Here is a 137,820-nt window from a genome sequence, read left to right as displayed (position 1 = left end):
AATACATCAATGACCTCCTGACCCAGTATGAACCTTCCAGATCCCTCAGGTCATCTGGATCCGGTCTTTTATCAGTTCCCAGAGTCAGAACCAGACACGGAGAAGCTGCATTCAGCTTTTATGCTCCTTATATCTGGAACAAACTCCCAGAAAGCCTCAGATCAGCTGAAACACTCAGTTTATTTAAATCCAGGTTGAAGACTCACCTGTTCTCAGCTGCATTTGAATAAAGCACCAAATCCACACTTTAAGCTTAAATTTCAAAACTTACATTTAACTACTGATTTTATCTACTGTTCTGATTTTATCTGTTTTGATTTTATATACTGTTTTGTTTGTTTGTTTGTTTGTTAATTAGTTAGTTAGTTTATTTGCTTGTTTTAATCAATTTTAAATCATGCTTTTTATTTGTTCTTGTTTCTAATGTCTCTGTAAAGCACTTTGAATCACCTTGTTGTTGAATTGTGCTATACAAATAAACTTGCCTTGCCTTGCCTTGCCTTGCCTTGGCTGATCCTGAGCTACCGGATGATCTTCCTTACAGCACCACCAGGCAATGTTTTCAGCTTAAATCACAGGCTGGTACAAAATACAGCCCACGCATGGCTGCTTTTTCACCTTTTGGTTTCCTTTGGACTTCCTTTGCAGACAGACTGGGTTAGTGAACATGAGCTGTGTCCTGTTTGCTGGCAGAGTCTGGGAGAACTTTGAGGTACTGGGTTTGAAATATGTTAACCTTTTGTTACTTGAGTCTGCCACAACAAAGCTTTTCAAAAGTGTGTAGACACGACTCAACAGTTTCTGTTTCAAACAAACACTGGCCACAAAGGCACTGTGGTGCCAGTATCACGTTTCACAAGTGATTGTTTTTACTTGCAAATTGCTGATAAATTTGCAAACCCTAGAGAGCCCTTTTGTGATCATGCATAGGTCACATAAGCACATAATGGAGATTAATTAGAAACATCTGTGTTACAAACTGCATTAAAAAGTTGTATTAAAAACTGAGAACGTGTTTACTACTTACATAGGAAATATGAAGGTAAGAGCCACTAAGGTACTGTTAATCCAATGCATCTGATTTAGTGATCGTCAGCAGACATATAAAAGCAGACATTGTGCAGTTTGCTTGTTCCTGAAAATTCATCCCAGGGTCAGACGTGTTGCCAATCCTCGGACTCTCAGACCTCAGTTAACATGTTAAATGCTAAAGTTCATAATTAGAAAATGACTGAACAAGTGTGGCTTGTCTGGAAGGATTGCCAGAATATAAAACAACAATCAAAAAAACTTCTCTCTAAAAGGAACATGGCTTAGTTTTGCAAAGTTGCATCTGGACAAACCACAACACTTCTGGAACAATGCTTTTTTTGACAGACGAGACCAAAGTGGAGATGTTTGACTATAATCAATGGCCCCGCATTTAGAGAAACCCAAACACAGCATATCAGCAAAAAACACAAAAACAACCTACTAACTTAGTAACTGACAGCATGGCAGTGGAGGGCTGATGAATTGAGTTTCTTTTGCAGCCACACGACCCAGCCGTCTTTCAGTTACCGAGTTGACCATGAAATCTTTTGTATACCAGTAAATTCTAGAGTCAAATGTGAAGCCATCTGTCTGACAACCAAAGCCCAAATTGGTCTTTCAACAGGACAATGAAATAAGTGCCAAAGAGTTATTGCCCTTTCGGTGTGTTTGCTGTGAATTTATGGCTCCTGTTTTCACCCTTGAACTGTTTGACTTTTAATTTTTTTGGGCCAGTTATGTTATTTTTTTGTCTTGTCATTAGTTAATTAATTTATATGACACCAAAACACAAAACCAGTTTCCCCAAGGTGCTTTATATTGTAAAGCAAAGACTTGAGCGTAATACGTATTTGAATTTTAACAAACTTATGGCCTCTTATCTACTGCTGCTACTACTACTGATATTACAAAGAATGACAAATATATAAATATTTTCTACATTGTGCAAAGCACTTTATGATTTATGAAACAACATGCATTGTTCACATAAATTAAAAAGTAGTAATATTTTTCACTAATTATTACATTTTTTTTTATCTTACAAGGTTTAGAAATGCAAACACTTGGCATAAAATCTGACCGTTCCTGTCCCTGGAAGTTTCCATGTCTTAGCTTAAGTGTAAGGAAATGCCATCACTTATGGAGTAGCTTTTGAAAGAATGCTGAGCAGAGTTTTCCACAGGCAGGTCTGTATTACAGCACATACATGATGTCTCAGGAGTATTAATCCCTCCAGCACCCCCCCCCCCCCCCCCCCCCCCCCCCCCCCCATCAGCATTAGTACCAAGGTTCTGCTTCCATCCTGTGATCAGCAAACGCTGTCTCCATTATTGTTGTTAATAGGGACTGTAGTAGGACTAGATGATACTCTAGTCCTAATACTAAACTTTAAAAAGTTGAATAAGTAACAATGGTGAAATGTTATTAATGAAGAGTATGGAGCTTCAGAATAGACAGGTGGAGTACAGTAAGACTATGAGAAGTTAATCAGATTATGGTAGCACTGCACTGGATTATTGTGTGAATGAAGACTGCTGTAGTGTGTATGCCCACAACTGTGAGTGCATTCCAGTTCAATTCACAACAACAACGACAACAACAGGGCCTTTTGTATGATAAAGACTCTGCAATATTAGAGACAGACCCCCAAAGAGCAGAGGATCCTTTATCATACCTTTAACACTTGGCAATGGTAGGAAGGAAGAACTGTTTTTTTTTAACAGGGAGAGACGCGCAGGAGAAGGAAGCTCAGGGAGGGGAAGCCATCTGCTACAAGTGGTTGATGGTAAAGGAAAAGGGAAGTTCCAAATGTTCAACTTCAAGTATTTTTTTGAGCCTGGTACAAAAGACGGTTTTCAGAATCACAATATTTTGTGATCTGAGAGGATGTGCACTATATAGCTACTTCCCCCCCTTATAAGCAAATTTGCTCTTAATGGGCAAACAAGCATGAATAGCAAACTTCAGTATCAAGCAGTCCAATCTAGTTGTGAAGGCATCATTTGTTTGATCATTTTAATGGCTACTCACAGCAAAGCAGTTTGTTGCTTCTCCAATACCAGTAAAAAAACAAACAAACCCAACTTAAATCTGAGCTCTGCTCTGACTTGTTCAGGTTGCACTGATAGCAAACTTTATAGTGCAAAATCTTATCTAGTAGTTCTTCAAATACACATATTTCATCAGTGACAGTTTCTTCCCATCCAGTGGTTTTGTCAGCCAAATGTAAGATGGGGCCCTTCTGCTGTGTGAAACTTTAATTAACCAAAAAGATATTTCTTCTGCCTCAAAAGAGACTCTGCCTTCAAGTATTATTTGTGAAGCAAAAATATCCAGTCTGCCAGAAGCTGGGGAGTGAAAACAGAGCTGCACACACTGTACCAAAAGAGGATCACGAAAATGAGTTTTCCTCTTCACTAGCTCAACATCCTGCCTTTGCCATTGTTGCTGTGTTTGCACAGTAAAATATTCTGAAAGAAATGTGTAATCTTAACAAATTTCCCCGCAAGAAACAAACTGACCAAGACTAGATGTTAGCTTTGCAAGCTTTTATATGCTTACATATACTATATAACGTGGAGGCAGTCATCTGTAGTAATAACTGTGGATGTGATTGAAATGTGAGAAACACTAGACACTCCAACGTGAGGAGTGCGTGATGTGTGAAGAAGCAGTGGACAATACATGAGGGAGGAAAGAGAAATGTATTGCTTCCATGTGTTGGACAAATCACAATGAATCACTTCAGATTTGTGCTGTTCTGCACTATTTGTCAAGCTTATTTGCAGACAGAGTAACACTGGTTTGTTCCAACACCAATGATGGAAGCATCTAGAGCTGCATTGCTCCATATTATATATTATATTAATAAGATAATGATGTGATGTGTAAAAGGGGCTGTTGGTGGTGCATGTGACCACTAACAGCCCCTTTTACTTTTTTTTGCTTTAGACTTGGTCCTTTGGACTTGAATCCCAGAAAGAAAAACTTAGTAGTCCATAACTTAGAATGGTAGTGAATAACACGAATAGCTAAAAGATTAAAGGTGACAGAGCAGGTAGATTTATCTAAAGCTGTTAAGAACCAAAGCGGAGCTCAAAACAGTGAACTGGTCTTGATTTAAATTGTTAGCCAAAAACACAAGAAAATGCTGTTCCACATTTGTTTTTGCTTGTGCATAAGGTCATCCATCCATTTTCTTCTGCTTATCCAATTCAGGGGGCTGGAGGCTATCACAGCTGCCATTGGCAGTGTTGGGAAGATTACTTTTAAAATGTATTCCATTACAGAATACAGAATACATGCCCCAAAATGTATTCTGTAATGTATTCCGTTACGTTACTCAATGACAGTAACGTATACTGAATACTTTGGATTACTTAATATATTATCATGCTTTTTACAACAACGTGAATGTACTATTGCTGTGTGATTTATTACTATTACTGAAGGTCCGCAACTCCGAGCTGTAGTAAAGGGACCTCTGACTAATACGGCGGAGTCCCTGTCGGCTCATAGCCGAAAAATAGCTTTACTTTGTTGTGTGGGTCAACTTTTCTTGCGGGAGACAGAGAGAGGCGTTGAAAGACTGCTCCAACGGAACTTATTGTTTTCGGAGGAAAACACGAACACGGTGTACAGTCGAGTCCTAATAGCTTACTTACAACTGGGCTCGTCAGGCACTCTTCTTGGCTGAAGTGGTTATTATTATATTTACATGCTTCCAGCTCCCGTTTTTCCTCGATGACAACTCGTACCTTTCCACTCCCCTTTTTCTCCCTCCTCGCGCTCACAGACCCATAACGCGTATGGCAGTCCATTCTCCCTGCAGCACGGACTACACTACCCATGATGCTACATTCTTTAGAGCTATGCTTGTAGCATTCTGCCTGTTAGCTTAGCACAACAACAACAACAACAACGAAAAGGCGCTCTCTCACCCAGGACCCGCGACAAAATGAAACAGGAAAGTACCGCAGTGTAATCCATTTATTTCAACAAAGTAACTGTATTCTGAATACCACCTTTTTAAACGGTAACTGTAACGGAATACAGTTACTCATATTTTGTATTTTAAATATGTAACGGCGGTACATGTATTCTGTTACTCCCCAACACTGGCCATTGGGCACCCATAGCTGCCAGGTTAGGTGATAAATACATCAAAATAATGTTTATATCTTACTGCATTACCCCAAATTTTGTCGCTCCATTTATAAAATAATAATTACAATCTGCTGCACTAGAATAACCCAGTTCTTGAGGTTTCGCCAAATTCCATTATAACCCCTGAGTTTAGCCCAGTGTTTTGTCATGTAGGAGTTTGTGAACCTGTAAAGAAATTTAAATTTTAAATCTCTGCCCGAAAGTTTACTAATAAAATACATTCATAAAAATCAATTCCACTTTATTCCCTCATCCTGTTGGTATCAGAGACTTTATTTTCTTTGAGATACAGTTGTGAATCACTTGAGTACATAACCCGTTTGTGCATAATGACTGGCAGTTTATGGATTCATTCCCATAGTAATATGATATGCTGAGAGCAAACTCCTTCTGATTCTCCAGATGGGTGGAACTGAGGAATAAAAATGAAAGAAGCGGAGAAGCAGCGCCAGTGCAGACATCAGGCACCAGTAGAAGGTCAGTAGAAATGTCCTCCCCTCTAATTTCAGAGGGTAGGAGAGTAATTACACACCAATTTTACCTCTACCTCCTCCCTCAATGCATTCAACTCCTCCCAGCCTCCCTCTTCTGCCTTCTTCCCTTCACCCCAGCCCATCCCTATCCTTCTCATATTGCCTCCTTACCCACACTGTACCTTCCTGTATATCAAAGATAGATACAGTCATGTGAAAATAAAGTTTTCACAGGACCCTGTACAGTCCTGTGAAAACCTAAGTGCATGCTAGCACCTTTAGCAGCAATAACCTGAAGTAAATGTTTTCTGTTTGACTTTTTCAGTTCTTCACATCATAGTGGGGGAATTGTGTCCCACTATTCCTTACAACATTGCTTCAGTTCATTGAGATTTGTGGGCATTGTTTATGAATAGCTTTCAACCACAGCACTTCAGTATGATGGAAATCTGGACTACGGCTCTGAAATTTCAACACCTTGATTCTTTAGCTGTTGTACAAATGGCCTCACATTTGATTCTTGAATACTTCCAGATATAGAGGAATTCATGGTCGCGTCACTGACTGCAAGCTGCCCAGGTCCTGTGGCTGCAAAACAGGACCAAACCAGTAGGTCTATATTAGCCTGCTGACAGTTAGCATGAAGTGTATGAACTGATATGTTATGTTTAGCTTTCACTACATGTGGTGCTATGCATCGGTCTTGTTGGTCCAATTTGGCATTGTTCCAGAAGTCTTGTGATATGTTCAGATCACCCGGGTGGTCAAACAAAAACAAGACCAGGAACATGAATGAGTGGAGAAAATTTTGTGACTATTTCGCTGTGGCTGTAGCTCAGGTGGCAGAGCAGGTCAGCCACTAATCAGAAGGTCGGTGGTTCATGTCCTTGGGCAAGATACTAACCCCATGTTTGCCTACTGGTAGTGGCCAGTGTCCGGCAGCCTCGCCTCTGTCAGTGTGCCCCAGGGCAGCTGTAAGTAAGTAAGTAAAATTTATTTATATAGCGCTTTTCACAGATAAAAATCACAAAGTGCTTTACAACACAGAAAATGGGAATATAAAAACAATATAACAGTAAATAAAACAATGTAAAACAATAAAACTATAAAAACAGCATAAGAAGAAATTAATCAAATGCTTTTCTAAATAAAAATGTCTTCAGCTGTTTCTTAAAAGAATCAATGGAGTCCGTGCAGCGAAGAGACAGTGGGAGAGAATTCCACAACTGTGGTGCCACAGTCTGAAAGGCCCGATCACCACGAGTTTTAAAACGAGTGCGTGGTACCACCAGCAGTCTCTGATCTAATGACCTTAAAGCCCGAGAAGATGTATGTGATTTCAGCAGGTCAGATAAATATTGAGGAGCCTGACCATGCAGGGCCCTAAAGGTTAGAACTAAAATTTTAAACTGAAACCTAAAATTTACAGGCAACCAGTGAAGGGAGGCCAAGACTGGAGTGATATGCGATCTTCTCTTGGTGCCTGTTAAGAGACGTGCTGCAGCATTCTGCACAGTCTGAAGACGATTTAAGGCTGATTTGTTAAAACAAGTAAAAAGGCCATTACAATAGTCTAAACGAGAAGAAATAAAAGCATGAATAATCATCTCAAGTTCAAGCTTTGATACCATTAGTCTGAGTTTAGAAATATTCCGTAAATGATAAAAACAGTTTCGGACCAGCTGCTTAGAATGCTGCTCGAGTGACATCGAGCTGTCAAATAAGACACCGAGATTTCTAAGGCTTGATTTTACGTAAGGGTCTAAGAAGCTGATATGCTGTCTAATTTCTGGGACCATGTGGTCTGGAGCAATAATTAGAGTTTCTGTTTTATCAGAGTTTAGTTGGAGAAAATTGTCATATAACCATTTGTTGATTTCTGTCAGACAATTACTTAAATTAGACAATTTATAAAACTCAGACATTTTGAAGGAACAGTATAGTTGGATGTCGTCAGCATAGAGATGATAGGAGATATATTTATAGCGCTTAATAATTTGGCCTAGGGGAAATACATAAAGTAAAAAGAGAATTGGACCCAGGACAGATCCCTGAGGTACCCCACACGGCAAAACTGTTGATTCTGATGTGACATGATTCATGCAAACAGTAAAAGATCTCTCAGACAGATATGATATAAACCATTTTAAAACAACACCAGTAATCCCAAACAAGTTCTCGAGTCTGTTTATCATGATACTGTGATCTACAGTGTCAAAAGCAGAGCTGAGGTCCAGCAGGACCAGCACTGTGTATTCTCCAGAGTCTGCTGCCATCAAGATATCACTAGATACTCTAAGTAAGGCCGTTTCAGTGGAATGCAATTTACGAAAACCAGACTGGAAAGTGTCCATAACAGCATTTTTATCCAGGAAATAGTTAAGTTGTTCTAGTACTACTTTTTCTAAAATTTTCGATATAAAAGGCAATTTGGATATTGGCCTATAACTGTTAGGAAGAGATGGATCCAGCTGGGGTTTCTTTAATATTGGCTCGACGATAGCTTGTTTAAAGAAGCTGGGGACTGAGCCAATATGAAGAGAAGTATTTATCATTTCCACAATACAGGGGCCAATTGAATCAAACACACTAGTGAAAAATGAAGATGGAAGGACATCAAGGGGGCTTGAAGTCTGTTTTATATGACAAAGCAGGCCTCTGATGTCTTGTAATGTAACAGGAGTAAAAGACGACCAAGTATCAGAGGAGAGCAAGTTAAAAGTTTGATATTGAGAAGATGATGGAGAGATATTAGACCTGGTTGCAATGACCTTATTTCTGAAATAGTTCATAAACTCATTGCAGTCGGACGTTGAGTGAACTGGTGCACAAGGAGCATCAGGAGAAACAATACTCTTAATTGTTTTAAACAAGAATTTAGGATCTTTCTTTTTTGAAGCTATGAGGTGTGAAAAATACTCTGTTCTGGCATTTTTCCACATGTCATTTAGCAAGAGGATAGATTCTTTAAGGTGTAACTTATAAACCTCAAGTTTGGAAGCCTTCCACAAACGTTCTAGCTTGCGACAATATCTCCTGAAATTACGAATGTTTTCATTTAACCAAGGATGAGATTTCAAACGTAGGACAGTACTTTTTTTCAGAGGTGCCACTATGTCTAAAATAGAAGTACACTGGTTATTAAAGGATGAGACAAGAGAGTCCAAGTCATTGTAAGTCATTTCAGCGTCAAACATGGCAGAGAACCTTTTGCCGGCGTTCAGGTTTATGATTCGCCTTTCAATCGTTATTTTGGGAGCCGGGGGATCCAAATAAAACGACAAGTTAAAATATATGCAGCTATGGTCACTCACATGGACATTTTCCACACGAATGTCATTTATATTTAAACCCAAGGAGAAAACAAGGTCCAATGTGTGACCCTTTACATGTGTAGGGCCAGAAACATGCTGCATAAAATTAAAAGACTCTGTGATAGTCATGAAGTCAGCAGCCATATTACAGGATGCATCATCAATATGAAAGTTAAAATCTCCCAACATTACCACCTTCTCTAATTTAATAATGGATGATAGGAGGTCGTTAAATTCAGTTAAGAAGACTCCGGCAGGGCCAGGAGGTCGGTAGATTAAAATACAATAAAAGGTGTGCAAAGAGCCGACCTTGATCATCTGAAGTTCAAATGAGGTAAAAGAATCCGAGTTCATCAGTCTGTGGCTACAATGTAGCTTGCCATCACCAGTGTGTGAATGGGTGAATGACTGAATGTAGTGTAAAGCGCTTTGGGGTCCTTAGGGACTGAGTAAAGCGCTATACAAATGCAGACCATTTACCATTAAAATGTTCCTGAGACTGCTTCTTGTAACACTGAGTTCTTTCTAATGATTACCTCAAAGTGGGTAGCCAGCTAGTAACATTCCTAGCACTAGTGAATCAAAATAGCCCACAAAGAGACCAACCATGCTGGGCAATTATTTGTTATTTTGGTACCTAGAAAAGCCTAGATATCTAGGCTTTGAGATAGCAAAATTAAATATAAAGAAATATTAAATATAAAGACTCAAACTCCAAGTTTAGGGTGTTTTTTGTTGTTGTTGTTGTTTTAAATCACGTTATTATATCGCTTATGTCAATTTTGACATTACTTCGAAGCTTAAATTTAGACTATTGTGAAAAAACAACAAACAACCCTAATCTTAAACCGGTTAACCAGTTACATGGTGCATGTTCAGAAGCTAAGACTCCCTGAGGGGAATCAAAAAGGAGAAAGCAGGAACTCAGTGGAAAAGTTGGCCACCTATTATCTTACAGTGGCACAGCCAGATGTTTGCTCCTGCTAAAAATGTTCTGAGACTTTTGTGCTCGTCCTGTTAAACTAAAACCACAAAGGTGCCGGCCTTGATGAGAAATGGAGATATAAAAAAGTGGTGTGGGAGTAGAGCTGCGATGGGTGGAACCATCCTCGCAGCTATATAAAGCGGTCTAATGACAAGGCATCCGAGAGTTTGAAGATATAAATACGTTTCTTAAAGAGCTGTTCAGTCCACCACCCTGTCCTGAAATGACAGGGTGGATGGAAAGGGAGTGTGAGTGGGAGTGTGTGTTTGTGTGTTTCAGAGCCAGTTAATTCACACACTCGGTGGACAGTTTTACTGTTGAACTTGTTCTTTGCTCCACATTGTACTACTGTGTCACAGATGTTTCTCATGTTGAACACCCATTAAACACACACACGATCCCATACTGTATAATTGCACTTGATTTATGTTCAGAATGTGTTGTCTTACATGTCTTGTAAGGAGCTACAGTAGTCTTAAACACTGAGTTTAGCCCATAAGTCAAAGCCAGCATTTCTGCTGACCAAATGTTGGCCCCTGATGTTGGTCTTATGTTGACACAAGACTGGGCAGGGCTCGCAGTAAATTAGTAAAATAACATACACCACATTTAGACAGAGGAGCCGTTTTACTGAGTCACAAGACTTCCCATTTATTTATTTATTTACCTTGGTGTGACAGAACTTCCTTCAGCAAACATCTTTTTTTGTGTTTATATTCTTGAATTTTGCAGATTCATAAATGTGCAGTCTTTTTCACTCTTTACCAGAAACTATTTGCCTGTTGGCACAAATATTTCTGTTCATTTTGTATGGTCACATTCACCCCTGCTTTCGGTCTGCTTCTCTTGATTTTCCTCTAGACTTCAGACTTACGTTATCTTGAAACTGTCTCAGTGATGCTGAAGGTAAGCATCGTACTGCAATGATGACATTTAGCAGATTCACATTAGCATTTCTATTTGTAGTTTTAACATTTGTAGTTTTGACATTTGTTATCCACAATGACACAATTTCTACCAATTACAGTGAGGGGACGATCGTGGCTCAAGAGTTGACAGTTCATCTTGTAATCGGAAGGTTGCCGGTTCGAGCCCCGGTTCCAACAGTCTTGGTCGTTGTGTCCTTGGGAAAGACACTTCACCCGTTGCCTACTGGTGGTGGTCAGAGGGCCCGGTGGCGCCAGTGTCCGGCAGCCTCGCCTCTGTCAGTGCGCCAGGGCAGCTGTGGCTACAATATAGCTTGCCATAACCAGTGTGTGAATGTGTGGATGACTGAATGTAGTGTAAAACGCTTTGGGGTCCATAGGGACTGAGTAAAGCGCTATACAAGTACAGGTCATTTACCATTTGCATCATTGCTAGTGGCCTTCTCCTACTCCAGAGGATTTCTGCAGCATGAATAGCTATTTCAGCTGTTCGAGGTTTAAAAAGTAACAGAAATCTACACGCGTTATTCAGGAATTCAGGATGATCATCATTTATAAAGATGTCTTATACAAAAGGCAACTAAAATACAAATTATTAAACTCTTAAGTAAGGTTTAAATGAATCAAAGCTAGAATACTGTTCACAGACTGTTGATTAAACCAACAGTGGCATCGCTTTGACATCTGTTTGTTTTAACCAGATGTGACCATATTTGGTGAGTTTAAGGTACTTCTGATTTTGCTTCACCGAAGGTTCTCTACACTCTGTAAATGTGGTGCTATGGATCGTTCTTGTCTGTCCAGTTTTACATTCTTCCAGATGTCTTGTGATTTGTTTGGATCACCCAGGTCGTTCAAAAAATAAATAAATAAAAAGGACCAGGAACATGAATGAGCAGAGAAAAGTTGGGAACTATTTCACAGATGTCCCTGAGACTGTTCCTTGTGATGATTAACTCAAAGTGGTTAGCTAGCTAGTAACATTCCTAGCACTAGCGAATCCAAATAGCCCGCGAGGAGACCAGCCATGCTGGGTGATTATTTGGGCAGTTATTTTGATACCTAGAAAAGCCTACACCAGCCTTTTGATATCTAATTTTGAGATATCAAAATTAAGTATTATTATTAATGTTATTAGAGTTCCTGGCACAGACTGCTTGAGGGTAATACATGTAGCACCTGTGCTAGTAATTAAAATCCTCTTAATCGTTGTATTCAGGTATTTTCAGTCCCACTGTGACAGTTATATATAAACTTAAGCTCCTCTCCATTCAGTCTGCTTTTACAAAAAATTGTGAAAGAATAGATCATTATAGAGAGCTCACTGAAGTCGAGTTTGGTAATAGGATGTCACTGGTACAATGTTAGTTTGTGAAATATTCCATGATCATATGTAAGTAGTGATATTTCAAAATGAAAATGTTTAGAAACCACAGCCATTCAAACACTAAGTGGCAGGCCACGCAAAGTTACAGACCGAGGTGCTGAGGCACACAGTGCACAAGAGTTGTGAACGCTCTGCTGACTCATTAACTGCGGCGCTCCAGCAGGAGAAAGAAGGAGGAACTGTCATGGAGGACCAAGCCCCTGCATGGGCTGTATCATGTGTTACTCATCAGCAGGTCAGTGGACTGATCTCCTGTCCCTGTATGCTTGGGAAAGATACCAAACCAGCTGCCCCCAATGTATCCATTGGAGCGTGAGTGTTTATATGAATTAATGTAAGATATCAAATACTGAATCCGACCAGTGGCTAGAAAAGGCCAGCTGGAGGAGCTGATCATGGCAGCATAAGATCACAAGACCAGATCAGTAAATCTGTGTAAAGGTGAAAGAAGTCCAGCACATAGTAACAGGATATAAGAATAAAGTTGGGACCACATACTGTATACTGAAAAGCTCATCCAAGTGCCTGGCACAGTGTACAGGAACATCTCTGCCACACACAGACTAGAAGTCCCCAAGTCCTGATGGGAGACACCAACAAAGGCTACAGGCTAAGTTCCTGCAGCACTCCAAGGTTAAAACAGACAAGCACCTGCTGAAGAAACCACACAAGCTTTTTGGTGGTTGACAAAATGCAGAAGAGGGCAGTTTTATAGATGTAGCAATCCCAGAAAAAAGAAACATCAGAAGCACAAGACAATCGAGACATACCAGAGGCTGAAGGACAACTGGAGCAGAATGTAAAGTCCACAGTGGTAAACAACAGAGGAGCTAAAACCCTGAAGCTGGAAGAGTGGCTCCAGGAAACATATTAATCACCATATTATTGGTATTAGATAATATACAATAATATACAGTATTATGTCATGGTATGTAATCATTTAGTATCTTATTATAACAAAACCATATTGCAGTAATTTGTGGTTGTCTGGTGGGCTGGAAGTGGGCATTTAAAGGTCACACCATTTCCAAAACTGGGAATGGCTGACAGACAGTTTGATAGCACTGTGTGATGCAAAAAGCAGTGTATAAAGCATAGATAATTAGGCAGATGAGAAACCATTAACAATGTAGTAAATATGCAGTATAATCAGCATTCAAAATACTGTCAGCATCCATTGCCAAAGGCTTTTCAAACCAGCGAGGGTCAGTTATGCATGATAAGCTAAAGCAGGCAGAAGAGTGAAAGCACTTAGGGAGTGGATCAGCTCAAAGCCTCTTTAATCTTATAATCTTTAATAGAGTAGCTCTTGTTAGCTGGTTTTAGCCCTAGAGGAAAACGCCACGCTGCCCCTGCTCCTTTCTGCCTATTACAATCACTCCAACATGCATCGACAGTTAGTTGACAGCAGTGATCACACATGTGCACTTTACACAAAATGATGCGCTAGGCTGACAGAAAAAGCCAAATATCAGCCAACAACCTCCAGCTGGATTCCTCATCAAAAATGAATTGTGTTGGACTTAATTAAACCATTTAGGCGACTAACGCAGAGAACATGTTTCTCTTGTTTCTGTCGTGTCTCATGACCGTCAATCCCCGGCTCTGCTTTCTAATAAGAAAACAGTTAAACACAATCCAATCCTATCCAATCAAATTACAGTCACCATTTGGTCCTATTAGAAGTCTGCAGCACCCCCGAGGTCAGCGGCATATCATTGCTCTCATTGATGAGGACATCTATCAGCCAATAGCTAGTCTGTGGTAATCGGTGAAGATGATTACCACAGACCCATTGTTCATTCACAGATTTAGTCTGAGTGAGACAGACTGTATGTTCATTATTATTATTATTATTATTATTATTATTATTATTATTATTATTATTATTATTATTATTATTCATGGTAATAGCAACAGTATTATTATGGATGAAGAGCACATGCCACTTTCTTTTGTTTTCCTATGTGTAGCACTAAATCTTTAAATCAATTCAATTTTAGTTTTTTATTCCATTCATTCTCAAATTACATAATCTTAGACAAGCTTTTGCAGTCTTTAACTGCACTTTTCTAACTGTTTGAACCCCCAGTTTATACATATGATAAGACAATATGTGAAGTGAAGACCTGATTGAATTAAAGTAAGCAGGAAGCGCAATGGTGTAGGGCTGGGCAATGTGTAAAGATTAGAGCTACTGAGAGAAGTAACTTCAGGTCAGCCTGTGGGTTTTCACAATTACAAAGGTGGTTCGATTCTTAACTAAATACATCACCATGGTAACCTGTACTACAGAAGTAACCTGTTCCAGAGCAGGTGATGTTCTAGATAAGGTATTAACAAAACCACCACTTACTTAGTTTCTGGTTAAAGCATTCCTGTAGTTTTTAGAGAAACCCAACAATTGTACTTCTTCCTTTTTTTTTCTCCATTATGGGTTTGAGCAACTTAAAAACTTTTAAAGTTAAACCAAAGCCTTGTGTTTGTTGACTTTTTATGACATTTGCCAGTATGCCTATTTACTGGTCTGAAACACTATATATCTTATTTTATATATTATTGTCTCTCTTAATCTCAGACCGAAAGAGAACCAACAGGACTGGACCTAAAACAAAGTGGCTGAAACTGTCTTACACACCATGAACACATGTAAGTTAATTGGACTGAGTACTCACGAACTGTCCTCATAGAACTGACAACTCTATTATCTTGCACAGCTTAGTGTAGCACTTTGCACTGTTTAGATTGCAGTGGTGCATGAATGTGCAGTTAAAATATCACAAGTCATTGAAGTCCTTTGACTGATCATTAAGACTAGAAAAGCACTATGTAAATAAATACAATGCATGTCCAGTCAAAGTGCATAAAGTTCACTTTTATGCATCATTTAAAAAACATTACAGTAGCTTCATTCACCCGTCTCCTCCCTGGTGCAAGGAATGAAAAACCTGTATTACTGAACCTTGTTACGTGTAAATCTTTTCATATTTTTCTAATAATATAGTTTAATCTGATATAAATTATACCACTTTTCTGCTAGCAGACGTGCTTGTGGATTGTTTTTATGCCGCAGACTCTGCCGCTTTCATGTGAACTGGCCATTGGGAAAGTCTTTGTTGACTTACTGAGTTGATAACCACCTTTGTGCGATCGCTCAGTCTGATTGCTGATGTTAGGTTCAGAGAAGCCAGATCTGGAAACGATTACCTGAGTATGTTGAACTTGCTTTGTAGTGCAGGCCACAGCCTAAATATAAAATTTCCTAATGAAAGTGTGTGTTTGAGCACCTCAAATTTTAAACGTCTCTGTATGTATGTATGTAAACCTTTGTAGTGTCCTCTGAAGTGAAGGAAAAATAGCTGCTTGTATGTGTAGTCAAGTTTGTGTATAAGAGGATCAACGGGCCTCATTAAGGAGAGCAGCCAGCAGCCGGGCACTGACAGCAGCTTTGTGGACCAAATGACTGCCTGGAGAGATAAGAGCACATCAGGTAGACAGACTTCACAGAGACAAACTCCTGCGTAACTGCAGCTCAGTCTTTTCTGCCGACAAACACACTTCTGTTCTTAACAGCTGAGAGCTGATGTAAGTCTGAACTGCTGAAATGGTGCTGAGGGGATAACTGCCTTTCATTCCTGCTGAGTTGGAGCTTAGTATGCTGAGAGGTGCAAAGGAGCATCACATTTTTATTGACCTGTTGCTCGAAAATTCTGAAATCATCCATCAAATCCTCTTACTCTCGACACAGAGTCAGAATTTCATGCCAGCCCAATTGACTTTTAGCTTAAGCTGAAGCATTGTAACGGTGGGAAAACGTGACATCGGAGTTTATTATCGGTCTTGCCATCAAACTGTATTTCGACTGCAGGTTTCTAAACACTCTAAAACATTTGAATACTTGTAATGAAAGAGATCTTGAGATGATGAAATATTACATTGGCTTACAGAAGGCATTTGAACAGGAGCTAGTGAGGACTCATGGTTTCTGCTTTAGGTCTTAACTGGAGGAGAATATGAAAGCTCCCAAAGAGTTAGGACAAACTTTCTCAATAGAAGAAGGGGAAATGGAAAGAAGTGCAGAACAAATGATGGAGTGAAGCAAAGTAAAGCTGAGTGTTTAGGGGAAGAAGAGAAATAGATACAGACAAAGGAAACCAGAGGCACTGCTATTGCCAGTAATGAGAAGTGACGTGAGATAGACAATACAGTAAGTGTAGTTTTGGCTCCAGTCAGCTCACATAGATCATGAGACAAGACAAGGTGATACTGTTTGTGCAAGCTTGTGTGTATCTGTTCTTCACAAGCATGTCTTCATGTTTGCATCTCTCAGGAAAGTCATAGCAGTAATGAACAATGAAGGACTAATGACAGTCTAAGACCAAGTGAAAGAGCTCATTAGTCATAACCTGATGGTTATTACCATGACAGATGGTTTGTCATAAGAACCATGTGTAAATCGCCCTGGAAACTGTTTGGAAAAAGGCAAGAAATTTCAAAAGAAGTACACCTGGCTGGTGATTGGATGAACCATCCACCGATCACCATGTATCGCAGACTCATGTCATGTTCTTAGGAGAACATCAAAGTTATGAAGAACCACTAACGTCATTCATTGTTTCTCTTTTAGTAAATAAATACTTTATTGAGATTTCTCATGTGATGTCATGCACACTTTTCCGAAATCCCAAACATTCAACTTTTTCAGATTTTCTCACCTGGATGATTGAGCATGCATCAAGACACAAAATGCTGGAGTTGATACAATGAGTATTCCTCAACCAACTGGGGAAAACACGTTAGGCAGATTAATACCTGCACATTTGGAAGGCAAAATTAGGTCATACCCAATACAAGCACTCCTGGAACACTGTTATATAATCAAATTATCTGGCTGGTATAGCTGTTGTATAAGGAGCCTTTTAATTGTAGCTATCCATTTCTTAGCCAAACATTTCACCTGCTATTTTAGTTCATTATATTGAACCTCCTGCTAAGCAGCTGAACCGAACCTTTATGTTTGGTAACCTTTGAAACATTTTTACAGAATTATGTAACAGCTCATATATGTCTTGATGAATATGAACATGGCAGTACAAAACATTTTAATGAGTAAAATTCCTCTTATTTACCTTTATATAACAGATATTTGTATCTTTGCACTGCATCTCAATATGGCTGCAGCTTGACTACCAAGCTGCTAACAGTAGTAAATAACTTAGCACTTTGCTCTCTCATCTGAATATGTTCATATCTGGTTACCATATACACTGCATATTAAATTTATTAAATCTCCTGTCTTTTAAAAAAAAAGATAGTAACACAGTTTTGATCCTTTTCTTGTTTTAAAAATCTGTTAAAAACAAAAAAACTTGTTTGAAATAATTCACATTTTCATAAGTAATTCATATGTATTTGATCGGCACACTGCCGTTCCTTGACTAATCACAAATTAATAAAGCATACCATTCAAATGAGAAAATAAGCAGAAAAAGTAAATAATTATAATTTGTCATCTTAAAACATTATAATGTGCTTTATTATATTTATGTACCTTATTTGAAAAACCATACATTTGGAAATTCGTGGATAACAACAATAATTATATTTTTGCATTAAACATATACAGGGAGTGCAGAATTATTAGGCAAATGAGTATTTTGTCCACATCATCCTCTTCATGCATGTTGTCTTACTCCAAGCTGTATAGGCTCGAAAGCCTACTACCAATTAAGCATATTAGGTGATGTGCATCTCTGTAATGAGAAGGGGTGTGGTCTAATGACATCAACACCCTATATCAGGTGTGCATAATTATTAGGCAACGTCCTTTCCTTTGGCAAAATGGGTCAAAAGAAGGACTTGACAGGCTCAGAAAAGTCAAAAATAGTGAGATATCTTGCAGAGGGATGCAGCAGTCTCAAAATTGCAAAGCTTCTGAAGCGTGATCATCGAACAATCAAGCGTTTCATTCAAAATAGTCAACAGGGTCGCAAGAAGCGTGTGGAAAAACCAAGGCGCAAAATAACTGCCCATGAACTGAGAAAAGTCAAGCGTGCAGCTGCCAAGATGCCACTTGCCACCAGTTTGGCCATATTTCAGAGCTGCAACATCACTGGAGTGCCCAAAAGCACAAGGTGTGCAATACTCAGAGACATGGCCAAGGTAAGAAAGGCTGAAAGACGACCACCACTGAACAAGACACACAAGCTGAAACGTCAAGACTGGGCCAAGAAATATCTCAAGACTGGTTTTTCTAAGGTTTTATGGACTGATGAAATGAGAGTGAGTCTTGATGGGCCAGATGGATGGGCCCGTGGCTGGATTGGTAAAGGGCAGAGAGCTCCAGTCCCACTCAGACGCCAGCAAGGTGGAGGTGGAGTACTGGTTTGGGCTGGTATCATCAAAGATGAGCTTGTGGGGCCTTTTCGGGTTGAGGATGGAGTCAAGCTCAACTCCCAGTCCTACTGCCAGTTTCTGGAAGACACCTTCTTCAAGCAGTGGTACAGGAAGAAGTCTGCATCCTTCAAGAAAAACATGATTTTCATGCAGGACAATGCTCCATCACACGCGTCCAAGTACTCCACAGCGTGGCTGGCAAGAAAGGGTATAAAAGAAGAAAAACTAATGACATGGCCTCCTTGTTCACCTGATCTGAACCCCATTGAGAACCTGTGGTCCATCATCAAATGTGAGATTTACAAGGAGGGAAAACAGTACACCTCTCTGAACAGTGTCTGGGAGGCTGTGGTTGCTGCTGCACGCAATGTTGATGGTGAACAGATCAAAACACTGACAGAATCCATGGATGGCAGGCTTTTGAGTGTCCTTGCAAAGAAAGGTGGCTATATTGGTCGCTGATTTGTTTTTGTTTTGTTTTTGAATGTCAGAAATGTCTATTTGTGAATGTGGAGATGTTATATTGGTTTCACTGGTAAAAATAAATAATTGAAATGGGTATATATTTGTTTTTTGTTAAGCTGCCTAATAATTATGCACAGTAATAGTCACCTGCACACACAGATATCCCCCTAAAATAGCTAAAACTAAAAACAAACTAAAAACTACGTCCAAAAACATTCAGCTTTGATATTAATGAGTTTTTTGGGTTCACTGAGAACATGGTTGTTGTTCAATAATAAAATTATTCCTCAAAAATACAACTTGCCTAATAATTCTGCACTCCCTGTAATTTCAGTTAATGACCTTGTACATGCTGGTGGTTTAACCAGAAACATGAAACTGTTATTTTCATCATTACCAGTAATTTTATTACTTTTAATTTAGGGCAGCTTTGGAATAAAACTTGCCTTGGATCATGGTAAATAAATTTGTGAAGCACTGTAATTGTATATGTGCACTGCACCTGTACAGTTTAACGGCTGCAGTTTGACAACCGAGTTTGCTAACGTTAGAAAGTAACTTAACACTCTGCCCTTTCATCTGAATACATTAACATCTGATTCTATTGCAAAAAATGACAGTTGTTGCAGCAACGAGTGGTTTGTCTTTTCCAAATGATCCATTTGTTTGTTTCAAATCAGAAACCTTTCAAACCTTGTCAAGCATTGCTTGCTGCAAAAGTAAGCATTGGAGTACATTTACATGCTCTGATGATTTTGTTGGACAAAAAAGTTATTATCTATCAACAATAGATTAAAAAGAGTATCTAAAGTTCTTGTGGTTTGGAGGTGTAGTAAAAAATGTGCTGTACTTGAGGCATTGGCTCAACCCTGTGATTTAGAGTGATTCACAGTACTTCTCTGTACAGCATCTGCTGCAGCCAGTGTTGATGTCCAGTTTTATTTCTGCCTCTGCAGCACCTCACTTCTAATTCTACCATTTTGCCCTTGTTGATAGTCTGACAAGCTGCACTCCTCATTCTTTAAAAGTCAAGCTGGTTCTTACAATGCCAGCTATACAAGACTGTGCACGCGCACACGTACAAAACAAAGCAGAGTCTCCAAGCAGTTAAATTTAAATCCCTCATTTTGATTCTGCGCTGCTCTTCTTCTGATCATCAATCAGAGAGTAACAGGCCTCCTTCTGGTGTCCTGAATATGACCTACTCAGCAAATATGGGCTTGCCAACTTTATCCCCACTCAGACACACCAAGGAGCTGGTCTTGGCAGCAGTAGGAATTACTGTCATGGATAATGGGCTCACGGGACAAGAGGCTGCTTTTGGACTACTTTACGTAATTCATCTGAACGCCTGTAACTGGAGTTCATCATCATTCAGCTCGCACCTGCGCCTCTGTCCGGTCTCTTCAAAGAGTATTTGCATTTAAAAAACAATGATAAAGTCATCTAAAAGCACTCTGTGGTGCTCCCCCAGTTGGAACGCCACATGAACACAGCTGCAAAATACTGTTTTGAGCTAGACGTCATGCTGGGTGGAGGATTTGTAAATTAACTGGAAGTGTCAGTTTGATTCTGAGCCAGATGGATGCTTTAAACAGTAAAGAGCTTCCCATCAGACAATACCTACACTCTCACTGGCCAGAGCTGTGCAGGAGTGGGCAGGTGACTGATGTTGAACTGTAACCTCCCAACACATAAAAGAAAAGAGCTCCCAGTCATCATCATGTTGCACATAGTCTGACATTTACAAATCCTCCCGCCCCCACAAATAATTTTGAACTTTGCACTACGCATGCTGAATGAAGTACCCAGCATGCATCATTGTCAGGTCACTCAGGTGACTCCCCAGCTTTGTTTTGTCGTCACATCTAATAGTGTTTCTTGTTTTAGCAGTGGGTTTATTTTCAGACTTTAATCTCTGGCTGCTGCAAATGTTCCTGTACAGAAAGCTGCGCACAGCAGGTTGTGTCTCATGCCAAAGACAGCAGCAGGCTGACACAGAGCGATGAAGATGCTGTTACACTGTTAGCCTGAAAAAAAGATTCTGATTAGACTCATTGACACGATTGATTCTGCAAAAGTATGTAAGTATCTGATATCGGAGAAAGTAATCTGTTTGGTTGAAACTGTGACAGACTGAAAGAATCTATTTAGTTTTAATGCATTTGTGAAATGCAGCATGTTAGCGACTCGGGTCCAGGACTTTTTAAAACAATAGGCAGGATCAAGAAAAATATCTGGTTCTTCTTCTTTGTACTGCATTATCGTTTGGCTTCTTCTTTTTATTTACTGTTAAATGGAAACAGAGAGTGGGGTGAGTCGTTTTAAAACAATACCTGTCAGAACAGCTGTTTGAACTTTGCAGACATGATTTCTCGCAGATGCTAATCTAAATGTTAGGGTGCCTGGGTCGTCGACCCATAGTTTTCAGTTTTACATTATTATTGAACGTTGATTTTGTCTCTGTGTTCCATGGTTGCTCTGTCTCCCCTGTCAGCTGTATCCCCTTGTCAAGTCCGCATGCCTGTGTTATGTTTCTTTTTTTACTTTGAAAGTCTCTGTCTCTTGTTAATGTATCTGGTTTTGCTTCCCTCGTCTTGTTAGCCCTGATTTGTTCCAGCTGTGTTTCCCTCCTGTCTCCCATTCCCTGATCACTCCCTCTGTGCATTTAAGCCCTGGGTTTTCTTCGGTCTGTGTTGTGATCTCCCTCATCTTACGCTGTGTGTTCTGCCTGCCTGCCTGGCTGCCTGCCTGCCTGCCTAAATTGATTTTGGATTTTCAGTTTTACTTTTGAGTTCACATTTTGCCTCAGAGTGTCTGCAACTTTGGGTCCTCCATACTGCCTGCCTGCACACAGCCACGTGACACTAAAAAGTGATAACTGCACCTGTTCCACTGCGTGTGTCATTAAACCAAATCTGTCTCCTCTCTATCATGAAGATAGAGACTAAGAAATTTCAGAATCACTCTTAAAAATGTCATATTTTATTATCCCTGTTCAGGAACCTATATATAACCAAAAACTGACTAATGATCCTGACTAATGATCAAGTTATATCCACTTAGAGGCCAAAACATTCTGGTGACCCCTCAACACTATTCTTAAAGAGTTTTGACCAGTACTCAAACAAGAAGTAATGGTAACCTCGTGTTTTGGAGGAAAATAAACGTAATTCTTCGTTGGAACAAATGTAAATGATTTTCATGTGCTTCCATCTGTCAAGAAATAAAATACTGTGGTGTCCTAAAAATTGAATGTTTGATCATGTGTAACATCTTTTCCTTGCTCAGTAATTTCTATCAAAATGATTTTCACTAGCAAAATGAATTCTGTTGCAAAGGATTATTGTGCCCTCCGCCATTGACTGAAGCCAGGTGCGGCTCGCATACCGCATGGCAAATCACTTTAGATGCTATCTGACTCACAGATCGCCCAACCACCCTGATGTAAGCTCCCACAATCCCCCATGTCCCAAATTTATTGTTACAGCTCTCTTCCTCAGCCTTCTCTAATCTCCCTTGCTTCTGTCTCTGCAGGCCTGCTGAGGACTCGAGAGGTCACGCTCTGAGCTCACAGCTCAAATATCACGTAGCAACAAAGTCTTAAGGCTTCTGTCTTCTCCTCTCTGTATGTAACCAATAAATCCTCACTTCATTCAGACGTCAGAGCCGGGCCCGTCTAACCTCTCAAGCGAACACGCTTCATCCCGAGTTAAGACAGATCGTTTGGGTTTGAAATAAATGTGAGATGTACAGCAAAGCCAACCAGTCAGAACATTTTGATTAACATGTGTTCATTTTCATTGCCAGATCGCATGGGGAAGTAATTATGTCCCATTCATGCCACATTAGATTCACTGAAAAGAGTTTTAAATATATCATTGACTACACATTAACGGTGAACTCACATTAATGAGCCTTACTTGAAAAAGCTGAGCAATAACATCTGTGCTTCATCTGATAGAAATGCAGATTCAGCAAGTGAGCCATTATAAGAAGTAAGAAGTGGCACATTTAAAGTTGTTAAACCTTCACTGAGATTTCTGTTGTTTCTTTATTGAGGTGAACGCTTTATTAGAAGCCATCTATTCATTTATCAACATTTAATTATGCTTCACTAAAGTTAATAAATCTATTAATACTTTCACTTTTAACTACTATTAGGATTCAACTGTAGGCAAGTTAACAGTTTGTTATACTTTTGCAGATGCAGATACACTAAAACAAGCGCAATTTCTTATTGAGTTTAAGAAATCCATGTTATCAAACACTTATTCATGATTAACTATCCTTTTTTCATCTATTGGATCTGAAGCATAAAGAAAACCACATCAGGATTATTGAATGTATTATTATAAACAATGACTAACTGTGCATTTTAAATATGCATGTTATCAAAGTTGATAAATTGTGAATCATACAAAAAGAGTATTTTATGTGAAGCACAAAAAAAGTAAGCTCTTTTTTTCTTTTTTCCTTTCTAGCATTAATAATAATAATATTGGATTGCATTTATGTGGCGCTTTTCAAGGAACCCAAAGGGCTTTTTACAATGCCACTATTCATTCACTCTCACATTCACACACTGGTGGAGGCAGCTACAGTTGTAGCCACAGCTGCCCTGGGGCAGACTGACAGAAGCGAGGCTGCCATATCGCGCCATCGGCCCCTCTGGCCAACACCAGTAGGCGGTAGGTGAAGCGTCTTGCCCAAGGACACAACAACCAGGACAACAGATAGAGCTGGGGATCGAACCGGCAACCTTCCAGTTACAAGATGTGACCTCTGACCTCCCAACCATGAACCGATGCACAGATTTGGTGCATTAAATAAAAAATTTAAGTCAAGAATTTCAGTTTAATTACTTTGTTACCACATAACTTGTAACCACAGGCAATTGTGATACATTAATAAGAGAATGTAGCCTTTAAAATAATTATAATAAAGCTTTTAACACTGACAGTGACAGAATGATTATATATAATGTATGAAAGATTATTATTATTAAACTTACTTCGATATTTTCAGTAACATTATTGGCAGAGAGGAGACTCCCCACAAACAGCCCTGCAAAGTCTGTGTTCAGTACAAAGGACCAAAAAGAAAGGATGGCATGGCGCCAGTAGTTATGTTGAGCATTACTAAAGTACTAATTGAAAAAAAGGTGTCATCCTCTCATCACAATGAGCACGTTGAGTAACCTAAATTAAGCACACCACTCATGACCCACAAGTGCATGCTAATCTAGTTAGCATGCTTGTGGTGGATCCTGGTTATATATGAATGTGCAAATAAGATGAGCCTGGTGGTGGACTGAGGACACTCAAAGAGCCGAGTACCACAACACACTCAGGCCCAATTCCAATATGGCCTATATGCCGCTTTACTCCCTGTGCAGGTACGCTTGCTGTTGTGGAGGGTCTCTTAAGCCCCTTTGATACTCAACAAAAAAAGGCCACCAGCACATGCTAACATCGCTAGGCTTTTGCCTCAGTAGAGTGAAAGGGTACAGTCATTGTTCATTCCCAGGTTAAATGACTCAGTGACTTCACCAGTCACTGGCTCCAGTGCCAATTTGCAATGATGTAAGCATGAAAACAAAGTAGATATGGTCATTTTTATCATGTTTCCAGTACAGTAAGTGGTAAGCTACAGTATATAAAATCAAAGTGAATGAAAGGAGTCAGTGGCCTTCTTTCAAAACTGATCTGTCCTGATCATGGTGTCAACAAATGTGTCAAAAGAATTTGGGTCAGCTCTTTGTTCAAATCTTTATTCATAATGCACTTTTCCACAAAGAGGGGTCAAACTGTTTTTTTAAGATTCATATAAAACATATCAGCACAATAAAATTCCATTTATCCATCCACCCCGGCTCCTCATCTGAGCAAAGGCTGTGAGGTATCAGTCCAACCGTTACTATACCTCCTTCTCCCCAGCTCTTCTGTGGGAATGCTGAAGGCAGCCAAGAGCCTCAATCTCTCCAAGGATGTCTGCTCTGAGGTGGACGTACCAGAAACACATTACCTCAGTAGCTTGCAGGACGCTTCCTTAATAAATGCCGAACCACCTCAGCTGGCTCTTTTCATTGGAGTAGCAGCGACTCTACACTCAGCCTTTCCCTGGCACACAATAAAACTGCTGAATTTTTTTTTGTTGTATTTTTATGTCTTAAACCTGGAAGCTAACATTTGTTATCTATAGCAGTTAGTCTGTCCTTGAGAAAAGGAAGTCCAGAAATCTAGAGGGTTTTAAACAACTAATGTCTTTGTTTTGTTTTGTTTTCCCCTGATGCTGTCTTTCTGTCCTTAAAAAATGTCATTCATGACATTTTAAACATGTGACAACTTTCAGTAAGGGGAAATGAAGGCACCTGTGGGAGTATCTAACGCTGTCTGATGGCCAGTGATTTTACTGGCGGCAACTGCATCTCATTTGGGGATAAACCATTCCTACAGCCACTGGAGTGGAAAACAACACAACACAAAGATCTGTTTTTGGGCTTTTCCCTCCTTCCCTGTTATCCTCACCTGCATCTCACAGCTTGTTTCGTAGGTTTCTTTTTTTGGCATAAAATGAACGAGATGAGAAAAACAGAATTCAGTTCAGTGAATCAAAGAAGAACAACAACAAAATGAAAGACAACACATAATTGATGTTGTAGTACAAAAACCCCACCATCAGGCACTTTCTATGAAAGTTTTGAGTGTTTTTTTTTTTTTTTTGATTAGTCAGTTCTCATTGCTGCTGTTTTTCTAACAGATAAACGTGAACTATCTCCACAAAGATATTTTTACAGAAGTGCACGATTCTGTCTGAGAAATGCTTCTCCATTTTTGATATCTGTGTTTTTATTTAATGTATAAGCTCATGGTGAGGATTTTGTTTCTGTACATGTATCTGACTAAAATAGGAAAATACCATTTAATATAAAAAAAAAAAACCCAGAATATTTGATAAAGTTTTGCATTTTGATGTGAAATATCTCATGTAATATGCTTCTGTAAGTAGCTCTTGGATGATGATGATGAACAGTTCCTAAATAACTTGCTTGTTCTTGGTGAAATAGTGTATTTATAAACAGTGAATTTGTCATTAATGAAGTATAAATGTGGTAACACTACTCACATACAGGGAGTGCAGAATTATTAGGCAAATGAGTATTTTGTCCACATCATCCTCTTCATGCATGTTGTCTTACTCCAAGCTGTATAGGCTCGAAAGCCTACTACCAATTAAGCATATTAGGTGATGTGCATCTCTGTAATGAGAAGGGGTGTGGTCTAATGACATCAACACCCTATATCAGGTGTGCATAATTATTAGGCAACGTCCTTTCCTTTGGCAAAATGGGTCAAAAGAAGGACTTGACAGGCTCAGAAAAGTCAAAAATAGTGAGATATCTTGCAGAGGGATGCAGCAGTCTCAAAATTGCAAAGCTTCTGAAGCGTGATCATCGAACAATCAAGCGTTTCATTCAAAATAGTCAACAGGGTCGCAAGAAGCGTGTGGAAAAACCAAGGCGCAAAATAACTGCCCATGAACTGAGAAAAGTCAAGCGTGCAGCTGCCAAGATGCCACTTGCCACCAGTTTGGCCATATTTCAGAGCTGCAACATCACTGGAGTGCCCAAAAGCACAAGGTGTGCAATACTCAGAGACATGGCCAAGGTAAGAAAGGCTGAAAGACGACCACCACTGAACAAGACACACAAGCTGAAACGTCAAGACTGGGCCAAGAAATATCTCAAGACTGGTTTTTCTAAGGTTTTATGGACTGATGAAATGAGAGTGAGTCTTGATGGGCCAGATGGATGGGCCCGTGGCTGGATTGGTAAAGGGCAGAGAGCTCCAGTCCCACTCAGACGCCAGCAAGGTGGAGGTGCAGTACTGGTTTGGGCTGGTATCATCAAAGATGAGCTTGTGGGGCCTTTTCGGGTTGAGGATGGAGTCAAGCTCAACTCCCAGTCCTACTGCCAGTTTCTGGAAGACACCTTCTTCAAGCAGTGGTACAGGAAGAAGTCTGCATCCTTCAAGAAAAACATGATTTTCATGCAGGACAATGCTCCATCACACGCGTCCAAGTACTCCACAGCGTGGCTGGCAAGAAAGGGTATAAAAGAAGAAAAACTAATGACATGGCCTCCTTGTTCACCTGATCTGAACCCCATTGAGAACCTGTGGTCCATCATCAAATGTGAGATTTACAAGGAGGGAAAACAGTACACCTCTCTGAACAGTGTCTGGGAGGCTGTGGTTGCTGCTGCACGCAATGTTGATGGTGAACAGATCAAAACACAGACAGAATCCATGGATGGCAGCTTTTGAGTGTCCTTGCAAAGAAAGGTGGCTATATTGGTCGCTGATTTGTTTTTGTTTTGTTTTTGAATGTCAGAAATGTATATTTGTGAATGTGGAGATGTTATATTGGTTTCACTGGTAAAAAGAAATAATTGAAATGGGTATATATTTGTTTTTTGTTAAGTTGCCTAATAATTATGCACAGTAATAGTCACCTGCACACACAGATATCCCCCTAAAATAGCTAAAACTAAAAACAAACTAAAAACTACTTCCAAAAACATTCAGCTTTGATATTAATGAGTTTTTTGGGTTCATTGAGAACATGGTTGATGTTCAATAATAAAATTATTCCTCAAAAATACAACTTGCCTAATAATTCTGCACTCCCTGTATATATGACCCTGTTAATCAAGAATAAAAAATTTATGTCTGTGTTTAAAAGTAATTGCTTGGTTTTTAGTAAAACCAAAGAAAGGAAGAATACAGAGGTCAGTGAACAAAGACTGTCTTGAGACTGGGATGAAGGTTTCCTGTGACCAAATGCAAACAGTTGTGTTGCTCACTGGTGTTCACTCGGTCGGCTACATTTGAACCTCATCTGGAACATCTGGAGAAACTTTAATGTGCCAACTGTCAGTGCTGATAGACTTAGAGTGATAATAAATTACTGCAGGTGTATGAAGCCTGTGGTGTGCTGCGTTAGAAGACCAAAAATTTGGGAATGTTCAGCTCTGCATTTCTTGCACAAATGCCAGTGTTTTCCAAAAACTGTGGAAAAGTGTGTTTTCAGCTTGCTCGAGCATGTATTTGCATCAGATTTTGGATCAATTTTTGTCTTTTCCACAAACTTTCTTGATGTTTTAAAGTGCCAGTGAAGTTGAAACCCTGTGGCGATGCAAAGTGTCTATGCGGTGTACTTACAGAGGGCCAAATGCATAAATGTGAGAGATGTCAAGCAGTCTTTTTGACTTGTGTTATAAATATATAATTTTAAGGCTGCATGTCCAAATCATGTCTCTGAAGCACAGGTTTGTGCTTTGGATACAACCAATCCAGAGCTGTAGACGTGCATGTACTGCCTCCAGCCATGATTTCATGCTAAGAAAGGCATCTTTACTCAGAGTAACAGTCTTTTAATATTACACAAAGATACAATAATGCATTTCAAATTGATATTTCATTTATTAGGGGAAAAAAATTATCCACACCTACCTGTGCGCTCCCTGATCCTAATAACTGGTCGAGCTATACTCTACTTGCAAGAACGACAATCGGTTTAGACTCAGAGATGGACTTACTGGTGTGTCTCTGGTCATTTTCTTGATGCATAACCCAAGTGTGTTTAAGCACCAGGGCTTGAGCTGATGTCCATACATTCTCCTAAACAAAATTAATGGTTCCACCAATTGAGGCCAATCATCCCAGTCCTGAAGCAGCAACGCAGCCCCAGACCATCACACTACCACCATCATATTTGACTGCTGGTCTGATGTTCTTGTAATGAAATGTTGTGTTAGTTTTACGGTGGAAGGAATCAGACCTTCCAAAAAGTGCAACCTTTGTCTTGACATCCAAAAAAAATATCTTCTCAAAAGAGTTGTGGATTACGAAGATGTTTTGTGAAAACGTGAGACGAGACACGGAGTTATTTTTGTCAGCAATGGTTTTCTCCCTGAACTCTCCATTTAATGCTATTTTAGCCCCGTCTCTGACTAATTGTTGAATCATGAACTCAAAGTTTCCAGGGTTTATTTTTATCTTGGGGTTATTATTTTTAGTAATCCTGTATTTGAGTTTATTAGTTTTGCCACCTAGTTTCTGTTTAGTGATGCATTCTTTCTTTTAGTTGTCCTTCTCACTCACTCATTATTGTGTGTATAAGTGGCCTTAGTTTACCTTTGTGCTCCTTGTTGTGTCATACAGTTTTTAAGCCCGTCTGCTCTCCAGTGTTGTTCTGCATTTGGGTTCTCATTTTTGTTACATTCCTAAATATGACACTGGCTTCTTTTGAGACCTCCTGGATTAGTCGTCTGTGTGCTTTTTGAGGAATGTTGGTAGACTGGAAAGATTCACCACTGTTCCAAGCTTTCTCCATTTGTGGATAACGGCTCCTATTTAAGGCTTTTGAACTCCTAAAGCCTTAGAAATAGTGTTGTACCCCTTTCCAGGTAGATGTCATTGACTTTTCAGGTATTTCCTTAGATCGTGGCATGAGCTGTTGCTTTTTGAGATTTTTTTTGCTTCACTTAGTCGACAGGTTGTATTTAAGTGATTTCTTGTACTCAGCATGTCTGGCAGTAATCAGGTTTGAGGCACAAAGTCCTTTTACCAGTGCAGACTACATATGCAAAAATACACATGCATAAATTCAACAAATGAAATCTTTCAAAAATTGCTGACTTTATGCCAAAATATGATATAAACATATCTGAATATTGCGGTTGTACCCCATCTTTGCTATTGCAGAATTCTCACATAGATTTTACTTCAGAAACTGTCCAACGTCACCTTGACTGTGATTTGCTCCTGTAATAAAACAAACAATAAAACAACTTTACCTTACTTTATAAGGTAAAGTCTCTATTTTAAAAATACATTTTTTGGAGTAACCCAAAACCCAACTTCACTGTACTTTAATAGATCTTAATTGATCAATAAATCAAACACCTATACCCACTCTCTCTCTCTCTCTCTCTCCCTCTCTCTGTCTTTCAGTCGCTAGGGAAGTGGGCGTGGCGTCGTAACCAGGCAGTGACGTCAGCGGGAGCTGTTCAAAGTGGTGTGGTGCTGAAAAGACAACTCTCCCGGCCGCTCAGTCAGACAGCCAGACGCCCGCCCGCCCGCTCGCTCTTTCGCTCGCTCGGCTCTAGGTCGGTTGTTCCGCGGCCAGCAGCTGGTCCGGGGACGCTGGATTTCACCGCCTTGAAGAGCGTTCATTAGCGCTCAGTGCAGGAAGACAGAGAAGGAGGAGAAGCCCATGTGGGAGCGATTTCCAACAAGTAAGTCGGCTCTTTCCTCAGCAGCAGCAGCAGTAGTAGCAGGGACTAATACTTTTATACCGGGGTAGAGATGTTGGTAAATCGCGAGTGATCCTTTTGTAACAGCAGCACGTGTGTGTGTGTGTGTGTGTGTGTGTGTGTGTGTGTGTGTGTGTTCCAGCCGCGCCTAAATCTTAGTCTGTGTGCCTGCCCGGGGTAAAACATTTGACTCACATTTGCATGAACCAATGGTCAGACATGCTCTCGTTCTCTGTCTCACTCTCTCCGTGTGCGTTTGTGCGTGTGTGTGTGTGCATGTGTGGCTCTCTCACACATGCACATTGTTTTCCTTGCCTGGATGTCTGGGATGAGATGCGGTGCAAGTGAATGGAAAGTCTCCCCCTCGTACTCGCTGTTTCAGTGAGCTACACGACAGGAACAGTAACTCTGATGTTTTCAGCTGGACTTAAACGTGGTGTTCACTTCACTGGCTGACTGTGCTTTTTCATAAAGCTGCCGCCTGATGCAGTGGCTTTGTGGTTTGAGTGGTTTACACCAGCAGGCATCTTACTGGGAGGACTGGTATTTTAGTGGGCAGGCCTGCTGCTGTGTCTTCTGATAGCTGATACAGCATCACAGTGTGGCAGAAAGTGCACCAGACTCTCTGTTAGTGAGGTGTGTGTGTGTGTGTGTGTGTGTGTGTGTGTGTGTGTGTGTGTGTGTGTGTGTGTGTGTGTGTGTCTTTTCATTCCAGAGTATATGTTTAGGTGTGGCCTGACCGGTCTCCTCTCCTCTCCTCATTTCCTTTTATGGGTTCTTCTTTTTCACCTCCTTCCCTCAGTTTCCTGCCCCTGCTTCTTCCTTCTCCTTCTTTCTTTTTTCCTCTTTATGCCCTCATCAGTCTGATAGCTTGTTTTATCTTCAGTCTTTTGTTTCGTCCTCCTTTCCTCTTCTTTTCTCCAACACTCTTCTCATCATGGATTTTTTCCCTCCCTCTTTTAATATTTCTTCGTCTTGTCTTTTCCATCTGTGATGTCTTAAGTTGTCAGACATTTAATTTCCTCTTCCTCATCAGGTCTCTCTTATCTTCTTTTTATTTCTTTTTTACCTCTCCTTTCCTCCTTCCTCATCCATCTTATCCTTTTCTTGTACGTCCTCTGTCCTCCCCTTTTTGCGCCTCCCCTTCTCCCTCTTTCTTGTAATCTGGTCTTTCTTTTTTCTTCCCACTCTTTTCCACTACATCCTTTCCTATTCATTTCTTCCTTTCATCTCTCACTGTTTTATCATCTCTTAGTGTCTTTTGTTTCCTCCTTCATTTACTTCTTTTGCCTTACTTGTCCTTGCCTACACCCTTTTTGTTCTCTCCTTTCCTTCCTTCACTTTCTCCTCTCCTTTTTTTGTCTCACATGTGTTTCTTTCATTTATCTCATGTTGTTTCCTTTCCTCTTCTCTTTCCCACCTTCCTTCTTTTTTCTTAATCTTTCACTTCCTCTGCAGTATTGCTTTATCGCCTACTTTTATCTTTTGTTTCCTTCTTTTTGTTAAATCAATATCATGCCCTCTTGTACCCCCATTTGGCTCTAATCTCCCCCTTTTGGTTCTCTCCTGTTATTTTACTTTCCTCCCTGCCCTTCTTTCCTTCTCCTCTTTTCTTAGCTTACCCCCACATTGTTTCTTTTTCTCTCCATTTCTTCTCTTCCTTTGCTGTCCTGCAACTTTTCTTGCCACCTCTTCTCTTTTTCTCCCGCTCGACATTTATTCTAGTCTTGCCTTATCTCATCATATTTCCTTTCATCCTCGTCTCTCGCATCTTTTTTCTATAGCTTGGTCTTTCCACTCTTCTCCTCTCCTCTCAGTTTTTTATTGGCATTGCTGATGTGGTGAAAGGGAGTGGAGCCTCCACACATATGCACATCCAAAGTAAAGCAACCGGCAGTCAGCTCTACTGTCTTTTTGATTTTGCTCTCCTTGCAGCATAAACACCATCCAATGTGACAGCAGCCCTGTAGAAGACATCAAAGTCTGAAACCTTTTTTTCCCCATTAGGACTCATTTTCCATCTAATTTGCCCGTTTTCTGTATCTCCTCATTAAAGCTTTAAGATCATTTTTAAAAAGGGCCCAATTTGAAAGTTCAGAAGCTGAGGGGTGCTTATTTTTACTTCCTAAATCAAGATAATGACCCTGATCACGCCACTGTGACATCATCTTTTTATCCAAATTTGGAAAGATCCCTTTAAGGACTTGCCACACTGCATCACTCCCTTTCAATAAACACATGTGGTGTCACAGGAATCACCAAGACCTCATGTTTACAGAAATATAGCCCATTAAAATGTATTTTAAACACTGCTTGCATCACAGATGTGAGGATGTGCTGTGTCCCAAATCTTTATGACTGCTGGGTATCAGGACTTGTGCTTTGCAGCTGCTGGAAAAATGAAATGTAAAGAAACAGATGCTGTGTGAGAAAATCATTTGGTTACAGTAGCTGTTTATTCATCCATCTGTTTTTCTGTCACTCTACTGTACTGCCTGTGCTATGAGGCAGGTTTAACCCTGGGTTTTCATGCTTACAAATGTTGTTCACTTCTTACCAGGGCACATCACCATGGTAACTTATGCTGCAGACCTAACCTGCTTCAGAAAAAAAGAAGCAATCAATTTCCTGGGAAAAAAAGCATCAATGATCTTCAACGATCCCTCTCAGACATCTACAGCCTTGTCTTTCCTTTAGGAATACCCACAAGAAGTATAGATTCTTGGGAACAATTTTATTTCTTGTTCTTTTCTAACATTTGTTGGCCTCAGGCAATTTTAAAGCCTCTTCATTGTTCTTAAAGGCTTAAAATAGGAATATATAGTCGTAAAACAGGGCGCCTAAATGTTGCATTTGTTAACTTTATATCAATGCAACAAGTAAAGCTTCTTAACAGCTAGCTGTGCTGACAGGGAGCAGATCCCAGGTATGAATGTCCTGGCTGGCTGTGGCATGTTCAGGTAAACTGCTGATTTTAAGTGGAGACCTGTCGAGGTCTACGTTAAGGATGGATGTGGTTAGATCCTCCTGTATCGTGATGATGGCGTGGTGATACTTATAGGTCTGTTAACTGAAACAGATGCCTTTTCTCTTTGCGTCCAGACTTTAGGATTCGTTTTTTTAGTCTTACTCAAAAGTACTTTGCCGGAAGTCACATTCAAACATTGACACAGCATGATGTTGTGCTATAGCTAGATGCACACACACATACACATTTCTACACTGACTCCAGCAGTGATGCTTTATATTGCGCACTCTGTGTTTAATCTGTACAGTTTCTTCTAACTGTACAGATTGTTGTTTTTGCTCTTCTTCCTGTAGACCTGCACATGTTTGAGGTTCTACATGCAGTGCTGTGAAAAAGCATTTTTTCCGCCTTCCTGCTTTTTTTTGCCCTTTTTTTGTCATTTTTTTAAGTATATGTTTTACATTTGGAGTGGCCAAGTCAAAGTCTGGACTCAAATCAGATTGAGATGCTTTGGCATGACCTTAAAGGCACCATCCATGGTAGAAAACTCTCCAATGTGGCTTTTCGTGCAAAGAAGACTAGGACAAAAATCCTCCACAGCACATGAAAGATTCATTTCCAATTATTGCAAACACTTGATTACAGTTCTTGCTGCCAAGCGGAGCACAAGCAGTTATTAGGGTTAGGGGGGGAAATGACCTACATAGCCAGGTAAGTCTGGAAAATGTTCTTTGAATTTTCTGACAATATGAGAGTGCTGTATAATGTATGCTTCTGCATTCATGTGGATGTAAATATAGGTACACAGAAAGCAGTTTAAGCCCTCTCTTTGCATCTCTTTGCATTTAGATCTGTTCTCATAGCCCGCCTCTTTTTGTAGTTCCCCGGTTATCTCAGAATTAGAGTAATCCTGTGCCTTTAGTCAAAACACCATGTCTGCTTTCAGTTCTGTCACACATTTAATGGGGCCCGTGGTTGCCAGCGCAGCAGAAGTCTTCACAATATGCCTGCATCTTTAAACACAATCTCGAGACTAACATCTTCAGTCTGGCTTGCACAACATCTCCGCGTTTGCCAGTTTGATTGCTTAAATCATCACCTTCTGTTTGATATTTAGAAATGAAAACTGTGAGTCATAACCCTCTTTGGTGAGTGCCTGTTATTGTTATTCTTTTCTAATTGTGGTTTTAGATGTGTAATCTTTCAAACAAATGTCCTGATGTCTTTATTAAATTCAGTGGATGCTGAGAGCTTTGATGATTAACATCTCAGAACGAGGCCGGAGGCGTGATCTGCGCTCAGTTTGATGGCCCAATTTGCTGCGTGTTCAAAAATCCCCCGAAAAAGCTAACTAGGACTCCCCCCTCTTCCAGTGGCCTTTCTGTTACTGGCAGAAAATGTGAAGGGAAGTAGTTCAACTAGTCATGGCCCTGGGTGTCCATCAGTCTGGGCTATCTGTTCCTGACAGGCAAAGCAGGTGATTGAGCGGACCCGGCTGGTCAATAGCAGAGGGAGGTGCGGGGGTCTGTCATGGGAGTTCAGAGATACCTGATAGTGCAGGATCCAGTTTCTCTCCCTGCAGGCAGGTACAGAGAGATCATAAATACTCGTTAATAGATGGTGGCATAATATTTGGTTCTCACAGTGAATGGAACAATCCACCTGCTCTAAATTGCCTCAAGGAGGTCAGAGGTCATCTCGGTGAAAAACATGACTAAGATGGATGTTTGTCATTACAGAAGCTAAGACTTGAGCTGATCATCTGCTGCAGCTGGTTGTCAGGCTCTGTTCACTCTTTACTCTGTGAAGTAACCCATGAAGCTCTTTTCTAAACTGGATGGCTTCAGGTCTGCTTATAGAGCAAAATCACTGGCTTTGCATCAGAAGTTAGAGAGGGGGTCTCTGCCGATCCAGAAACTGCTCTAGTGCTCGCCAAACCACGTTTTTATTAATATATAAACTCATCATTAAGGGTATCAAATGTCATCTTTATGGGGGAATCAAGAAGAGATGCCTTGTGAGTGTATCTCTGAACCAGCAGCAGCTTGTTACACGTTCGAAAGCTTCACTTGAGCCCAAACGTGCAAAAAGTTTTGAAGCAGCAACCTTTCAGAATTTAAACACTACACAAGTACACATTGTACATACTGTAATAACCTGACTTGTTACCTCCTTATTCTACTTTATCTACCTTTAACTATTTTTAATGTAAAAATAATTACATTGTAATTTCAAATAGAACACATTGAAATTCTATTTATTTAAAACGTGCAACATTTTATAAAGTGCTGCCAAGTGTTTCTCTCTTGCTCAGAGTAAAAATGTACTAAAATTAAACCTTGCAGTGGCACAAGAGGTAAAAGTCGAACATCTCCATCCTCCTTCCATTGCTCATTAATCTGTTCCCATCCTAGATTTATCCCGACCAGCTTTTGCTTTAGAGTTTTTCATTCAGGTCATTTTGGGCTGCCAGATTTGCTGCTTTATTTTTAGCGATGATGCAATTGCTTTTTTTTCCACGCAAGTCCAATTTTTTCATCTTGCCAGGTCAAAAGATGCTGCCCATTACGTCTCCATGAGCTGAATGCGCCCTGCACAATTATAATCAAAATTGAGATGTAAACGTGATTTTTAGACGTCCTTCCTTTTTGTTTTTAATGTGTTGGGCTGAGACTTCACAGTTCTCATACGTCTGTCGGTTCCCCTGCCTCTACCTGCTACTCTCATATGAGCCTGAATACAGCGTATCCCCACAGCCACCGGTGGCAGATCCAGCATGCAGCCAAAGTAAACACACGAAGGAAGCCTCGACTGTAGCTTGTACACTTTCCTTCGCTTTCCAAATCTCATTTTAAAACTGGAATCTTTATCTGTCCGTGTGCAGCAGTGAGTGGTCTGCAGCAGAGATTAGAGGCTTGTTGTTGACAGTCAAGTGGAGGCCTGCTGTCTTTTGAATTAGCCACTGAGATCCTTGTAGGACGTGTGATACCTGTGGGCTTATGCTGTTAATTTCAAACCATGAGGATGGAATCGTGGTGTGAAACGTGGCTGCCATGGCTCACTCTTTATTACAGCAGACCTTACTGGCACTGGTAGCACAGTATATTGTATTTTAAAATACAATATATGTTGATGATTTGATCATAAGGTGCAAAAATAAGGTGAGAGGATCAACGTCTTTACATTAGCAGCTCCATTGGAGACTGCTGTTTTTGCAGTATAGCAGGTTTCTTCATTTAGCTTTTGTGTGTTTATTAAACACAGCAATGAATCATAATTTGTCTAAATAAGAGAGAGCGTTTTGGATGCAGTGGTTAGCGTTGCTGCACAGTAGGAAGTGGCTGGGTTCAGATCCACTGGGCCTTTATGTGTGGTGCTTGCATGCTCTCCCTGTGCCTGAGTGGGCTGCAGCACATAATTAAGAAAGACATCCTTAATTAGGATTCAGGGTATTTTTGTTTTTTGGAATAAGTTTAGAATCAACATATTTTTGCCACTTTCGTTGTAGCTTTTCCACTGCTCTGTTCAGCTAACCTATGGTATTCTAGGTTGCGCTAAAAGCATTATCTATTGTTGCGCCTTTAGCACAGCAATCGAACACACACACAGATGCACAAAGACACACATGACTCTGACAAAAGGACTGCGAGCGCTTTTATTTCTGAACGGGACAGAGGAGAATGGAGATATGTTTTACTGGCAGTCTTTTAGCTTGAACATCCAAGCTGAGAGCCTCTTATTTATATATAGGCGCAGAAGTTTCGAGTGTGTGAGTGTCTGAAGGCAGGTGTGACTGGGTACCACATATTTTTCAGCAGACTTGCACCTTATGGTGAGCACGATTAAAAAACCCCTGCCAGGTTTTCAGGTTGCAGACTCTCAGAGGACCATTTTTCACCGCCTGCCAATATACCGCACACATGGATTGGTGATGTGGTGCCTGTGCGCTGCAGCAGATCAGACGGGAAGCCCCTCATTGAAAGCCTGTGGGATTAGCTATTTCACAGGATTGTCACCCTGATCCTCTAATGTTTTGTTAGCTTGGCCTACTTAAAGACCACATCTGGTCAGTGTGATGCTATGCAGGAGTGCTAAAAAAGCTGTTTAACCTATATAACATGAGGTCTATGTGGTCAGGACAAGTTCCAAACAAAGCTACTCTACAGCCACTGTTTACTTCCGTTAGTCCTATGGCCTGTTTTTTTTCTCACAACAACAAAGCAGCTGAATTTTACTTGAATCTTTTTGAACCCGCACAACATCCAGCTAATGCAGTTAAAATAATTCATTATTCATAGCAGGACATAAATAGTAAGTCTGCTGGGTAAATGTGATTGCGAAACTGTGTCAAGCTTGAGGAACGTTTTCCCCTTTTTGTTTTCTGTCTGAAAGTTAGATGAAGAGATTGGCACCGACCTTTGTTACTGTGCAACTGAGTGAACAATTCAGAATACTGAGTTCAAGTCTTGGCATATTAAACTTCTCTGAAGGGTTTTCACAATGATATTCCCCCAACAATGATGTCTTATTTCAGGATTTTCAGGGTTTTTATCGTTAACTTGGTTTCCCTGGGTCTTTTCCTGTGTTGTAGTTTTGTGTCTTATTTTGAAAGAAATATTTCTCCGTTACCATAGCGACAAGAGGGCATTAAGGGGCAGGGAGGAGGATGTTACTCTCAATATTGTTGGCGCATTTCATTTGGACGCTGCTAATAAAGTTACACAATTACACAGTGAATTCATGTTTTTGTCTTTGTCGAATCATCTTATTTGTATTTATCTGCGGCACCTTCTTCTTCTTCATGTGTTAGAACGACACCCTCTGACATTTATTTACTAGTGACAATCTTCTCGCTCTTCTTGTGAAAGTTCAGTTGCTTATGTCCCTCTCCTATTTTCCCTACCAGCTGGCTTGCAGGCCGGGTTGCTGTTGTAGTGGTCCTCCATATCAATTAGCTGCTTCCTCAGCCTCGTCCACAGTTGGACACATCCATACCTGATGGTCCAGGACTGCAGCTAGCGATGGTACTCTGTCTCCTGCTCTGCAGATTCGCTGTTTTAGTGACTCCAAGCAGAATCTGCAGCAGCCAGTGATCTAAATCTAAATGGATGGGAAACACTGGAAAATGCATTAGTGATACTGGATTATGTCTTATCTTTGTATTGTAATGGATCAAAAAACATGTGCCCCTGACCCATGGTACTATAATTAAAATTGATGTGGGAATTTGTTGTGCTTCATATTTCTTGTATCCAATTTTGTAAAGCTATATTTGGTGATGTTAGTCAGTGTTATTGAAACTGTTCCAAAGCTTTATGAGGCAAATATTTACTCTTTAATCCTTATACAGAAGAAAAATACAACTTTTGCTGGAGTTTGTCAAAACTCACTCTGACCTGTTGAATGCAACGAGGAGGTTTGCGGTATTTCAAAGTTCTACCAAATATTTGTTACAGTTTGTGGGGGGTTTTTTTTCAGGTGAAAGCTTCAAAATTCAGCCTAAACCTTAAGGCTTTACTTAGATAGATTTGAGGGTCAGGGAGCCTGAACCAGAAGATGTAGGCTGTGTTTAACAGGCACTATTTTATAGTATAGGTAAACTGTATGATTACTGCAGTAATTAGACCCTGCAAAGCTGATTAGAGGCCAGACCATGTATGAACGTTCACTCACCAATCTTTCCTCCACCCTCTCAACTCTCTTCTCTTTCATTTCTGCCCAGACTGATCGGGCTCCATGTTTTCATCCTGCCTTCATGTGGCCTCTTGTATGTCTGCCATCCTCCCGTCTTCTCTGTATCCTCCATCTGTCTATCTCCTTCCCTACATCCATGCTGGCAGGTTTGTATGCCAGCATGCCAGCACGGGTGGGATGTCTGCTAAACTCTACTGCTTTTGGTTATGCACTGTCCAAAAAGGAAAAGGATAATGCTAAAAGGAACCCGGCTTGAAGCCCTGTTCTCGTGATAGTTTAAATTTGGTGTCTCAGAAAATTCATGGTCGCATGCAAGCTTTGAAGCAAAGCCTTCAGTCCATTGTAGCAGGAATCTGAAACAGGAAAGCATCTCTATTACAAAGACACGACATTCTCTTCGTAGAAAATCCCCACTCAGCAAGTTACTTTATTTCAGGATCTACTGTTTATGCAATAATATATGATAATAAGCTTTGGCTTTACAATATCCATCTGGATAGTGGGCGGTTAAGAAATTAAAATGTCACTGTTAGAGAGCTTGGAGATTCAAGAAAAACGAATTGAGTCTGTCAGGTGGCACTTGTTCAGCACACTCCTTTGCTACTTTCATCTTCTGTAATTGCTCAGTGTTGTTTTTTAAAAACACTGTGATCTATACAGATGTTGAGTGGCACAGAGCGTGGCGAACAGCAGTGTTGCCTGACTGCAGGAAGGTCCTGGGTGTCAGTGCATCAGCCGGCTGTGCCTTTTTGTGCAGAATTTGCAGGTTCTGTGTGCCTGCGTGGGTTCACTCCAGGCACTCTAGCATCCTCCAACAGTCCAAATACATGCATGTTAGGTTAACTGGTGATTCTAAATTGACCTTATGTGTGAATGTGAATATGAATGATTGCCTATCAAGACTGGCATCCTGACCAGGTTGCACCCTGCCTCTTACCTAGTGACATCTCTGTATTGGACAAGCAGAAGAAGATGGATGGATGGACGGATGGATGGATGGATGCATGGATGCATGGATGCATGGATGGATGGAATTCAGGATGGTGGCAGATCGTGGAGAATCAGGAGACTCCCCTCACTTCTTGCAATTGCAGGGATTTAGCCTCTTAAAGAAACACCACACCATTGGTGATCATGTAACGTGTGTGGTTAACATGTTTAGAAAACCCTTACTGACAAAATGATGGGACTGCATATAAAATGTAACATCGTTAGCTTTTTAAAGCTTGGCTATTTAGCATGAGGCCAAATCAAAATTGAACCCTAACCTTGCTCCTTCATGGTTTGCCTCAGGCCTGACTGAGTCATCACAGGCAACAACCCCAAACTTACCTTTTTTTCCCCAAAAGAGTTAAATTTTGATGACCTTTACTTAGACCTCAGAAGGTTAAGACATTAAAATGACTGGAAAGAGACTCCAAGCTTTAACACCAACCAGATTTTTTAGAAACATTCATTTTGTGGTGTTTTCTGGGATTTAGCCACTCTAAAGTACATCAGGCAGGCCAAGACAAATCAAATATTTTTAAGCATCCCAAAATCAAAGACATACTAGATTTTTTAAATATCCACTGAAAAGCTCTGATTACTCTAGAATGCATATCACCGGTGGGTGCTTCGCATGCTGCAGTATAAAAATCATACTTTCAGTGACTCAAGCTGCTGGCACAGAACCATCATACCCGAATCATCTCGCTCAGGTCATCACTGGTTTGTGGCTCTCTTATCTTTCCCTCTTGTTTGAGAAAATAAACATGACAGAGGTCAACAGACGTCCAGCTTGACGGTGGGCGGTAGCTGCAACACAGCTCATCACACTAAACAGGTCATGTGAATATTCGCATTACTTGCATTACACTACCAAGCATTTTAAAAGGCCATCATCACAGCAGATTTGGAGGTCAGGTGGAAATACTGTCAGTGAGAATTTGGGGTAACATGAAGGGTCGCAGAAGAGCGAAAGAGAAAGAACAGACCCAAGATGGGCTGCAGGGACGATGACTTAGCACACACTCGGAGCTCAGATACACATTAACCTCACTTGTGCTCTGTGACACACAAAGGAGATTATATAAATCATCTTGTGCGTCATAAATAGTAGCACACACACACACGGCTCTCGCTTCTCCTCAGCCTGTATTATAAATCATTCTGTTGTCCTAAGCTGAAATGTAATTGAGGAGCAGAGAGGAAAGGAGGGATGTTACTACAACTACTGGTTGTAGTAACATCCCTCCTTCCTTGTTACCTTGTTACCTTTTAATTTTCTTCCTGTTGCTCCTGTGTATCTTCAGCATTATTTTACACCACACTTCTCTGAATGTTTTGATTGAAACATGACGACTCTTTGATGGATTGCTGAGAATGGAAAGCTCTTTGGAAGATATCCAAAAGGTTTGATCATATTGTCACAGAAAATGTTTGAGCCGTAAATCAACCGTCATTCTCGTTCACTGGTTATGAAAGATTTCCAACATTTGCTGATAAAAAAACAGAGGCAGGATTAAAATACAAGACAGATCAGTGGGGCTGACTGTACAGAAGTAAAATCCACCACAGCAGTGACTGAGTGTCTCACAGGTTGTTGCACATTTTAGGGACTGTAAAAACATTATTACTCGTCGTGTTACCATTTATATTTCATATTTTATTCACGTATTACTTAAAGAAGGGGATTTGATTTGTCTTTATTGACAAATTAAAAGATGTAATGTAGTAGTGTAGTGGTTCACACATTTGTTTAGCATGCAAATACATAAAACATCTGCACCTGGTTTGGGAACAGCACCAAGCAGGACAGACGAGATCTGCAAAGAGTGGTGCGCTCAGGAGAACGCATCATTCAATCAGAGCTCCCTGACCTGCGGTCCATCTACACCAAGCGGTGCAAGTCCAAAGCTAGGAAGATTATGATGGACCTCTCCCATCCCAACAATCGACTCTTCTCACTGTTGAGGTCTGGGAAGCGCTTCCGCTCCCTTAAGGCCAAAACAGAGAGAATGAGGAGGAGCTTCTTCCCCCAGGCTATTCGGGGCCTGAACCAGGTGTAGGACTGGACTCTCCCACACACATCACATCACCACACGCACTCTGGTTTTTCTTCATGCACACTTCCTATAATTTATAATCTCTTTCTGCTATTTGCACATTTTTACTGTAAATTTCTAAGTTAAATCTGTAAATTTTGTAATAACCTGTAAATTGTAAATACTGTAAAACCACTGACATTTAATGGTTGGACATTGGACAGCTACAAGCATTTCACCTCGTGTCATACTGTGTATGGTTGTGTGTGTGACAAATAAAATTTGAATTTGAAATAGACATTGGTTCAATTTCACCCACAGACATAACTCTTCTTTGGTGTCACATCAGGATGGGAATCTGGAATCTGGGCATCTCCCATGGTTTTCAGCTCTGCACCTTCCTCACAACATGAGGAGGATGTGCATGGATTACTTTTTGTTGAACATCGGTCCCTATAAATTACTATAGTTTCCTATTTACATGAATGGAAACATTCATCTATTGTCTGCTACTTAGTCCAGATGTCCTCCGGGGACACATCAGTTTCAAACGAGATAGATTTGAAATTATCTTGTTGTTGTGAACAGGCTTACAAGACAATGCTATTTAAAAAAATTAAGCTGAATACAACATATATTACAAATAAAAAATGACCAATCAGGGACCAGTCCTGATATTTGTCCATACTTTAACCCTAGAGTGGTTGAGCTATTTTATTAAGCCCCAGGTCACAAGTTCATATAGGGTGTTGAGTGACCCCAGAGTAACCATCGTTCACCAGGGAAAATGGGTATTTCACCAATAGTTGATAAGTAAATGAGCTGGTTCTTATATTGCACTTTTCTATTCCAACTTAGCACACAAAGCTTTATGCAACATGCCTCGATCACCGATGCTATGCTTTTTCTACCTAAGTGCTTTCTATCTAACATTTACATGTTGATGGATGCATCAGAGAGCAAGTTGGGGCTCAGTAACTTGCCTGCAGACTTGAGCAGCCAGGGAGCAAACCCCCAACTGTCCAATTAGTAGATGGCTTGCTCTACTTCCTGAGCTACAGGGACCCTTACCTGGTGGTTGCTGGCAGTTGATTCTGAACTATTATTCAGTGCTGCAGCATTGAGGGTTTGTTGCAGTATCCTATTTGCACCTGAATTCTCTGAGCAGCAGCCAACAACTCTAGTAGCATACTTTTCCCTATAGTGACCAGAGGTTGCCACCGGGTTGCCAACTCATACTGTTTCCTTTATCTGTTTTAAAATGTTTAAATATGCATGCTGCCTGCCTCTGACAGCTACCACCTGTTCTTCCACACAGAGATCTGTACCAATGAGCCAGTATTTAGGGAACTGGGCTACAAATACAAATGCATAAACCTTTTACGCTGACACCAGAGACCATGTGAGGGTACTTTTGGGTCAGGAGGAGGTCGTGGTTTGCAGGTCCAGGTCCAGAAACATGTGATGTGGATGTTTTCTGTATGAATGCAGATCACAATCTGAAAGCGCTGAGCATCATAACAACAAAAACTCAAAGCTAATGCAGAAAAGCCTGCGTGTCTGTTGACTCAGCAGGGAAACAAAAAAACAGAACTATTATTTGAAAGTCACACAGATGGTTATAAAGAGCTTCTTGCATTATATAAATTTTTATGTTTAATTATAGTCAGCCTTTACCCAGGCTTTGGTAAGTGACATTTGGCACTCTGAACTGAACTTCCCAAAAGGTTATAAATAGCATCAGCGTGGTCAAGCGAAGTTTTTTAGGTGAAAGATTGAGGAAAGGGAATGGTTCCTCTTTGTAATCCATCTGAATGAGATTGGCTGGACAGCATTTACTCTGGATTACACTCATTTGGTTGGAATATTTGCATCTCTCTAAAGCAACATTTAGAGTGGACAGCTGTGCAGTGACTAGTGAGTGTGTGTTTTGCGCTGAGGAGGGGGTTGGTTGCCTGCCTGCTGCTGTTGGCAGGTCACTGTGAACAGACTGGGTGAACACGGAGAGATTATGTTTCCACTGCTGGTTACCTCTGCTGAGAGGTAGCACAGAGCCGGATTTGGGTTTGGTTCAGTTAATCTTTTAGTCTGAGGTTTATATTTGGAAACCACGTGAGTGTGTGCTGTCAGTCATCCAAGCGGTTAACTGATAAAATCACACCCACATCATTCAGACGTTTAGCTGTGTTGATAGTGCTTTATGTATTCTTAAACACAAGCAATCATGTTAGCTGCAGCTGTGGCTGTGCTGCCGCTCTGTCTGCCCAAGAGGTGCCCCACTGTGCCTAAAGGCCTTAATCTACTTCTTGTGTGAGGTTGGAAAGAGGTGCTTTGGGTGGAGTCAAAGCATGTGGCTTTAGCGATTCATGAAAAAGCGACCACATGCTGATAACAGAGGGAACCAGCTCAAACAAACAAGTGCATGTGAGGCAGCTACGCACAACAGCCTCTCATTACCTGCAGGGACTACAGGCCACATTCTGACCTCGATGAGTGTGTGTGTGAGTGTGATGTCAGAAGGGGTGGGGTGGGGAGAGGAAGAGAGGCAGCCATGTACGGTAATTAGCAAGGACCTGAGGTTAAAGATGACACTGAGGTTGGGTGGGCTGTGGCTCTGTGCTGCATGGTAACCTGATTTTCAACTTCCTCCTAATTCTCCTTCTATTTTCAGCCTTCCATGTGGTAAATTCTAAGAGTTAGTTTGGCTGAGTAGATTCTAAATCCAGCATTAAAGACCATCCAGTGCATCTGGCAGCACCAATTTAGTTGCTGCAAGCAGATTCTGTAGCGGAAGGAGCAGAGACGGACGGGAGCTAGACCTGCTGTCCTCAACCTGCAAGTGGCTGATGCTGGAGAGGTCGCTGTGAACTTAAACTTTACACTTTCCTCAGGCATTAAGAACTTAAAGGAACCAGGGTTCAATAGAAAGTTCATGCCAGATGGTTGTAAAACTTGGATGGGAGTTTTAGCATTTCATAATAATAATTATAAGAAAGTTATAAGAAAAATAAGCGCTGTAAGGGTAAATAAGTCTTTTAAAGCTACTTTTAAATATTTATTTATGTTAGATGGGGGTGAAGATGTTGACAAAGAAGCTGCAGGTTGTTGGGGCTGTCCCAGCACACCGTCTGGCGTTAGCAGCTCCAGCCTTAAAAAAAACGTTATTATACTAGTCCCATAAAAAGCCTTTCTGTTGGATTTTTAATCATCCAAAGTATATTAGTTGACTAACTGATACCTGTTTAAAAGACTTTTCAATAATATAACCAAGAGGAAATTAAACCATGATCGATTGTCTGAATGTTGCTGAAACTCAACATTGATGATGTCCTTTCAAATATCCTTGCATGGTTGTAGCGGGAGTGTGCAGCATTGTTTGTATATTTCTCAAAAGAAAGGTTAGTGTTGAATAGCATGACAAAGGACCAAAGGAGGACTGGGTGCAAATTAGCAGACGGTCACTTTTTTAAACGGTTTGTAAGAAAGGAGAGGTTTATGTTGTCTGCTGAAAGATAGAGGATATTGTCATCAACAAACAGTGGAATCAAATTAAATTCCCAATTATTTTGTCTGGAGTTGGCAGATAATAAGGGCTGAATGTAACCAGAAGTTCTTTGTGTAAGTACAGAGTTATGAGTCATAAGCTCAAGCTTCAAACGGTTGGTTTGTTTACGACGGGCTTCCAATGGAGAAACAGCTTTCTTAAAGGGAGAGGGAAGGGAGCTTGTTTCAAACAGTTTATGAACTGAGGGGCTGCAACAAGCTTCAGCAAGAGAAATATATCATTTTGTTTAACTATATATCATGCAAAGCTACTCTAGCAGGGTATAAAATAAAAATAATGAACTAGAAATGAACTGAATGTGTCCCTTAAATAGCTTTTTCCACTGATTAATTGCTTCCAAATTAAACTATATTTGTCCAACACTGTGGTGCTATAAAACATCAGGCCAATACTGAACCTCACTAGGATTTAAAATAAAAATATAGCTGCTGGATTGGTTTTACTGGTTAAATAGTCAAGGGCAAATTTGGGGCAGAAGACCATGAAAACTCAAAATATTTATGTTACAAACCAGCAGAAGCTGCTAGAGCTACTGAGCTCCATCTCCCAGCCTTGCTCTAAGACAGTACCTAATATCACACATATGTAAACAATCATGCGGGACCAGGAAAAATACAGGGCACCTACCAGTAAATCACCAGCAGAACCAAAAGGATTATATGTTACATAAACTCTGACAATTTCAGCCTTCTATCCAAACCATTGAACTCAAGTCAGCAAAACCAAAACACATGTTAGGCCACAGTAACACATCCATCTTCTCTAAAGCACAAGCCTGAAAGAGCCACAGTTCAAAAACTAAATGCTGTTAAGTGCTGGGATCTCAAAAATGGTCATTTCATACACTCACACAGAAACACACGATATTTAAATGATTTTATTTTCTCTAGTTGACATTTTACATTTTCTACCTTCGCCTCCGAACATAAAGAGGATCATATTGCAAAGCCTCCAGTGATTTATAGTGAGAGCTCCATCCTGACCTGAAGCCAAATAGTAATCTGTCACTCATAATTAAATCAAGCTTTCAATCATTAAACAATGACCCAGGCAGAACAAGTAATAGTACTACGTGTGTGCTTTAGGATACGATGAATTTTAAATGTACTGATGATTTAATGAATCACAGCTTTCTGTTAAAAACTGACTCACAGATTATTCCCATGGTGCAGTGCTCTCATAGCCTACATCTGATATCACCTCTACAAATAAAAAAAAGCAATAAAGCTTTGAATTACTAAGAAACTCTCACCCAGAGTTCCAGCTGTGAAACACAGAATACTGACCGGTGCTCACAGTGCTGCCACACATACATGACAGAAAATATCGGCAATAGGTCCCCTTTAACATTTCCTTTGAAAGCAAGCACCACAAAGCACCACAAGATTCATAACTTAAGATCACTTTATGAGAGCAACAGGGAAATTTGTATTGGAAATAAAGTAAGCACAAAAAATTAAACAGCTTTAGTGCCTGAGCAGCATTGGTACAGTGTGGAGTCACACACTCGAAATCAAAACTGCATTTTTTACTGTGTCTGTGTTAGAGGAGTAACTTATTTTAACATTTGTAAAATAACTGTGCTTTCTTTGTGTAGTATGTACTTATCCAGGTCACAGGTCCATCACAGCGTTAACACGTAGAGACAGGGAACCGTTTACACTCACATTCACACCTACAGCTAATTTAGAAGCACCTCTTAACCTCACATGCTTGCCTTTGGACTGTGGGAGGAAGCCAGAGCATCCATACAAGCACAGGGAACCCGATTATTGGATTGCTAAGTTTCTGTCTATCATATAGTCCCTTAAAGTGCATTAGAAAGTACATTGAGATTACAATTGTTATGAATGTGTGCTGTGTAAATAAAGCTGACAGAATACTGAACATGTGGATGGTAAAAACAATGCCAGTGGAACACAAAGTGCAATGAATGTCATCTTTCTATTATGCTTATCATGTATTCAAAGTACTTTATGTTTAGTGCTGTGAACAAATATTCATCACCTTCCAGATTTCCTAGTTGTTGTTTTTTTGTTTGGTTTTTTTTTGCATATTTGTCACGTTTGAGATCTTGAAACAAATTTTAATACTTGACAAAAAACCCAAGTGAATAAAAAATCATGTTGTCATTCATTAAAGTAAAACCTTAATTTGGGTTGCCTTCTTCATAAGCGTGCCACCACAGGATCCACCCTTCATGTTATTAGCATAGTGCATCTACTCGGCTTTCAAAGAAAAAGTATTGGAGTCTCAGTTTTTGTTCATTAAGAAAAAAGCTTCTTCAAATGTTCAGCACAAGATGAAAATTCAAAAGGTCATCTCATTTGGAGTCACTTACTCTTTCTCCCTCACACAGACGCTCACCTGTGTTTGCCCGGGCCTGAACTTTGGGCTGTTTCCATAGCAACATTCATCGCACTTAATGATGGTGACAGCCAGCTGCGGTCATTTCCTTGTGTCATTTTTCAGCATTCGCCGCCTCTTCTTCCTTTCCAACGTCCTCCCCCTGAGCGTCTATACAGTTAGACTGGATGAGAGCATCTACCCACCTCAGGTTTATTTGTAACGGGTTAGTGGTTCTCACCAAGCTCACCCTGAAAGTTGAGGAGAAGAAGAAAAAATCACCAGGGAGATTATTCAGACCCAGAGTTGCAGCCGATGCCTTTGCACTGCTCTCCACGAGGATGCAAACACAAAAACAGAATATGATGTAACATGACTTAGGCAGAAGTTATGCACAAGCCCAGTACAGGCAGTATCAGCATGCAGGGAGGCTACAACATGGTTCCCGTCCTCAAGTTCTAGCTCAGTGGCAAAGGCAGGAATATTTCTTAATACATGCATGTTTTTTGGGATATGAATAAAACCCACAAAGACATGCAGAGAACCTCACACCGCACATCCCCCATACGCCTGGAGGGAATTCAAACCCATTTTCTGAGGCAGCTGTGCTAACTGTGCTTTTGTCGAAAAGTGAATCGAGTCAAGTAACTGCAGAAGATCACAGACTGTCAGGAAAAGGCCACACATGGAGATTCAGAAAAACCACAAAGGCGTGGGATGGCTTGAAAAGAGAAACATAATTAACACAAATGAGAAGTAACGAAGAGCAGCCTTTGTATCCAGATAGAAAAGTTGGCATATCAATAAAAGTAAAAAAAGCAACAAAGTAAAATGGAAAAAAGGTCATTATATGCTGCTGTTACTTAAATGTCTGCTGAGGCTTTTTAACAGAGTTTTTATTATTCTGATTCCTTTCTTATCTTCTCTCTAATGGTTTCATTTCAATCAGAATTCATGCTACTTGCTTTTTATCTCAGCAAACCAATAATTTTCATGTTACTTTTCTTCAGATTTGTCTAAATCTTGCTCTGCGCTCTTTTGTTTCTTAGTGGCGAAGAGGGTTTAATAGACTGTTTACTCGCTGGGCCCACGTCCTCATTTTATGTTTGACAGCATTTTAGTAGATAGGTGAATAGCTGGGACATGAATTGAGCTGCGGTTTGGGGAAGGCCTCGAAGGGGACTGGTGGCGGTTCCCGGCCTGGCGGATCCCCATGTACTAAATAGAAGTGAAGAAGTTAAAGAATTAGAAAGGGGAGGGAGGGGCACGTAAACGAGAACAGCTTGCAGAGCTGGGAGAACATATATAGATGAGAATCGGAAGACGGCCAATGTCGTTGCCTTTACTGTGTATGCACATGTGGCCCTGCGGTTACAAAAAGACAGCTTAACTTTTGTTTTATTTCTCTTTTGCAAAAATAGATCATCTATTATTCTGTAAGCAGATGTTCACATGTATAAAAACCCCACACCAACCAGGGTTTTGGTGGTATATCACTGCAGGCACACCATTGCATGTTAGCCTCATGTATAGCCGGCACCTTCAAAAGAGGTTGTGGGTTTGTAGACCAAAGCATCGCTGTTATTTTTTTAGTCATTTTCAGTAGCAGCGCCACAATTTTACCACGAATGCCAACAGTGTGGCTGCTGTTTACCCAGCCATCCAATTACAGTGTAAGAGGATACCAAATGGAAGACCAACCAAGTGCTGAAAAACAACAGAGCTGAGTTTAATTCGGCTGCTATCCAAGCATTTGTGTCTACCAAATGAAATCGCCCAAACAACCAAAACCGATATGAAATTTATTGCTTGAAAAAGCATTTTGTTTACTGTTGATGTACCAGTTAAGTTAAGAATAACAACTAATGTTAAAAATCACAATCATTCACACTGATTTCACATCATACTTTTCCACTGGTTGTCTGTGTCCCACCAGTAGAGCGCACCCCACAGTTTGAAAACCACTGAGCTTGCAATACATTTTTCCCATGAATATTCTGTATCATAGCAACCAAAGCATCACAGCTGAAGAAAAAAAAATGCTGTGCTTTCGAAGCACTCTCAAACACTCCCAGCTGGGCATTTACAAAAGAGCGTCCAGTGTTTTCAGCTGGGGGAAAAAACGTGTCTGTGTACACACACCCTTTGTCTTCTGGCAGGTTTTGTCTCGCTAAAAATGTTGTGCGTTCAGATGGCACGTGAGAGCACACAGTTTCATTTTCACTCGTTATAAGTGACTGGCTTGCTTGCATGTCCTTCACACATGTCCATTAGGAGGAGAGTCAGCCAAATTACAATGGATGTAGTGTGACTGACCGACTGACTAAAGCACAGACACTAAACTGTTTTCGGAGCCAGTAATCTGATCTGCTTGTGGAAACTGACTGTGAATTCCTGCTAATACACATCAGCTCCTTTGGGCTGCTAGCACATTTCCCCTTCTTCTCTTTTTGTTCCATTCGAAGCTGTCTGCCGTTCTAATTTGAGTTCAAAGACAGTCATTTTTCTAGCTGCTCGGCTTAAGCAAACATACATTTCCCCTCAAAGCGCAGCCAAGGCCAGGCTGAAACTTATTTTCAGCTTTGAGTGTCCATGTGAATGTTTTCAGCAACCTGTCGTAGAAGTTAGGACCGTGCTTTTCTGTGTGAGTTTCCCACAGTGTTTCTAAAGCGTGGCAAAGCTGATCTTCTCTACTGGGTTTTTGAGAGGAATCAGAAAATATGACCTTGCTACTGGGAGCGAGGTGGGGAGATGACCACAGGCTGCTTTGGGCAGGAACCCAAACATAATTAAAGTCTTAGATCATCAGAAACACCACAACGTGTTCGGGAGAGAGTGCAGCAGTCCTAACATTAGATGTACTTTGGTGGTTTAAAGGGAGTGAAACTCTTTTTACATGATTGTGTGTTGATGGTGGATCAGCACACAGCTGAGTAAGCTGTGCTGCTTTATCTGCAGCAGGGCCAAAGGGGAAAGCACAGTGTGTGTTTGTTTTGGATGCACATGTGAGTGTTTAATATGCTTCTCAGTGTCCCGGTTAAGTATTGATGACTTAATGTACCGAACATGAAAGCTCTTGTGTGTCTGCCTCCATGTCTGCGATAGCATTATGTGAAAGAGTCTATGCTGTTTGCTGTGATGTGGGTGGAAGGAAACAGAGAAGGGAGGAGATGAGTGAATGCAGAGAAAGGGTGAGTAAGATTTAAAAAATATGAGTGTGGCTGGAGCTGTTCGTCTGCTGGTATCATTCATTTCTATACATATTTTTTCTTTTTCCTGAAAGATGGTGACATCACCCATTGGTTTCTGGGCTCAGTGGACTTCAGTGTGAGTATTTTGGTTAGTTTTTTTGAGGTAAAAATTACTTTGTTAGGATGAGATTGTGGGATGAGAGTAATTAGCTAATACTAGAAAGCCTGGCTAAGAATCTGCATCAAAAACAGACCTGCTTATAAAATATAAGCAAGTCACTGGTTCAGAAGTAAAGCATGAACCGCTCGGACAGCCTGTTTGTCACATAATTCTATTAAAATGCTCTAAAAAGCAACAATAAAGCAAACATAGTCGAGAGGTCCATTTCAGTGACTTCATTTAGCAGAGGTGATGGCTCTGGCTCTATCACTGTATGATAGTTCTGAATTTAAAAATTACCTGTAAAGATTTTTTTTTTGCAGCAGGCATCAAACATGCTTTTTAATGCTACAAAACTTATTTTACCATGGAGTCTATGGGGAATGACACGCTTGTGGAACCAGCCTCAATTGGCCATTAGAGGAACTGCAGTTTTTGGCCCTGGTTCAGCTGTGATTATGGATGGTTTTTTATTTACTAGCATAGCATTGTTTTGTTTGTTTTTTTATTTGAAGGTAACACATATACATATTATTAACATAGTATTTTCGGATGTTTTTAGTAAGGGAGTTTTTGCAGTGTGGATTGCTGCCTTATCTCCTGTTATACTGAGTAGACTGCTACACTGACCTCCATCAGACTGAGGTATTGATCCACTACAAACCCTACCCTGAACCCACATGGATGAGTGCCCAGAGGGCTGCTGGGTAATTGCGAGTCATGACTGTAATCCACTGAATCTGAATGTAGCTAATAGACCCTCGCAGTGTATTGGTCTGAATGAACTGCCTTACAATGGCTGTCAGATAAAAGTGCAGCTGTGACTGAGGTGAGAGATGATTTGCAGAAAGGACGACATTAGTAAGTCATTAGAGCAGCTGAGTGACTTAACTGTGCATCTTACTGTACTTAGGCTACTTTTTAAACCTTCTTGTCCAACTGCATCACCAATTAGTGTTAAACAGTCAGTAAAGAACAGAACAGAGTGCAAAGAAAATCATTGTCTGAGCTTTTCTCCTCGTCCTCACAAGCACGTATATCTTTATGAAAAACTTTGTTTCTAAAAGATACAGTTGGGGGAAATAAAAACAAAAAAGCGCATGAAAATTATCTGTGTGAGAACTGGAGCCTCTTTTACATGGATCGTATCTAAGATCTCACATGAACTGAAGTCTGAAGTGCAAAATTCTGTTTTATAATGAGTGAGCAGCGTGTGTGTGAGGACCATAAAGCTTTTGATTTATTCATTCATGTGTTAAGGTTATATTTGGGGATGTACATAACTACTAAACACATTAACATTGCTGCCCTCTGTAGTCAGCACCAATGTTCCCTCTAAGCTGCTTGCGTGCTCAATCGCGCACTGCTGGCATGCTCTCTGCGCACAGAAAATCTGCGTTGCGCACAAAAATAAAATCTAACGTGAATTGAAATTAAAATAAATACGTTAACAATTGATTCTGTTTTACAGTGTGAGTCAGTAAGTGACCGGTGACTGGCTGCTCCAGCCAAGGATGCGATTCACTTTCGTATATACCGAGCTAATCAACGTCGTTGACAGGCTATGACAGGGTCCTTATGTGCCGACACCGGTGTTTTAGCTAGCAAAGCGGCGTGGCTCATGTGGAGTGAAGCCACGTTAATGACAACGCGTACAACCATTGGAGATGTGAGCAGGACAGATGGAACAATTGACGGAAAAAGTGGGGACTTTATACCAGTTTTTAAATTGCGTTGATAGACCACGTAAAACCAGAGTTATGATAAAAATATATGTTTGTTCGTTTTCTTCCTGAATACTATCGTTGTTTATATTTACTGCGGGAAGAAACGGTAAACATGGCATTTTATAAGGAAAGCACTCTCCGCCTGTGAGAAAAGACAAAACCAAAAAACCCTTTCCTATTGGTGGAAAAATGTACCATGTCGACCAATGATATGGCAACATGCCATTTAGTTGTTTAGAATAGGGGGAAGTTTTAGTAGTGACGCTGGTGTTTTGAGATGCGACGTTTAGCGTGTTTGGAGTCTAAAGTTAGTGTGTTGTCTTGTGTAGTTTGTAATTACTTTTTGGAGTGGCACAAATAATTTGTGTGGCATCAAATTTGATGCAGAACAGCTGATTGTTCTGTAAATAGTTTGAAATGTTTATTTTAAAAAACGCCTTGGCTGTATTTTTAGGTAAACAGCTGCAAAAAATTTTGTTGTTTGCATAACTCAGTTACTTTTTTGAAGAAGTAACTATATAATTAATTGCCCAACATTGGTCACAGCTTTCTTTATATATATACACACACACACACATATATATATATATATATATATATATATATATATATATATATATATATATATATATATATATATATATATATACAGATATATATATATACACACACATATATATAAAGAAAGCTGTGTTTTCAAAATTGGAGTTCAATTACTTCCAATAGTGTTAACGTACTACACAGGTCATGAACAAGACTTTTTAAAATTTTCATTGTAAGTGGGCTAAAGCACTTAATTAAAAGTAGTCTAACATAAATGCTGTAATTTGATTATTTTAATAAACCATATAACTTGGATGGATTCGATGCTGGCGTGACCACAGTGCACACGTCTGCTGTCGCTCACAGTGGTCCAAGTGTCCGCTCAGGGAGTTTGTGTGTTCGCTCAGACACATGAAAAATTAGAGGGAACATTGGTCAGCACCAGAAATACCAGCTAGTTATGCAGACGGTGGCGCTCCACCGCACCTTCTCTCTCTGACGGAAGACATAAAAAGCTAGGTAGAAATAGATGATGCAGTGCTTCTTAAAACTGATTTAGAAAGTGAATGACTGTATATTGACTGTGTCTGGCATTTAAACAATACATTGTGCACAGGCAAGTGGATGTTAACCTGCAAGGAAAGAAGGCTGATAGTACTAGCTTATTTCTTCCTTTCGCCGAAGGAAACATTAGCTTACTTCACTTGCTGCAAACTGGTCAAACACCGTGTGTTTATATTTACATGCATGCATGATTATTACATTTCAGGAGCATCTAAAATATGCTTTAAAATGAACTGTTCAAAATAGCTCCCAAGAACATTGTCTACAGTATTTGACCTCGTATATATATATATATATATATATAACATATATAACAAATATATATTAGTTTCTTTTTAACTTATATTATTAATATTTATTAAAGGTAACGTGTCAAGTATCAGTGTAAATAATTGTTTTAATCAATTTAAATTAATCCTTGTATTGTCCTCGGGTCATTTTTGACCCCTGAGGACAACAGGTGTATGGAAATCGGGAGGACATTATGAGGGTTAAGGATTTTAACTTAAATAAGGATGAACACATATATTTCCAGAAGATTTGCTGCTAAGCTTAGCTAGCGATCTTTTAGCACTATTTTTTATCTCTCATGCAAATTAATTCTCCTTTTATTTGTTTACAAAACGTCAACAAAGTTGTTTCTAGTTTTTCAGTCATGAAAACTTTAAAGATAATAAATCTGGAAATATGCAGAGAAACTAGCTTAAGCTAAGGCCTGAGATAGCGGCAGTTAGCCAGACACCAATGACTACTTGGTTATATTTTTTCAGCACATTACATCATTGGCAAATTGATTATGGTTCAGAAGAGTAAATTGTAGTCAGTATTTTATTTATTGTATGTATTTAATTGCGATTTTATAACTATATGATTCTCCTGTTCTTGGTAATGTCAGTTAAAACTGTTTCAGGTGCACTTTACCTGCTTTTTGGTGGATAGCAGCCCTGTTTTACATTTAGCTGGTGAAACAAAGACAAACCCCAGTCAGATTTGTGATCTACATAACAAAGCCCACATACAAAAGGTGTGAATGGAAATGCATGACATGTGAGCACACCTTTATATAATAAACCTGCTAGTTTATGATGCTGCAGTTCAGGAACCCTGCAGCCTGATCAGGTCAAGCGTATGACGTAGTAGAACTAATTTAAAAGAGGCTGAAATGAAAATAAACTTTTCGCCATGCACAGAGATGGACACTGGCAGCTGGGACATTAAAAAGTGGGCCAATAATTCTCTGAATGCCTCAATAAAGGGCAGACCAACAACTCTGTCAGTACATGAGCTGTGAGGAATGGAAATTCCTGCAAAACCACAGAAACTGATCAGTGATGTTATAGCAAAACATTTGTGTTAATCATTGTTGTGGCTGACTGGATTTGACCTTACCTACACTGTATGTGTTAGATGTCAGTCAGAATAATGATCGCTCTACAAACTTTCATCCTTCTGTACATTTTTGTTGTTTGCTGATTCGTTTTGGCAGCGCTTAAAACATTAAAAGAGTTTCGATGAGTGTGACAGTCATAAAATGTTAACATGGGATTAACATTAAACATTTTTGCCATTTCTATAATCCTCATAAAAATGCATTTTTAAACTTTAGCATTGAAAACAAATTTTACAATGTGGATGCAGTTTGTAGCAAGTAAAAATATCACTGCACTTCACTGCATAGTACTATGCTGTGCTTACAAATCACAGTTGCCATCATACACAGTTGATGACACACTGACGTGGGCCCTAAATCAAAAGCAGGTTAATGGCAGAGAGGCTCTAATAGCAGCCTTTGTGTTATGTAAAAGTCCAGAGGTGAGTGTGCGCTGCTCTGCACAGCGATTTATGAGATCATCTACTGCAAAGAGAGACGGTAAATGTGGGAGAGCCAGACATGAAGGAGAGGGCGACATGAAACAAAAGGTCACGGGTTAAAATAAAAGCTATAGTGTCACTCTGCTGAAGGACCATCGTGGTGATGTTCCAACCCATTTACTCCAAATGATATATGTTTATGTTACTGCTGAGTGTTTCTAAAAGCAGACTTTTTTATGCAATTGTCATCCATCACAATGAATATTCTGTTTGCTTTCATTTTTGGTCCAAGCTGTTGTTGAAAGCGTGGACCGTTGGCAGCCTGCAGTGGTGCTTTCAGAAGCTTTTGTATGAATCTGAACAGTTTCTGTCCTCCTCATATCTCATGTTTGCAGCGTTTCCAATGCCAGAAGCTGAATGTTCAGAATTACAAATCAAAAAACAAACCTCCTGATCTGAGCCAGCCTTGCCCAGTTCATTTGCTATCATGAGAGCTGAAATGTTGCTCAAGAGCAGGTGGCAACGGGCCCTGATCAAATTACCCTGCTGATTCTAGTGTACCTCACAGTGATGGTATTATATGTCTCCAACTAACCATGTTACAGCAGCACAATCGCACTGAAAAAAGAGACGCAACAACGGAATGAGAAGAGGAGGGAGTGATCTCTTGATAGCTTAAGATAATCATAGATTTCTGAAGTGCAGGATTTGTTTTCAATTTGACAAGACAGAAAGTGGGAAAATGAAACCTTTAACTCTCATCACTAATATCTGTGTAACAGGTAGTCAAGGGACAAAGTGCAATACTGGACCAGATGTACATGTGATCCTTACGCAGCATCAGTGGGTGGACGCGAGCTTTAGTGTCACTGTGAATTTTCTGATGTGAAATGGATGGCATGGAACTGACACAGATGGACCAGAATGCCTCTGTTTTATTTATTCATTAAGTTATTGATAGTGATAGTGATAGTACCTGGCAGTTAGGCTACAAGATAAACTGAGGAATCTTGGCATTTTGTCTTCACAGATTTTTGGTTCCTTTTCTTGTTCTTTTTCTTTCTCTCTTTGATCTTTTCTTTTCACCTTTTCTGTGTCTCAAAGCATTGTTGAAAACATTTTTAGAAAAAGAGTGAAACTATGAAAAACAGTGATGGGACGCTGTTTAAATGAAACTGCATAATCATGCAGTACCAACGAGACGTCTGACTTCATTCTGGGGTAGCGAAAAATCCAGTGGTCCAAACCACAGTCATCAAAAACTGTCATCAGCCACTAGCGAACAAGGGCGGTCTGGTTCCCACAGTGACCTGATCTGAAGATCATGAAATCAGGCTGAGATTTACATTAAACAACAAGGAAGTCAAAAGCCATGAAAATACTGTGGCAAGTCTGCAAGTTCAGGTTCAATACAGGTCTCAGATCAATCCACTGATCTAATATCAGTTTTAATTTTATCTAAAGTCTAAAAGTGCAAAATGTTCTCCAAAATCAAGTGCAGTAATTCTTAAACAAGTCAAACTTTCTGAAATGCCCACATTTTATGTCCAAAGCCAGTCTAATAGTGATGGGACAATCAATTAAATCCGTTCTGAAACCAAATCCGGCCTAAAAGTTTTGCAAATCAAGTCCGAAACCCAATCAAAACAGTTGAAATCCAGTCTGAAATCAAGTCCCAAACCACATTAACACCCGTTCAAAACCAGCCTGAAAGCATTCTGAAATTTTGCCAATTGATTCTACACTCTGGAAACCACTTAAGTCCATTCTGAAAGCCTGTCTGAAAGCAAAATCCCAAACTGTGCAAATTTAAAAAACCAAACTTGGCAAAAACAGTGTAAATCACCCCAAACTACTTTAAAATGGTTCTAAATTTGCCAGAAAGAAGGTAAAAGTTAGCTTTAAAGTACTGTAAAATCCTTCCCCAAACTATGTCCAAACATAAGTCCAACACCAGTCCCACATTCATAGTATTGCAATCTTATATTCAGACCCTTATTTTGAAAACACTTAACTTCAAGAAGTAAAAGCTTTTCTCACTGTTCTGTACATATATGTGTCACACAAAGGCACACATGTGAAGTTCCTGAGATCAGCTATACTCTGAATTATTGAGGTTATCAGCTGCAGGCTCTCCTCCCACTGATTATAAATAATTTGACGGTTTATCGAGTCCAGAAGAAAAGTCAGGGCGCTCGTGGGAGTTGTTGTTCTGCCCAACTCTTCCCAAAGGCCCGATTTCAACCTAGATTGCTTTGCTGTTGATGGAAACATGAAGCCGCAGTTCTTAATTGATTGGAAAACAATCATCCAGGGCAAAACGTGTGACTTGGGTATTACTTGCATCTATTATAGCGCCTGATGGGCCATGAAACTTGAGCAAATAAACTGACACACCAACCCCCTTGCATTATATAAGAGGCTTCAGCATGTATGTGAGAGTGGAAGCTGTGTCATATCTGTGCTCCCTGTACAGTGACAGGCAGCCACAGTAGTACAGTTACTAAGTGCATGTGACTAGGTCACCATGACAACAGCACTCCCTGGAGCATGCTGTGAGCAGAGCGACGTCACTGGCCTTTGCATGCTCCTGTGTGTCTGCGTTCGTGTGGCACTCGCTGGATCGAGAGCTGGTCCTGCACAAGCTGCTGCGTGTGAGAACCAGAAGCAGGAAATGAGCACAGAAGACAAAGATGAGACATACGAGTGACAGCGAGGAAAATTAAAAGATGCGTAGATGCACGAAGGGTGTAATCGCTCTGATGTGCACTCCAACACTATTTTAGTTTCTGCCAGATGGCTTTATTGCTCCTATCACTATTTCTTCACCACAGGCCCCTGAGCTGTTTGTGTAGTGGATGTGTGTGTGTGTGTGTGTGTTGTCCTTGTGTGTCACTCAGAGCTCTGTTCTTTCTCCTAAATATCAAAAGGGCATTTATCACTGATAGGCTCCATTCAGCTGCTGCACCACACCGTGCTGCCCAACAATCACGGGTGGATTAGAAAATAACCGTCTCAAATGAGCACAGACGTGTAAAACAACAGTCCTGATTGTAAGATCAGCACAGCACACAGACCAATGATGTCTGTTTGTACCTGTGTGTGTCATAAACGGTTTGTTTTTCAGAGGTTTTTCTTCAGTTCGTTCAGATTTTGGTTTGATTTAATATTTTAGGTCATTACAGTGGGTTTGAGGACAAAACTTTGGACTGTTTTACATCTTTTCATCACATTTTTTTCTCATTTTATTCGTTTGTTATCATTTGTCTTCTTTCTTTTTGCTGCTCACGTTCCATATTGTTCAGATTGTGTGTTTTACATCTGTTTTTGATGCTTCATGTGTCAATTTAGGTCACTTTGGGTAAAATATAGGTCATATTGTACCCATTTGTCAATATTTTGTGTCTCCTTTTTGTGTCTTTGCAGTAATCATAGATAGAATAAAAGTTGCACGTAGTTTCTGGGTCTGAAAAGTCTGTTAAACCTAATTAATCCAATTTAATGGCCACCAAGGGCAACAGCTATGGTTCCAAAATGATTTCCTATAGAAGTTTGAGAAAGTGGCTCTCTGACTTTAAATATGTAAACACTTTGCTGCTGAGCTAGTGGTCTCAGTCACTCATTTTGGTTCATACCAAGTTTCATTTAAATCTTGGTCATACTATGTTTCACAAGGGAGAATTATAGCTACAGGGTAGACTGGTCTTACAACCTGGGATCAAAGTCTTTAGTCTAAACAGCATTCATCTATACTGTCCATAGCAGTAAGTGGCATCTTCTTCACCCTGGATGTCAAATGCTGACAAGGTTCTATCAAGGTTGGTCATGTCTCCGGCATGCACAGGATAAAGCGAGGTGCATTTTACTCTCAACTCATCACTGAGGGTCACCTGGAAATGCAAGCATCACTTTTCATCACCCAGGGTTAATGTTGTGAAGGCGGGTAATGTGGTTGCTTTGTGGGTCATCTTATTGCTGAAGATTTTCTCTCATCACCTTGTAATATAAAGATAAATGACAAGACTTTTGTAATGAATTGGTGCTACAGTATATAAAAGTGGATTGGGAAGTGAATCTTGAATTGTTCCTAAATTTCAAAGGATATAATCTCCAAACTATATTTGGTATTCCAGTCCGAACACTGCAGAAATGACTACAAATAATTGTTATTGTCACTTTCTTGTGATCATGTAGATTTTTAAGTCATTTAATTGGGGTTTTACACGTTTTCATCTGTTATTTACCTCCTTTACAAATATTTACTTGCTTTATTTATTTATTCTGTGTTGGAACTGCTGGCTTATTTTGGCGATTTGAATCCCTGTTGCCAATGTTCCTGTTGATTTTCAACAGTTGTGTCTCTTATGGGTCTCATTTTGGTTGTTTGGTTGCTCATATTTCCTTGAATCCCCGAACCTGTGATTCAGTACTCAGTTCGTAATCATCCGACACATCAGTATTCACTCAAACAATGCATGTGTTCTGTGCCTCACCGACACGTCACGCGCACATACTGCTGATGAGTTCGAACAATCACGAGTGAACACGACATTATTGACCTTCCATATTGTCCACGCAGACTGCTGGCGCTCGCACACAGTTTTTCTCCTGTTTATCCAGACAGACGATATTGATCGGGGCTGAGGGAGGAATTCTCTGAAATGAAGGTCTCTGAGTGAACTTTAGCAAACTGCAGGTCCCAAGCTGACATATTCATTTATCACTGACATCCTGGCTGTCAATCAGAGCGTCCTAATGAGCTCACAGTACAGCGAGGTGCGCATCCTATTAGGTGATTGTTTGAGCGTGTTACTGGAGAAATTGTTAGCTTGAGCTGTACTCCAAAGCTACATTATTATACAGTGTCGCTTTTCCTGCATCATATTGGCTTCGTGAAGCCAGGGAGATGAAAACAACAAAGAAAATATCAAAATTTAGTCCTGATATTGTTCCAAGTATCCCCCACATTGCGTCATAAATGGTATTTTGCCTTATTTTAATGGCACTGATGATTAAGTATGTAAACGAGTGAAGGTAATTTTGAAGTGTCATTGTTTTTGTCTCATTAAGGGATAAACTCCCACACTGCTCTCTGATTAAAGCACCACTCAGCGCGTTTGTGTTGAAATTGCACTCTTGCTGCAAGTTTTCATCTCTCTAATGTAAAACAGGGCATTGCCGATGATTCATTAATGGCAGGAGGCGCTAAATAGTTTAAAAAGCCACTTTACTAAAAAAAAATAATGGAGGTCACATAGTTTATCCTTTGGCACAGAAATTAATAAAGTCATTTTAAATGGTTATGGTTATGAAAATAACCATAACTGTTGTGTGTTTGCTACGACAGTTTTCAGCTGGATATTGCGGTCAGAGTCAAGATGTACCTTCCCTTTTTTTTTTACAGGCAGATTTTAAAGGTGCATTAAGGCACATTTTTATATTAAAACGCAGGTTAATTTAACACAAAAGACGTCAACAGTAATGAACATCTGTTTGTTAGACTTTTTTAGTGCTTGTTTTGGTTCTCTGACCCACAAATTCAGCTGCCATCATAACAGCGTATGTGTACCTCATATAAACCCCACAGTGAATGACAGAAAGCAAATCGCTGCCACAGTGACATGTTTAATAGCGGAGCAACTCCACAGCGCAAAACTGATGATTGATTGATTTTTACAAACAACATCATCAAACTAAAATATTTTGGTAACCTAGCCAAATGGGGAATTAGCTTTTTAAAGTGCAGCATGTTTATTGATGTTAACATGTCTATTATAACGTCTAAAAAAAAAAAAACAACTGTGCAGAAGCTGTTTGTTTGCTGGTTACACCTGGCTGTGGATCAAATTCCTGAGTTTGACTCACGCTGCAAACAGAATAAGCACAAAAAATAGCAGCACGAACAAAGTGGTGTTTATTAACATGCAGATTGCTCGACTTTTAACAGTATTTATTGGTTTTTGTACTTTTTATAAATAGATTTTATTTGATAACGAAGCAGCTCTTCTATAGAAAACTCCTGCACTCCCTGTCATGTTAGATTTTCCACATCTCCCAGTCTCCATCAGTTTATAATGCTAGACTTTCGCCTCACTGATTGAAACTGCCAAATACTTAAAGAGAAACAAGAAATCTTAATTTAAACGCATTTTAGTGAATGCAGGCTGACGCTAATAATCTCCACTTAGTTAACGTTGCAAAAATAATAATCTGTGGAGATAATGGTACCAGACAGTTACTGAAACCAACCAAATAGTGGTTGAAAATGCAATTTTACCAGTTCACCTACTAATGTGGCTTTATTCAAATACATATAGAAAAAACCTGACCATCGAGCGACTCAGAAGAAAAAAGCCACAAGCTCATAATTTCAGAGCCTGTATCATGAAACTCATGTACAGGTCTGTGAAAGGCAGCCGTATGGTGAAAATATAAACACAAGTTATGATTTGAGTGCTGTTTCTGTTCCTTCAAGCACAGTTTAAAATTCAGAGTCTGAAGAGGAACAGGAAATGATCTGCCATCACTGGCTTGTATCTCTTTCTGCTCTCCCTGGTTTGCACCTCACAGACAGCTTCTTACTTGAAGCACCTCTAAAACAAAGCTGAACTGAAGGCTTTATTACTGATCCCTGGTTTATTTCATATTGTTCTGGCCCACAGCACTAAACCATCCATGCAACGCTGATCAGTTAAAATGATTCAGCTGCTTGGCCACCTGACCTGTGCCACCTGCCTCTGCAGCCTGTTATGGAGCAAAAAACGATTTTCTAGATTTTATTTAAGTGATAGTTGAGCAGTGTCATTAAACACAAGGGGGGTTGTGTAAATTCAAGCTTTCCTGTGCGAGAGATAAAAATACAGATATGATATTTGTCCTCATTAGTCGACATTGATCCTCTGGTGAAATCTCGGCGGCAGTAGGATTTTAGAAACAAACAGAAGTGCTAATTAGCAGACATCAGCTCCCCTAACAAAGGAATTATCTGCAGTACAAGCTGACTTGTATACCTTTTTTAAAAATATTGTGTGCCTGTACCTTAACGTGTGTGTGTTTCCAACATGTGTGTGTCTGCTGACGTTGTCACTGTTCTTTTTCCGTCGCTGTATTTCTGTCTCTTCCTGCAAGGCGACGTATTTGGCTATAAATTATGCACCGCTGAGCTTCCCCTGATAAGGCCAAATGTGACGGTTTGTGCTCGTTGATCTTTCAGCTCTGACTGAGGTTTGTTTTTCTGGGTGTGGTCGTTGATGCAGCTTTCAAAAGGTAAACTCCCCACAGAAGCTGAGGAAAGTGGAAGCTTTTAAAGGCCGTGGGATCGAGGATTTTAACGCTTAAAGCGGCAAAAAAGATGAATACAATGGGTAAAGACTTCAGCAGAGTTAAAGGTTGATGATAGGATGATGTAATCGGGCCAGTGTGGATACTTTAGTTATGGACAAAAACTAATTCTTATGGTGTTCAGTTAAGTCTTTACTTATCAATCTCAAGCCCACCTTATGGAAGCTTTTGCCAGACTTCCAGCGCTTTTTCAAGTCATTATATAATTCATTGAATAAAGTTGTGTTGCCGGTTCAAATTTTGGGTGCTCATTAAGTGACGTAGGAAAAAAATTGCAACCAGAGAATTTAAAATTGCATTTACAGGGAATGAAATAAGTATAATATGAAGGGAAATCAAAATGACTGAGATTTATAATAAATGTTTTTGAGAAAAAAAAAGTAAATGTTGATAATCGCTGTATGTGTGACAGTGTTTGAGGAGAGAGGGTACATGCAGACGTATAGACACGCATACACTAAGAAGATGTGCCTATAATATATCATTTTCTACTCTGTGAGCTTTAATCACCATCAAGCAACCATCAAGGTCAATTTGCAGCAGGAAAAGAAAATGTGAAAATTAGAAACAAACAAATGAAAACATGCGGTACAAAAACGTCCTTCTTTGAAATGAATGAGCGTTTTTAGCTGGCATTTGCTAATTTTCTCTTCCTTTTTTTTAAAGATCCTGTGCTCTGTTGGATCCAATCGAAAGAGCATTAATCTCCCCACAGGTGATAATAACACCATTTTTACATAAAATCACATTGTCTTTATCTGTGTGAGGTATAATTATGATACAAACTTAAAGCCAGAAAATACCTGTTCTAATCATCATTACACAGCACTATCATCATAATTTACTGATGGAGTTTTTGAATGTTATGATTTCTGTGTTCGTTGTATTGGCACACCAGCATCTCTCCATATAAACTGCTGTAGACTGTAACTTTCTCTGTGTGATTGTCGTACTTGCACCTCTCGTCCTAGCTGTGCTGCTTGAGTTTTATTATGCAACTGTTAATATTGAATTGTTTGGAGTTGAGTTATGATACTTAAACCTGCTAATATTGACTTGCTTATGCCAGTGAGAGGCTGATGAATCTGAATTTGAACACGAGCAAGTCTAGCAGAAAGTAGTGAGAGGATTTTCTTGCATGAGTGAGTTTTGAATTATCCATGTATTTTTTTTCTTCCTGAAACCTAAAACGAGCAGCCAGAAATAGCACATTTTAATGAGCAGTGGCTGCAAATTGCGGCTTAAATGCCAGGCGGCATGGAGTCAGTGCAATGAGTGAATTTGTCTGGATTAGAGTTTTTGTGCAGGGGGTAAGCTCTCTGTTTGCTTCCTTTTTGTTTATTCACTCTCTGCTTGCTCTTCCTTTTGCTTATTCTAAATGCATATCAGAGTTTCATCGATATTTGAGAACAATGAAATAATTACCTTCTGTCGTATATCTTAAAAATACAATAAACAGTGTTGTAATGTGTGCTGTAACACTGCAAGGTTTAAAAAGTTTGGTTGACTAAAATCATACCTCTTCAATGAGTCGATGAGGTCATGGATGGATGGATGGATGGATGGATGGATGGATGGATGGATGGATGAATGGGTGTATGGATAAATGGACAGAGACATGGATGGATGATGAATGGATCAATGGCTAGAGAATGATAAATGAAGGATGGATGGATCAATGGATGGATGATGATGGATGGATGGAGATGGATACATGATGGATGGATCAGTGGATGACTGATAGATGAATGATGATGGATGGATGGATGGATGGATGGATGGATGGATGGATGGATGAAAGGATGGATGGATGGATGGATGAAAGGATGGATGGAGATGGATACATGATGGATGGATCAATGGATGACTGATAGATGAATGATGATGGATGGATGGTGATGGATCAATGATGGATGGATGGATGGATGGATGGATGGATGGATGGATGGATGGATGGATGAAAGGATGGATGGATGGATGGATGGATGGATGAAAGGATGGATGGAGATGGATACATGATGGATGGATCAATGGATGAATGATGGATGAGATTAGGTGGCTGTAGCTCAGGTAGAGGAGCTCAGCTGCTGATCAGAAGGTTGGTGGTTCAATCCCTGGCTCTCCAGTCTGCATGCCAAATATCCTTGGGCAAGATACTAACCCCCACTTGCTCTCTGATGCATCCATCGGAGTATAAATGTGTATGAATGTTAGTTAGAAAGCACTGCAAAGTATAGACAACAGTGCTTGTGTGTATGGGTGAATGCGGCGTGTTGTATAGAGGGCTTTGAGTACTCCACGAGAGTAGAAAAGCTCTATATAAGAATCATTTCTCATTATAAGAAACATTTACCATTTACCAGTCCATGGATGGTTGGATCAATGGCTAGAAAATGGATAAATGAAGGATGGGTCAGTGGATGATAGATGGATAAATAATAAATGGGTAGATGGATGGATGAAAAGGGGTGAGGGTGCTATCTTCTGTCTGCTTGCTTTTTTGAGAAAGTGAACTAAAAATAGATATGGAAATATAGTATTTGGAGCATAATAAATGTTTTTTATTATGCTTGTTATTTCAAAATATAATCATATAAACTCCCTTTAAACCATACTTAACCAGACATACAAGATGCCACAGGGATGTCACCCACTGGTTTTTGAGTGCACAATACAAAAATACTAAAAATATGCTCTATAGCACTGAAGGTCACATTATTTATCACATAATTTCATCAAAAACAAAACCAAGGAAGATGGGTCCTGTTCAGTGACTTGGTGAGGCCTAGCAAATAATGGCTAGAGTCGCCTTTCTCAGTACACCTGTCTGCCTCACCGGTGCCATTCAGCCTATGGACAGGTTAGCTCACAGTTTTAAGGCCGACCAAAGTTTTTTTTTAAAAGTGCTGCAAAGTTTAATCCCAAAAAGTGCTACCTCTTTTCTCCATATGTCCAGTGAGAATTGAAGTGTGGACTTCCACATGTTAGACTTAAAGACAGTCAGTAAAACACTGCCGTCATATGCCCCTTATGCCCACTGGTGAGTCAGCAGGTCATCTCTTTATATCTTTTCAGGTCAACCATCGCAGCAGGAAGTCAGCAAGTAGTAGCACAGGCAGCTCCTCTGTCATAATACGAATCATTACAGTATACAAAGGTTTCAACCCTACACAAGAAGATTACAAGGATGGAAGAGGTGGTAATTCTGGGAGAGATGTCCTATTCAGAGAATGAGCCTGTCTGACAAAAGAGCTTCATTTGGGGAGAAAATAGTAGACAGTGGTGACAAACAGCTCCCACAGACATGTTTTGCTGGAAAGTCTTCTATCCTAAATAGATTTAAAAAAGCAGACCCTTGACAAAAAGAAAGATGAATACGTGACAGCCTGTGCTGTCTTTGGACCTGTGGAGGTGTGATTATACAGTCCAAATACAGAATGAAAAGTTTCATTCATTTGGTGAGCTTTGTCAGAATTGCTTTACCTACTTTCTGCTTTAATATGGATTGTGAGTATAATATGCACGCAGCATTTCTCCACGGTTACAGCAAGTTTATAGTTGTCTTGTTGCACAGCAAATGAGACAAGGTTCATTCAAAAGCATGGGTTGTTCCACTGCCCTTCTCTGCTGGGCATATGATGTTACGCCAAGGTCAGCACTCTCTTTGTCTTCCTAAACTCGCCTGTTGACATGAATGAATTAATCTAGTCATTACTTATTCATGTCGGTGGGATCAATTCTCTTCCCTCTGTTGCCTATGCTGATATTAAAGTTGGTTAAAAAGCATTTAGGGTTGGAATTTCTGGTTAAGTCATCTGCGGGCTGGAAGAACGACGTGGTTAATGTCCTTTCCTTTGTGATACCCTTTTGTAACAACAATTACTGATTCCACGATGAGCTGTTTCCACAGCCCTTCTCCTATTTAAACATAGACTTTAAATTATTTAAACACTGCGGGCCAAAAATTTCTGTGGTAGTGGATTTGTGTGTGCTCGTGCACTAAAAAATCTCTTTGTTTCAGCTTCAGGAGCTTTGTAGTCGTTAATATCATCGTATCTTTCAACTCTTTAGTTTATATAATATTTATGTTCTGAGAAATATTCAAATGCAAGTCACCTTTTCTCCTTTTTTTGTATATACTTACTTTTCCATGAGGAATATAAATGTGTTATCTTTTCAGAATCAAACACAACACTTTTAAGTGGACCTGTTACTGCAGCACTGCTGGCAATGAAAGTGGGCCAGACTTTATTAAACTTGCAGGCGAGTGACTGAAACAGCTACCAGTGAGAATGACAAATGCCATTGATTGGCTCATGGCGTGGTAGTAAATACATAAAGTTGTTTTCTAGGTTACTGGAATGTCTGTAAGCGACCTGCCGGTAGCTTCAAAGTGATGTCCGATAAACAAATCACTTCCAGTGTAGATGCAACATAAGTGTAAGCAGGCTACAAAGTCAAGTTTAGCTGCCATCCATGCAAATCAGCTGATTTTAGTGCCAACCCACATCAGCCGATTGCTCCTTCTGCACATCCAACTGACTATCTCGTGCAGCTGCCGCCATTTAACCTGTTTTAGCCTGCCCACTATTCATCTCCAACCCACCCACACCCCAGTAGTATGACCACAGTCTGATCAACTGCTTGTCTTCTGAAATAGCTTAAAAAAAATACATCCCATAATGTGTTGTTGTCAGGAGTATGTCGTACTCGCTGTCATACATTATTCTTTCTTCTTGTAAGACGAGACAAACTACAGTAAATAATTTTGCCTGTAGCTTACAAGCCTCTGTGGGGATGTGCTGTTATTATGCAATTACAGTCATTCTGACATGTATGAGTTTCACTCCCAGTGGAATAAAGTCAATTACTGATCCCCTGCTTCTTTTTCCTTCTCTCCCGCCTTTCCTCTGTCGATGTGCTTCTTTCTTCAGGTTTGGAGGAAATGCTGATGTTGAGTGGATACCCCCTGCAGAGGTGGTTTGAGTCCTCGCAATCATAGATCCGTCATCAAGGGAATAGCTTTCATCATGACAACTGCCTACCTCGAGACTGCGCTCCTTGACCCCTCCTGTGGAGGGTGTAATTACTGAGGGAGGGGCAGCAAGACTGAGATAAGCTTTCCTGTGAAGATAGAAATCATCCAAACCATGTAGTGTTCCTTTCTCCAAGGAATGGGGGAGGGTCTACATTTGAGTCTGATCTTTTTTCATTTATTTCTGCTTATGTAATTAGTGGAAGAGATTTTGTGATTGATTATAGTGTATGTGGGCGTGGACGTGCAAGGTGAGGAGAAAGTGACAGACAGAAAGAGAGAGAAAGAAGGAAAGAGATGGTCCTCCACATCACCCCGTATTCCAGTGCCTGTCTGCACTTCTTGGATGGCTTGTCGTGGAGCCTGGTGTTTCCCTGCTACTGGTTCCTGGACCGGCTCCTGGCGTCCTGTGTGGCCACCTCGCTGGAGAAGCGACAGCGCTCCCAGGACCCCTGCTCCTTCCTCACGTTATGTGTGCTGATCTCCGCACCCCTTTACCTGCTCCTCCTCCTCGCCTCCTTGCCCTTTGCTCTGCTGGGCTTCATCATCTGGGCTCCCCTGCAGGCAATCCGCCAGCCCTACCTGTACACCTACTGCAGGTTAGTGCCAACATGGCTATATTATTTATCACTGCTGCTGTTTCTGTGAATTTACAGGGCTCTGAAAAAGTATTTTTACCAAACTTGATTTAAACATTTAAAGGTTTCAGATCATTAATCACATCCTAATAGACAAAGTTACCCAAACAAGTACATAGTACAGTTTTTAGATGATTTCATTTATTAAAAAAACGCTATCCAACCTTACCTAGCCCTATGTAAAAAAAATAATTGGAATAGTGGTGACGGAGTGGCCGGCCTAGCAAAACTACTCCAAGAGTGAAGGTTTCATAGTGGCCTGGCCAAATTGAGATGCTTTGGCATGACCTTAAACAGGTCCACAGAGATATGAAAGACTTGTTTGAACTTATTACAAATGCTTAATACTAGTTCTCGCTGCCAAGGTCCAGGTAGGCTGGGTAGTTTTTTTCCATTAATAAATCATAGCATCATTTAAAAAACGCCTTTTTTATTTACTTCTGTTTTATATTTTATTTGTTTAATCTGAAACATGTAAGTGTGACAAAACTGCAAAAATGCTTTTTCACAGCACTGTACATAATATCTGATTTTGTAAGGATGTAGTGTCTTTTACTTTAGACAGTATTATGTAGAGTGACCTAACTGTTTTAAGGTAACACAATCTTTTACTGCTTAAGGTTTCTACAGGTGAGGAGGGCAGACCTACAGCCAACCATGTAGGCCTTTCTTTGTCCTTGCAGTGGTTCAGTTTAAAGATGACCGGATGAACGCACTTTATACCGGTTTACACATTTTAGACTGGCTTTCAACTAAACTGTGAATGAAAATGAGGCCCTGGATCAATGTAATGTGAAAAATGGGCCGAGCAGTTGTAGAGTCATGCTTCATTTTTCATCTATGGAGCCAGTTGTTCACAGGGGTTGGCTATTTCAAGAAGGAGAAAATGAAGTCATTATCTTGTGTAAATAGTTTGCTCGTGGGTCTGCTTTCCAGCTGCAAGACTCCATCAGCTCTCAGTGGGTGTTTCGTTATCCAAACACCCACCCAAGTGGCAACCCGCCATAACCACAAAATGGGAAATACAGTATTTAGCTCTGTTTGCTGTGGGACAGCAGCACGATCTTCCTATAATTAGCAGTTTAGAGATGGCAAATGTAAAATGTGAGTTTCTAGTATTTTAAGTATTGTTTCAACAGTCACCTAGTAACAGTTTATTGTATATTCATGGATAACGTCTTTAAAAAGGTAAAAAGCACCGATGGCAGTAGAGTTCAGGGCCAGAAGCATAAAGAGGGGGTAGAGTAGAAATGGTAGAGTGAAAATAGAAAATGTAATACATAGTATGTGTACATCACATAATAATCATTTGAGAGTAAAACAGATAAAAACAAAAACAAAAAACAGACAGGCTGCTATGATGTGTGCATGTCTGTTTTTATTCCTAAACCCTCTATAATTAAAATCGCACTATTATTATGAGAAGGGCTAAAAGTTGTAAGGCCCGGTTGCACCTTGTGGGGTACACTGACATAACTGTTTGATCCAGTTTATTTTTCTCCACAGAGTCTCAAGGACAGCCTAGCTGCTTGGTGATAGTACAGAATTAACTGTGTTCTTATCTGAAAGATGGTAAAAAGAAAATTGGATAACACGACATCCTAAGAACTTACTGAATTTACGTATAGCTTTGTTATTCTTGATATGCTGCAAAAACATCTCACATAATAAATGTATTTGTATTTCATGCTACTGACAACTCCTGAAAGATTTCTGCATGAAAACAAGTTTGTCTCAACAGTATTTTCATAACACTCATCAAAGACAAGGCTCTACAATTCAACATTTCATTGCATCAAAGTATACAGCACCAAGTTTGGGTGGCCAGATGTGTCCAAACTTTGGTAGTGTAGTAGTATTATTATAACCCCATCTCACCAGCAAAGGGTTTCAAAATACAACAACAAAAAAGAATCTACTTAAATCCAACTTAGATGCACTATTTTTCTACCTTAACAGAGTTAGATATGATCAAGAATACTAAAAGTTTATTCTACCAATTAACAAATAAACAGTTTGGCACAATGTGAGGAAATATGTACAGTAACTAAACTTTTTGTCTTAATTTCCTATTATTTGATGAGTTTTCCCCCCAGGAAGGGCAGATGTTAATTTTAAGTTAACATCTTTCACACTCTGATGTTGGTGAGACCTTTGGAGAATTGGGGAAAAATAAATTCCAAATAGAAAAGATTTTTAAAAGCTGAAAAGCACATGAGTATAATTCTACTCATCACACCCCCACAAACACCTGCTGAAAAACTGACAACAAAGGACCGTTTAAGAAGAAGATGTGAATCCAATTTTTTTTTATCTGTTTCTGGTCTGTTTGGTTGTTTTAGGTTTTCTTAGTTTTACTCGTAGCCAACATTGTTGATTATGAGCCTTCAGTTCTTGTTATTTTAAGTTACTGATTGTGTTTATGGAGCTTACAGTGGGGCAAAAAAGTATTTAGTCAGCCACCGATTGTGCAAGTTCCCCCACTTAAAATGATGACAGAGGTCAGTAATTTGCACCAGAGGTACACTTCAACTGTGAGAGACAGAATGTGAAAAAATAATCCATGAATTCACATGGTAGGATTTGTAAAGAATTTATTTGTAAATCAGGGTGGAAAATAAGTATTTGGTCACCTCAAACATGGAAAATCTCTGGCTCTCACAGACCTGTAACGTCTTCTGTAAGAAGCTTTTCTGTCCCCCACTCGTTACCTGTATGAATGGCACCTGTTTGAACTCATCATCTGTATAAAAGACACCTGTCCACAGCCTCAAACAGTCAGACTCCAAACTCCGCCATGGCCAAGACCAAAGAGCTTTCTAAGGACACCAGGAAAAGTATTGTAGACCTGCACCAGACTGGGAAGAGTGAATCTACAATAGGCAAGCAGCTTGGTGTGAAAAAATCAACTGTGGGAGCAATCATCAGAAAATGGAAGACATACAAGACCACTGATAATCTCCCTCCATCTGGGGCTCCACGCAAGATCTCATCCCGTGGGGTCAAAATGATCATGAGAACAGTGAGCAAAGATCCCAGAACCACACGGGGGGACCTGGTGAATGACCTGCAGAGAGCTGGGACCAAAGTAACAAAGGTCACCATCAGTAACACACTACAACGGCAGGGAATCAAATCCCGCAGTGCCAGACGTGTTCCGCTGCTGAAGCCAGTGCATGTCCAGGCCCGTCTGAAGTTTGCCAGAGAGCACATGGATGATACAGCAGAGGATTGGGAGAATGTCATGTGGTCAGATGAAACCAAAGTAGAACTTTTTGGTATAAACTCAACTCGTCGTGTTTGGAGGAAGAAGAATACTGAGTTGCATCCCAAGAACACCATACCTACTGTGAAGCATGGGGGTGGAAACATCATGCTATGGGGCTGTTTTTCTGCCAAGGGGACAGGACGACTGATCTGTGTCAAGGACAGAATGAATGGGGCCATGTATCGTGAGATTTTGAGCCAAAACCTCTTTCCATCAGTGAGAACGTTGAAGATGAAACGAGGCCGGGTCTTCCAACATGACAATGATCCAAAACACACCGCCCGGGCAACAAAGGAGTGGCTCCGTAAGAAGCATTTGAAAGTCCTGGAGTGGCCTAGCCAGTCTCCAGACCTCAACCCCATAGAAAATCTGTGGCGGGAGTTGAAAGTCCGTGTTGCTCGGCGACAGCCCCAAAACATCACTGCTCTCGAGAAGATCTGCATGGAGGAATGGGCCAAAATACCAGCTACTGTGTGTGCAAACCTGGTAAAGACCTATAGTAAACGTTTGACCTCTGTTATTGCCAACAAAGGTTATGTTACAAAGTATTGAGTTGTATTTTTGTTATTGACCAAATACTTATTTTCCACCCTGATTTACGAATAAATTCTTTACAAATCCTACCATGTGGATTCATGGATTTTTTTTCACATTCTGTCTCTCACAGTTGAAGTGTACCTCTGGTGCAAATTACTGACCTCTGTCATCATTTTAGGTGGGGGAACTTGCACAATCGGTGGCTGACTAAATACTTTTTTGCCCCACTGTATGTGCACTGTGGCACTTTTGTCTTACATGAACATTCAAGATTAGAGTTAAGGTTCATTTGTGTCCTTGTTTCAGTTTCATTGCTTTAATTTGGCAGTTAATTGTCTCTGTGTGGTACACTGTCTCGCTTTGTTCCATTGTCTAGACTTCCTTCAGCTGTGTCTCATTACCCTTTGGTTTCCACCCTCCCAGTTACCCTTACTGTTTCCACTCAGTCTTTCTCTTAGTGTCTCTGTTGCTTCTCTGTTCTTGTCTGCTCCTTTCCTGCTGTTTCTTTCCTTGTGGATCTTTACATGTCTGGACATCACATCAACCTAATAAAAGTTGTGTTTGCAGCTCAGTTAGTTTGCTTTTAGCATCTGTGTTCAGGTCTTCACAAACTAATGACTCCAGCTGTGCTTTAGGCACCAAAACTACCTGGTCTGGGTTGAATAGATCACTTTTAAAATGTTGATCATGTTAGAATAAAACTTAGTATCATGGAGTCAACTACTACAGCTCAGTTCAGATGGTGTATGATTTCAAAACTTCAGGCGGTGTTTAAGTGGCATACACCATAGGTTTTTAGACAGTAGACGATTTTTGTAGCTTTGCCTCTGCCTACAAGTGGAACAGAATCACTACTGTTTATTTTAGCAAAGTCTGAAGTGTAGACAGCTCTATACTTTGCGCAGGTTCAGCTATCTGCTGCAAAACTCATCAGATGTTGCCTCACAGCAAAACAAACCCAAGAGTTTCTCAAGGCAAATAAATTGGATATTCTTGAATGACAAGTCAGCCAACTGATCAGAACTCAACAGAGAAGCTTTACAGTAACTGAAGAAAAAACTAAAGTAAATGGTTCAGGTTCTGAAATTATTTATTTTATTATTTATTTATTAAATTCACTGTGCTTGTGCACAGATACAAAATTTAAAAAACTGTTTTAATACCCAAATACAAATGGTCCTAACTGCATATGTCTATGTAGACACATCTCTTTAAGTGACAGAAATGTAATCCATTTCTTTAGACTACATTACTGATATAATAAGGTTAATAAGCAGAAACCTCAAAACTGCTCAGCAGCTAATTGCTTTGAGAGATTCTACTTTAAAAAGTATTTGCATTTGATTAGCTTCCTTATGGCTATAAGACCCTGTGTTTGAAGTATCTGGATTTCTTTAATATTGCTCAGAGTTAGATGACCAGTATGATATTACTCTCAATGAGTGTAGGCTCAAGATGAAGGTAGAATAAAATGGTTCTCTAAGTATATCTTTTGAAAAAAAGAAATCTGGGAAAAATTTCCTTGCTTCTTTTAAAAAAATGCTTTTGCTCCTATTGCCCTATTTTTCTTCTGGTATTATATTTGCATTTAAAGGTTGTTTTTTTTCTGTCTTGTCTAGGCCAGACAAACACCAGGCTGAACAAGGTCAAGCAGGTGCTGGAATTGGGGAATGGAGGCCACAGGGCAGAAGCTTCTGTTTCTGCAGTGCCAATGTTTGCCTTCTGCCTGACTCCCTAGCAAGGTTTAACAACCTGTCAGACACCCACCGGAGAGCACGGGAGGTAGGGAAGAGGATCCGCAATGGTGCCAGCCGACCTCAGATTAAAATCTACATTGACTCACCTACCAACACTTCTATCAGGTATGGAGAGATCAATCCAAACTTCCCTCTGCACTTATCTGCAGTAAATGCCTCTATGTTCATATTGTTTCTGTTATGTTTATCAGTGCGGCGTCCTTCAGCAGCCTTGCCACAGGTTTCCGCCGTACCTCATCGTTGGACCAACGTCCAGACCAAACACACACAACCAATGGCCCAGCCGACACCGAAACTGAACCTGCCACCGAGTGCCCGATTCACCCCTCAGGTGCCACTGACTGCCCCGTTCACCCTTCTGTGAATGACCAGGGCTCTGCTGAATGCCCTGTGCACCCTGATGGGGCAGACACTACAGCAGAATGCCCTCTCCACCAAGGGGAGACTAAAAGCAGCTCAGACTGTCCCATTCACACCTCAGGGGAGGCTCCAGACTGCCCCGTGCATTCCACAGTAGCTCAGAGTGCTCCTGGTCATCATGACTGTCCCATGCATGGGGATGGGACCCAGCCAAAACCCGCAACAGACTGTCCGCTTCACACCTCAGGGGTTCAAATTAGCATCAGTGCTCCAGAGCCGGACCCCCAGGAAGAGGAGGCGGAGACAGGGAACCACCGGCCTGGAGAGCACGGAGGGGCAGACACGGGCAGCATGACTGCTTCTCGTGAGTCCCTTGCTCGTTACCATGGAAGTGATGGCGGGATAGGGATATCCTCCAACAACACTCTCTCTCATGTCCCACGCACATCAATATTCAAGCGCCCAGGTCGAAAACGCCGCCACGGAGATGAAACATTCGACCATGACATCTCTGCCTTTTTCCCTGCCAACTTGGATTTCCTGGCTCTACAGGAGGTATTTGACCATGGATCGACTACTAGACTACGGCGCCAGCTGCATCGCTATTTTCCCTACATCCTGAGCGATGTTGGGCGGTATGGCTGGAAAGGCTGCTGCTCCAGGTTCAAATTCCTGAACAGTGGGCTCATGCTGGCAAGCCGCTACCCAATCCTGGATGCACGATACGAGTGCTACCCCAATGGCAGAGGGGAAGATGCACTGGCGGCCAAGGGGGCGCTGTTTGCCAAGGTTTGACTTCATTATCTCTCTCTTTTTCTGCTTTGTTGTTACTGTTATGAGGCACAGGTTTCTCTTTAGTCGGTCTGCTGAGCTGTGTGAAGTAGCAGACTTTCAGCTTCAGAGTCGTGACCACTGGTTTGGTTTCTGAGAGGATGGTCTACTCTTCAAGAGATCCTCTAATATTTCATGTATTTGACCTTTCTTGAAATGCTTTTCACTTCCCTTTGAGGACATTTAGACTCCTTCCAGGAGGCAGAGCATTTGGTTTTAGGTGTTATTATCAGCAGCATTTTAGAGTTCTTTTAGTTGGCTAAATGCATCAGGATAAAAGCAGAACCTACCAGCTGACCATTTTGTTGTCACTATCTTACAAATTAGTCTTTGATTCTAATAAGGTATTATTGGGAGTTCATCAGAACTGGCTTATCCACTATCAGTATAGCAAACACAAGCTCAATATTTAAAAAAAAAGAGGATTGCTGAGGATAAAATCATGTAACATGTTTATTCTTGGAGCAATTCGGCAAGCAAAATAGGCCAAAGTGAATCAACTCCAAGTCTCCATCAGGGTCTATTTTGCTTGCTGAACTCCTCCAAGAATAAACTTCATACATATTTTTATCCTGAACGGTGCCGCAGCAATCCTCTTTTTCTCTGATTGGGAGTCTTAGAATCTCTCCACCTCTTTTCCTGGAATCATTTTCCCACCCACATAGCATTTCTTTTGCATCTGAACTGAAATTCACTTGCGGACCTAATATTTCTCGCAGCAAAGACGTGTCTCCGCTCTGACAACTGCTTGGCGCTACTTCAGCTGTAATCCTGTCATCACTGATGCTGCTCTGGGACTTTGGCATGGCAGTAATTGAATCTGCCCATTAAGTCCATTTAAACTAAATTAACTTATTATACATTTGTGAAAGAGAGTGTGAAAGAAGGCCAGAGAATCAGATCTAAAATGACCTGTCAGCTGCGTACATTAATTATAGATCTCAGTATTGTGGAATCGTAGCGATTGTATGGGGAACATTTTTTAAATGCTTCTGTTATTCTTCCAGGTGTAACAAACTTTGCATAACCCATGTGTGATGCAACTCACACACGTTTTCTACAAATTTGCAACAATGCTGCACTGAGGTAGAAAACACAAATTAAAGCACTTGCTAAATGCATTTGCTTACACCCACACTCATTCACACATCACACATCTGTCACGGTGATGAGTGAATGCACCGCAGTAATTAGTGATCACTCACAGCCTTTCCTCAACGATCACTGTAGTGTCGACAAAAAAATGCTTTCGAGATTTTGTTTTCTTTTTTATTAATGTTTGTTGAAGAATTATCATAATGTTTGTTTTTCAGTGAAGATATGATAACGATAAGCATAATGATATGGCTTTGGTAATTAACGAGAGAAAGCATTGTTTACAAATGTAACTCGATTTTTTTAAACACCGCCAAATCACACTTTTCACGTGTTGGTAATTTAATACAATTACCAATCACTGTGGGCTGCACTTGTATAATTGTATGAATTATTTTGCAATTACTGAGTCTTTCCAGATTCTGATTTTGCATAGTTTTACATAGTTTTGCATAGTTTTACATAGTTTTACATAGGTTTTTAAGGGGCGTTTAATATGAAATCAAAAACAGTTGACTCAGTAGGAAATCAAGAACATAAAAAGCAAAAATGTATTGATTGCAAACAATTATAAAATGTAACAAACAGATATGGATAATATAAAAAATTCTAAATAGAAAATTGGCCAAATGCTAAAACCCGCATCCTAGCAAGCAAAGAAAACATACAACCTTTGTTCTTCTATTTTTTTTTTTTGTTTTATTGGCTGATATCATTAGTTTTGACCTGATAATGGATTTGCTATCAGCAAAGCCTGTAAGTCTCATCTGCTGAGATTACTTATTGCCAAAATGTGAGAAAGAACAACAATACACTCTACAATTATATATTCCGTTCGGACTGCAATTATTATGCTCATTTTCAGTTAACATGCATAATGTGTTTCCAATTAACCTGCATTTGAATGTATAACATATAGAAAATGGCTGTTTTAATTTTCCACTGTGAAAAATCTATATGTCAAAACACAAGGACAAGTTTTTGAGGATGACTTGTGATAAAAAAAATAATAATAATAATCTCACATCAAAAAGAAATTTATTCCATTACTTTATTTTACCAGAAAGTTCCACTGAGATCAACTCCTGTGATGGCACACCTGTCAATCAAACTGCCACATCTCCAACTCAGTTTAAAAAAAAATCACCCCACTCAGAGTTTTTATGAGGGGCAAAACTATGCAAGAGAGGCCAAACTTGTATCTTTCCCAGGCTGCAAACAAGCTTCCTGATGCTGTAAATCTGGACATGTTTGGTACTCACTTGAAGGTCTTTTGGAGCCACCCTCAGATGGGATTTTTGCCACTTCTGCAAAGATTCATTTTTCAGCTCTGTAGCTTGCCCTGTGGTTTAAACTCAGCGGAGCATTTAGGATTCAAAGTTCTTTCCCTCCATTACTATAGAGGATGTATGTGTTAGAATGACTTCATCATCAGCATAAAGGCATAGTTTTGCTTTAATATCTTTACTCAAGTCATTTATAAAAAAGCTGGAAAAAAAACACACTGCTGCAAATGGAAGCCTGCAAAATGCCTTCATATCTGGCACAGCTGTTTATGATCAGAACGAGTGCAGTTGATTGGTTTGCTCAGCTGCCTGTTGGGGTGTCTGCTCGGTGGCTCGGGATACAGGTCAGCACTGCGCTGAATGGGCTGTATTGCAGTGGGACATTGCCTTTGCTAATATTTGTTTCTCTAGTGCACTTTATTGCATTGCACATTATTTATGGGGAGTTGTTTCACCTCCCAACAGAGCGCCCATGATTCTGTCGACTCCTTTCATCTACTCCATAAGTGCAAAGTTGGAGAGTCCATTAGGCAGCAGGTAATAAGACATTACATGACTATGTGTTCTCTTAATGTAGACATGCAAGAGCAGGAAGTTGTATGGGTTTATGACATGGTTACTAATGCACTAATGCGAGCACATGATGAGCGATCGGGTTGCTATAGTAGCTGCTGATGTCCTTCTTCCTTTGTTTTGGCGTTATGAATTTTTCTTGGACTGTAGTCTTTTTTTATTCTGTATCATAACCAAACACACAGAATGTTGGGAGAGATAATGCAGTACAACAGTCAGGTGCATATGTGCCATTTTTTGTGTGCATGTTTGTGATGATGTGTGTTGTGAGTATGTGAATTCATTAATCAGCCTCATACTGTAACTATCAGGAATCTGGATCTGATCCAGTTCCCGGGTCTGCTTTATGTGGCCCGATGCTACCTGGATGTATTTGTTTATGTCCACCTATGCACTTACATCCACAAGATCTAATAAAGACACATGCTGTCACAGCTTGCATACTGACAGTCGCATCCTGTTAGTCCTGCTGCCTGCTGACTGTCGCTGCAGCTTACAAGCTGCCTTCACATTCCTGTCTCACCACCTCAGTGCACAGGAGGTCACTCCAGGTCTCATGACAAGCTGGCTGTTAGCCAGCTGGCAGGCGTTGTACTGGCAGCAAGCTGCTAACGCTCCCAGCTGACAAAAAACAAACAGTAATAAACAACAATGTTCCCTTTAAGTAAATCCCATGGATTCACTTAAGGAACTGTGCCATGTCTGAAGTACCAAAAAATAGACAATCTAAAAATATCTGCTGCACTAAAAGCAGCCCATCGATGGAGGGAAATTACCTTGGATTTTGTTTTTTTAATTATTATTGATTAGTTTTATGGATATTGTTGTGATACACCCCCTGCTTCACCCTCCAATAGCAAAATGCGACTTTTAAACAGCAATCACAGTTTGTAGTAACCTCTTTCTATATTGAATAAAAAAGAATAAAAGTAAAGACATTTGCTGAGTACCTGGTGAATTCATAATTGGCCCAAGACACCAGGAAACATCCCTTACCTGAGAACCCTTTTTATTGTTTTATTTACCCAGTGAATTCAGGCTTTAACTTTGGACAGTTGAATCTATGAGAAATATTCTTGCTCATTTTTTGTTCGGGGTTTGGGAACATCCAAGTTTGTAAATGTGAGAACTTGAGAACGAAGCAACGTAGGAGTTTCAAATTGGTGCATCTACTAAAAGTCTCAGATGAGTTTGAATCTTAGTTATCTTGATCTCAAGGTCAAAGGTCAAGTGTCTGAAAATGTTGTGAATGCTCTAACTTTCACGAGGTCACGTGGGATTTTTAAAATTCATGACCATAGATGCATGCAGTATTTTTGCATCTAGAAAGCATATGTCCCCAGATGTATGAGTAATGGATGGAAACCATTTTCACTGAATTATAAAATAAACCAAAACATAGGCTATTTAAACTACTGCAACCAAAGAATGAAATGAAAAGCATGAAAAAATTATTAAAATATAACAAAAAACGTATTCTTCCATACTTTTTTAATCAGTAAAAAACAGGACAAAAACAAACTGACCGTCACCATTTCAGAGCCTCTGTTGGGAAACTCGATCATATTTGTGCAGTGGATCAACATTTTTCTCTAACACTGGGTTGAATAACCTCAAATCAAAGTCCACCTATTTCTTTTTCTGGATTTCATGGTCATAATTAGTGGGTGTGTCACAGGTGAACGCCCGCCTTGATCTTTCTTTGGCCGTCCACTCACTTCCTTGTGGACTGCTGATGCTTTCCATTTTTAAAGGCTCGTTCATTTCTGTTTCACAGATGTTTTTTACACCTGGTAATTGTTGTTAGCGCCATCAGTCAGATGCTTCTTGTTTCCTCTCCAACTGTAAAATGTAGATATTAAGATAAAGAATATGTTGCCAGTTAAAACCTCTCCTATCATCAGCTATATCAGAATACATACTAATTAGGACTTGTTATTACGATCAGTTTGGGTAACCAAATCACATTTTGCTGTTTCCCATCCTCGCAGCCTGTCTGTCTCTCAGGCTGCTGCAGGCTTTGATATGCCTGCTGTTTAATCCTCGCGCTTCTCCTTCCTCCAGACATCTTGGCAGCTTTCCAAGGCAGAATCTTGTTGGCAACCTTCGCTTCCCCTCTACGAACCTTTGGCCATTCTCATTCATTACTACTCAACACTGCAGCTCATTTCGCCGCCAGCTGGGACGCATCTCATTAGGCGCACATCATTTGATCTACCTGATGTTCACACTGCGTTTCTCCAAACACATTATCGTGTTTCTTTCATATCCAACAAAAAGCAGGATGCTAAGTCTGAAGTCTTTCTTAAACAGGTGATTCTTAGCATCTCTGCTTTTTGCATTTTGTGAGGCTTGATACTAAACTCTTGTTATTCTTGGGCTTCTACACTTTAATTTCCTCACATTTTCTGTCAGACAAAACATTGTGGGCAGTGCAGTAACACCATCTACCATAAATATCCAGTAGTGATGTGTCGGTTGCGAACGAAACGGCTCTTAGATCCGGCTCTTTGACGTGAACGACGCGAGCCGAATCCTTATTTTTTTTCCTTCTCTCACCCTCTCTCTCGCACTTTTTTCCGCTTCACTCCGCACGTGAGCCTTGTCCTTTGCGCTGGGAAGAGGGGGGAGGGGCGGTAGTTGCAGTCGCAGTAGCACAGGAACAAAGCGGGAGAGAGAGAGAAAGAGAGCCAGGGACAACAACGCCACATTAGAAAGGTATAGTAATCATCCACAACTATTTTCAGTTGCAGATGATAAAGGATTCAGAAAGTTTATTCATGCAGGTCCATATGACAGAGACTGTGCATCTTCTTTTTGTTTTCATATTTTAATTTATATTTAATTGTGTTGTGGTTTGCAGTGTTTTGTGTTGTTTCACTTTAAATTTGTAAAAGGAAAAAGCTGAAAATTTAAATAGTTAAAAGTTGAAATGTTAATAGTTGGTGTTTGTATTATATGATTTATTTATTACATTTTATGTGGAGTGAATAAATAAAAGTATATTTACGGTGACCCCTAGAGACAAAGCACGTAAAAACTCCAAAACACGTAAAAACTCCAAAACACGTACAAAAGACAACAGAAGTGCTCCAGGATGCAGGCGCAGTGTTGAGCTTTTGTTACCTAGTGGCTACACAAGCCAGGAAGCACCAACGACCGGATTTGGTGTGTGGTAGTAACAGGTAAATGAACTTTTTTTTTAAATTATTTGAATATATATGAGTGATTGTGTATAAATACACAAACAATACACATATGCTTTCAATTGTGTAATTTAAGTGATCTAGGTAGCTCTGTTTTGGAAGTTCAGTTCATGCTAGATGTGTTTTGGAGTTTGGACGTGCTTTGTCTCTAGGGGCCACCGCATATATTTATATATAAACATATATAAATAAAACCACTTTTTTTACATTAGTAATTCCTTTTGTGCTTAATTTTATATTATTGTTAATAATAAATTAATTAAAGCAACAAAACAACCTGAAGAGCCGGTTCAGAGCCGAAAGAGCCGGCTCTCTAAAAGTAGCCGGAAATCCCATCACTAATATCCAGAGCTCGGGTTTCCCTATTTTTCATTTATAGGTGTTGCATTTCCTAGAGCTACTTTGCTTGCAGCCGGGCGGTCTTTATTTTTCATCATGTCACTGGCTGCCAGATAAGCACATCAGTTTTTCTGTCTTCTATATGTCTGAACATGTGAAACCTTCCAGTCAGCTCATCCTTGCCAAGTCAAATGGTTTTATTGTTATTCTACCATGTGCAGTCGTACAGTACACAGTGAAATGAGACAATCTTCCTCCAAGACCATGGTGCTACACATAACAGACTATCAACGAAAGTGTAATGTGCAAAAACTGCAACAAAACAAAACAAAGACAACGCAACACCAGACAGAACAGAACGATACAGACACAAGACAGTGCAATAGAAAGACTATATAAATAACCCTCAATATAAGACATTCAGCTGCTAAATACTGTGTTTACTTTAACCTCCTAGGACCTATGTGGACATCACATTTTGGGTTGCCTAGACCAAAATACTAAATTTTGCTCTACAAATGCTTGATATCCACTTAAGGGGATGTTATTCTGCCACTGTCCTACCAAATTTAAAACAAATGTCCTCATATGTGGATCTAATTTTTCTCAGAAACAAAAGTACAGTATCAAATCAAATCAATTAAAAATTAAAAAAAATCTTAATCTTAATCTTAATTGTAATTCTTTGTTTTTACATTCATCAGGTCCCAATCAGCTCAAATAGCAAAGAGAAATTAAAAATGCATGAAAGAGTTTGGGTCTTAGGAGGTTAAAGTCCTTTTGATTGTTTCAAACATTGACTTTTAAGCAACCTGATATCGTTTTTGTTCTGCATGCAAGTTGTTACAGGTTAAATAATATGTTTTAAATATTTTTAATGGTTTTATTTTTAGTAAAGCTGATAAATAAGAAAGTATTGCGAATAATTGGTTTGCAGGAGCTTTCTCATACTATGTTTGTGAAAATACTGTAAAAACACCAACTCTTTGCATAAAAATTTTAAAAGCAGTAGCTGATTAAACAGTTTATTCAAATTATTTTAGAATCAAAAGTGGAATTAATGTAATTTCTCAGCGTCAGTAAGCTTAATTCAATAATATATTTACAAAGCATGCCATCACACTTCAGACTAATTACTAAATCTAAATTCTCTTAACTTAGATTTTAAGGTTCAAGGTTCTTTATTATTTGTCACATGCATAGTTATACAAGTATAACACACAGTGAAATGTAGCCTGACACGCTCCTCGACATGTGCAAAAATTGGGGGGGGGGTGTAGAGGAAGAACCTTATATATATATATATACACTGGGTGAATGTGCAGTAGTAGCAGCAAGCAGGTGAATTCTGTACATTAATATGAATAGACATCTGACTATTTTACAGGATAGACAATATAAACATATTTAAAATTAAAGGAATTGAAATGTACATTGTGCCTTGGTTTAGTGTCTGGAAGAGAGTCCTGTCTCAGTCAATTATAGATGATGTGAGAGGGCGGGTGTGTGTGTTTAGGGCACGGATGGCTTGGGGATAGAAGCTCCTCTTGAGTCTCTGGTCGTGTCCAAATTCATGGGCTGCATTCTCCTGAGGACCCGGCCTTCGCGGTCTACGTGGGCCGGGTCCTCAGAAGATCGGGTAGGCCGGAAGTAAACGGCCGTGAAATTGGACGGTCTAGCCTTCTGATTAGCGTCACCGCTGTCTCGGTGGAGTTTAATAAACTCAGCCGTCTGCTCCTTGCTGTCTAAAATATAACAGGACACTGGAGTAAACTCTCGGCCATCTCACACTTCTGTTTAATCAGTTTTCTGTTTGACGTTTAGTCAGCTGTGTAAAAACCAAGGAGGAACCCACCCGGGGGATTAATAAAGTTTTATTTTATCTAATCTAATAACTTTAATCTCAGCCAAACCGATTTACTCACGAACAAACAAAACACTGAAAAAAGCCCAACAATAACATTTTTAGGTTGTCTAAGTGACTTATATATTACGTTTGTCACGGCCGGGCGGGTTACACACAGTAATTCGGCGTGCCCGTGTGGCGTGCTGGCTAGACCCAAAACTTAGTAGCGGCCGCCATTAGCTGGAAACTGGAGCTTGGCTGGGCCGCGCTATGAATTCTGGGATATGGTGGGCCACGAAGGACACACCCGACCCATCCTTCAAATTCGGAAAAAGGAGCACGCATTTGTCGGCTGCATTCGGAGGGGTCTACGAATTTGGACAGCCTTCGGCGCGTCGCTGTGACGTAATCGGTCTACAAATGCGGCCTCAGGAGAATGCAGCCCATGAATTTGGACACGACATCTCTGTCCTTGCCCGGAAGATGCGGAACCTTCTACCAGATTGCAGAAGTTGGAACAGTTTGTTGCCAGGATGGGACGGGTCCTTCAGTATCTGCGCTGCTCTAGTCTGGCATCTCCTGGTGTAGGTGTCCTGAAGCGGGGGGAGAGCAATCCTGCAGCAGCGTTCTGCTGTACGGATCACTCTCTGGAGAGCTTTTTGGTCCTTCACACAGCTGTTCCCAAACCACGATGTCATGTTCTGTGTGAGGATGCTCTCCACAGCGCCTGTATAGAAAATCCTGAGGATCTTTGGAGAGACCCTGAACTTCCTCAGTTGTCGTAGGTGATACAGGCGCTGCCTAGCCTTTTTGGTCTGGACCTGAATGTGGGCAGCCCATGTCAGGTCTGAGGAGATGTGGACACCAAGATACTTGAAGGACTGCACCCTCTCCACTGGAGCTCCATTGATGATAATGGGCTTGTAGTGTCTGTGCTGACTCCTTCTGAAGTCCACCACCAGCTCCTTGGTCTTGCTGACGTTCAGCTGGAGGTGGTTGTCCTGGCACCACGATGCCAGATTCTTCACTTCATCCATGTAGGCCGCCTCATCGTTGTTGGAGATGGCACCCAACACCACTGTGTCGTCAGCAAACTTCACAATGGTGTTGGAGCCATGGGTGACCACACAGTCTGAAGTGTAGAGGGAGTAGAGCAGTGGCGAGAGGACACATCCCTGAGGTGCTCCTGTGTTGATGGTGATGCTGTTGGAGAAGCACCTGCCCACCCTCACCACCTGAGTTCTGCCAGTGAGGAAGTCCAACACCCATGCACACAGACGGCTGTTAAGTCCCAGATCCCTCAGCTTTGTGAACAGTCTGCAGGGCACTATTGTGTTAAACGCTGAACTGTAATCAACAAGCAGCATTCGCACATAGTTACTCTGTTTCTTGTCCACGTGGCTGAGAGTGGTGTGTAGGACGTGGGCGATGGCATCCTCTGTGGATCTGTTGGATCTGTAGGCGAACTGCAGCGGATCTGTGGTGTCTGGGATGGAGGAGGAGATGATGTTCTTCAGCAGCCTCTCAAACACCTTCATTACTACCGAGGTCAGTGCAACTGGCCGGTAATCGTTCAGGGATGAGGGTTTGCTGTTCTTGGGCACAGGGATGATGGTGGATCTTTTGATGTGGGGACCACAGACTTCGCCAGGGACTCGTTGAAGATGTAAGTGAACACACCTGCTAGCTGGTCAGCACAGCAGCGCAGCAGACGGCCGGTGATGCCGTCTGGCCCCGCCGCTTTCCTTGTGTTCACTCTCCTCAGTGCCGCTCGGACGTCATGCTCCACGATGCTGGTCACCGGTCTCTCGCTGATGACGTCACTGTCCTCGGTAGTCAGGCGGTAGATAGCATTAGCCGCCTGGCTAACCTCGAAACGGGCGTAGAACCGATTCAGCTCGTTGGTGAATGCAGAGTCGGCATTGATCGGCGCAGTGTCCCTGGCGTTGTAGTCCGTAATGGTGCGTAGTCCGTGCCACATACTCCGTGTGTCGCCCTGGTGGAAGCGGGACTCCACACGTTCCCGGTACCGGCGTTTGGCATCTCTCACCGCGCACCGCATGAGGCCGCTTTGTAGGCGCTCATATCGCCAGTGGCGAGACTCGCGTTGTAGGTAACAGGTAACAGGCATACCTACATTTAAACGTGTAGAGATGTTAAAGGTAGGCGACATTACCACTAATGCCTACCATAGCCTAGCATTTTCATAACATTCATAGATGTGGAGGAGGTGGAAATTTTTAATTCGGAGTTAACATTATTCATGATTTTGCATAATTAGTTTTGGCATTTTGGTCTGGCAATCAGGTTGGTCTCATTTTTCTGCCAACATATTACAGTGACTGGGTCATATTATCATTTCAATTCCATTGACTTTGGGTGAAACTGTCAAGCCCGTGATTTATGAGGGGTTTTTTGCACCGTACAAAATGAGGCCATTATATCAGTAATCTATCCCCAGCCATCATCTGCTATTGTTTCCAGACGCGTTCATTTCAATTACATCGATTATTAATTATCAATTATTTCTTGTATAAATTTAGACTCAGACAAATGTACCTCGAAGAACACACTTATTCTCGTTATTTCCCAATGGATACTTACCTGGAAAACCGCGGCAGGTCAGCAACATAAATCTGAATTATCCCTTGTGGAGAAGTGACGCACTCGGAAGAGAAAGGCAGGGAGAGAGGAAGAGAGGAAGAGACAGAATATTAATTAAAAATGTTTCCCTAAAGAGAGAGCCAGGGCTGGCTCCATAATTAAAGCTTTTCAGTCTCAACATTTATCCCCTCTTACAATTATTTCAAGCTGCTAAGTGCATGGTTGAAAAGTCATGTGTCTGCGTGTGTGTTTGTGAGTGTGTGTGTGTTTGTGAGTGTGCAGATACGCAGTCTGAATGCATTACTACGGATTAGGCTTTAAAATAGGAACCTGCTCAAATCTGGATTGAATAGAATGAAGATCAATGGGAGAATTCCTCAAATCCATCCCTGATCTGTAATGACCAAAAGGAAACCTCGTCACTATGAAGGTCAACCAATTCACTGACATAAACTGATTTCCTATCCAGGTCAAAGGGATTTCATCCCATCTCTACATGCCAAACAGAAGGTGACAGAGGTCTCAGCTCATCTCATTTTTGCCAGACATTTGTATTATTCGTATTTCAATCAATGCCCCTGTGTTAATTGACCGAGATTCACAAAATATAGCTTGTATTTATTTTATTCACACATTTCTTTAACGGTGGGCTTGTAATTGATAGACTTGTCCAATAGTTAGCAGATTAGTTAGATTGCACAGCCTTAGACTTGAGCCAATTTGACAAACTTGCTGATGATTTTTGAGATTAACATAATTGATGGGAGATCATTTAAATGCAGTGCTCAGCTGCAAGTGTTCCACTTTTAAGACCCGTGATTTCAGTTTCCAAGAATCTGAATGTAGATTTCTCCATGAGAGCAAGAATGGATCTGTTTTGATGAACTCAGAGCCCAAAATGGACTCGCTCAGTGTTTTTAAACTTGACCTGAATGTTCTAGTTTGTAAGAACTGAAGTCGGTATATCTTGATTTATGCAGGTGCTAATGTCTTAGCACCTCGAAGCTTGGTTGTAATCTTAGCTCAGCTGGGGCCTTTCTACATGCAGTCTCCATGTTCTTCCTGTGACTGCGAGAGGTTGTTTGGGTACTCCAGCTTACTTCCACAATCTAAAATTTGATGTTTGATTAATCAGTGATAAATAAATATGAATAGGTATGAATATGAGACACACAAAGTGCATGTAATAAAGGGTTTTGTGTTTTGTATAAATGGCAGTCCAGTCTACAGGAACTATGACAATTAACTGGAAGCAGGACTGAAACCTGCCCAGATTCAATAAAACCTTGTACTTAGCAGCACAGTGAAGTCACCTGACTTCAGACAAGATGTTATGTGATAGAAATTTGTTTGTAACTTGACCTAAACTCTCTTAACGTCTGGGCCCTATTTCAGGAAGCCGGTTTAGAAAACTCAGAGTGAAAAACGATACTCAGGGTTGAGTAACCCCGAACTGTCCAACTCGGAATATTCGGTTTCAGAAAGGCTGATAACAAGTAGTTCAATCAACGCGGAGTTGCTTTAACCCCAAGTTAAGCGCGCGCACGAGGATACATAAAGCCCTGATTAGTGGAGCACAGATTAAGCGAATTACCATGGAGAAGGAGGGAAAGAAGGCGCGGTCAATGTATTTTACAGCGCTTGAGGCCGAAATTCTGATGGCAGCATATGCTGATAACATGCAAATTTTGCAGAAAAAAAGTAACACAGCCTCAGCTGCAAAAGAAAGAGAGCATGCATGGCAAAACAAAGCCGACAGAGTCAATGCGTGAGTGTTAATTTAAACATTGATCTAGGGATTTCCACCCATTTAACACGTTATTTTATTATATTTTATTTTGTATTTTATACCTTTTATTTTGTGATGTGATTTGAGCGCAGGTGCAACCCAACAGGCCCCCAACGTTCCTGGCAGCAAGTAAAAATGAAATATAAAAATATAGTCCAAACAGGTAAGGTGTAATTGTATTATGAGCCATAGTGCTTGGTCTGTTTGTCCTATGTAAATCAATTGCAGTTAGAGGCTACATTAATTTCCCCTCTGTAAGCACTTTTTGAAATTATCTGAGCACATTATAAGTACATATTTGCTTACTCTGTATGCTCAAATGTGACCCATTATGGCCACTAGAAAAAAAGCGGAGGCCCGAAAAACAGGTGGGGGTCCTCCTCCACCACCACTCACAGAGGCTGAGCAGTTGGCTTCCACATTTGTGATAATGTTGGCAGCATCACATATGATCTTCACAGTGCAGAGAACACAAATTAGCATCCATTACTATAATGAAATAATTTGTTAGTTTGAAATGCTACAGGGAACTATGTACCTGTACATTAATGCTGTGGAAAGACTTCCTGTTCACATAGTCTCCTTCATTTACTGAAGGAGCAATGATTGGAATGTGAGTGCCATCTATACAGCCAATCACGCCTGGGAACCCTGAAAATAAATGTAAAATTTAAGTAGTAGTTCAAGTATCACCACATCATGTATTAAGTTTTGTTCATCCTGCTACCTGCAATTTTGTGGCATCCCTCTTTGATAAATCTTGTGGGTCTATGACCGGGGAACACCACAGACGAGTACAGGAGACGTTTCAGTGCAACTGTAACATTCCTGACTGCCCGACAGACGGTAGCCTTGGAAACGTGCTCAGCGTCACCAATATTATACAGAAAGCTCCCGTTTGCAAAAAACCGAAGTGCAATACAAATAATATGTACAGAACTGAGAGCATGTCCGCGATGTGTCACATGAGCAATATTAGGCCTGAGGATGTTATTCAAATAACTTATTGATTGTGCTGAGAAACGGTAACGTTCGCACAGGAAATCATCAGGTAATGATAAAATGTCCATACGCGCTCTGATCACTCTCTCCCGGTGGAGAGCTCTGCGGAGAATTTGGGCTTCAAGATCTACTGGCTCTTCAAGGAAGGGACACGCCATGTCTGACACTTCCTACTGTCAGGTTTCCGACAAAGAGGCGGGGACAGTCAGGGTTAGTTGAAGTAAACCTGCTAGGGGGCAGGTTAGCTTCACGGAGTGTGTCGTCATAGTGACTCACTCAGGCTTCAGCTGAACTCGCTTTGTGAAACCGAAAACCCAGAGTTTTCGTTAACTCAGGGTATACTTACTCAGAGTTTGCACTAAACCGGCTTCCTGAAATAGGGCCCTGGTTTGACTCTTATTTGTCATAGCTGAATTGAAAGTTGGCTTGAACTTGACTTAAATGTTTGAGACTTGACTTTAACTGTCTCAAGACATCACTTTACCTGTGGGTGTTTTATTTATTAGCCATTTAAGAAATAACACACCCAAGTCTCTTGATTAGCAGTTTCAATCAAGAATTGGTTTGATCTTAACTCCAGATAGCTATCATTACCTGACTTCTCTCTGTCTGAACTCCTCAACATCACATCTCAATTCAAGACGTGATGTAGACTTGTAAAGACTAATCTGACTGCTGAATTAGCTTAAGCTGATATTGATAAACTCACAGCTTGACTCTCAATTGATTTGTGACTCTTCTCCTTTGAGATATGAGTAAGACATTCAGGATGACTTTAGTCTTCACCTGGTCTTATCTCAGCTGCCTAAAACCTTGTCTTTTTTGCTTGATTCAGAAATGGGTACATGTGAAAACACACAAGAGACAGTGGGGGAGTTTAACTGGAACTTCAAGCATGAAGCATGATGTTCTTAATCATATGCACATTTAACTACAAAGGAATATACTGACTATAAATTCCCAGATACCAGCTAAAGGGAAAAAAAAGTATTGTGTTATAAAAGTTGTTATATGTTATTAGACTTTCTTTTTTTATAATTCTTCTATAGCTATAAAATACCTCAGATCAAAGGGTCTGTTGTGTCTAACGGTCAACTTGTCACTTGATACTATCATGCATGAGTAAAGGCAACACTGCACTGTAGGCATTATTGCATTGTGGAAAGGTTGTACACCCAGGTAGTGCATGACATAGCAAAGTCCAAATGGATCACATATTTTTTTATATTGTTTGATTTCAAGGTTTATGTATGACTGATTGGTTTTAATATGTTGCACAAATTGAAACAGTAACAAAACACACAATATTTCCTAAAAAGAGCATCAAGCATCCAGACTTGTAATTAAAAGACCCTGATATGAAACAATGTGCATGTTTTGGTTCATCTGGTAAGGCAAATGGAAGAAGACCACAGCTTTCTGCTTTCTTTGTTGTTGTCTTTGAGTGAAGCGATCAAACTCATGCGAGTAATGCAAGATGAAATGTGGGCTCCTCATCTGATTTTAAAGTTAGGACAATTAGATACAGCAGCCTCAGAGCCTTCATAATGAGACGAGCCTGGTTCGGTTGGCTCCCAGTGTGAAATCGTCTCTCGCAGCTCGTTTCAATTTCCGCTCTGTTTCGTCTCAATGCTCTGTAATGAGGGGAAGTCCTGGGAAGTTTTAGCATCTCATATCCTGCATGTTCTGACTCATTTGTTTTTTAATTTTAAAAGAAACGCAGTTAATTTCATTACATGTTATTTTTATTCACACAGCGCACCGGGGGGGGGGGGGGGGGGGGGGGGCAAAAAAATTTGCTTCTACTCAAGGTTTTCCTGCATCTCTGCAGAGACTCCAGTTTGTGCTGGCATCATCTGAGGTCTGTGGAAACATGTTAAAAGTCCACTCTTTCTTATATGCACGAGTGTGCACACATACACTAGACTCCCCTAAGGTCTCCTGTCAGTTTCAGGGTGTGCACACACCTATTCAAGCATACATAAGCCCCTGAAATATTAATACACAGTGTGGCACTGAGATAGAGCAGAGTGGAAGACAGAAGGAGACACAAATAAAAGAAAGGAGGACAGAGTGAGGCAGGTGACACAAAAGAAAGAAAGAGCTGTCTGGATTAAAAGTTTATTGATCCCGGTGGTAAAATTCATTCGAGCAACAAAAATGTAATAGTAGCAAAAATAATTAGTCTCACTTTTACAAATGTTAATACGGTGGATTAAGCTGATTAGATTGCAGTTATTAACATTTATTTGTTTATTATAGCAGGTACCTTTGGGTCTGTGGTAAGACGTGGATGTATGCTACAGCAGAACAAGATCATTTCTTTTTTTTTATTTGCATGGAAAATCACAGGTCCTTTTTTCACTAAATTGCTTTTATTTTCATTTGTTAATGAAGGCAATAATGTCATAATAGGAAACTCAAGTGATTCAAAATGTGAAATAACTGCTAAAAATATATTGTTGTTCAGTTGCTAATGAAGTTCTCATTTGTGAACAACCCTGCTATGGCAAAAAAAAAGTGCAAATATAGTAAGTTCTGCTTTTATGTGCTTCTTAAGAAGTTATGGGCTCCATTAAAAGAACTTGAAGTATGTGTGCAGATTAGAAACATGATTAATGAACCTTAGAAGTAGCTTGCCATCACCAGTGTGTGAATGTGTGGATGACTGGATGTGTAAAGCGCTTTGGGGTCCTTTGGGACTAGTAAAGCGCTATACAAATACAGGCCATTTACCATTTAGAAGTGGTCATTTGCGGATTTTTGCCTTTCGTTTATAGAACCACTATATACATGCAGTTGCTGCACTGGTTGTTATAATATAATATTAAAATAAATATCACAATTCATTGACTGCTTTTTGGAGATATTCTGCATTAAAAACTGAGTTTAAAATGTCAAAGCTGGCAGGATTATATAGCATATTAACATATTTAAGCTACTGTCTGAGTTGAACATTACAGATGTGCTGTGGTCATTACGTCTGCTCCAATTTCATCTTTTGGAGAATTTACATACAGAACAAGTTGATGCTCTGTAGCTCTGTTGTGTGATTTTTGGAGCTATAATTCAGGTTCATAGCAGACTTATATGGGGGTGTGCTTTGGGTTCAGTTTATTTACACCTCCTGTTTATAGACTGTTCTCCTGCTTAGAAGCATCTAAAAAAGCTTTCAGCAGAAGAATACTCTGAGGTCGCTGGTGGCTTGGTGATTGCTAAAACGTTTTTCTGAGTATCTAGAATCCTTTTCTCATTTTCTAAATTTAAAGGTAATTTATTTTGGAAGATTGAGAAATGTTCCATTAATGAAACTGCCCAGTTTTTACAAATTAACAAGATCCCAAATGAGCTTCTACTGACATGAAAGCTTGATTTCATGGGCAATAATAAGACCTCCCCTCACATACACACACTTACTTTTAAGGCAGTTTTGAGAGCAATAATGTGGTATTAAGATATCAGCAATCAGATATTAAATCTTTTTTCTATTTAAAAAAAAAAGGTTTTTTTGAATTTCTGACAGATGTGAGGATAGGTAAAACCTGCAAAGCAAGTAATTGTGTTAATTAATAAAAAGTAGGTTTTTTTTAATCATGTAATTGCATTAGTAACACATTAGTAACAACAGAACTGTTATTTTTATAGCAACCTGTTAGGGCACACTGAGTAAAATGTCAGTGGCAGATGTGTATTACAAGCCCGGATGTGGTATATCCCGTCCATCCCATTAATCAGTAGCTTGTAGAAGCACTTTTAACAATAATAACTTGAAATAATGGCTTCCTGTATGACTCTATCAGTCTCTCACATTGTTGTGGAGGAATTTGGACCCACTCTCCTTTGCAGCATTTCTTCACTCCATTGAGGTTTGTGTGCAAGGGTTTATGCACAGCTCTCTTAAGGTCCTACCACAGTATTTAATACTCAGTCATCAGACTGCGATCTTGGCTTTGAGCGGGCCTTTGCAACACTTTGATTCTTTTCTTTTTCACACATTCTGTAGTAGATATGCTGATGTGACCCAGTTGGTTTCATCGGTCCAAAAAACTTTATTCCAGAAGTTCTGTGATTTGTTCAGACGCAACTTTGAAAACCTAAACCGCACTGCCATGTCCTTTGTAGAGAGAACAGGCTTTCTCCTGGCAACCTTTCCTTTCTAGCAGTGTCTTCATTAAGATTGTGGCTGTCTTTCCTTCTTGGCATTAACAAACACCTGAACGCACTCAATCAGCAAACTGCCAAAACATCTGCTCTCATACAGGTGCTCATACTTGCACACTTGCGCGAGTAATTAGCAGCATCTGGCTGCTAATTACTGATTTAATTGTTATGAAAGTAGTAGGAGCTTGCTTAATTTGTCACATGACTGTACGTTAAGTTTACATTAACCTCAGCTGGACTAAAGCGAGTTATGTTAGCAGACTAATATGAGGGATATCAATCATCCAAATTAAATGTCAAGAAAAACCTAAAGCTGTTGAACTATCGCCTTTAACTGAAGATCACTAAATTAGCAAAAAGAGGAAAAATTTGCAAATTGGATTTCAGGTGCATTCCTGGATCAGCTGGTAGTCCTTAGAAAACCAATACAACCTCCCAAATGTTCACTGATGCACAGCTTATGCAACATTATTAGAAAAGTTAATGTACCATCAGATAGTGCATTTTGTAAACTTGGACCAGTCTTTTCTGTTTCTCTAACTCTCCCTCAAAACACTCATTCCATTAAGAGTAATTCAATTAGTCCCTCGAATATTCACAGGGAAATCTATGGCCCTTGCTGTGAAGTGTATTTACTGTATTTCAGCCTACAACGTGAGCTTTGAGTTTGGTATTAAAGTCGGGCTAATCAGCCTAATGCTTTATTGTGGCTTTTAGAATGTCTTATTATTGGCTCTGCACGGATACCGAGCCAAAACAGCCATCACTTTATTGGCTGTTCATATCCATTCTAGTCTGTCGCTCCTTGGTTGGGTGCTCTAACGCTGTTTATTTGGCACAGGGGAAAATCTTTTTTTCTTTCCGGATTACAGGATGATTTCATATAAACAACACACATCTTAGTTGAAGGAAAGGTCATGTAGCAGTTTTGTTTTTGAGTCCAGGAGTAAAAATATCAGAAGCATCTAACGGGGTGTTTAAGTCATACTAGAGAGAGACATTTATCTTACTTTGTTCCTTTATAGTTCCTGTTTTTATCTGTACAACCTTTTATGATGAGTTCTGATGTATAAACACTGTATTTATGTTTTAATGATTATACTGTGGACAGGCATTCATTGTATAAAAACTGAAAGTTGCTAAAATTGTTGCAGTCACACAGTGAAACTTTACTAACAGCAGAAATGACATTTTCTGATAGCCTATTGATAACTGTGGCCCAGCCGATTACAGTTAGTGCTGGGGTCGTCACCGACGACGACATCGAACTCAAAAGGTGAAGGGTCAACATTAGAATAGCTCAAAATACACGAACACAACATGTGATCAAAAAGGCAGAAAAGGTTAATTAGCAACAAGCTGGAAGCTTGACAGTCATCACTTCTTTGTAGTTTTGATAACCTGCATTTACCAGATCATACAACCTTATTTAAGGTCACATGGACTGGGTCACCTGAAGGAACCCAGCACACTCCCAAACCCTGCTGGACTGCTTGGAAGCAAAACAGACGTCCAATGCAGGCGCAGTGACAGGATACCAAGTTCAAAAGGAAATAAGTACATAAATAACTGAGTGGTGAAAGTATCATTTCTCTGGATTATTCCAATGAAAACTGAGCCAGACAGTGAGCTTTTAGAAGGGCCAAAGTAGAAGCTGTTATTAACAGCATGCTGATTCACTGTTATGTGACAACTGTCATGTTAGTTTATATCTATAAATAGTAATAAAAATAACTACATTGTGTATGGCTGTTTAATCTAAGTTGTATACTAACAAGCAGTGCTATAAATATAATTCTGAGGCTGGAGAACGATTTATGTTCCACTCCAGCCTTGGACTACCTCTTATCTGGTCTCTAGCAGGGGTGTTTGCCTTGTTATAGATCTACTCCACCCATATTCATTCCCACTTCAAACTAACCACCTCACAATCACCATCCTCCTTCTCTGCAACCCTTTATTCATCCTCCTCCTCATCAGTCTGCATCCACCCACCAACTCTTCAGAGCTGCCAGCGTCCACCTCGCTCCGTGCCTCGTTTCTGTGCTGCTGGAGGACTCCTTCAACACTGATGTTAAAGGTGTCTTATTAAATCTCAAGTGGGCTTTTGTTATTGCTGCTCTGCTCCCTGTCTCATGCTTCAGGAATGGAGAAATTGATGTAAGAAGTAGTAAAATATGTATGAAGCACATGCTGAAAAAATAATATCCTCAGCACTGTTTTAGGCTTCACATTGATCGAATAAGCCTACCTCTTGAACAGAACATCGCTCACTCGTAGTTGTGCTTGATTATTTTGATGAAAATGCTCTAACGTAACCCCAACCCAAGTGGAAAATGTTAGACTCTGTGCCTGTAACACCGTACGGAAACTTGTAATAGTGACAAAAAATATTATTTTCTGTAAAAGTGAAGACGTCTGGTGTCTCCATCTTCTCATTTGTTTACAGTGATCAATAGCTGATGTGTTTTTCCTTCTGATAATAAATCTTTTACCCTCCTGGGACATGACAGACCATTCATAATACTGCACAATGTCAGGACTGCTGTTGCTGCGGTGGGGGAGGGCAAAAACCTTTTCAAATATAGAATAGCACCAAGTTTGTTGCTTATTTCCTAATTTCCTAATATTTAGATAATGCATCAAGATAAAGTTTGTGATACAGTGTTGCCGAGGTTACTATCGCCTGACAGCAAGAAGGTCCTGGGTTAGGGGTTAGCCTAGCCTGAGGACATTCCAGGTGGAGTTTGCAGATTCTCCTGTTGGGGCCCTGGGTTTTGAATTTTGCATTTATTTTTAGTTCAATTGTATTCATGGTGTTTTGAGTTGTTGTTGAATTATTGTGGGTCGGTTACTTTCCGGTTGTCTCAGTTCTTAAGTTTCATTTGACCCTGCAGTGTTCCCTATATCCTTCCAGCTATCAGTGCCTTCCATTTAGTTTTGCTTCCTTTATCTTGTTATCTTTTAAATGCTTGCATCTGTTTGTTTACCCACCTGTTCCACATTCCCTCAATTAGCCGTTGTGTATTTATAGCCTCGGTTCTCTCCTTCCTCTTTTGATCAACAGGTGTTCCTCAAAGGTAGACGTTGCATTTTCTAATTGCCTAAGGTTACCATTAGGATCATAATTAGAGTTGGGGTCTGAACTGCTGTAGTTGTTGAGTTTTATAGAGCATTCAGAATTTAAAATGCCTCTCAGAATTGTTTTAAGACTTACTGGATAAAATGGTGGAGCCAATAACATATGTTTGCTAATTTGAGCCACTTTTTGTCATGATTCGGCTGTGTGCAGGCTGGATGAGGACCCAATCGCAAACTCACAGAGGCAGGAATGAACTCAAAATTCACAGCTTTATTGCTGGAGAGCAGAACCATGCAAATTAAACCAGGAAACTATAACGTAACACACAGAGAAACGCACGGCCATGGATGAGGGAGAACGCGACACCGAACTGAGGGAGACGCAGACATAAATACACAGAGGGTTAACGAGGGAAGTGGGAACACACGGGGAACACAGGTGACACTGATAATCATAACAAGACACGGCAGGAGTAAATGCAACACTGACGGGAGACTGTCAAAGTAAAACAGGAAGTACACAGAGGTTCAGACAGGAGGAGAGAGAGCATGGGGAGAACACAGACATAACGGGCTGGGGAAAACATGGAATAAAACACAAGGAGAGACGAGGGCTCACAGATACACAGAGGGGCACACAGGGGGTAAGAGTCACAAGGGGAAAACACATAAGGAACAACGTAACAGAGAAACCCAGGAAGCATGGCCTAAATAAGGAACAATACACAAATACATGAAAACTAAGAATACTGGGCCACCATGGCCCAGGACCATGACACTTTTTCCTGTCAGTAAAACATTTTAAAATGAATAATCTGCCAGCTTTGTGGTACAGAGTGGCAAATAAGTATATACTTCAGTGATTAGCAGTGTGTGCACCCATGCACTTTATGGATCCAGCTTTTCTTTCAATGTAGCTTGCCATCACCAGTGTGTGAATGTGTGTGTGAATGGGTGGGTGACTGGATGTGTAAAGCGCTTTGGGGTCCTTAGGGACTAGTAAAGCGCTATACAAATACAGGCCATTTCTAACATTAGCTGACTCCATTTGTTCTGACATGTTCACTTCTGCCTCCAAAAATAAGGATGCCAATGGTTATCATGCTAAATCTGTAACATGTATGCCATGCCATATCTTATACCACACCACACTTCAAGACATATTCATATTAGTCTTAGAAGCTTACATGAAAAGCTTACAGTGGAACATTGCCAACCCTCCAAATGATGAGCTTGTATTTCATCCGCACGCACAAGAAGAATTGGGTATTAGTGGTTGATCATAACAGTGCATCTAGACAGGAGTGTTTAAGCAAAACCTCTTAAAATATCTGTGGAAGATAGAAAAACCACAGGAGTGTGCACTTACTGCAGAAAATGGAAGTGCAATTATAAACCAAAGGTCACCAATAAGTGAAAAGACATTAAGATGTAATAGAAAACAGGCCTTTTTCAGGGAATATGCAAGAGTTGAACTTACAGTCTTCCTGCAGCAATGGAAGTTAAAGACAGTAACTACACTAACTGCAACTATGGTCCACTACTAGGAAACACTGTACTGTGGGATGTAGCAGTCTATAGGGATATCAAAACGTTAACAAAAAGGGAGCAAATGACTGGAGAAGGTTATGGTAGATAGCCACACAGTCTTCAGGCTTAAATTGTATTCTAAGATGAACTGAACAGAAGGGTGAAAACAAAGCATCCAACAAGTGCAACACATTTGTGGCAGCATCTGCAATAGTGTTGTAAAGAACTTTCCAAACAATGATTCATTTCCATTGTAGACCGAATGCCACATGTTGTTTGGCTGCTAAATGAATCAAAACTTTAGATTCAATTTAGGACGTAAGGCTCCACGGTTCCTTAAAAGCATATTTCTTTTCGTAGGTTTTTCTGACGTATACTGAGACAAAACGCTGCGTCAGTTGAACCTACAGTATATTTATTATCCAACCCACTCATGTTTGCACCACTCTAAGTCTGAAACTGAACACAAGAGATAAATAGTGGATCCGGATGTAGTCGAGCCAACAAGACTCACAGTAGACAGCGGGTTTCAAGCAATGCTCATCGAGTCTCAGCTTTTTTTTAGCTACATCAGTCAACTGCAGAGAAATACATGGTAAAGCTCCAACTGCAGAAGCCTGCAATTAGATCAGCTATCAGAGCATAACCTCTGCACGGAAAGAGGAGCGCTTTAAAACAGGCTCACTTTGCAGTCCAGTTAGTTTTTAGTCACGTACACAATTATAATATGAGTTTTTATATGCTACATATACGTATAATTTTCTTCGCACTCATAAGCAACAAGTCCTGGCTCTAAACTGTTATATCCTCCATCCTCTGCTCATCCATCATGAAGTCCACAGGTGTGGGACCACTTTTAAATTTAATTTTCATTCACTCTTTGTGTAAGTTTAGGCAATAAAATTACTCGCTAAGCTTTATGAAAGGAATGATGATTTTTTTTCAAATGAAATCCTTTTACAAACATCGGGATGGTTGTCAAGTAAAGCAAAGTTAGCTTATTAGTTAAACTGCTGGTTACATATTACTACAGATGTTCGTTATTGAATAAGGAGAGGTAATTTGGAAAATGATTTATTGGGATGCAGAATTCAGCTGATAAGCTGTTAGGAGGTAAAACTTTAAAGAACCATCATAGCACAATGGAGTCTAATTCCTATCCCAGCAGTGAGAGGAATAAGGACAGGACCCCCCGAGTCTAGGTGCTGATGTTGGTGATGATGATGAAGGTGGAGGCTTGAATGGGACTCCAGTGACCAGGATGAGGCAGAGATGGGGAGAGAATTAGAGTCTGAAAGGCAGAATGAGAAGAGAGCGCTCACATTAAAGCATACTGAGCAGAGGCTGATTGGCTCACAGAACACAGGCAAGAAAATGATTGGACTTGAGTAATGATGTCAGTATTGAGTTTGACAGCGTGGAAAAGAGGAAGTGATGTAAAGAACAGACTAGAAGACTAAACACACAGCAAAGCAGGCAGATGAGTGATTGCAGAGCTTCTTATTGAACATACAAATTTGTTTCTTTTATGTAACAATTTGTACAGCTTCATTAATGACTCAGTGTGGCGTGCCAACCTCAATGCGGCTTCTGGCTCATCTGAAAAACAACTATAAAAAAGCCATTTTGGGTTATGTAATGTAATGGATCGCCTACATAACTGGAAATAAAATGAATAACATCTACTTGCTTCAAACACCACACAGGGGAAACTGTGTCAGATATCAGAGCAACAGCATCTTTGGCTCTTTGAGTCCAGATGGAACAGCAACAATCTTTTCCATTACAGAACTGGTCCATAGACCTCTGCTGAGGTTTATGTGAGCGTCATGTCTTTCTCTTATAAACTGTCTGATATGACCATGAATAACCAGAAGGGTGTGCTCAAGCACTAATCATTAGCACCATTGATTATCAGCTAACCTTTTAACATCCACTAGGGAACCAGACATGTGTTTAGGGTTAGTAAGGTTAGGGCTGGGTTTGCTAAATATGCATTTTCAGAAACTACAAAATGTGTTTCAAAAGTATCAAAAGTAGATCCATATATATAGGAGTATATATATATATATATATACTCTTGAGGTTATTATGTATCACCCAACTCTAACCCTAACTCTGTGGGTCACTGGCTACCAGATGTTTATTTTTATTCTTGTTTTTAATCATCCAAGTGGAGAAGCTGTATTAAAAACATTATAATGCCAACATTTTTTGAGAAATGTCACATCATATAGTTTCTGAAAAATTGCCTTGACGTTAGATTAGGTGACTGCCTCGCTGGCAAGAGGCAGTCGTTCTTCTTCTTTTCTGAATGATTGAAACGGCAGTGGTGCACTACATGCCAAATAAGAGAGATATGATCATAACTGCGGTTCTTTCATCATTATTCCATTATGCAACTGTTACATACTGTTTTATTAGGCTTGCAGATCTTATAATCATGAATTATTATCTCACATTTCTGTTATATCCATGAAATGCACCAATATTTCATGATGACATTACACAATGATGCCTTCTTTAGGTTTTCATGGGCTCTCTGCCCCACTGCCGTCATGTTGCACACCCTAAGTGCAGTGATTGAATTACAGCGTAATGACTCCGTTTTCCCACAGGGATCAATAAAGTTGCACCTTGCCTTGTATGATCTAATTGCTGCGGTTGTTACCTGGCTTGTTTCTCATATACAAACACACTCGTTAAATGGGCTTTGATGCTGCCTGTTTGAACACGGTGGAGTGACATGTTTGTCTCCCCCTCCCCAACAGGTTCACGTGGGCACCTCACACCAAGAGCAGAGGGTGGTGGGATACGTCACATGTACGCATCTCCACGCCATAGAAGGTAGGGTTATATGTTCTACAACTCTCTCCTTTCTGTCTCTGCACATGCACACATGAGTGTATTAGTAAGGATCCCAAGATGCCTTTTTTGAAGGGTTGTTTCTTAAGCAGGATGGAAAACATGTCAGGTCCCAATGTGATTGTCTTTCTCTAGAAGACCTGCAAAGACAGTTTTGTGTGTGTGCGTGTGCGTGTGTGCATGTGTGTGTGTGTGTGCACGCTTCTCTGTCCAGATACTTAGATAAATGAGCACATCACAACCCGAGCATGCCTCCTCCTGCTGTTCCCATGGTGACTGCCTCAAGCTATTTAAGGCGTCACAGCCCTATTTAAAGCCCCTGGTCGATGTCACCCTCATTTTTTACCAAAGACATACCCTCCCCACCTCTTTTCGCCTGCTATTCTGGGCTTCTCCTACGCTTCTCTCAGACCTAAATATAGCAGTGGCAGGGCTGTTTCTAAAGATACATCAAACACAAAGCCTTTGGAGGTTAAGGGGGCTGGGCTGGTGGGGTAAGTCAGGGAGAACAGAGAGGAAGAAACAGGGGAGGAGTGCAGAGACCTGATTCTCTGAGAACTATATGAGAAATCTTTCCAGGCTGAGTGCTCAATTCATGATGCAGCGGGACTATCAGCATATAGATATACAGTATATACTGAACTCAGTAATGCAGTGGCTACCTCATCTCTTGGCTTTCTTCCATTTCGGTGCAGTTCAGTTCAATGTGCTCTTATTTTTGTTCCTCTTTGACTTGTTGCCAGCGTGGTGAGGATGGAGGTCCTAGGCCAAAAGCCAATGGACACGTTACCAATCTGTTACAGAGCGAACAAACACGGTTACCTCAACATGCATGTGCTTGGACTATGAGATGAAACCAGAATACCCAAAGTACTAAGTAACCCAAACCTTCTTGCTGTGAGGGACATATATATAATCACTTTATGAACTTTATGAACTAAAGTGACTACCACAAAAGGCACCAGTTTTCTATTGCTGTTGCTACTTCACTCACACCCAGAAAAAATAAGATTTAATGTTGTATAGAGCCTCATTTAGGCTGTTGTTGAAAGAAGAATTGCAGCCAGCAGCCAAACTGTTGAGACCTCAATTCACTGATTTGTTGTCTGCTCTAATATTGCTGCATCACAGCCGGTGTCACAAGCGGTCGAGATGCATATACATGTACTCAATTTTTACTTGGACATCTCTGTCCTGTTTTAGTCCTGTGTTTCCATTTCAAGGATAAAGGTAATTTGATCTCAGCATTAATATTTTTGGTAAAACACTGATTGTACTGGACAAAGAATATATCTTTGCACAGTGCACAGCGCCATAGAGCATATGGATTGTGTAAAACTGATAATAATGATATCTTTTTCATTTACCCCTAACATTTATATTTTTAACCTTTAAACAAAAATATCTATTTCAACCATATTTCTGTAAAGAATCAATAAAAATGTATGAAATGAGTAGCTGGAACTGAGGTGGCTACAGAGACCTGGACCACCTGCCTAAGATAAAACCCCTTTGAGAGGCTCAAATATAGTTGTGTTGTTAGTTTCCTAACTCAGAACAAAACTAATCTCTTTGCAAATTAACAGAGATTCAATTACTCTGAACTATCCTGAGGTACAGCTCAGTTGAAGTTCCAAATTCCCCGCTGGTATTTAACATCATTACTTCCTGCTTGTAAACTTCACAAAGACCACAGTTTAAAGCTCTGACGGTGCCTGGAAACTAAGGAGGGTGGTGCATCCAGCATAAATGGCTGCATTACTCACCTGGGTGAAACATCTCTATATGCACCAGGTCTGCACTGACCCATCTTGTTATGAGAGGGATAAGTTTGGTTTGGTTTTAGACACATGCTAAATAAGCACATTTCTTAACATTAGCCAAACTCAAACATTACTCTTTTTGAGTCGCCTGGTGGATTTTAAAAGGTTAAACTTTGTCTACACATCAAAGGATTTGTTTGTTGCATCACCTTAAACCTGATGATTGTTTGCAGGTGGACATCCACTAGTTCCTGCTAATTTCTCTGTGTATGTATTCAGAGTGAGACTGTTTACCTGATTGTTCCTTTTTTTCTGATAAAAGCATACAAATCATTATATTATTTTGATCTGAAGAAACATTTCGTTTTCATGCACATACACAGGCAAACGCTCCCCCACGTCCCCCCTCCCAGATCCATCCATCTCTAAGAGATGCAGTCACACAAAAAGAAAAGAAATAGCATTTCACATGTACTTGAGCTGAGAGTAATCAAAGCCAAAGCCACCTACTCACCCACCAATATCTTGACACCTCTTTGTTTCTCGCACTCTCCACTATTCAGCTGATATTTCTATCGCATGCTTTCACCCACCGCCTCCTTCTATTCACCTCCTCCCTCCGATCCATAACTAACGCCAATTTATCAGATGTACTGGCAGCAGCGGACAGACACAAATGCTGCCAAAGCAAAACAGCACCAGAAGTTACTTAAAGGGTTAGGCTGCCTTTTTTTAAGCAGGATTGTAATAATCGCTCCGTAGTTACAGTATTAGACAGTGGGTGACAGATGGCAAAAGCAAGACCTTCTCACAGAGCACAGATCAAGTCAGAAACAACATGAAATGAAAGAGCTGGGGTGGCGGTGGGTTACAGAGCGGCTTGCAGAGGCAGAAGAAACTGCAGGCAGGCTGAAGCAATGTAAATAGTGGAAGGCAATCACCAGAGGGGCCAGCCCCCAAATTAACTTATAGGTTTAAGATAACCTTTTACAACTTCATTAGCTTACCAATTTGTAGCTCATTCTTTGGTGTCATATTACGTTGTAATCTACACGATGCAAATGTTCACATTCAGGTTCTAACCCACAGTACTAATGCTGAATTAATCTGTGAGATTATGCTGTGATTACACCCATTTCTGTATATTTTAGTGATTTTCAGTAATAATCTGCTACTCATTTCACTGCATTATCTCAGGTGATGCATCAGTACGGTGTGAGCAGCTGGACCGGTTGCTTCAGTGGGGGGCTGAGTTTCGCCAGTCATCATCCATACCACTGGAAGGAGAGAAGGTGCTGGAAGACCTGGTGGCCTTCGACGTCATCCTGGGAGACCTCAACTTTGACAACTGTTCTTCAGGTATGTCTAAATTGATAGTGCCAGGATCAACACAGGGGTAGTTGGGATGTTCTCCACCCACCTCAAAATTTCATTGCATGCTGAACTGGAGAAAAGCTGTACAGTGGGGTTGAATTTTGGATATGCACTGATGTAGATCTTGAAATAGGTCATTTCTCAAAATGTCAACGTGTTCTCTAACTTGCTGTTAACATCGAGTCTCCCATTTAGCACTTGGAAAATTCTGAAAATCATTCACTTTGTGTTTTAAAATGCATTTGACCTTATGATTCAGTTATAAACAATCTGAGGTTCGACTAATTACCCAAAACTGCAGCTTTGTTCTTTGCTTTGTAATAATAGTGTGTAAAGAACAAAGCTGCAATTTTTAATTCCAAAAGAAAACCATTGTTTAACTGACTAATGTACTAACACGATAGGCTCCTGCTGTCAAATAGACAATGAACATTTTAATAAGTTGATTGTTCTTATTAGTCATATTGTTAAATTCTTCTTTGAAAGCTTTCCATAATGAGGCATTGAATGTGACCACGATGCTTGTTATAATTAATCAAAACAGCCTTGAAACAGTGAACCTCTATGACAGTGTGTCAGTAAAGCTCATGGCTCAGCTCACAGATCTTTGTACTTCACACTGCAATTGTACATGCAAAAATAAAATGTGAATTAAGCTCTGAATGCTTCTAAGTAAGACTGAATAGCAGCTCAGTACTGTACCTGAAGGCCTCCTGTATACCCACAGCTTTAACCAGAGCTCTGCACTGGTGTTATTTATATAACCACCATCAACAGCACCAACATAAAAGACAGAAAGAAGCATTGCTGTCTCTTTATCCCTTAAATCCCAGTGCGAAAAAGTGTTTGTGTTGTAAAGCAGACTTAGCAATAAAAAGCAACGCAGTGGATTAAAAAGACGGATAGAGTGGGAGAAAAGGTATGAAAAATAAAAGATTTTTAGTAGCTAATTAATAACTATATAAGACTAACTATTCACCACATTTAATTTTTGCATTAAATGAGATAAATGCAAGACGACAATAATAAAAAGCATTCATACAAAAGAGCTATCTCACAAACACAAGCATGATGTAACTTGCCATTGCCAGTGTGTGAATGTGTGTGTGAATGACTGAATTAGTGAATGTAGTGTAAAGCGCTTTGGGGTCTTTAGGGACTGAGTAAAAGCGCTATACAAATGCAGGCCATTTACCATTTACCATGATAATTAAACCAGCTGCAGTTGGTATCAGAAATAGAAAGCACTAAAGGTCAAGTCCTTGGCAACGGTGGGGAGGAAGAACTCCCTTTTTAACTGAAAGAGTCCACACAAGCAGGCTCAGGGAGGGGAAAAGGTCTGTAAAGAGAATGAAGAGGGAAAAAGAAAAGTGTAGAGCTGTGGAGGTTAAAAGGGGACTTAAGTGAAATGAAATGAATGAATGAATAAATAATAATGAAACTGATTTATTTTATTATACTTAACTCGTGTTTTGCCCTGCACAGCATGCTAGCAGCTTAGCAACTATGACCTCCTAAAGAAGAATCAGTAATGTGTGACTTTTCTGCCGTGTTTGGAGTAAAACTGACTTTCCTGACTGTGTGTATAACCTTCCACTGTGTATGTGTGCACACTTGTATTTTTCCAGAGGACAAGCTGGAGCAGCAGCACGCACTTTTTACTCAATACAAGGACCCATGTCGCCTGGGGCCAGGGGAGGACAAACCATGGGCTCTGGGTAACAACACACAACCCAACACCTGCCCACGCACATCTTCCTCTACGGTCGCTCCATACGCACTGTAGTAATATGTACACCACCGGCTTCGGTTACAGTCTGACTGTAAAATGCAGGTGTTGCTGCGTGCACCGAGGATCCACGCGGTGCCTGCAGAGTGCAGCAGGCATTAATCTGGCTCAGGCTGGCTAAGTCAGAATGCACCCAGTACAGCAGGCTGATACATGGGCATTAGTGACGCAGAAGACTGGAGGGTTTTGGTCTGGATATGGAGCGTTTTTTTAGGCCAGCGGTATTTCAGGGACAGTGTGGGCAGGACCGAGTGAAAGGGCTTGTTTAGAGAAGGGCTTATTTATTTGGACAGGCATATTTTCCATTGCAAGCCGGGGAAACAGATTGGCACTGCCTGTTTCGCTGTTATCAGACATAGGGAGGTTGGAGGGGAAAGAAAAAACTGATCAATGAATCAGTGAAAGAAAGGGAAGGAAGATTATCCCATTTCATAAAGCTTATCCAAAGAAGATTAGACCTGAATGGATACAATAGTGAGCCAAAAATCACAGCTAGAGAGCTGAAGCTGCCAGATATTGTCAGATGTTGTACTGACAGATTGTGCAGTAATTTCCTGACTCTTCTGGTGGCAAATGGCGGGATTTCATACTTCTTTTAAATCTTGTGGAAAAGAAGGAAAAGCATGAGACCAACTTGGCATAAAAAGCCATGGCAATATGTTCACATGACTGAAGTTTCAGCAAAAAAAGAAAAATCTCCCCCACTCATAAATGTCACGTCTCTTTTCATGATGCGTTTTAGTTCATGTTAGAGGGCAGATTAAACAACCGCCAAAGCCAGCAAGTACACTCACTGTGGTCTTCGATGTATTTTTGGAGCTGTGGCCAGAGCTGGTGTGAAAGAATATTTATTTTGTTCCCTTCACAGCTTGTTGGTGTTTTCAGGATTTATGAGACCAGAAAACTGAGGTCATGTTAACCACTCAAAACAGGGAAGCTGGTGCATATCTGTACTTTCCCAAGCAAGCTGAAGCAACACGTTCTCACTCCCAACCCAACACGTGCTCCTGCTCAGGAACTCCTTCCTTTTATATTTTAACACATTAGTGTGTTTTTCCCTTTCAGGGGTGCCATTTACTGTTGATTTCCAAGAGGAGGAGTAACAAAATCCTACATTTGACAGGTGTCTGGAAACTAATTTAAGGTTAGGGTTAAGGTTTGTTGGTGTTTTAGCCACATGCATGGAATTTGGCCCTGTAGTATTTAGAAGCATTTCCATTTGGATGTGCCAAATGGTCAAAAATACCATGAAATCTAAGTCTATCTGGGTCACCAGGTGGGGGTGAGCCTAACGCAAAAGACAAAAGCAGATTCATTTAACTCATGTTTTTGACCTTACCATTGGTGTTGCCATACGGTTAGCTTAAATGCAGACTTTCATTATGTCAAACACCCAGTAGAAAGGCAGGAAAGGTCTCCTTTCCTTGTTTCCTTAACCTTAATCTTACTACGCAGTGAAAGTCTTAAGATTTAGAGTTGTTCAGTTATCAGTTCTGCTTGCCTCTAATGTCACAACTCACTAATACACTGATTTGTTTTGAACTTTCAGCGACTTTTTAATGCCTCAGGCAAACAATCTCATGCTGTTTTGTTAAAATCTACTATGAGCTATATTAAAGTAACCAAAGTGAAGCGAAGGCTGTAATCTAACTCTGTTTGCATTGGCTATGTGCTCAGTTTGATGTTGACTGTATTGCCAAACCACTGTATAGTATAGTCTCATGAATTTATTTGACTTGAATGATGATAATAAAAGCAAGAGTTAAAGCGGATCATCTCTGTAGCAGGAAAAGAAAATGTGAGTTGACAGAAGGGTTAGCAAGATTATGTTTCATTTTACTGTTGAGACTGCCTGCACCCTCCCGTTTTTAACTCCAGCCTTGGCAGTGAAATTATTTTTTAGTCAATGTTTATACAGCCCGGAGTAGCCTTAGTACATACGATGTGTTTTCTTGTCTATCTCAAGGATCCACATCAACAGCCTCGTTGTGTAAGTGTTGTCAGATATACATATATAGTACCACAGTCCTCTCTTTCTGACTTCTCCTTCATGTCTTTCCTTCAGCTGTCTGAGTTAAGTTGATTAGCAAAAGATGTGGAAGTTTTGTTTGACTTGGCCAGGTTTGGTTGCATTAGCTTTGGCATTTCTTATGGGGAGTTGGAGCTCCTGGACAAATTCTGCACCAGTACAGGGCGAACAACCCGACTCCACACAGTGGCCGTGCTCAGCATCCTTGGTTACCATGGTGTCCCATGGTACTGATGACATCAGCAGCACTTTTTTTCTTGAAGTCTCTCTGTGGTTATTTCTAGAGATGGACCAATCCGATATTACGTATCAGTATCGGTCCGATACTGACCTAAATTACTGGATCGGATATCGGAGAAAAATAAAAAATGTAATCCGATCCATTAAATATCACGAAAGCACCTCACAAAACTTGCAACACGCCGTAACTCGCCTCAGAACGTTAGCACGTCGGAGCAGTATGCATCACGTGATAGAGCGGCTGTGGCATGGGGACCTGTCGGTGGTCTGGATAGCATGTGGAGCTTCGCTAGCAACCCGGCATTTCATCTCCGACAAAGTTATCCCGAGAGAAGTAAAGCAAGTGTGTAAGTCCATCTCTGAATGTTTGTAAAGCATTCCTGCGTTAAGCGACTGCCTCTTCTTGCTGCTACTTCAATCATGAAACAGCTTAATGATCGGCTGATCGGCTTTTCTGTCGCGAGTCCGTCTCTCTTGTTTGTTTTTGGCCCACTTTGCACCAGAAAGAGGAAACCAGCGGCTGAACAACAGCAGCATGTTTAAGCTTGATCAGCTGTTGTTAGAATTTATTTAATATTACTTTCTACTCGAGGATCTTTTTCTACAGCTGACGCTGGTAACTGTGCAGGGGCGGATCTAGCAAAGTTTAGCCAGGGGGGCCGATAGGGCATGAACATTGAAAAGGGGGCACAAAGACATAGTTTTAAAATGTCGAGCTTTTAATAAATAATTATCCAAATCTTACACCCAAAGTTTTAATTTGATGTAAAATGAATAGAAGTCCATTACTGTATATAGTAACTATTAAGTCTAATATATATACCCTAGTAAGCTATAGTACTTTTCACTTTGGGAAGGTACCATCTGTGCAGTCTGCAATTTTGTTGAAGAAAGATGTTGAATCTATTTAATATTTCTTGAAAAATAATTGATTTCTGTGCATTTTTTTTTCCACACTGCATCAAATTAAGGTTGATTACGTCGATTAAGCATCATGAGGTGGAGCGTGAGGGGTGGTTCCCTATTTTTTATTTATTTATTTTTGTTGTTGCTGGGAGTTGGAACCCTATTAGTTAGGTTGCTTAATATTTACGCTAAGTACTCTTTAAAATACCAGAATAGGGAGGATGGTGTAGGTTTGAGTTTATTAGATTGATCAGTATTGCTGAACTATGAAATTTTTTTTTTTTGCATACAGGTATAACAGAATAGCTTTAGTGTAGTTGTTGTTTTAAACTTGAGTATGAACTTCTAAAAAATGCAGCAAGATATTTAAAAAAACAGTTTTGTTGATTAAAACACACTATATCGGATTCATATCGGTATCGGCAGATATCCAAATTTATGATATCGGTATCGGACATAAAAAAGTGGTATCGTACCATCTCTAGTTATTTCTGACCTTGAGGGACTCCCACCGACTCTGTCGAGCTGCTAACAGCGTACCCAGTGGGCGACACCTACTGGTTCTGACCGAGTGAGAATGGGTTGGCTAAAAACGGCAGCAGTGTAGCGGAGTATGCCCACCGGACACCCCGCCATCTTTATTTTCACTGATCTAAAACCTGCTCTTAGAATTGTGAAAAACACTGTCCGCGCATCAGACGCCTACTCTTCATAAGAGCTCCCAACACTCATGAATTGACTGGAGTAACTTCAGAGTGCTGCGCTCGTCATGCGGAGCATTTTAAACGCATTATCCAGCCCACGGCCTTGAGTCCTCATTCTCAAAAGCATCTCTGAGTGCTTCTCTCTCTCTTGCTGTTTTATTCCACTGGTTTATGACAGTAGATTGTAGTCTGAGGATTATAAAGGCGGAGAGGGTTTCTGACCCTTTAGAATAGCTATACTGGAAGCTAGATGTTATTTGACATAGTGAGGGGGAGGACTGTGCAGTGTAAACTACATCAATAAAGCGTGAGCAGAAATGGTTTCTGCAGTATGTCACTGCAAATGAAATACACAGAGTGGAGATGAATCATTGGTGCAGTTGTATATGAATATTTTTCACGAGCCAGATTTTAATCAGATACTGGTGTTTTGCTGTTTTCATCTTTATTTAAGCTAATTGAAATAATTCGATTCATGCTCACAAGTTTCAGTCTACAAAGGCAAAACAATGAAAAACAGAGATTTACCAAACAGCAAGAAGTCTGGTTGTTTATTTTCAGCTGCGCCAATGTCCTCCCAGTGCCCAGAGACACGCCTGTCAGGTGGATGAACGTCAATTCATTGGTCACAGGTAGATAAACCTTTAAGAGGTCAGTAAGACTAGAAAAGCACAAGAGAAGCACAAGCAGAAGTACATTAATCCACTAACAAATCATGAGCGATGAGCCTCACCTGAATTTTATGCCATTAAAGTGTTTTGAAAATTGTTCAGTCATTGTAATTGGTACACATCCCTAACTATATATAATATATATACTAATATATATACTATACTAGTATATATACTATATATACTATAATATATTTTGTTCTTGGGTTAGGGTCATCACCAATGGTTTTAATGACTTGGTGAACAAAAATAAATTTATATAAAATCTATTAATGGACACTCCTGTAGCTCGTACATTTTTGGTCCTGTGTATTAAAGTACAAAATTGTCATTAAAAGTTTAAGACTGGGACAAACCACAGTGCCCTCCACCAAAGATATGATTATAAAGGGAGACTATTCTTCTTCTAAAGCTACAATAGGATATTATTTTATGAACATGAAATTGGCGCCAGCTGATGATGTATACAGAAGTGATAACTTTTGTTCAGTGAATGGTAAATGGACTGGTTCTTAGATAGCACATTTCCTCTTTACTTAAACACTCAAAGCACTTTCTTCAGCTTTATTCACACCCAGTCATACCAGTACTTTTTTCTAAACCTGGATCTTTTCTATCTAGAAGAGCAACTTGGGGTTCAGTATCTTGTCCAAGGATATTTAGGCAGTCAGGGGTCAAACCACCAAATTGCCTATCAGGTACCTTCTGAGCTGGTTCCCATTATCTGATAACATTTGAAATTGGTAAATTAGATGAACAAAGGCTGCAGCTCAGGAGCAAGAGCAGACTGTCTAGTCGTTTTAAGATTGGTGCTTTAACTCATCCATCAGAGTATGAGTGTGTGGTTGTTAGGTTAAACCTGCTTAGTCATAGAAAAATGTAGTAAGAAAGCACTTTGAGTTCTCAGAGTAGAAAAAAGTATTTAAGTACCACTCCAAACGCTGAGAGATAGACAACTTTTTCTAGTCTAATGATTTGAGACAAACATCTAAATTCATTGTGTCATTTTAACCTTCCATTAAGAGCTTTTGTTGCCCTCCAACTTGGACTCTGCAAACCCTGCAGAGTCATATGAGCATTGTGCACTTTATAAAAGCATCATGCACACTGATAATCTCCTGCTGACACATTTCATGAAAGAGACGCTTCATGAATTCAGAGAAGGAAAAAAAAGCTCAGCCAGCAAGTAAAAGGTAATCCTATTTTTCCTCTTTTTTTCTTCTAAACCTGACCTCCATCAGTGTATGTACCTGTGGGTCATGCTAACTTGTATCACTCCATACCTGCATACCTTCAGTATCAGGGTAGAAAGTGCAAGTTCTGCGCTGCCTTCCAAAAAAATATTTTTGCATAAATCATTTTTCATTCTCGCCTAAAGTAAACATGGAAATGAACCACCTGAACCTTTTCTCACTCCCTGCTTACATAATGATGCTTAATCAGGACATGTAGGTGTTCTATTACAATGCACTGGGCACTCTTTTACTGACAGTTTTCACCAGGTTAGTCTGATAGGATTTAACACCTGACCTGGACCATAAGCACAAGCAGAAGCACTCTGCTGGTGTGTTAACTGTAGTCAAGGACTTTATCATGGAAACCAAGAATAGTGGCGATATTAGATGTTTGCCTTTTAAAATGTTTTAATCTTGTGGAAGTTTGTATTTTATTTTTCCCTAAATCTAAGTATCTAAGTAGCCTCCGTGTCTAAGCCACATTATTTAATGCCTCAAACTAACCAAAAAGACAGAAAGGCCTCGCAGTCAAAAATAAGCAGCATTCAATCTCTTGGCGGTCATATGAGGACTTTTGTTCTAAGTGGTGTGTGTGTGTGTGTGTGTGTGTGTGTGTGTGTGTGTGTGTGTGTGTGTGTGTGTGTGTATGTGTGTGTGTGTGTGTGTGTGTGTGTGTGTGTGTGTGTGTAAAAATCAAACATGAAAATGTTTGTAATTCTGGCTGTGAGAATTACCTTTTTTCTCTATTAGGCACCTCCATCAAGGGACGCTTACACAGCATTTTCATCCACACGAGCTATATTCTTTAATATTATATTATATATTATATATTATATATTATATTATATAATATTTATATTCTTTATTCTATATTCTTTAAAAACTCTGCAGCTAAACTGGACGACTGGACAGACTGCTCAGCTGTCCCATAGTCAAATTGTAAACAGTTACAAGAGAAGTCATTTTCTGCATCCTATTTGCTAATGTAAACACATCAGTGTGAATGAATGGATGTGCTAAGTAGTCCATTATAAAAATATGTGATGATGCTAGCTAAAAGACTGAGCCATGGACTGATACTACAAGGCTGAGGGAGAACGAGGGGGAGGGAAGGAGAGAAATGCAGGCTGAATTTACTTGTGCACGTCTCCACTTTAATGCATTGTAATGTGTCTTTAAACAGGTACTCTGCTGGATCCCAGTGGCCTTTATGATGAAGATGTCAGTTCACCGGAAAGTTTACAAAAGTGAGTCTCATCCCCTGAAAAATCAAATTACCTCTCCTTTTATTCGCATGACGATCATAAATCACAGCGGTCTAACTTCTGCTCCCAAATCTTACGAGTGTACCCATAATATATGTGTACCAAAACATATCTGAGATTTAAAGCTCTGAAATTACCATTGACCCAGTGCTCATGTTTGCAATTTGCTGTAATTACTATAATTTCTTTGGAAATTTTCAATGAAGCATCGTCATGACATCACCAGGCAGGCCACGAAGTCAAGATAAGCCCTAATCTCAGCAAATTTAGATGATGGGAGTGCAAACCCACACTTGACCGTTGCTCAGCTGATACACTGCAAACCATCTCCACCCCAACTGCTCGTTATCATTCAGTGTCTGACATATTTATCTTCAGTGCCTGCTCTGGAGTCTTGTTAATACTCTCTTCACTTTCCACGTATGCACACAGAAGTCTATAGAGGTTGGAGAACAGAGCCAATATCCCAAAATATAAATGACTGTAGACTGAAATCTTTTTGGTTATAGTGGTCCTGACAGAATTCCAATTAACTATATGCATTTGGATACAACACAGCATCTAAACTTCAGTATGTTGTGTGTTGTTTTCAGACTTATGGAGAACGAAGAGGGAAGGAAGGAGTACCTGGTGTTTCCTCCCAGTAAGAGCCAGTGTCCCGCCAGCAGTCAGAAGGGAAGGAAAATCCCGCTGAAGGGCAACGGACGCCGTATTGACTACATCCTTTACAGCGACGAGGGCCTCCAACAGGACTGGAAACTGGTACGGTTTTGTTGTCTTGCTGGATGACGCTCTCAAGACTCAGTCTCATATTTTTATTGTCAATTTGAGACTTTTTTAGACCTTAGAAAACTGGCAACACCTCTTAATCACCTGTCCTTTTATTTGTGTTTGAACTAATTAGCTTGCAATATGCTTAGTAATTTACAAAGCCTCAAAGTATTTCTTTATTTTTAATCTTAAAGATATATGCTGTTTACTCAGTCAGCCTCAGAAAAACAACAGTTCATAGAATTAAGTCCAATATTATACTAAGAAGTGTATTCCCATGATGAGTGTAAACTTTTGACCGGACATCTAAGTGCTTTTAAGAGGTCCTCTAATTCGCTCCATTGACCATAATCAGTTTAAATTTTAATTACGTTGTTTGAATGCAGTCATAGAGTAAGTGGCTATATTGAAAGCATTATTTAAATGAGGTCGTGCTAGCGGTCAAGTCATAATTGAAACGTTATTAAAAACATGCCATTTTTATTGTATTCTGAAGGGATTACTTCAACCACAAATTCACAGTAATAACAACATATTACAAGCAGATAAATATATGATTTTAATTTTCTGCCTTTCATTTGTTTTATGAGTCTTTATGGAAGTCCAGACTTCCATAACTGCAGACTAGAGACGGCAAATCATTGTTCAGCGATGGTGTCAACGCAAAGTGTTGTCAATTAGTGAGTTTCTGAAATGTGAACTTTTGCGCTCACAACTGCCCATTTATTTATGTCATATGGATAAGACTACAAGAAATTCCTTTGAATCACGTGTGTACAAGCGCTTTCAGACAGTTCGGGCTCACAGACGTAAACCCCGCAGCTAACACTGACATGAAGTGACGTCATCCTTTCCTATATTCAAAATCCAACAGCTCATTTGGGTGCTCTACCATTCAGCACTGCTTTGAGCTAACTGATGTTAGCTATCTAAGCAGTGCTAACCTACTGTAGCCAATACTTTGTTTTAAGCTAATCAGCTACATGCTAATGTTAACCAGCTACCCAAAACCTTTCACGCTGCTGTCTAGGGCAGCGGTCCCCAACCCCAGGCCATGGACTGGTACCGCTCCGTGAGTTGTTTGGTACCGGGCTGCCAGAGTTGAGGCTTGAGTTTGACATTTATGGTTTTCAGGGTTTTTATAATTAACTCGGTTTCCCTGGGCCTTTTCCCGTGTTGTAGTTGTGTCTTATTTTGAAAGAAATATTTACGCATTACCATAGCGACCAGAGAGCATTAAGGGACAGAGAGGACGATGTTACTCTCAGTGTTGTTGGCGCATTTCAGGAGGACGCTGCTAATAAAGTTACACAATTATACAGTGAATTCGCGTTTATTATCATATTTACAAAACACCACAGTTTCTGTCTTGGTCGTATCATTTTAGTTTGTTGTATTGATCAGCAACACCTTAAATGCTGGTCCGTGAAAATATTGTCTGACATTAAATTGGTCTGTGGCGCAGAAAAGGTTTGGGAACGCTGCGCTAGGGAAACCAATTCCATTCATTCTACGATTTTCTTAAGCGCTTATCCAAGGTGGAGTCACAGGAGGTGGGGGTGTATCGCAGCAGTCATGAGACAAGAGGTGGGGTCTCCTGGAGAGGTCGCCAGTGGAAGTCCTTTCTGATTGTGTTCTTTAGCTTGCAAACATGTTAGCTTTCTGCGCACACACACACACACACACACACACACACACACACACACAGGCCAGTCTTTCACTTTTACTCAATTTACCAATACAGAACTACAAAGGTGTTCCCAGATTTCAGTGTCGTCACATTGAGCGTTCCATGGAAAAGAAATAAAGGGAAAAGAAATGGTACCCTTCACAGATCACCATTTGAACATGCAGATATCGTAGGGACTGTGTACCCCTGGTGCTTTTTGTATCCTCAAAGTATTGTATTTCTAATATAATTTTACAACTTCCATAATCTTGAGCAACACTTTTTCCCTGCAGGAATCAATAAAGTTTTGATTATACAAGGAGCTGAGAATAACAATGTGACGTCTTACACGGTACACAGACTCTGTACACAGTGCACGTTTTTCACAGCAGACATTCAGATTTATCACAGCACGAGAAGGACGTGTGATTAATAACACTAAGAGCAACCCTTCCATTAAGTGGACAAAAGCGAAACCTTCCTTAGGTAATGCAGCGTTCATTCAGTTTCACTGGCATGTCAAAAGGGTTTATTATGAAAAAAGGCAGCACGTGTTTTAAATCGGTGTTCCTACTGTGTTGGATGTGTGAACGCATCTCCAAATATTACATATATTACATATTACAAATATTACACAGTACCAGCACATCAGTGAGCAGCAGACAGCCCATCCTGATGCTTTTCTCATCCTGGCTGGGGATTTCAATCATGCAGACTTAAAGTGCGTGTTTCCAAAAATACAACAACACATAAACTTTCCAACAAGGGGAAATAACACACTGGACTTTGTTTACACCACCCAGAGAGGAGCTTACAAAGCTTTTCCCCTCCCCCACCTCGGCGCCTCAGACCATATCACTGTCATGCTAATGCCTGCTTACAGACCGCTCGTTAAAGTGACCAAACCGGTTCGTAAGCGGATACAAGTGTGGCCAGAGGGGTCTTCAGAGGCTTTACAGGACTGCTTCAATACTACAGACTGGAACATGTTTAAGCAGGCTGCCACCTATAACAACACCACTGACCTCCAGGAGTACGCAGAGACTGTTACTGCCTACATCAACAAGTGTATTGAGGATGTAACAGTCACGAAAACCATAACTGTCCGGGCCAATCAAAAACCATGGATGACAGGAGAGGTCTACAGGCTGCTGAAAGCTCGGAATGTTGCCTTCAGAGTTGGAGACGAGGCAAGCCTGAGGACAGCTAGGGCCAACCTTTCCCGTGGCATCAGAGAGGCGAAGAGACAGTACTCCAGGAAAATATCTCATCACTTCAAAGACAGCAGAGACTCACGGAGCCTGTGGCGGGGCATTCAGACCATCACAGATTACAAGCCCCCACCACAGACCTGTGATAGCACTATCCCCCTGCTGAACGAGCTGAACACTTTCTTTGCTCGCTTTGAAGCCCAAAACAGCACCACTGCACAGAAGACCCCACCCCCTCCTGGTGACCAGGTGATGACTCTGTCACCGGACAGCGTGAGGAGATCCCTCAGCAGGATCAATGCACATAAAGCTCCGGGTCCTGACAACATTCCTGGTCGTGCACTGAGAGACTGTGCAGTGGAACTCACTGATGTCTTCACAGACATCTTCAACATATCACTCATCCAGGCTGTCGTCCCCACATGTTTTAAAGCCACCACAATCATTCCGGTTCCAAAAAAGTCATCTCCCTCCTGCTTTAATGACTACCGTCCTGTTGCACTTACTCCCATCCTGATGAAGTGCTTCGAACGACTAGTCATGCAACACATCAAGACTGTCCTGCCCCCCTCCCTGGATCCCTTCCAGTTTGCCTATCGGCCCAACCGCTCAACCGATGATGCCATCTCCACTGCACTCCACTCGGCACTCACACACCTGGACAAAAATGACTCATATGTTCGAATGCTGTTTATAGATTTCAGTTCAGCATTCAACACCATAATCCCCCAACAGCTCATTCAAAAACTGGTCCAGCTGGGGCTCAACACCTCACTGTGCAACTGGCTGTTGGATTTCCTCACCGGAAGACCTCAAGCAGTACGGGTTGGCAGTAATACATCCAGCACCATCATTTTAAACACGGGGGCCCCGCAGGGATGTGTGCTGAGCCCCCTCCTCTTCACTCTGCTGACCCATGACTGCACCCCATCATACAGCTCCAACCTCTTCATCAAGTTTGCGGACGACACAACGGTGGTGGGTCTCATTAGCAACAGGGATGAGACCGACTACAGAAGTGAGGTGAGACGCCTGGCCACGTGGTGTGCTGACAACAATCTCTCTCTGAATGTGGAGAAGACGAAGGAGATTGTTGTGGACTTCAGGAGAATGCACACCCAACATGTTCCTCTGACCATTGACGGAGCGTCTGTGGAGAGAGTGAGCAGCACCAAGTTCTTGGGTGTGCACATCACAGAGGATCTCTCCTGGACGTACAACACCACAGCACTGGCCAAGAAATCACAGCAGCGTCTCTTCTTTCTCCGCAAACTAAGAAGAGCAGGAGCACCAGCCCCCATCATGCACACTTTCTACAGAGGCACCACCGAGAGCATCCTGTCGAGCTGCATCACTGTGTGGTTTGGAGCCTGCAATGCGTCCTGTCATAGAACCCTCCAACGCATAGTGAGAGCTGCAGAGAGGATCATTGGTGTCTCTCTCCCCTCCCTCCAGGACATTTACAGCACCCGTCTCACTAAAAAAGCCCTTTGCATAGCGGCTGATCCCACACACCCAATGCAAAGCTTCTTCAAGCTGCTGCCGTCGGGGAGGAGACTGCGGAGTCTCCAGGCCAGGACCAGCAGGCTGAAGGACAGCTTCATCCATCAGGCTGTCAGGAAGCTTAACTCCCTCCCGATTCTGCCCCCTCTCCCCTCTCTCCTCCACGGTCTCACTGAACTCTGTCACACACACACAAACACACACACTCTCTGACTCACTCACTGGCCTGCACCAGTTACCAGTCACTTTGTGGAGCATTGGACTGCCATTACCTCATAAGACTTTGTTGTTACACTCTCTCTTACCGTACATTACCAAATCTCCATTTGCACTATTTGCCTATTTGCACTACTCTGCCTGGTTTACACTCAATGTCACTTACCCATTATATTGTATATTATATAGCTTTCTTGTTATATGTAAAATTGTATTTATTTAAATTTTTACTTTTTAATTATTTTACTTGCATTTTTTAATCACTTTTATATTTAAATATATTTAAATGTTCATTTGCTATTTATCTAGGGAGTGAAGAGTAACGCAATTTCTATTCTCCGTATGTCCTGTACATGTGGCAGAATCGACAAATAAAGTTGACTTTGACTTTGACTTTGACATGCTTAAAACACCAACACAAAAGAGTTTGCTAACAGGGGGCACAGAATTGTGGCATTTTCTTGTCAGCGGGGAGGTGATATGTTTAATTCTCCTCTGATTAATTTCCTAGCAACAAAGCTAAAAACCTAATTTTCCAGAGCCGTGTGAAGCAGGCTGAAATTATGTCACACCACGGGAGAATGTTTGACTAAAATCTGGAGAGGTGAACAATGAAACACAGCAAAAACAACAACAAAAAAGTAGGGAAGAAAAGGAATGAGGGCAGGACTGTCTGTGTGAGGGACTGGAGAGGATTGGAAAACCAAATCATACTATTTACACCTCTCTCCTTTCTTCCCATCTCTCTGTCTGACTCTTTCTATTGGCTCTCTGAAGGCAGCCGCCTGACGCCACCTTCTGTCAAAGTACAGTTACTGTAGCATCATTTCCCTTAAGTGGAGCTGATCAAGCATGTCGCTAACCTCCCGTCACTTGAAGGGTCTCATTTATTTACATGTTTACTTTAATCTTGTGTTGTTTCTCTTTATCTCTTCATGTTACTTTAAGTTATTTTTTGAAGAACATACTTGGATAAAAATGTTTCCGCTCTTAGGTTTAAATTGTCCTGCAATAATTATTTAGTGGAGACACAACTAGCAGAAGGAGATTAGTGGATTACCTTAATGAAGACAATTAAGTTTTAAATGAGTCGATATATCAAAGTATGACCCAATTTACATATTAAATATTGCTTATAACTAGTTTCAGTGAATGGATTTTGTATAGAGGGAGGGTTTATTTGTGGAGATGTTGATATATATTTTTAACCACTTCTTAAATCAGGAAACATAGTCAGCAGCCAAGAAAAATACTTTTTTCCCCTTTCATGTGTTGTTATTAATAAAATCTTCCAGAAATCAGCTTCTCCATTGTATATGAGTAATGTGCCTTTAGAGCATGATCAAAAGGTCATTTTGAAGAAGTAGCCTTCAGAGGAATGTGTTGCAAAAGTCCAAGCATTTTTATTTAATTGGGGAAAATACTAGAAGTAATATTAGGAATATGGACCACCTCAAAATTCTCTCTGTTTATCTCTTACACCAAAAAAAGAAAAAAGAATTTGATATATTTTGTAAAATGTTTTGGGTTTTTTGCCATAAAAATGTAAACTAACATACAAATCCATACTAAAAGAATGTTTCATTTTGAAATGTAAGTTTCCTGTCAATTAGATTGTTCGAAGTACTATTAAAAAAAAATTCATAAATTGTCACATCTCTCTTAAAACGGCACTATTGATAAAACATATCAACATTATTAAATGAACTCTCATTGATTGTCATGACAAAGGTTTTAGTAGTACTTGCAGCTACGTTAGCAGTCGTTGTCTGTGGAAAGTACCTTCTGTTGACATTACAGTCCACATACTTTTGGTCAGGGTTGTTTATCATGGTTTTGGACAAGTCCCCAGAGTTCCAGTGACATTTAGTGACAGCATGAGGCAGGAAGGCCCTTCCTGCTCCAACATGACAATGTCACCATTCATAAAGCTGATTTTTTTTTTTCAGGAGAGGGAGCACCTCATATTCAAAAAGCACCAAGCAGCTATGATGAATCTAGATGGCCTCTTTCTGTAAAATGTATACATAAAAATGTGGGCTATTTTGGACTCTCAGTTATTGAGATTATGGTTAATGAATAAACCGCTTCAGAGGGGAGCAAATGTTCCGATAGCAAATTGAAAAGCAGCAGCAGAGAGCTGCCTCATTAGCTTGTGTTAAAGTAATTTCTCTTTTAACATCTAACTAAAGATTTCAGCATTTCAGTGATTACACTAATGCTTGCTTTATACTGGAGGATGTTGGTTTTGGTAATATTGTAGGCTGCCCGAAGATGTCATGTGCAGTGGTGCTTCCTCTTATCTAAAACAAGGCTGTAAGACACTGATTCCCAACACTCCTAACTATCACTCCTAAACTGAAAAGTTTTTAACAGAAAACCAGCAATGCTAAAATTAATGCACGTGACTTTATTTGAAACGTCTTTTACTTTCTGAAAACAAAAACCAAACCCGCCCTAACGTTGAAAGTTGCTGCAGAATTAACTGCGAGCTTTGTGACGCCTTCGTGATCTGACGATGCTCTCTTCTACTCTTCATCCTGCAGGAAATCGAGGAGTTCAGCTTCGTCACCCAGCTGGCCGGCCTCACCGACCACCTGTCTGTGGCCATGCGCTTGGCTGTTTCCACTGGGGAAGAGGAGCCTTAGACTCATCACCTGAGCTTTTTATTTAAATACTGCCATGGAGAAGAGCAGACAGCCAGGATGAGAAGAAGATGTTATAGATAAGGAGGTGCTCAAGGAAAGATTGATGGGGCAGCAAATAGATGGATGAATGAACGAAGGAGGATTAATGAAGGTAGAGAAGAGGACCACCTGAGGGGAGAGAGACTCTGAGAGACTCTGAGCAGGAGAGATAAGCAGGGGAATTCAGTTTAGGAAACCAGAAAGATTTTCATCTTCCTGGGTAAATCACCCACTCAGTCACACACATTAAATACAGCACCACCCACAAGAGATCGACTTCTCGACTGTTGAGTATCGCCTGGCCTCTCCTCCAACGCTCCCTCTGGAACTGAGTCCAAAGGGTTTTATTTTCAGTGAATGGTTTCATGTAGCCAATACACACACTCCTTTTATCAGATCTGTTTTAGTCGTAGTGTTAGTATGATTTCTTTTTTTAATTATAATTATTGTTATTATTATTCTACCTTCAGGGACAGAAGGGACAAACACATTATTGGAGAGAAGCGTACAGCTACAGACTGGCCTTTACACTGACCGTCTGTGTCTTTGTGTCGTGTTCCTTGCTGAAAGGCTCTTGGTCAGTTATTCACCTTACTGCTCTCACAGTCAGTCCCAGGAACCTCAACAAGTGTCTTTTCTTTTCTAAAAAAAAAAACAAGTCTTTCTAAAAGGATGAAATCAATGTACAATTTCTATTGTGGCCGCACCAATTTTTATAAGGAGTTGAAATGCCTGTTTAATATTATATGGTATGTTTCTATAAAGAGGTATTGTTTAAAGGGACATGAAACTGGAGACAAAACGTTGTCGGTTGAATGCGATGCGACGCTACAGCATGTTTCCTCAGCCATATTTGGTGAAACCATTGGTGAAGCTTTGCTGATGCATGATGGGAAATGGTGTTAGTTTACAACATTCATATAAAGGCTTGACACATACTTATACGTGTCTGAATGCCTCAAGGGGCATTTTGGCTCTCAAACACATACCTGCGTGTCTGTGTGGCATTTGTGCATGCTAATGCTAATAACACACATACAGAGGATTTAGCTAATGCAGGCACACAGCTACACACATGACATAAGGAGGGCTTTCAGTGGATGTAACAAAAAAACCCTGGCAGCCAAATTGGACCTCTTCACGAGTCCGACACGAAACATGGCGATCTTTTTGAGAGACTAGATATTGTCAACTTGTTAGCAAACAAACCGTAGTAGCTGGTTGGCAAACCATCACTTTATTGTGAGCACATCTGTTTGGTTCACTTGGTAAATTCCAGCATGAAGCCCAGTTATTAGCACAGCAAGTTGTCCAGTGGATTATTACGTTGACAGCCATATTGCGACGCAACTGCAAAACCTCATTGTTCTGTAACATTTTAAACACCTACAGGCTGTGCAATATGCCACGTAAACTCAATATAAAGTTCAAAACAGTCCCAAAGATTAGCACAGACCGACCAAGAAGACACAGAATTCAGATTTTATTGCATCAAACGCTTCTTTTTTCACTTTTTTCACAAATACCTTTAAATAACAGAAACTATCCTGTTTTTTTTTTTACAATGTATCCAATATTTTCAAAAAGCAGGACATGTTCTGGTTTGTTGTTGTTGTTTGTTTGTTTTTATTGCGGCACAAATTCCTGGGAATGATTTGCCAGTAAATGTTCTATAATTACCTGGATTTCATTTTTCTTTTTAAATGGAGAAGTGTCGAAGTGAAAAAACAAAACGTAACTGAAGGTGTGTTCAGACTGAAAGCACATGTGAGACTTTTTCTCTTTAATGAAAAAACAAAAAATCCCAAGTATTTTAGCTGTTTGTGCAAATTCAGTCAAATTCCCACCAACTGCTTTGCCTTCAGCCTAAATGCACCTTCAGATTTCTGCTGTACTGTGTTACAATGTGGAGAAACTGGCTGGACAATTTTGAAATACTAAATCATTATAAAGCCATTACACCGACTCTCTGTGTGTAACAGAGCCAAACAGACCATGGTATCAAACAGGAGCTGGAACTTTGAGAAGTGTTTAGAGACATGTGCTTACTCAAACTGTCCTTAAATACCCCCAGACATGCAGCTGTGGTGCTGTGAACTCAGAGTGCTGTGAGCGAGTGACCTTGTTACCTTGAACTTTAAGAAACGAGGAAGCAGTTTTTAAACTATCAGTATTCTTAAGTGAGATGCTGCCAAATTAAACAGTTCTGCTTGGAAAAACTACAACTGTCATTCATACAGCAAATACCTTGAATATAAAACAGGCAAACATTAGCCATCACAAGCTAATGGTCATATCAAGCCAAGTCAAGTTTGCATCCAAATGCTAGATTCGTATTTTCTCCACAGTACCTGTTGTTTAGCACCACACATGCTAACCTGTAAACAGTAAATGCAGTAAACTCCAGATTACTCTTCTACCATTCTGTTTAATCCAGGAACTACACCCATACTGCCATCGGTCAATATGGGCCGTAACACCTCTCTCTCTGAATAAAACATGCTTTACGGTGATAGTTAAGTTTGCAGATACTGTCTATATACCATGATCTGCAGGGTAAACAATGTTTACAACAGTTTTGTGACCTTTCTACCTGTCTCGTAATCACTTCAGGGGAAACGTTTCACTTCAAGCATCACTTTCAGCATCAGTGCAAATATGAATATGTTGGGGCAACTTCATGTGGTATTTTCCCCCCAGTTAAAGTGCTAGCTGGCATTTCTCTGAATAAAAACTGTGCTGAATGATAACCCAGGGTGGCCAGTGCACTATAGTATGTTTACAGGCATGGTATCAGCAGTCTACATCCTGCTGTTGTGAGTGTGTGTGCATGTGTGCGTGTGTGTGCACAGGACTTGTCAGTCATCCTGTTATGTATGTTCAGCTTACAGTTTTGCATACAGTATGAGTCCATCTGTCATGTGACTCTCTATATTACTCATGGTATTATTATGACTGACACGTTCTTGTTTTTACCAAGTCTGTGCTTCACCATGTTCCTTTTTTATTTGATTTTTCTGAGACAAAGTCAGGTGAATTTGAGAATAATCACTGCTTTGCTTAGGGTAACATCACACACCCAAGAGCACTTGGTAAATAGTCATGTAAATACACTATATGAGTAAAGGAAAGGTGCCACGGTGAGCATCTGCTATGAGGTATAATAAATCAAAGGTTTGGAGAAGTACTGTGTTAGCCAATGTAAACATTTATTTATAAACCTTTATTTTTCAACTGTTGTATTTATTGCATCAAATCTGAATACTGCCGAACAGTTCATTTGTAAGAATGGACAGACAAACAGTGTGACACGTCTTATTTTAAAGCTGGACTGTGAAGGTTTTTGATTTTATATTTGGATTTCATTTTGTTTTGCTAAAATCTTCTGTGTTATTTTTAATATTTCCGATTTAAAGTTCAAAGGAGAGTGTTGGCTTGTGTGGGTGTTGAGGGTTTATACCAAGCCTTAGGTTTGCAGTTGGGTGACTTTTCAGTCAGTCATGCGTAAACTTAGCAGTTGGAGGCAAATATGAACTCATCCTGTTGTGTATTCCTGTGAACTCTTTCTAAGCAGTGTGTTAGGCTGGTGAAGAGAAAAATGCTCAAGTGTAGTTCCATTTAAGTGGCATTAAATTCAATTTCTGGGCCACTTTAATGCTCTTAAACTGGTCTGCTGTTTGGTGCTGGGCAGGCACACTGACTACAGATGCAACCGCTGACTGTATATAAAGATGGACAAATAGCACATGTCCACTTTATCTTCCAAAACTGATGGAAGATATATGCTGGTGACAATATCTCTGTTGTAGTGATTAGAAGTAGATCCTAGTATGAGTGGTTCTTCTAACATCACACAAAATTATTATTACAAGTCAATAAATTCCTCTCCCCCAACTCCACGTCCTACTTCCAGATCAAATTTCCTGAACATTAAAAACACATTTTCAAATTTAACTGGAAGATAAAACCCATGATCTCGAAACTCCAAAAATGTGGAAATTAGCAGACATCAAATAAATAAATGAGTAGTAATAATTACAATAGGGAATTGAAACAACCAAAGATCAAGTCCTTTATAAACCAAATTGAACAAGTATAGTACTTTCTAAAGTCACTTCATGCGCCTATTTTCATTTGATATTAGAACAGCCTGTAAAAACAATGTTAATGTCTCCCAGAGTTAAGTGTTAATATGAAACAGTGATGTGCAGAAAATAAACCGACAGATATTCTAAACTAAGGATGAATATGGTTTGACTTTGATAGGAGATTAAAACTGAGACCATTTACTTTTCATTAGCTCTGGATGAAAAGGATAAATGGTACGGTGTTCTGAGACGGACATATAGGTAAAAAATAAAATTCAGAATCAATTCAAAGTCTTAAAATTTTAATGCATCAACTTGTCTCAAGTAAAGGTTTTGGTTTATTCACCAAAAGACTATTTACATGTTTGTAGAGGAGAAAAATTATTATTGCAAATTTGGAATTTTAGTCCTGATAAATATTGTATTTGTGCAATATTCAGTGCTCGGAGGTCTTAAAACCTCGATGCCTTCGCTGTGCTATCAGACTATATTAATTATCTAGTTTATAAAAACCAAACACTTTGAATTTTTAAAAAGTATTTGCTTTAGCCCTCTGAAGTCTAAGTCATTATCAGCTCTAAACCCTAAACCTAAGGAGGAAAGCAAAAAGGACACCACTGTTGTTGACGTACACATTGGTGAGTTGAGTCCTTTTGATGATTGTAACCATTTTAACAAATAATCGGGCTGTAGCTTTTTAATTCCTGATTAATTCTGATTAATATGTACTGACCATGTCAGCACTATATTAAGGAAAACACTCTGCCATTAATGATGCCACCACCTCCCAGCTGACTGCGAATGTTGCTACTCACAACCTAAAAACAGTGCAATCTAGACTATGAACATTTATAGAGCTGAAATTATTTCTCTTGAATAATTATAATTATGCAGTCTAGCACCTTTTGTTGTAAATAGGAGAACAACATATTGTTTCAAATCTGCCTCACTGCACTGCTGCTCCTGACAATCAAACAACTGGAATTGTTTGGTCAAAGGCTCGTTAGGAGCTTCAACCACAGCCACACAAACCTTAACTGTAATGACACCCAGGGCCACTTCCATCACTTCAGCCCTTTAAAAACAAACATTAGGACAAAATTAGATTCTCACAACGGTCAGCTGATTGGCTTGTAAGTGACAGGAATGTAGACACCTAGATAACGTAGTGCTCCCGACACTTTAGCCTCCATTATCCTGCTGCAGGGAGATGACCAAAGTTATCATTATAAAGACTAAAGATGAAGATGTGCACCGTACTTTGGTGAACACATGAAAAATAATTTACTCCTTCCTGCATCTTTTGGTGTCTGTATTCTTAGGGGAGCTAACCAGCAGGCCAGTTGATGTCTGTATGTCTGATATAATTTTGCTACATTTCTGATCACAAATCACTGCCTGCCTTGTGTCCATGTCGAGTTCAGGACAGAGTTATTCAGCAGTTAGTTGGGGATTTGAGCTCTAACCTTTTGTAGCTGCATGTAGTGTAATATTGCTTTAGGCGTGTAGACTTCATAGGAGTGATGCTTCACTTTTGCAATCCTTTTCTCATTTGTTTTTTTTTTCTATCATGTGTCTCCATGTTTTTTATTGATTCTTGTCTTTTGGGGGGGAGGGGCTTATCGATGGGTTTGTCTGGCTGGGTCTCTGTAACTTGGCTCGGGGGATCAACTGCTTTTCTCTTTCTAAGCTTCTTCAACAAAACTGCTTATTTTCCTCTGCTTTTCTAAAGAAAAAAATCAAAGGAACTTTCCCCTCTACACGTGTCTTTGTGTCATTATTCACTTGAGGTCATTCAATGAACTGCAATTGTAATGTTCGTGAAAATAACTAGTGGATATAACAACCAAAAGTGCCATGACAAGCTTGTGGCAAGCGGTAACGCTAACTACCCTCAAAGTTTTTGTAAGTGAAAAGCTGCTATTGGTTGTTTGTGCTTCAGCTCATTTCCTCTTTTTCCAGTGTATCACAGTACGACTGCTTAGCACTGAGGTTAAGTCTGATAGAGACTGCCCTCTGGCTCTTAAAGGACAAAGTTTAAAGAAGTGAAAGAAGCCTTTAAAGAGTCCTTCTGCTTTTGATGAACAGGGGAAGAAGTCTAACACTTAAAATTTACATACAATGCTCTGTCAAGTGTAGAAAAAAACCCGCTAAAAAGTCAGATTAGTCATACAACAGAAAAGCACTGGACTGTAAACATGTCAAAGAGCAGCTCATCTTCCTATTAATTCTGATTCATGCTTTCTGAGATTTTCTAGCCTCCATGTGAATCCTTCTATCAATCTTTTAAGCATCGCACTGGTCACTGTTTTTATACTGATGATTAGATGAAAAATGTGAACGAACAAAGAAGTTTTTCATAGTAGCAAACAGATTATCATCCACCTCTGCAGGGCCTTTTATTGCTGAGTTCTACAGAGCTATTTTTAAAAAACATTATTTCGCCTCTTTTTTTGATACACTTTACACTTGCTGCTCTGCAAAAAAAAAAAAAAAAAAAAAAAGCAACTTAGCGGTGGTTTACTAGGTGGTTTTTGTGCCAGAATTTCACAGTAGCTGGTTGGAAGCATGACTCCAGTGAGTGCTAATGTGGCATTTTAACATAACCCCATACAGTGTGTTAATTTGTCACTGGTGTTTACTGCCTCCATATGACCTTTCATCATTCCCATTGTTTTGCAGTAGCAGTTAGCCACTTCTTTTAAGAATTCTCTGGGTTCACCAAAAAGCAGAAGTTAAAAAAATATTCACTAACCGCTGAACTTTTTGTAGTCAGAAGCACTGAGATAAGTGTGCTTTCTAAATGCTTTGACATTTTTCTTTTTTTGATATGTTAACATGTCATGTTGCCAGAAAAAAACTTAAGCCATCTTAAAGTGACACTTTTGTCATTAGAACAACAAGTCAAGCATCTTTATTTATAGAGACAAACATCACATATCTAAAGCAGCCTCTTTAAAAGGGCTTTATATAGATATTACAATACTGTGTGTCAAAGCAAAAAAAATGCAGAATTAGTTCAGTTATTAACTTTATTCTTATCAAATTACAAAGACACGGCAACCCTGCTATGTCAATAAACAAAAAAAAAGCCTACAACACAAATTCACCTATCTAAAGGGATGGAAACCACAAGCAACAACCTACATGCTCACACTACTCACTGACAAAACAAAATCCACACCGCTCCCACGTCCTCACCCTGCACTAGCCTTTACAGTGTCAGAGTTACCTGTTGAGGGAGCCTAGGTGCCGACCGGGGATAACGAGCGGCAATCTCAAGGGGGAAAGAGAGAGCAGAAGGGAGAGCCACACATGTAGACCTACCCAGCTCCCTCTCTTATACATAATTTATGTTTTGGAAGGAAGACATACATGACCCAGGAGGTACAGGTAATGAGGGAGCACTATCAGGTAGTCATCGGCACTTTGTTAGATGCATGAAAGCTCATCTGCTACAACATTGTCAGCACCTGTATTATGTTTGTTCACAGGGTTGTAATCCTGTGCCAACAATGCCCAGCGCATCAGTTGCTGGTTCAGATTGAACATCCAGTAATAAAAACAAGAGTGTTGTGGTCTGTGAACGCTGTTCCTGAGGGAGAGCTAGAGGCAACAGAGACTACAAAATACTGTCACTCAAGAAGCCAGGCCAGTGTCTCCTTTTCTACAGTGGTGAAGTTTCATTGATGGGGTTTAAACTTCACTGAGAAATAGCAGACAGGGTGGCACACCTCCATCCTGGAGTAACATGGCGCCAGCTCTTGTGGTGCTGACATCAACATCTAGTTTGAAAGGGTGAGAGAAGTCAGGAGCAGCCAGAACAGGGGCCCTACAGAGGAGGGACTTTGCCGACTCAAATGCACATTGGCACTCTTCAGATAAGAGGCATGGATGGACTACACAACTTGGTCAAAGGAGCTACAGAAAAGCTTCTACAGAAACACCTGTTATATCCAGTCATCCCTAGAAACCGTTTTAGTTCCCGCCAAGTTGTTGGAACCGGATAGTTTAGCATTACAGCGACTTTGGCCTTCACTAGATGAACCTGTCCAAAACCAACCTGCTTGCCTAAGTGTGTAACTGTCGCTTTACGTCTGTGTAGGTTCTCAGTCATTCAGGTCATGGTAATCTAAGGACCTTGAAAAGAAAAGCAACTGGACTTCTTGAGTTTCTTTAACACGTTTCACCTCTCATCCAAGAAGCTTCTGACACTTGCCGGACTTTATCAAAGGTGTAAGCATCACAGCAGATTCCTTTGTGTCAAAGTAACTGAGGATAAAACACAGAAAAACCACCATCCTAGCTCTCCTTGTGGGGAACACACCCAGTCATGTCAAAAACTCCACTGACATATTCAAGTTTATTGGAAGCCCACAAACACAGACCAGTACCTACTCTTTGACACCCACGACCCTCTGGAACACAAACTTGGAGTGATCAGGATCCTGCAACACCGGGCAGAAAACATTCCCTCTAAGCCAGAAGGGAAAAAGAAGGAACACATGTGGTTATTCCAACTGGGCTTTCATCACAGTAAAGAAGATCAGACACCAACTAGGGAGAATCAGAAGGACAAATGGAACAACATTGTCATCCTTTATGTAGCAGGTCTGTCAGAAAAACTCAGGAAAGTCTTCTCGAGGCACAACATCCCAGTGTACTTCAGACCCAGCCACACATTCGGACAGAAACTGGTTCATCCCAAAGACAAAACTCCTAAACACAAACTTAGCAACTTAGTGTATGTTGTGCAGTGCAGTGAGGAGTGCTCAGACATCTTCATTGGAGAAAGCAAACAGCCACTTCATAAAGGCATGGCACAACATAAAAGAGCCACCTCGACAGAACAAGACTCAGCTGTGCATCTGCACCTAAAGGTCAAAGGTCACTCTTTCGAGAATGCCAATGTTCACATTTTGGACAGAGAAGACAGATGGTTTGAAGGAGGAATGAAGAGGCGATCTATGTGCACTATGAATGTGTGCATATTACCACGTCATCCAGATACACATTATATTGGGGCACATCCCCCCACACCACATGCATCAAATGCTGAAATGTAGCACAGGTGTTTTTCAGTCCAAATGCCACGAAAGTGTACTGCATAAAATGATCAGGAGTGACGAATGCAGAAATGTCAGAGGCTCTTGGAGTCAAGGAAACCTGCCAGTAACCTTTAAGAATATCCAACTATGACCACCTGACCTATCCAATCTATGCTGCCGATGCAGTCCTCCACACATACGAATGTAACAATAACACCCACTCACATCCTGGGCCATCTGACCTCAGGAAATCACATGATAGGGTGGGGCCAGGTTTCACAATGAGCTCACCCGAAACCCTGGCTGATTGTGACGCACACCCGTTTTCACACCATGGCTCATGTGATTAGGTGGAGGATCATCAGGAGGTTCTTTATCCCTCTTTGGGGGGAAACTCCCACTGGGTTTAAATCTGGGACTCTCCACCATTTGACCTTAGAACTGAAGAAGCTTCTCGGATGAGATGTGAAACATCTTCAAGCAACTTAAAGAAGTCCAGACGCTTTTCTTTCCAAGCTCCTTAGACTCCACCAAGGAGTTTTTGGTAGGGTTTGCATGTGTGTCATTCATTATTTAAACATGATAACTGGAAAAGTTTTGAATTAATAATAATAATAATAATAATAATAATAATAATAATAATAATAATAATAACAATAATAATAATAATGGATTGGATTTATATAGCGCTTTTCAAGGCACCCAAAGCGCTTTACAATGCCACTATTCATTCACTCTCACATACTGGTGGAGGCAGCTACAGTTGTAGCCACAGCTGCTCTGGGGCAGACTGACAGAAGCGAGGCTGCCATATCGCGCCATCGGCCCCTCTGGCCAACACCAGTAGGCGGTAGGGTAAAGTGTCTTGCCCAAGGACACAACGACCACAGCTTCCCCTCGTCAGTGCGTTATGCTCTCCACGGCGGTTTCCACAGTTTGTTCTCACCTGCACATCTGCTTCGTATCAATGCCTGCCTGCCTGCCCTCCAGCCTCCCATTACTCCTCGGACACTGGTAACTCCCACCTCCCTCCTCAGAGCTTACAAAGCCCAAAACCTGCAAAGTAAGAAAAATTAACTCACCAGCTAACTGCTCGTAGCTCCTGCTCCTTACCCATCAATAACTCCTTCTCTCGTTTCTCCGTCTCCTGCCGTGACCTCCTTCAATCCTTCCCAGCTTCTGTCGCCATTTCCCCGTTGCCATTATTAACTTGAATCACACTCTTCTATACATTTTCTGTTTTCAAATAAACACTTCAGTAAATAGCTATACTACGCATCTTGGTGTCTGCATTTGAATCCATTCCTTCAGTTCATGACATGTTAACAGTCCATTAAAATTTGCCTTACATCCACCTTCAAAGTCAACTTAATGATTTATTGGTCAGAAATTGACAAAAAGCCATAGAACCTATGATTAGAAACTACAATTCGGGCAGGTTTGGTTTGTATTGTCAACATACAGAAAGATACCAAACTATTTAAAAGATCGTGTCACATTTGACATCTGACCTCTCCTTCAAGGCCAGTAGATTTGTTTGAAGGTCAAAGTAATAATAATGCTACATAATGCTACTTAAAACTATGTTTCTTACTGCCATTGTTTGTACTGACAAGATGTTGGAATATAGAAATGATGGGGATTCTAAAAGTCAAAGAACTTTAGACCTCTGACTTCTTCTTCAAGGTCAAGTATGGTTGAATGTACATAAAATGTCTTATATTTAAATCTATGTTTAAAATTCTGCTGCCTTTGTGTGTTGGCAAAATGTTTTAAAAATGGATGGATTTTGGGGTGGATTTTAAACATCACAGATCACATTATAGTTTGTATTTAAATGTCATGTCACATTGACCTTTGACCTCACATGGCAATGTGCAAACGTCTCCACAGGGAAAATAACAAAAGCCTGAACTTATTTTTTACTGCACTGCAAAGTTCTTAAATTAAATTCAAAATGAACAAAGAAAACAAAAAAATTGGCTTCCTAAAGATTAAACAAAAGGTCAAAGATTTAAAGAAGAATCAGCTCAGATTTGCCTTCAGGTGACTCCTGTTGTCATTTTAACGTTTTATAACTAAACTTCTTTTTTTTTTTAACTAGAATCAAATAGATTTTGTGCTGTGGCTATGACAGGGTGTAACATTACAGACACATCAGACATGCTTGAACGTGAACACGATGGGACATTCCCATTTTAAACTTTTTGTGAATAATAAAAGCTCCTCAAAGAAGTCTTTGCAATGTTTTTATCAATCATATACTTGAAACATTAATATTTTGTGATTAACCAACAAAGTATTAAAACTCCACAGGTTATCTCTTATCAACTTTAATCACTGAAGCTTGTTTTTGTTTTTTAACATTAGTTTCAGTCTCTGATTCACACAGTGAAAAAAAACCTCTGACAAATTCCCCGAATGTTTTGCACAATCAGAAGCATTCAGAAGGGAGTGCATGAGACAAAAACACCTGGAGAATGATGAGGAAGAGTTCTGTACTTCATCAAATGGACAGAAATGAGACTTTCTGCCGCACCTCACGATGCGGGTTGATGTGTCAGCGTTGTGTCGGTGTTGTTTCTGGATCAACAAAACTAATGTTGGTCCATGTTCAACATACTTTTATAACATGGAAACATGGAAACACACCACACACCAAACTGTAAGCCTAACCATGAACACATCCTAACCCCCGCCCCTAACACTTACCGTAAATGACCCTTTTTTAGATTTTTTCCTGGGTGGACATCAGCAAGTCACAAAGCTATCGCATCATAGCAATTTGATTGGCTAAATGCTATGCTGATCCAGTACAAACTTTATTATTTTGATCCAGGAACACCAACACGCTGATATCAGAGAGACCTCATGGTGTTTGGATGCTAGCATCTACAAACATTACTGAGACAAGATCATACAACTCACAAAATCATCACTGTGAAAGTAGATGTTTGCTAGTGCGTCTGTTGTGCTTCAGTAATAAAGTTCATTCCAAAAACCATTTGGTTTTTTATTTAACTATGTGCATCATTTGTGCATCACACATTTACCAAAAGGTTGTAAACTAGAGGTCATCAATTTCATCCCTATAACAAAGAACAGATTACATTATTTAGACTTTAAAGTACAGACAATGGGTAACTTTATTGTTACATTTAGTCAAATATAGAACATGTGTGGCTCAATCTATTACACCATATCACCCTATGTTATTTAGCATGCCGAATATTATATTAAAAATAAGTTTTAATCATTGTTTTTTATTTCTGAATTGTCCTGCGTGTTAATTCATTTTGATTATTCCAGAAATTCATTGAGTGAATGAATCCTTGCAGTTCCGCTGCTTGTATCCACAGCCTCATTCCTTCAGTGGCAAGAACTGGACCACAACTGAGGTTAGGACCATAACCAACTGCTTTGCTTCCGCACAGCTCTTTTTCCACCACAACACGTCGGTATAGCATCAGCATCACTGCAGACTTCATATCAATCTGTCAGTCAGCACCATTTTTCCCTTACTCATGAATAAAACCCAGTGATACTTAAATGCCTTCATGTGAGGCAACAAGTTCCTGACCCAGAATGAGCAGCGCTTTAAGGAACTCAGGACAAAACCTAACCATATAATTGATGGTTTGCTAAACTCGCCTCTTTGAACTCCCACACCTGAGTTTTTGCCACTGCCAGAGCCATGCTCTGCTTGGTCTGCTCGTAACTACTGGCTGTCTCGTGAATTTGGGCCTTTTTCAGAGACCCCCATTGTACTCTCATTCAATATCTGGGTGTGCCACACCTGTCCTGTATAAGGCCAGGGGACAACATAATGTTGCTCTTTGTCTGCTGGATAAAGTAATATAAATATCTTGATCAATTACAGATTTGCATGTGCTGTTACATTTGAAAAAACATATTTTATAATAATATTTTAACTGAATACAGCAAATATAAACACCTAAAATATTGAAGTGAAAGGAAGTGATCCTTATGGTGTCTTATCATCTTATATATCCAGAATGATTTTATGACATTATGCAAGGTCACTTCACATACCTGACTCATACCTGGGCCTGCTATGATTACATGACTACTACAGAAAATAAACCATGATATGAAACATGCAGTAAGCCTGCAAACAGATGTGCAGGAAATGTCACTGGTTACAGAATATTGAAAAGGTGTTACATATTGTCCGTGCTAGGTTTCTACATGCTATAAATTCAATCTAGACAGTAATCTTGACTTCAAATGAATCTGCATGCCAAATTATTGTCTAACGTTTGAGCATTTTATCCATAGATTTTATACAAAAAAATAGCAACCCAAACATCAGTACAAAGGATGAAGCTGAACATTTTTGTCAGTCGTCACATGGTAATCACAATGTAGGCCCACCCTAAAACACACGCAGCTTTATGATCCTTGTTACACTAGTGGGAAACAAAAGTTACAATATGAATATTGTGTGGTGTTCAGGTGGATGTGAAACTGTAACAGCTGAGACCATAAAACCAGCAGGAAAGTTTTCATTGAGGTCACAGAACAAAGAAGCTACAGTGCTGTTTTCCCATAGACTTCTACACAGCCAGACTTGGTTCTGAAACCACAGGAGTCAACCCCCCCATTGGTCATTAGAAGAAAGGCAGGTTTAAGGCACTTTTCAGCCCTGAAAGCTACATCCATCTTCAACCCATTTAACCTTCACATGTTCACAAGACTGTGTTTGAGCCACATCACAAGAAAAAAGCTAGAATTTGAGGAAAATGTGTTTTGTTGTGGCCCTACTAAAGTACGCCAATACTCTAAAAACACCACCTTCTGTTGGTGTAGGAGTTTACTCAGACTCAGACACAGGCTGTGACTCATAATAAAAGTACAGGGTGGGCCATTTATATGGATACACCGTAATAACATGGGAGTGGTTGGTGATATTAAAGTCCTGTTTGTGGCACATTAGTATATGTGAGGGAGCAAACTCCTCAAGATGGGTGGTGATGGTCACCACCATGGTGGCCATTTAGAAGTCGGCCATCTTGGATACAACTTTTGATTTTTCAATAAGAAGAGGGTCATGTGACACATCAAACTTATTGGTAATGTCACAAGAAAAACAGTGGTGTGCTTGGTTTCAACGTAACTTTATTCTTTCATGAGTTATTTACAAGTTTCTCTTTGTTGACAGCTATTGACTAGGGGTGCAACAATACACAAAATTCACGGTTCGGTTCGGTTCGGTACTTTGGTGTCACGGTTCGATATTTTTTCGATACAAAAAAAATGTTCATGCCTTTTTAATTTGTCATTTATTAAATTTTCACGGCACATTCCGCACCACATCTCTGTGCGTTCATCATTTGTTTGAAGCCAGCTCACCTCCTGCAACTACTTTTCCGAGAATACGTGCTTCTTTTGTGGTTCGGACTCCTTCTGACATTTCTTTGGAGGTGGAGGAACATCACAGTAATTGCTTAAAGGAGCTTCTTCGACATCTTTAAGAGTTCTAAACAAATGTCTGTCCTCCTCCTGAAAATCTTATGTATGCAAACACGCGTTGCAACTTCTTATCTTGTGCCCGTTTTTTATTTTGACAGCGAATGCGCACCTGCGGACCACTTATGTGCAGCCCTGGTTATTTCGCTTGTCATATTGCAGCCACAGAAATTCTTTTGTCCATGAAACCATAAAGCTGCACTTTCTTTTTGCCTTATAGTCTGATTTGTCATAACTTTTCCGTTTTGTGGTAAGCTTTTCTTTGGCTGTCACTTCTTCACCCTGACCTGTCTTATTTGGCTCAGCAGAACTAAAATATTGTGGCGAGCTCAGACAAGGAGGAGACGGAGGTATCGTTTGGTCTTGCTTCCCGTGAGCTAGCCAGGAAGCACAGCCGTTTATTGACATCTGCAGAAGAACACTGCCGCTAGCTAACTGCTCAGCGCGGCAACAGCACAGCAACAACAACAACAACAACAACACCACCACACAGGGCGCCCTCTGACCCCGGAAGGACACACCGTCGCAGCGAGAGGGCGTCACCCGTCACTATGGCAACATAAACAAAACATAACTGTACAAACAGAACCCCGAACAGCCCTGACCCGCTACATAGCCCCCACCTAAGGGGTCAGTCGTCCCCGACGACCCCATTACCCCACACAAAGTCCTGCAAATGTCCAGGTGCCTTCTTTTGGCGCACCGGCCGGTCACGACCGGCGGGGTAAAAGTCACTCGGGTCAGAACATGGGGTGCCACCATCATCCCGCTTCTGACACCAATGTGGCGAGCTCAGACAAGGAGGAGACGGAGGTATCGTTTGGTCTTGCTTCCCGTGAGCTAGCCAGGGAGCACAGCCGTTTATTGACATCTGCAGAAGAACACTGCCGCTAGCTAACTGCTCAGCGCGGCAACAGCACAGCAACAACAACAACACCACACAGGGCGCCCTCTGACCCCGGAAGGACACACCGTCGCAGCGAGAGGGCGTCACCCGTCACTATGGCAACATAAACAAAACATAACTGTACAAACAGAACCCCGAACAGCCCTGATCCGCTACAATATATATCCTGCTGCTTTTACACACGCACTCACATAATGCTCAGCGATTCTCTGCACGATCAACATGTTTAAGCTTGCTGCGGGAGATTTTACTTGTCATGTTTGCATAGTAAGCTAACGATTGATAAGACAACGTCAGAGGAATTGGTGCGCAAATTATCATCACTCACCAATCAGTGCTGTCGCTCTCTATACACAGTTCGCGCGATTGCAAAGTGAAAGCAAGAAAACAAGCGCAAATTCAAACGCGATTTCAATATGTCACATATTGGCAGTGGCTCACCGATGCCAATGACATAATTACCCAGCTACATTTCCGAAAGAATGCAAAAGCATTGACATATATTTTTCCTTCCTACAATAGCCCGACGGGCAGGGTAGCCCATCTGAAAAAAATCGCTAGCCCCAGGACGTCGGGCTAGCGATTTTGCGAGCCCTGTATCTGATTGAGGAATCACTCATCTTTGGAAAAGAGAGTTTATTACAGAGAAATGCCTCTTTCCAAAATAAAAGCTATACTATCCGCTTCTTCTGGGCTATATTCTCAGCAGCATAAGGAGAATCATGTGCTAACAGCTGTCTAAATGACTCGGCTAAAGTTAGTAGCATGCTTGTTGTTTTTGTCTTTGCACTAGGATGATGTCGGTGTAAATGTGCAGTCATATTCGTTGTGTTCCCACTAGTGCTTTCAGGTTAATCTCGTTGAAATGACCTTAACGCCACAACACGGCAAATCTCCGTTAACGAGCTACCGCCGATCGCCCTGTGCATGGGGCTAGACGGCCAACACGTTAACGAGCTAACGGCGCTAACACACTAGTTCCCACCTATGTAATTGAGCATTGCATGGCACATCCAACATACTGTTTTACTTTAGTCCATGACTCGCTT

General features: G+C 40.4%; 1 protein-coding gene across 2 annotated transcripts; it reads left to right on the top strand.

Annotated features, from left to right (window-relative positions):
* The first annotated feature begins 30,226 nt into the window (after positions 1-30,226).
* smpd3 (sphingomyelin phosphodiesterase 3) lies at positions 30,227-121,896 on the top strand. Of its 2 annotated transcripts, XM_086301997.1 has the most exons (11): positions 30,227-30,447; positions 64,069-64,117; positions 68,337-69,036; positions 74,500-74,742; positions 74,829-75,786; positions 101,112-101,187; positions 104,166-104,327; positions 105,971-106,060; positions 113,100-113,163; positions 113,775-113,943; positions 121,098-121,896. In XM_086301997.1, exons 3-11 carry the CDS (start codon positions 68,735-68,737, stop codon positions 121,197-121,199), a joined length of 2,166 nt encoding a protein of 721 aa, XP_086158123.1. In that variant the 5' UTR covers positions 30,227-30,447; positions 64,069-64,117; positions 68,337-68,734; the 3' UTR covers positions 121,200-121,896. The 2 variants fall into 2 exon arrangements, with proteins under 2 accessions (XP_086158123.1, XP_086158122.1); XM_086301996.1 differs by lacking the exon at positions 64,069-64,117.
* Positions 121,897-137,820: the final 15,924 nt, after the last annotated feature.

Source organism: Aulonocara sp. 'chitande type north' Nkhata Bay, linkage group LG7 (assembly GCF_057382095.1).
Source record: "Aulonocara sp. 'chitande type north' Nkhata Bay isolate Kocher_YH1m ecotype deep benthic linkage group LG7, A_spYH_male_GT1.1, whole genome shotgun sequence".
NCBI lineage: Eukaryota > Metazoa > Chordata > Actinopteri > Cichliformes > Cichlidae > Aulonocara > Aulonocara sp. 'chitande type north' Nkhata Bay.
This window is presented reverse-complemented; position numbering and strand designations above follow the sequence as displayed.

Coding starts and splice junctions, on each gene's coding strand:
- smpd3 (XM_086301996.1), top strand. CDS start 68,735: ATGGTCCTCCACATCACCCCGTATTCCAGTGCCTGTCTGCACTTCTTG. Junction 69,037..74,499: donor TACCTGTACACCTACTGCAG/GTTAGTGCCAAC, acceptor TGTCTTGTCTAG/GCCAGACAAACACCAGGCTG. Junction 113,944..121,097: donor TCCAACAGGACTGGAAACTG/GTACGGTTTTGT, acceptor TTCATCCTGCAG/GAAATCGAGGAGTTCAGCTT.